This window comes from Leucopleurus acutus, assembly GCF_964270905.1.
Source record: "Leucopleurus acutus genome assembly, chromosome: 12".
NCBI classification, from domain to species: Eukaryota; Metazoa; Chordata; class Mammalia; order Artiodactyla; family Delphinidae; genus Leucopleurus; species Leucopleurus acutus.
Window position 1 is genome coordinate 39,352,631 of NC_139154.1, and position 144,179 is coordinate 39,496,809.

The 144,179-nt window shown below is 44.1% G+C and overlaps 1 protein-coding gene across 1 annotated transcript; it reads right to left on the reverse strand.

The window, feature by feature from the left end:
- Nucleotides 1-3,160: 3,160 nt before the first annotated feature.
- CYRIA (CYFIP related Rac1 interactor A) lies at nucleotides 3,161-58,766 on the reverse strand (the record flags this gene model as incomplete). Its single annotated transcript, XM_082851548.1, has 11 exons — nucleotides 58,635-58,766; nucleotides 27,338-27,417; nucleotides 15,400-15,521; nucleotides 14,069-14,174; nucleotides 12,096-12,232; nucleotides 11,343-11,420; nucleotides 11,062-11,178; nucleotides 10,892-10,971; nucleotides 9,353-9,479; nucleotides 5,324-5,394; nucleotides 3,161-3,224 (listed from the first exon to the last, which is right to left on the reverse strand). Exons 2-11 carry the CDS (start codon nucleotides 27,405-27,407, stop codon nucleotides 3,161-3,163), a joined length of 972 nt encoding a protein of 323 aa, XP_082707674.1. The 5' UTR covers nucleotides 27,408-27,417; nucleotides 58,635-58,766.
- Between the last annotated feature and the right edge of the window lie 85,413 nt (nucleotides 58,767-144,179).

The window sequence follows — 144,179 nt, forward strand, 5'->3', positions numbered from 1 at the left end:
CAATATACAACAACTTTTAAACAGCTTTGTGTATGCAGCAGCCTTTACAGATGTAGTGGGGAAATTGGGTTCCAAAGTTTTTGTTTCTTGAAGATAAAATTCCAATGTTTATTATTAACATCTAGAAAAATTTGTATCTGTCTGGGATACAAGATTGAATGAGAAGTTTCTGATGTCTACTGCACCGTTAGATTCCAAGATTGAGAGAGCTTCATTTTTCTTTTGAGAAAGCATGAAATTACTGTTAGTTAAATGTGATGATGTATTAAAAACCTCAGTTTACCATTAATAACTTGATACAATGGTGACGGCTAGGAGCAAACACCGATGAAGCATGATATTAACTAATAGTTAAAGGATAGTATCCAGGATTCCCTTTCTGGTTGTTAATTAATACTCCAGCCCCAGTGGGCCACCACAATTCAAAACATTCATTGTCACTTTGTTTTACTAATGCCTAGTGGCACATAAAAGGTTTCCAAGAACAAAGTTATAATGCCAAAGTAGCAGTGCATCTGAGAAATGTAATTTTCACCTTGTTGCTTGCCCCAAAATAAATATCTGAGTAATGGAAAACACTTTTCTTTGAAAACGATGAGACATGAGATATGAAATATAGTTAACAGGGACATGGATACTGTGGCTAGCACTTTCCCCTGAACAACTCACAGGCTGTGGACACATGTGCATGCAGCACAAAAAGCTGTGATTTTTCAAAGATGTCTGATGCCTGGTGGACAGGCTGTTAAAAGAATTTGTCTCCCACAACTCCGGGGTGGACCCAAGGCCCATCACCTGTTAGTGATCACAGACATTCAGTTAACCGTCCCCCTGATAGTCAGAGGCAATAGTTCAGGTCCTGGGCGTTTGCGAATCCATGTACTAGTGGATCTTGGCTTTGAAACAAGGTGGCTTGGCTAAATCGGGGCAGACCGGCAGCCTCTCCCCTATGTTTGGTCCCATTTGATAGAAAGTCTAATTAAAAATTATAAACGTGCTCAACTATTTACTCTGCAAGTCCTTTCCCCTCTCCAAGACTTCATCTCCTTCCCTGATATGGGAGGAAAGTAAACCCAGTGACGATAAACATTGAGTGCATCTATACTTCTAGTCTCGACAGTTGTTTCCCAAAGATAACATGGGCCTGCCAAGTAAAAGAACATTTCTTAAGCTGAATATTTAATGAATTTGTTTACCCAGTGTTATCCTAATTTCTGGCTTCCTCTAGGGTTTTACAATGCCTAGGTTTGGAAAGGTCTTGAAAGCCATCTAGTGCATTTCTGTTCTGATGAGAGAACCCTCATCCAAGCAGCTGTACTTGTTCAGCTGGAAAAGCTCCAAGGAAAAGGGCCTTTCCTCTCCTTGTTGACTGACATTTAGATACAGGCTGGGTAATCTGTTCTGTCACTTGAATGGATTTCTTTGTGAAACATAAACAAAACCAAAGTATGTCTCTCCTCTTCTTGGGAGGACTCAAGGGAATGCCAGCTGGCCACCAAAGTCAGGAAAGTAATGGTGTGACAGCTCATTCCTTGGGACATTGTGAATGACACCAAACCCTGATACAACCAAACCCAACTTTGGGAATTACCATTCCCTGGGCAACTCTTTCCTTCCATCAGAAATAGGCAAGCAATTAGATGGTTCAGGCCGAGGGGTTATTTAAAAGCGTCCAGTACCACCCCCATAGTATGTATGCATAGGCCACGTGGTGAAAAAGAAAGGGCATGGAGTCAGGAACGAGGCATCCTGGGTTCTAGTCCTACATGGGGGTGATCCTGTTAGACGTCATCCTCTGTCTCATTTTTCCACTTGGAGACCAGAATAGAAGATTTCCAAGATTCCATTCTAAGCTCTGTCTGCAGACACAATGACCCTTGTCATACTGCTAAGCATCAAGACAAGGTGGGGTGATGCTTACTGGACTCTACTTACAAAGGAAGGATGTGAGAGTCAGTCTTTTTAGTGGCTCACAGTCTTGTAGGACTACTGGAGATTATCTGTTTTATTTGCCCATTTTATAGATGAGGAAAGTGAGACACAGAGAACTTAAGTGAATTTCCCAAGATCACTCTGTGAACAACAGGGCTAGGACTTAATCCAGGTACTCAAACCAGAGTTTATACATTGCAACAAGCTAGCAGTTGGGTCATAAAGGAGCTGCCATTTAAATATTAGATAACCAGAAAACGAAAATCTCCCCTCTAAGTTCCTCTAGTTTTCTGGTAACTAATTAAGTGTCTAGGTCTCTGATGGCACATGGATGGTCCCCAGAGGACGGGGCTCCTATTAGGAGGGGGTGTGTACGCAGTGCTCCACAGACAACAGGAATGTTAGCAACCTTACCCACAATTTTAGCCAGAGCTCCATTTCCCTGTCCCTGGAGACAGAAGGTTGAAGCAGAGAGATGACTGTCCTGTCGCCTGGGTGCCCTTCCTCCCCACCTGTGCCCCACTTCCACGACAGCCACCAACCCATCCACAACAGCACATCTATCTATCCTTGCTTCCCTCCCATGAACTGATGCAAACACACTGATTTTTCCTCTTGCAAAATGGAAAGGGAACATTAGGGGGTATAAATCAAAACAGGAAGAGAGTATGCTGATAAATAAAATACATTCAACAAAAAAGTTGCACGTGTGCTGCGCTGTCTGAGGAAAGAGAGGGGGTGTGCTGAATTCCAAACACTTGGCTTTGTGTCTCCACGTGCATTTGTCTTTTCTGGGATCCCTCTCTCTCTGTCAGGATAACAGCTGTGTTTCTTGTAGTTGAGCTGACCCAGGAAATCAAATACTTCGTGTTTCTATAACTATACTTCCCAGAGAGATTACACATCTAGAATTAAAACATGACCACAAGCTATTAGGAATTTCTGATTGTTAAAGGTGTAAGGAACTCCAGTAGCAAAGATCAATGTCTCCAAAATTTTCCTTTTGGAGAAGCGGTTTTCCTTTCAGCCATCGAAGATAAGGCTCTCCAGTCAATTTATGCTCTGCTGGGTTGAGTCAGTCGGGATACAAATTAAGGTCCATATATTTCAGGGACAAGAAGGAAACGGTTATGTAAATACACAAGTATTAACATCAATCTGTATTAAATTATGTAAACATATACATCTTCTGAGGTCAGTTCAAAGATCCTCTTCACTGAGCAAAGCTTTACTGAAGCATGGCTCGAATCTGTTTGGAAGTCGATTCATCATTCAAGTGTTTTGTAGTGAACCTGGATGGAGAGAAAATGATGGCGGTCAGTGTGCAAACAGCACTCTGAGAAAGCTTCGATCGTGACTCTCCAGCTCATCTTTACCTTGGGAGACATAACTGATATTTAGAAATCAAACTTGGCATTGGTTCTTTAGACAAAGAGCCACACTTCAATGCCCAGAGCAGTCTGAGATTTAATATTTGATCCTTCCTTCCAAAGGAGTTTTATGTTATGGTTATTAAATAAGTAGCTCTTCCACCTAATCAAATAATTTCACAGAGGAGACACAAGCAATCTCATTTTCCAGGGAGGCAGACTTCATGTGCTTGATCGCAGGATCGTGGCCATCTAGGCCACCCCCGCTGAGACACAAATATTAAAATATGGGTTTGCATATAACAACATTACCCAACACTTAAACTGTTAGGGTTTTCTACTTTTATGGGAATACTTGTCCTCCTTGCCACCACAAGGGGGCACGATGGCAGGTCCATATACTGAAGAAAAGTGGTGTAGTTTGTCTCCTCACATTAACTGGTGTAGAAACAGTTCATGAAAAGAAAGGAAAAGAGAAGTAACATGTAATAAAACCTTGACCGCGTCCCAAGCACTCCATGGAAGTTTTCCACTCACACTAACTCTCTGTAGGACAGGTTATTGCCTCCATTTTACAGCTGTGCAAACTGAGATTTGGAGACGTTAAAAGACCCATTCCAGATGACAAATACAACGATGTATGATTTGTAAGCAATTTGTGATTTCTGATTTGGATCCTGGTCTGCCTGCCTCAAAACCCTGTGTTCTTTGACTTCCTCACAGTGGCTACAGGAGACACCAAATGCCGAGGTTCGGATGGAACTCACAGCCTACCGCAGTGCCCTGCTCTCGAAGCTCTGCTTGATTGAATGATGCTGGAAAGCAAAACAAACAAACAGACAACAGAAGCCAACGTCTTCTTACTGAGTGTGGAGAGCCAGCCTTTTGTGAAATGGGCACCAATGGAGAAAACCTCGGTTTACCCACAGAATCTGGAAGGCTCTTGGGTTAAAGCTACATCCCTTCTGAAATGATGACTTAGCAACTTCATGAAAAAGGATTAGCCTCAGTGTGTAATTATGCATTTCATGTGCATCTCAGTTTTCTTCATTTATTAGATGGGGTAACATCTTATCACTCTGACTTGTGATGATTAAATGAGAGCAGGAAACATGTGTGTTGTACGTGCGTAAAGGATCACTGCTCCATCTCACTTATACCTATTGAACATTGACTACATGCATGAAGTTGAGAGGAACTGAGGGAAATCAGTTGAATGGTGATGATGAATCATTCAGATGAATGAGACAGCAGGGACCATAAACTTTCCAGATTACAATCCCGACCGTCATGATTCAGCAAACTCCTGTGGATATGTCACAGCTAAGAAACGAGAATACCTCCCCTGAAGTGGATTAAGCGCACGTGTCCTCGGGAAGCGAGCAGGTGCGCGGGCATGACGCGTTAGCAGTGAGGAGACGTCAGGAACACTCGCCAGCTACAAGGGCATCCAGACAGGGGACAGCAGGGTTCTCAGCTTTGGCAGCTGCATGTACGACTCACCCAGGGACCTTCAGAGCAAACCCACACACACAAAATGGACGCCTGAGGCCCTAGCCCAGCGATTCGAACTCATTTGACCTGGATTGGACCCTGAGTATCAGTGTTTTCAAAAGCTACCCACATAATTCTCCTGTGCAGCCAGGTTTGGGAACCACAGGTGCAGGGGGAAGTGAGACCGGGGAAGCTTCTTCTTCTGCAAGTCCCCACCAACCACAAAGCACTGTGGCTGGGAGTTAGGCCTTTGACCTGCGGGGTCACCCAGGCCTGGGTTTAGATCCTGGCTTAGCCATCTGCTGTGTGACTTTTGCCAAGTGAGTTGACTTCTCTAAATTTCAGTTTCTTCCATCTGTAAAAAGGGGATGATAAAAATGGGGCTGACCTCAACAGGCAGTTGGGAAGATGACATGTATTAACAGATGCAAAGGGGTTAAGCCTGGCGTTCTAGCCCTCGGACCCAAACAGCACCTACATTTGCAATGGTTCAGAAGGGTTGGCTGCCCCACAGGGCTGAGGCTCACCTGAGGGCGTTCAGCAGCCCCTCCACACTGTCTGGGGCCTGTTCCTTCAACACCTTTATACAGCCTTTCATCTAGAAGAAAGCACGAGAGTTTGTTAATATCCCAGTAATTCCATCGTAGTACCTGTCCATCACAACATCTGTTCATAATAATATCACATTATTTCTTCCCATAGAAATCAAACTCAGAAATGTCCAACACACCTTCCTACCCCCTCAGGCCAGTGAGTTGTTTCTCTGGGCTTCTAGAAGGTTCTGTGCCAGTTTTCATATTATACTGCAATCGAACATTCTATGTGTCTGACTTCTGGGGACAACGACCTGATTTTGATTTTCTTTTCTTGGACTCCACAGCCAAGGGGAGAGCTCCTCCTCTAGCCTGTGCTCAGTTGAGACTGACTGAATGAATTGCAAACCTGATCGTTTTATGTCATCTCTCTGCCCAGAATGCTTTTCCTCCTTCAGCTGTGTGACTGGTAAACTCAACAACTTAACAAATTTTTTCTTTTCTTTTCTTTTTTTTTTTTTTGCGAAGGAAGAATCTGGAAAGAACACCATCACTCATTTTAAGCTCAGATGTTCATGCACTGATTTGGGTATACTGTACTAAGGGCCTCTTTTATAAAGGTCACTTATAAAAATGTTCTTGTATGTTGCAGGTTTTTTCCTAAAGCCCTGATAAACGCTGTTGGATTGATGGGGGCAGCCAGAAGCCCAGGGTTGAGAATCACTTGGGGGCATGTTTAGGCTTATCCATAAAGAATGTCGTGGTCGATCAGAGATGCCTGTCATAGGTGCAGGATGGGGTCAAGCTCAGAATGAAGAGATCTGGTCCCTCTCCCGAAAGAGCTCATAGTCTAGTGGGCGAAGAGAGACAAATAGCTCATTATCATCCTGTGATATGTGTTCTTGTAAAAAGTGCCCAAGGAGGAACAGGGCCATAGATGAGAGAAGAGGCAGAAGAGCAGTGGATACTCTTTGGGAATTTCGAGTTCTATTTCAGGCTGATGAAAGCCTTGAGTGTGAATAACAGGATGCAGCCAGAGGTGTAGTCAGGGCCAGATTCAATGTGGGTTTAACAGCATGTTCGGGAGTTGGGGGCCTTTACCTGTGGAAAACACCCGTGATAGGTGTTAAACAATCTAGTAATGTGACTCATACTGAAAGGGATCGGAGGAAGCATGACTGGAGATGGGAGGGCCAGTGGGAGCCCCTGAGGGGGAGGGTGTGAGAGCAGCAGTGGGCACGGAGGGTCAGGGCAAGACGGGAGGATGCATCTGAGGTCCAGGTCACAGGACGCGGTGATGGAGAAGGCGTGAAGGTGAAGAAGGAAGGAGACAGTTCCTAGGTTCTGAGGGACAATTCCAGGTTTCTGGCTTTGAGACTGAGTTGGAGGAAGGTGAAATACCTGAGACATGAACCCGGGAGGAGGAGAAGCAGGTCTGTGGGGTAAAGGATAACCTTTGATTTGAGGCCGGCCATGCCTCAGGTGTCCAAAGGAGGGGGTGTCTGGAATTCTGGGTGAGGCTTGGGCTGGGGACCACGGTTTAGGGGTGATTCTGTATTGGATCATTCCATACAAGTTTAAGGAAATCAGTTGAAAATGTCATGTCACTCCAGCCTGCTTTCCTGACACCCACGATTAGCATCAGTTCTCTAAATGATGCATAACCCTCTGGGCCTCGATGACTTTGCGCTGATGATTCCCTCCGCCTGGAGTACTCTTCCTTCTCCCTGTCCATTTGGTAAAAATCCTCAAGACCCACCTGAAACGTCACCCTCTGCCTCTGCCTCTATGCAGAATGAGTTTCTCCCTCACCTGGGTTTCTAGAGCTCAGGACCTCCATTTTGGACTATAGAACACATTCTTTGTAAGTGCAGGTAACAGGATCTATTTCAATATTTGCTTTTTCACAGTTGATGCGGATACCCTAAGGATTTATAAAACAGTGCAAGTAGCTGCTGGCTTAGAAGCAGACTGGTATCTGGAAAGAAACCCTTATATCATCAAAGAAAAATGGCCCATCATGTACATGTTGTGCTCCGTAAACCTGAAACTTTTCCTAGAGACACATACAATCTTCTACGAAAAAACCGTCTTAGTGAGACATACGTGAACAAATGGACATCATCAAGACTGGGTAGGGATAGATCTAATATTATATAACGTTTATAGCCTCAGCAGAAAGACTTAGTAAATAACAAGCAAGGACAAGCTTTTTAAAGGTTAGGGCTACAGGACATAATGGTACCCAGTGTACTTTTAATTACTGACTCTGTGACAAGTTAACAAAAGACTGTGGTAAATGAGAATGTCCTATGAGTACTAGGTAATAAATTCAATCCATATTCAAATGATATTCACGGGTTATTAACAGAGCTATTTATACTTAATCTATAGCATAAAAATAGAAATTATTTTTATTTCTAAAATTAATTCTTTCTAAATAATTATTTAATTATCTATTTAATTATTTCTAAAAATAGAAATTATGGCAGGGTGTTAATCTGTTAAGTATATACACACACAAACGTCTATACAGAATGAAGGGACATATATATGTGACATACATATTGATGGTGGTCATCTGTCCATGGTGAGGTTACCACTGATAAATGTAATTTTCTGTGTTTTGGGTTCATTTGTTTTTTTTGCCTGCCCCGTGCAGCGTGCAGGGTCTTAGTTCCCTGACCAGGGATCGAACCCGCTCCCCCTGCAGTAGAAGCATGGAGTCTTAACCACTGGGGCACCAGGGAAGTCCCAATTTTCTGTATTTTGATTTCCCGTATTTTCCCCAAATATAAGTTATATAAGTATTTATTTTCTTGATAAATAGAAATAATTACGTTAAAAATAATGAAGACTCTCTGAAGAACCATGGCTAGCTATGCTGGGGAGCCAGAACCTCAAAATGAGTACGCCAAGTTGCATTATTAATGGATACATTTTCTTGCAATCTTTAGGTTCACGGCCCCTCTGGGCACATGGACCTTCTGTCTGCACAGAACTAGAGCATCAGAGATGCTGTTCTGTACGGATGAACGAGCATAGAGTGCGCACGCCCCGACTGAGCCGTGTCAGAATAAGTCGGTACCAAAAGGTCCTATTCCGTACTGAAAAGGCTTTAAATTAATACAGGGATACGCTACTGGGTGTCACTGCAGGAAAACACTGGGCTGAGAGGAGCCTGTTTTATCCCACAATCAACAGGAAATCACCTGCACACCACAATCATTTGTTTTCCAATCATATCCATTCATTCAGCAAAAGCTATATGGAGTATCTATTGAGCGCCGTGCTGTATGTACCGAGGACACTGCCAGGCAATGAAGCAGACATTAGGTATACAGATCTTGGTCTCTGCCCTTGTCAACAAACTCAGAGTCCATGAGGGAGTCAGAAAACCCAAAATGGTAGGCGCTCTGGGCCCGGAGGAGAAGCAAGGCTCTGCTCCATGCGGGGCACAGGAGATGTGCTCCAAACGAGGTGACATGTGAGGAGTGTCTTAAAAGAATCCCCCCATCAGAGAAGAGGGAGGGCACTCTGGGCAGAGAAAAGGGCTCAAGCATATTCCAAGGACAAGAAAAGGCATGGGAATCAGGCAGAGCCACCTGCAGGGATGGTGGGAGAGGAAGTTGGAACGTTGTGTGGGATTTGACCGCGGTGTCTTGTAATCTAGGATGAGACACATATAACATATAATATATGTTTATATGGCACACTGGGTAAGCTGAAGGGGCAGCCTGCAGCTAGGGGACTGTTTGCCTCTCAGCTCCTCTACAGGCTGAGGGAATCAGCACCTCCACATTCCTCTGTGTCTCTGAGGTGGGATGTGTTTGCTGCACACGTATGAACAGGACTGGACTTCTTGCTACGAGGAGAGCTGCCACGATGGGGCCTGCATCTGGGAGAGTTCACTCCCGGGGCGGGGGGCAGGGAGTGTGGAGGGGAGGGAGAGAGGGAAGCAAGGTCTGTTTAACAACATTTATGAGCTCTTATTGGGAAATCACAGTTCGTAACTATTCTTACATCGATCTTGGATGTCTTGCAGAAAGCTCCCACGGGGTGGACGTGGTCGTAGAGGATGATGACCCCCACCATCACCCTCATGCAGAACATCAGCGTTTCTTCGCTTGTAAACCTACTCCTGTACTCCCTGGAAGAGAGGACAAGTGGCAGAGATATTACCTCCGTGACAGAGCACGTTCATCTCTGGCTCCACAAATGGCTACTTCAGTCTCCTCCTATCCTCCCTGGAGAACAATTCCAGACCTGCAGAACCAGGTTAATAAGCTCTTAAAGAAACCAGCGATGGTAATTCTCCTTGAGTCTATCTGACCATTGTGAAAACAAGGTAAATTAGAGGGCAGTAAATTCTCTTCTGCCCTCAGCGAGCCAGCTCGTCACGTACGTAAGTCCCCCGCCCATCAATCTTGAATATTTTATAGCAGGTCTCTCTGGCTGTCCTAGATTATAGAGAATAATGGCTTCATTATGGAGAAAAGGAATCAAGTTCATTTCTATAGAGCAGCTACCGTGTCTCCAGTCTGGGTAACTTCCTTTGTAAAGATACAGGCTGCAGATTGAATTACATTGGCAAAGGTACCTACCAGAAATTACATACCATCCATTGGGCTGAGAGTATTTGTGGAGTTTGAATTTTGTTCACCTACCTTGACAGGGTCACTGATGACTCAGGTAATTCAAGCCAATTCTAGAGGCTTTCTTAACATCTACTTCATTACGGTTTGTCCCCACAGTGATGATGATTACTATTTCCATCTTGGAATAAATCTTAAATGTAAGTGAACTATCTGAAATTAACACCACCTTACATTTGAACAGAGCACCAAATTTTATAAGGCACTCTTGATGCCTTTGGGCCTCCCAAACTCTCTGCATCATAGATGGTATTATGGGAACCTCATCAGATGAGGAAACCAAGGTCCAGGCAGGTCAGACCACTTGTTTATGGGCACAAAAGGGGCTACAGACATACATGGAATAAGTGGAACCCTGACATTGGAGTGTAGGTTTTCTCATTACCATACTGCCTCAACCTCAATAAACTCAACCATTTTTTAAATCTAGCAAGTAATTTAAGTGCAAGGAAACTGTTGCATGCACGAGAGAGAGAGAGAGAGAGAGAGAGAAAGAGAGATCTTCATTATCATTTTTGCAATAGCCTTACCACTTCCACTCTTGTTCTACATCTTCTCTCAAATCCTTCCTCCAATATATTTATAACATACCCAGTCATTTAACCCGATCTTCCATTTGATCCTTATACAACTTCTCCTGCATCTTTGATTTGACGTTTGATTCTGCCATCTAACAAGCTATGCAATCTTTGGGAAGAAGTCAGTTAATCAATTTACGCCTCATCTTCCTCAGCTCTAAAATGGGGATACTACACCTCGTACCCAGAATTCCTTATGAAATTAATTCAGTTAATATATAAGTAGATGTTAATATGCTGACCCACATGTGAGATGTTGTCACCACCATCACCATCATCACAGAGACAGGTGAACTCTTGACCACGAATACACCTCTGATTTAACTTACGGAGTTTCCAGCATGACTTTACAAACGCTCGTCATCGTACTGAGGCAGTCTGTGGTATTCTCTATTGGCAGCGTTTTGTTCTAAACGGGAGACACAAATGGGTATTAGCCCTGTTAACAGCTTTTACATGCAATCGGGCAAAAGGCACCTCGTTGCTCGACGTCGCTTACTTCGGAGACAAAGTGCATGGTGGCGTTGCTGAGGGTTTTCAGCATGGGCGTGGCTTCTGCATAGAAGAGGGACATTCGGTTGGCCATCTCATTGTTGACTTCGTTCTCAATGTCTAGCTGATGAAAAGAAGACGAGAGGATGCGGTTGATAAAGAGATGGTCAACGTCTCAAAACAGTGTCCTCTGGAAATTGAATTACAGACAAAGGCTCTGTCTTCTCCCTGTGCCCCTCCCGATGCCTGGAGCATGCGTGTGTCAACCTGGGAGTTCCAGGGACTCACATGCATGTTGTTGATGCGGTTACGACTGATGGTCCTTCTGTAGTAGCTGAAGTCATTCTGAATAGCCGGGTTCCTCATCTGAAATTCAGAAGGGAGGAAAGCAGGTCATCTCTCAGCATCAGGTGCAGGACATGCATCAGAAGCCTGGACACCAGATTCTGCACAGATACCAGGACTTCTCTTTGTTACCCAAGAGTCAAAGCAACTTCCGGTTAAAAATAAATACTCGGGGCTTCCCTGGTGACGCAGTGGTTGAGAGTCTGCCTGCCGATGCAGGGGACACGGGTTCGTGCCCCGGTCCGGGAAGATCCCACATGCCGCGGAGCGGCTGGGCCCGTGAGCCATGGCTGCTGAGCCTGCGCGTCCGGAGCCTGTGCTCCACAGCGGGAGAGGCCACAACAGTGAGAGGCCCGCGTACCGCAAAAACAAAATAATAATAATAAAAAAAATAAAAATATGCCCTGGTTTTACCCTAGGCTAGATTTCAGGGAAAGTATACTTGTTCCCAAAGAGGAAGAGACATTTGAAATGGTTTTTTCTGGTTGCATTGGGCAGATTTTGAATTTCCACGTAGAAACCACCATCTTCAATCACTTTGACCACAAGGAGTTCAAATTCTCACCACATGACACGCCTCTCTAGGGAAGGAGCTACAGCTCACTCATCTCTCTTGCCCCACAGCACTGCAGAGCACCTGGACACCTAGGTGCTCAGTAGGCATTTGTTAAACTGTCCAAGCGCACGCGGCCTAACCTTCAGTTCATCAAATCGAAGGGTGAAATGCAGAATTTCCGCAAACTCCTTTGCCAGGGCCTGCTGCCGCTCCAGGTGTTGTGTTGGTGTGTAGGGTGGACAGGTCAGAGATTCCAATAAACTCTGAAGAGCTTTTTCTGGAAGTCAAAGGGATACAGACATATTTGAGGTGGCCCGCAGAGATCTTTTCAAAAAGCACAATTTGAAGCCCCAGTTGACATTCTCAGAGATAACCTGCTTGAGTCTTTCCACTCCACCTTTCCCCCCAGAACTGTGTGAGATGTGACATGGGTAGGTAAGGAGGAAAAGGAACCCCCCATGCTCCGCCTCCACTGGAGAAGAGCCCCGGGGCCACACAGTCTTGTAAATGTCTCCCAGAGCTCAGCCGGACCCTCACATGTTCTGTCATCCCAATTCCTCACACTGTTAGAAAACCACAAAGAGGTGATTTTGGAGCATGTGCACGAGATAGCATTCAGAAGCCAGGATGAGATGAGGTGGCCCTGATTGCGTGGGTTAAATAACCTGCTTTGCAGGGAGAGGCTTCTGGGTCATTCCAGCTCTTCTCTGCATTTACACTCTCATCAAATCCCAGGAATATTTTTCTACAAACCCACTGCCATATCTACCTCCATTACTGTCCTGAAAAGAGTCTCATTGCTCCCACTTCTCTGTTTCTAAAACTTCCTGCCAGTTTTTCCTTCCACGTATTTCTCCTAGTACCGAGTCACTTAACCAATCCTCTAGAGCAGGGGTAGGAAAACTATGGCCCACAGGCTAAATCTGGCCCACAGTCAATTTTTGCAAATAAAGTTTTATCAAAACACAGCCATGCTTTATTCTCATTCCCCTAGGGATTGACTATGGCTACTATTGTGCTACAATGGCAGGGTTGAGTGGTTGCAAATAAAACAGGATGGCCCACAAGCCTAAAATATTTACGAGCTGGCTCTTTACAGAAGGGTTCACCGCACCTGCTCTATCATCCCTAGAGTCCTTTTACAGTTTCTTTCCAAGGACACCGCTAGCATTTTCTGTCTGTGGGAACAAACTGTCTTCTGAGGCAGCTCGCTTGACCTTGGAATGCTCTGATAGGTGGATTTTTCCTGTCTGCTGAGCTGAGTGTTGGCTCCTTAGGATTTCAGTTCATTGGGTCTAGACACACACTTGGAAGAAAGAGAGAAATCGATTCCTCTTCAACCTGAGTGTCTTCAGAAGCTCCCTCTTCTTGAAAAACTGGTTCAGTTCATTGAACTATTTCCTTTGAGTCTTAGCTTCAAGTTCTCTCAACATCATGGCTATTATTCCCCCAGCGTACTTCAGTTTCTCTGTTTAACTCTTAAAATGTGGCACTCACTTATGGCAGAAGTAGAGTAAAACAGGACCACACGCTTCCTCGTTCTAGATGTATTATATTAACCAGGGAAACCTCAGACAGCTTTACTGTTCGGGGAGGGGTTGTATCACATCGGGGGTCACACAGAGCCTACTGTCAACCAGACTTGATTTTCTTCGTCCTCCTGCAAAGCCATCCTGTGCCTGCACAGATTCTTTTAAGCTTAAGGATAGAATGTTATGTTTGTCTTTCTTGTATTTTACTATATTAAACATAACACATGATTCCAGCCAACCAACTTCTTTTTGGGTTAGCAGGTAACCTGTATTTTCTCTGTCCTTCGGAAATGTGATCAGACATGGTAAACCTGTTAAGAGTCAGACTTAGCTAAGAACAAAGCCAAAGGGGACACCCACTAGTAAAGACGCTCTAAATGCACCAATAAATGCAGGGGAAGAAACTCTGAAGTGGATTGACAGAAATGGACATGGCAGGTGTTTTTGTACCAGGGGCCTCTGACGATGCACAGTGACGGACCTGGGGTAGTTTCCAACGCCCTGAACCTTTCCTGCTGCCTTCTCAAACGCCGTAACAGAATTTCACACGTAAGACATGAAAACCGTAAACGCATACTCACCTAGCCTGATAGAAAACTCATAAAATCTCTTTAGCCTCACGACCAAAGGACACACTGCATTCCACGCTTTTTCTTGAAGCTGAATGTCATTGGGATTTTGAATGGCCTGCCAAAACATTATGGAATTGTCTGTTTAAAAAGAAGCAGTAAGCTCCCCATCAAAACGACTTAAGATTGAGAAAGAATTTGAGTTTAAAAGATACGATTCCTGCTGTACTTTGCTAATGTGTATTTCCTCAATGGACATCAGTTCATCGGAGTGTCATCCAAGATGCTCAATTAGGATGGCGATTTTAGCCCTTGAACATAATGTAAATGGCTCGGCAATTAGACACCACGTCATCTTACTTGTTTCTCTTATCTTCAATGCAAAACAAATGCATGTTTAATTGGAAGCAATTCAGTCCTCCTCCATCACCGTTTGATTCTTCTAAAGTAGAGCTAGTGCTCATTGGGAAATGCAGATTCTGCGGTACTTTCCTTTCTTTATAATATGTATTACATTCCTGCCAGTCTGTGATGGTACCTAAATTAAACGGTGACCGCTAAGTAGAAAAATAACCTCTTAATAGGCTAGTTTCTTCGAAATGCTGTTTTGTCTGGGTTTCAGCAGCTTGAGGATTATGACGCTAACAGTGTTTTTGTTGTTTTTGTCATCATGGTTTGTTTTGTTTTTAGAAAATGGTGGTGGCAGTATGTGTGTGTGTGCTGATACTTCCACAAAACTAATTATTTCAAACAAAAGGAGTGTGAAGTTTCTTGCCTTGAAGGCATTATGGAGTCTCAGAAGTCACACTGACAATTTTTTTTGTTTTGTTTGTTGTTTTGTTTTCCCTGCATTTATTTTTAAAATCTCACATGTCACTTCAAGATGACCGACGAGCAGACTACTTAAAACGAGATCTTTTATGACTCTTGTTTATGATACTAGCAGAACCTGCCAAAATTATTACAAATTTTTGTAAAGTTCATATAAACCCAGACTACGAATCCTATTTCAATTGTTGTTCGTAGATTTCATATGTATGTTTCCCTTATATGAAGTAACACAGGGACAAATTATTGTTTAAATGTGAGTCCTGCAATATCAAATGTATGCTGGCGAAGAGAATGGCTGACACTTTACACAGTCTACAGCACTGTGTGCTCAGATCAGCGTACTAGAATCAAAAGGACCATTCATACATTTTTTAAGGACACATTACCCTCCTTGTTCTTCCTAGTACGCTAGGAAACACTAGGGCTATTACTTAATCTTGCTGTGTGTGTGCGTGCATGGGTTTCCTTTCTCCACCAAGGGTGCTGTCAGCTCAGTATTATTATTGGCATACGTCTCGGATCTCTGGCCCCGCGCCCTTGTAAGCCTGCAGGTCTGCGAGGATGCTCTCGGAATCCTGGAGGACGGCGCTGATCTGGTTCCATATTTCCCTCTCTCCTTCTGTGGGCTGGGCATCTAAGCAGATGGGAAACCAAAAGACACAGAGGGCTTGTGTTTATAAACCGCCTGAGAAGAGGCTTGGCATTCAGTTCTACCTGCTAGACAATCCTATTTTAACTCCTGCAGGCTTAGTATTTACTCTTTAACATAACAAGGTGCTAAGAAAGGAAAACTAACAGAAATTCTGCCCATTGCTCAGTTCAAAATAGTCATCAATATTACACACACATTAAGCAAAGCGTGTTGGAATCATTGCAGGCACTCCTTTATTTGTATGGGTCACGTTTTTTGCACACCTACTACGTGCCAAGTGGTACAGTGGGTCATAGGAAGAATCAACATTATCTTTGGGGATCCACTTTTAATAGAAGCTATTGAATATTTCTGTTATGATTGAAAGTCTGTGAATCTGAGTATAGATAGGAAAATAGTCTCCCTTATATTTCCATACTACAAAAGCTTAAAATATTAGATAATGAATCCTTCAGAGCCATGACAGAGATGTATCTTTCTGGAACACAATGATCTGTAGAAAGCTTTGGGGTTTCTCTTTGAACATGAGCTCAAGGAGTGCCAGGAGTTCGTTTTAGAGGCTCCTTGTACTGTTCATCTTTGGTATTAACCGTGAGATTTATCCACAAAAATAAGTAACACATTTAAGCTTAAATAATGAAGAACGCATTCAAACAGCCACAGAAATGTCCCCTGAGCCCCTCAGTGAATTCCTACCTGTTTACATTCCTGGAGCCAGTGTTTGCTCTTGTCTGCAGGAGTATTTTGTGGGGGGCTAGTGGGTGGAAGTTGAATGGTGGTAAAGATTGGGTGTTATTTATCTCACGATGCCTACAAAATAGGTTTCTTGCCCAGGCTAGTTAGGATATTAATCTCCATCTAAAACGAAGGCACTGCTAACAGAGAAAGGGGATAGATGTCATCTCCTAAAAATCTGTTTTCAAAAATCCAAGTCCTAAGGCTCTGAATTCTCCCAGCGGACCTCACTAATGAAAGGTGGGATGGAGTCATACCTGGTCGAACATTACCCAGATCAAATCCCAGTTTTGACTAATCTTGGTGGGGGTCAGAAAAAACAGAATTCATAAAATAGGTGATTTTTAAGTGAGGCATTGACCATGCCAACTGGGTCTTCAGAAAGGCTGAGTATCAGAGTAGAAGTGGGCCAGATGTGGTTGCTCCTGCTTCAGTCACCATCTGCTGGACCTATACTAATGCAAGGCCAGACCTCCGAGAAGTAATGCCCATGGAGCTTTTTAGATCATTTTATTTCTCAGATCCTGCTAAGGCCTAAGAAATTGGTGGAGTTACCTGGGAAATGAAGGGTGAAATTCACCAGTGCATAGTAATTCTCTTTAAAAGAAAAGAAATCATAGGCCCTCAGAGATTACTCAGAAACCCTGCAACCTGTTCCTTCTACAAATGAGACGGATTTCAACTAGCAGATGAGGAGGGCCTAAAGTACACGTGCACCGGGGTGCAGAGAAGGGAGAGATGAGTGTGGTCTGGGAGAAGCGGAAACTGCTCCATGTAAGGGCTGGGACTGGAGCTGGCTGGCTGGAAGCCCCAAGGGAGGGCGCCCATGAAAAGCAGGAGGAAGACTTGGCAGGTGGCCCAAGAATGGCTGGACTTGAAAGAGGAAAGGGACCTGCCAGGTTACATTGTTGAATCCAGCCTGGGAAGCAGAGGAGAGAAAGAAACATGTTCCCCCTTTATCCTTTGCTACCCGTCTCCTGCTTCCCCCAAACACCTGGTAAGTTGTCTCAGGTAAAATGTTTGTCACAATACACTATATATTTCATCTTTTCCTGTTTTCCCAAACTTTTCTCAAAGCAATAGGGCGTCTTAAACAGAAACTAAAACCCACAAGCTAGGAAGCCTGTAACTGAGGGACATGTTTCAATGAACAGAATTCCAGGGTAAGGCTAGCAATTCCCAAGTAAGAAGAAAGTCAGGGAAGAAAGCATATGACAAAAATGCAACGATCCTAGAGAACAAAAAATTAAATACTCTTGACTCAAATCCTTTCGCCTTTGGATGAATGTATCGAAAACTCACAAGCTAAACACAAAGACAATTTCCTATAGAGATTTATATTTGAGAAGGAAAGGAAAAGAGAGTCTGGGACCAAGATTCTGAGAGGTAAGCCTATTTGAGTATCAATACAAAGAAGCATGGGAGAGGAAGGCACTTGGAGAACAGAAAAGGCTCCTCATCTTGGCTGTCATATGACTCCATCTTAGCGAGTCACCACTTGATAAGTTTTAAACAAAACGGAATTAAAGCCAAGTGGTCTAGAAGAGGAGCATTGGAAAAACAAAAACAAAAAGCCCCCATTCTTTTGATGCTTACTGAAACACCAAAGGAGAAAGATTTCAAACTCAGTTTTTAAAAACAGAGGCCTTTCTTAAGTGCTTCAAAAGTAAGACAGTTTCCAGGAGAGTGGCCTAAAAGTGGTACTGGCCACGGACAGGCAAGCATCTCTCCATCCCAGGCGAAGTGACACTTTCTAATACAAATTCACATTGACGTTGATGTGACCACAAAGAGCTGGACGAGTGACATGGAGGACGACACCACTTCTCTCCCAGAGGTGGCAGAGTTGGGGGCTATGGTGAATCACTTCCGGCCTGCAGTAACTCCCTCCTGCAAGCCAGAGTGATCTGTGAAACAGGACCCTCAGTCCCCAGCCTCCCTCTCTGGGAAAACATTTCTTTTGGCAGATATCCTAGTGTCCTATTGGAAATGTTTCTCCTGTGGACCCGTTCGACAGGGATGGGGTAGGGAGGGGTGGGAGAAATCCAAGCCATCATTCCTTCTTTGGGAATGATTCTGACTTAGAAATGCACTGGCTCATGTTCTTCCATAATTTCCTAGGCTTATTGCAAGCCCTAGTTTTTTCCGCTCTCCTCTGTCAAGGAACTTAAGTCACCTTTTCTTCCAGCTAATAATTAAGCCCTTGGGGCCAGCAGCACAGTCCCTGTCTTCTGGGCCAGGCAGCTCTAAGAGTCTCAGGGGACTCAAATCACAAGTGGCATCAACTTCTGAGGCAGAGAGTCCCAACTGGAAGAAGCCCTAATCTGTCTGTCTTCTTCTTTTTTCAAATGGGAAAAGGACTGTGTAACCCTAAGTGACATTTGGTATTGGCCCAAATCCCTAAGTTCATGATTCATCCCACTTTGATCCCCCAGCTAAATGATCAGACACTTAGGACTCATTAGTGAGAATCTGATCTCTGAGCCTGTAAGACTCAGGCCTTATTTGTTTCATTTGATATTGTATCTCCAGGACCTAACACAGTGCCTGGCACGCAGTAGATGCTGGTAGAAAAATGTGCTGAATAGTTGAAACATATGATTTAAATATACTTCTCACATTGTTTTGTGATGGTTTTTCTGCTTGGCTTTGAATTCTGAGATCTCTGGAGACAGGGTCTGTATTCTTGTCCTTAGTGCTCCCATATGCCCTACCCACTGGAGACACTCACTAAACATGTCATGACTCAATGAATAAATGAGGAAATTGACCAGGTGACAGAGAACGTGGGCTGTGGGAAGCAGCAAAAGAAATGAAGATCCTATTACTTCCAGGTCCTCTCTTCTGTCTTGTCTCTCTAACAGCGCTGCCTGTCTCTCTATTACCATGAAGATAATATGCACTCAGCTACAATCAGATTGGCTGTTCACATCTTCATTAACATTGTGTTTTTAAATCTTCCATCATTTATCTACAGCGTCAACGTTTCCTCAGTGTGGTTAACACATTAATAGAATATTTGATGAGTGAAAAACTGCGTTTAATGTTTATTCTCCCAATTCTAAGGCTGTTATCATTTTGGAGTAGTCCTTTGAGAGGCTTTGGGGTCTATACTTTTGGCATTCTCCAGATTCAGATTCAGTTGGTCACCATGTTTTTAAAATGTACTGTCTCTTCGGATGTCAAGGAGAGACATCTTGGAAAAGACCTTGAAGGATTAGTGACTGAAAAGGTTACTATATTTAACCTGTCAGCAACCTCCTAAAGCATTTGCTGAGTGAACAGGAACTCTGAATTATGGGTTTTGTTTTTCTATTTTTAACACAAAGATTAACCTTTAGTCAAAGGTATACACACACACATGCACACACAAATGCACACCAATAATATTAATGATGGAAATGGGGCACTATTTCCAGTTGCAGTCAGTGAATTATTTGGTGATATTTTTTCTAAGAATCACATTCTAAATTTCTAATCATCACCAGTTATTTCATCAAAATTAAGGAGGATGGTTACAGAAAGCTGGGCTGTTCCTGTCTCACGATGAAGCTGTTAAAAACCCCTGTGATTTACACAGGCAATTTCAGAAACCAACAATTCTAGGAGCCCTGGAACGAGCCTATCCAGGCTTTTCCCCGGGTGATGATTTAAACCCCCTATTCCGGACTCGCTATTGTAGAAAGTATGAAAATGTATCATGTGCACTGTGACCTTGAACACATATATTTATTGTTAAGAACTTGCTGAATTCCAAGTGCCTAGAATTTTTAATGGAAAAGTACCATCTTATCAATTAAGAAAGTTAAACAGCATTCATTCTGTTTACAGGGGATCTATTTATCCTCCTTTGGCTCAATTTGCTAGTGACAGTGGATATTCCCTGCCAGCATTTTGGAGTCACCAGGGTCAGGTAGAGGTTTCACAGTGGAGGACTGTGGTATTTACTGAAAGCAGAATGCTTGGCATTCCACTATGCTGATGGAGAGGAAGGTGGCCATGGGCTTTGTTTGTCAGGAATGGACATCTTTGGTGAACATACCCCAGGGCAAGGCAGCAGGGTTCAACCCAGAGCAGGGCTGTCAAATCAAAGGGTTCTTATCTCTGCAAATCAGCTAAGGACGAGCCCTGTCTCTACAAGCACCGGGAACCCACACACCTTTTCCTAACAACCTATTCAGTACTGTGTGGAAAAGCTGACAGAGAATCAAACAAATTAACCAAAGATAATGTGAGAAGAAGACACCATTTATTTGGAGATGTCTTTGGCTTGGAAGGAAGCCCTGGCATTTCATCAATAGGATACATCCCTATCTCTGTACCCCACTGGTTGTTGTATAAACACAGAAGAAAGGTACAGCAGAAAGAATTTGCCAAAGCCATAAATTAAATCTATGGCCCTTCCTCCCCACCCACTTCCTCACTTCTCCACACCTCGCCCCTTCAGGATAAACTAAGAAACATAACTATCTAATATTAAAATTTGGGCATGTAAAATGGAAATGATTTATAGCACAATACTAACCACTTACAGAAACAACGTAAAATTGTGAAGGTCCATTGGAAGATGTAAGTAAGTGTGACTGGTTGACGTATTTATTTGTACAGGAGCGTTAGCCATCACATGCCAGAGCCCCTTCCCAAGGAACAATCAGATGAGGGACTGCAAAGAACAGGGAGGGTTAAGATACTTGAGGGCCTGTTTATTTCATTCACATGCTGTGAGATCCCTGTGATGTCATGGGGGAAGGAGGAGTTCCAAGGATGTAGTTTTGGAGACCCAGATCCTACCATCAGTTTTACCACTCACTAAACATGAGACCTCAGGGAAACCCTATTAATCTCTCTGGGTCTCATATTAATTCTTGGTAAAGGGAGGGAAGCTAACAAGAGCCCCGTCTCCTCCCTGTATGTTCCTGTGGGGTCTATGACATGTAGGATCGTAATGAGGATGTTGACAGATGAAAAGCGCTTAAAAAGCAAAAGTGCTAGAAACTGCAAGAATCTTTGTGAATGAATCCCTACGATGGCATAAACAAATTCCTTCCCCGGTCTGTTCTGTTCCTTTGCTTTTTGTTTGTGTTGTTTCATTTGTAAAGTGACCAAAAACATTCTTTATTTTCCTCCTTTACTCTTCTAAGATTATCTAGCCTCCTGTGAACAACCTCAGCAGATGTGAGGGTACCGGAGAGGGAGAGATGAAAGAAGAGATCAGTAGCAGCAGGAAGTGGCCTGAGTCAACAAAGAAAGCCCAGATGATCGCCTACTCTGACAGCGCCCCCTCCCTTGCTTTAAAGAGTAGGAGACTGTAGTCCTAACAGGTCAAAATATTCAGAGCCTTCCTGAGAGGACAGTGGTTTGGAAGCTTTAGAATTTCCCTCTTAACCCCACCCCCTTCCCCATCAACCACCATTATTGTTGTTGGCATTCCTATTATGCTCATAAAGGTTGGTTTTTCTTATAAGAAAATCATTTTTCAGTTGCTATGTTCTAAGAAACACATCTTCGGCCCAGCCTAGAACCTGTACTTCTTTTGGCCAGCCCATCACTTGCTCTCTCTATTACAGACTTCTCTGCTACCTGCCCTACTGTCTCTTCAATGTGTTTGCATCTGATCTCCCCAATAAAGTTATATACTCCTTGAAAAAAAGTTCATGTTCTTCTAATGTTCCTATATTTATGTGCTCTATGTCTTTCCCCCCATGCCTCTCTGCTCCACGAAGACACCACCCCCACTTCTGCTGGTCCTTCCTAATGCTAGGATGCAGGAGATGTTCTGCAGGTAGTTACTGAATTAGCATCAGTGAAGAAATCAAAATTCCTAAGCTTATACTTCATGCCCAGGTCTATGCCAGATACTGAATAAGTCATGTACGATATAAGCACAAGATGCCATCCAAATCCTTTCCACAGGGAAGTGAAATAATACCAAAGAGACCTAGTTATGTCATAAGGAATGGAGAACACTGGAATAAGAAAATGTGTGAGAAAATATAAAAGATCTATTAAGATTACAAACATATACACGTTTAAGAGACTATTGCAAGTTTAAAGTTAAAAAAAGATATTGTAATGAGGAGTTTATAACATATGTACATAGAAGCAAAACATATAGCAAGAGCACAAAGGGTGGAAGGGTGGTGATTGGATGTGTACTGTGATAAGTTTCTTAAATTCTTCATGACGTAAAGAATACACTTTGAAGACAGATGGCAATAAGTTAAAGATGTATATAATAATCTCTAAAGTAAGCACCAAGAAGCATAACTAAAACGTCAACATAAAAGACAAATGAGAATACTAAAAATTATTTGATTTAATCGAAAGGCAGGAAAACATTGAGACACCAAGAGCAGAAATGGAACAAATGGAAACAACACCAAGATACACTCAAATACGAACAGTAATTAAATGTACATGGGCTGAACATGCCAATAAAAAGGTAGATATTATCAGCTTGGATGAAAAAAATTGGGCCAACTATGTGTTGTTTATGAGAAACATGCTCTAAAGATAAAGGCAGACAGAATGGGGAAATATATACCATTGCAAACACTAAGCATAAGAAAGCTGTTATGGTCAAAATATGGCAGGCTTGAAGGTACATTTAACAAAAGATATGTGGGACCTCGAAAAACTATAAAACACTGCTGAATGAAATTAAAGAATATCTAAACAAATGAAAAGATAGACCATATTCATAGGTGGGAGGAATCAATACTACCTAGATGTCAATTCTCTCCAAATTGATCCCTAGATTTTATGTAATTATAATCAATATCCCACCAAGATTTTCTGTAGACATTAAAGGCTTATAAAAGATAAATAAAATTATTTAGAAAAGTAAAGGAGCTAGAATACTCAAAACATCTTGAGAAAGAACAAAGTTGAAGGACTTACTCTTCCTGGCTTTAAGATTTATTAGTTGTTACGTTTTGGTATTAATTGGTGAAAGGGATCAATAAAGCAATGAGAGAGAATAAAAGGTCCAGAAGTAGACTGATACATTTTATAGTTAACTAAATTAAGATAAGGGCATTAAAGCAATCTCCCTGTGCTAGAATAATTTTATATCACATGAAAAAAAAAATAAACCCAACACCTCTCTCATAACATACACAAAAATTAGTTAAGGATTGATCATTGACCTAATGTAAAGCTTAAAATTCTAAAACTTTCATAAGGAAATGTAGTAGGATATCTTTATGACCGTGGAATAGGCATGATTTCTTAAAGAAGATACAGCATGAACTTAGTAAAAAAGGAAAAAAATAACACTTCATCAAAATGTAAAACTTCTGTTCATGGAAAGAAAACAGTAGTGGGATGAAAAAACAACAATAAAAAGATGTTAAGTGATTGTGTAGAAATGTGACCATAAACTGTAAAACCTGCTGCAAAGGGCAAAAAATTTAAATCAGATCCACACAACTGGAAAACCTAAGGACAGATGTGTCTAATTTTGTATTATATTTTGACCCAACCTAATTATATCTATTTGACCCAGTTCAATTATATTCCATCAATGACTTCAAAAAGAATATTCAACACTCAAAGTAGAGGTGCCAAAGGCCTTTGAGTTGTTGCCGTATACTGTTCAGCCTTCCTTCCTCCTTCTACTTCTTCCTCCTTAACTCTTTTGTAATCCAGCCTCTGTACTCAAAGTGATAAATCCTGAATCTGTTGGGCAGTTAACTGCCCAATCTGTCATCCCCTTTTCAAGCTTTTTCCTTCTTGACCACTCTTAGCATTTGAATCCATTTACACTCCCTCCTACTTGAATGTCCGTGTCTCCTGGCTGCCTGATCTAGCCTGTTCTATTCTGTTTCTTCACATGGCCAGCATCTGTTACTCAGGCTCATTCACTGTCCAACAGTCCAGGCTCAATGCGGGCTGAGTGCTGGGTCGCCAAACTGGGTGGGGCCCAAGCCCTGCCATCAGGAATCTCAACTGAGTAAGATGAGGTTCCTCCTCAGTGTGGCCTTTCTCTCCTGGATCCTCTAACTACTCAACCTCCCTTTAAGTATAAGCACACCTGAAGTTCCCATCCCCTCAAGCTCTTGCCTGCTCTAGTTTTCCTTCAGGGATTTCAACTATTCTCTTTGGAAAAGTCTTCTAGATCTGTAGAAAAAACACTCATTGTTTTAAGTCCATTCCAAATGCCACCTTTGCAAGAAGACTTTCCCAATCCCTTCTGTAGTCATCCATTTCCTGAAACTTGATGTATGCTTTCTCCCTCTACTCCCAGGCCACACCGTGCCTCTCCTAAGCCCCTTACTTTACTTTGTCTTGAACTGTGTGCCTGTATTGTCCTCCACACCTGCCTGGGGCTTCATTAGGCAAAGGCTGCTCTTGTCTAGCTCTGTCTCCTTGATGGCACTGTGGCTTACACGAAGGCTCATAACCATTCTCAGTATACTGTTACTGTACTGAGCTGAAATCTATATACTCAAGGAAAAATCATGACCACAGCCCATCTTCCCCACCCTTCCAGTCCATCACCCTTTTTTCTTGAAAGCCAACTTTAGGAAATACGATTTGCAGGATCAAGAAACCAATTTTTTTTTTTTTTCATGAGACATCTTAGTTTGTAGATGATTAAGACTTCTCTCTCTAATCAGGAACAGAATGATGGCTGTAGCACTTCCTGGAAGCTGTCTGTGATGAGCACTTAAGGGAATCAAAGCAGAGGGAGGAAGAAAGCCAAAGACATCTGTGTTCCCATCTCAGTTCCCCAATCATTCCCTGTGAGACTTCAGCCCAGTGATTTATCTTCTCAGTCTCAGTGAAATAATGTTACTCTTCTTGGTCTTGAGGGGGAAATAAACAAGATTTTATATATTTCTATAAATTTATAGTTTTATATTTTCCTTAAATACTATAGTTCTACTCCTAGTAGTGAGCCACCAGACATGGAAATCCATTCCACACTTCCCCCTCTTAGAGAAATTATAGTATATCTACAAATGGAATTTTGGTACCATAAGCTGTTATCAAAATTCAAGATATTTAAATGTTCTCTTCAGCCACCATGACCTTCCCGTAAATAACATATTAAGAAAATGTCCAAGGTACAAGACTGAGCAGATCAGAGTCCTTGGGTTGTAGCAGAGAGGAAGTGAAGCCCCTTTGCTATGGTGGTAGGGAAGGGGATCCCCTGAGATGTCGCCTCAGAACACTGCTGCTCCAGAGAACATCAGTTGAAAACTACTGCTTTAAATTCCTATAGATTTTACTTTTATCACTTTAAAGGATTTTGATATTAGACTTGACAAAGGACTCAACCCTATTCTATGTGGAAGCATGGAAAGCCAAAATTCAAGAACAGCGAAATAGGCAAATGGGGTCACTCTGGTAGTCGTTGTGAGAAGCACACACACATGCATGTGGACTTTAGGGCTTCCAAAAAAGAACAGGCATGTAACTCCCCTAGGTGTTTATATGTCCCTGAAGTTGTGAGTGAATGGGGTGTTTTACCCCCATTTGGGCCTCTGTGCATGCTGAATGAAACAGTGTAAAGTGCATTTGACAAGAAGTGGAAGGGGTCAATTAAAAATGCAAGTAGTAAAATTAGGGTGTTGGAATAATGGGTAATTTATTTTGTAACAATTCTTTAAAGTTATTGATAAATCTTCCTGTAACAACAACAACAAAGATATATGTATATTACAGAGGAGTAGCAAAAGTCACACAAGTAAAAAAAGCCCATTCTTTTTGAAGTATCAAATCAATCTGGCTCTTGAGTTCCCAGCTGTACTTCCTACCAAACCCAACCAAACCCAGCCAAACCCAACCAAATCCAACCAAACCCAGCCAAACCCAGCCAAACCCAACCAAACCCAACCAAACCCAACCAATCCCAACCAAAACCCTATCAAACCCAACCAAGCCCAACCAAGCCCAACCAAAACCCTACCAAACCCAACCAAGCCCAACCAAAACCAACCACACCCAATCAAATCCAGCCAAACCCAGTCAAATATCAAGAACAACAGCAAACCGAGTTAAATCAGAAGTGAGATCTCTTTCGTTGAATATAATCTACAGTAAAAATCTTTTTCAGAATGCAAGAGCTTTGGGGACACTTTTCCTTTTCAAGTAGGTATTTTAGACATACCAAAGATTTTAAAAAGATACATCCAAGGAGCTTTCATCATTTGGTTTGCTGTATCTTAGAAGGGTCTTCTAGCATTTACTTAGAAAATCTCTGTTAGAAGGTTTAATGTATATGTAAGGAAGTTCCAACTTATTTTTAATATAAATAAAATACTTGAAATATTACAGCTTAAAGCAGATTAAAGTTTGGAACAGATGACTACTGGACAAAGGACATTTAACTATGCTTAGCATTGTGGAACTGTAATTCAAAAAGAGGAGAACACAAGAGTGAGTGTAGAAATGTGAGGCTAGTTGATTAAACATGAATGTGTCTTTCATTTATAAATATAGTCAATCAAAAAATAACAAGATAAGAAAGAATCTCTGTATGTATTTAGTCATGATTCATAAGCCATTTTGCCTTAGGAAAAAATTTAAAGTTTTTGACAAAAGAAAAATAACCTTTCAAATGAAAGTTATATCTTAAACTCCTGAAACAGTTTTGAATTATCAAATAATATAAAAGAATAGAGATGACTCAAAAATACAAAATCTGTAAGCCTCATTTCTTGTATATATCACTTTTTCTTTCACGTCTAGTGATATCTGTTCTATATTAATCTGTGTCAATTACTATGTATACTATTTTTCTTTGGAATATGACATAAAAAACCTTGAAAATTATTAGGAAAATACATGTTGATGATTTATGTTAGGCCTACAATAACTGTTTGCTTCTAAAATCAAAGAAAAGCCTGGGCGTATTAAAAAGATATTCTTTGGGGTGTTTTGAAAATGTATGAAAAGAAAGAAGGAAATGATCTTTGAAGACTCAGAGAAATGCAGAGTGACATTTGGATGTGGTTTAAGTATCACACATAATCTTTATCTTATAGCTTCCCTATCAACAAGCTATAAAGAAAGTGAAAAGTTTTCATCATAATCTTTTAAGTTTTGGAACTTACTTTCAAAATCCAGGAAAAAATGTGGGTAGTTTTCAATTTCCCTGGTAAGGACTTTGAGCAGGTTTCCCATCCCAGCAAACCTAGGAGAGGCAACACAAAACCAAATACCATTAGCAGTATAAAAAACAAGCTTCTTAAAAGATTGGACATTTTTTAATAACTTGCATAAATACCACTGAACCCCTATAACTACATCAGAAGGCCCAATAGAAAGTATCTTTATACCAGGTGATGAGTGATAACTTAGCAACTATTTTTTATTCAACGAATTAGGTATCTTAGTCATAGGAGGCAGAGTTTACGTATATTCTACAAATTTCTTCCCTTTCCCCTTCACTAATCCCCTGAATCCTTACGGTTAATATTTCAGCTTCGCTTTGTTTCTGTTCCATTGATGTGGGAACATACCATGTCAATGGACAAGCAGAACAGAGAGGGCATTATTAAAATACCTATCCAAAAAGGTAAGTTTCTTAAAGTTCCTGAGGAAAAGAGTTTAGAAAACAGATTTATACTCCCAGGAACCCCTCTTAGCCTGTACAGGAGGTCATGTTTCCCAGGCAAGTCAGAGGCTCTTGCAATTTGACATTTCAATGGTAACGAAATTAGGTACTTCATGAAGTGTAGAAACGGAAAGGTATAATAACCAAAAAGTTTTCTCAATGAAACTGCAGCCTGAGGCATTTGCAAGGGTGAATCAAGTCTACAGAGAAATACAAATTTGTTACATATCTGCAATCCCAACCTGAAAAAACAGGGGAAATGTAGTTATTATTTAAGTAAATAGCACAATTTCTACTGCTCTCAGCTCTAGACATTAAACCGTCTTCTTCAGGAGGCCGTTGTCCATTCATTTATTCTACACATATTTACGGAGCCGTGATTTGATGCTGGGTACTGTGCTCTTTGGAAGGCATTTTTCTAACTCATGATTCAGACACCTCAGCTTGTGAAGGATCAACTTGAAAAATCACTGGACCAGTAAAAGGGAACTGCAGGGATGTAATTTTCTATCTACATGGCTTCTGACAGTATTTATGTTGCTATAGGCATTTAAAAAGATAAGCCACTCTAAGAAAGATGTGGTGAAAGAGGAATATACGAAAAGGATGATGTTGTGCATGAAAATACATAGCAAGCAGTTCCCTTAAGTGCAGAAGGTGGTATAATCTAGTCTCCATAATCCCCCCTTCTGAGAAAATAACTCATACACTTGCAGACATCATTCACGGTATAAGTCACTAACGTGAAGGTAGAAAAGAGTCTGCTCAGGGAGGGCTGTTTGCAATCCTAGCTCTGTTTCCTGTTAGCTCTGCTATCCGAGGCAAGGTCCTTTACTCTCTAAGCCTCAGTTTTCTCATCTGTAAAAAGAATTTTTGAAATGTATCTATTTCATCAATCATGAATATTAATAAAAATAGAAAGTGTTTAGCACCGTACTTATAGGAAGTGCTCAAGCACATTACAGGATAATTACCACCATCATCATCATGATAATTATCTTAACAGCCTTCAAATACTTACTTAGAATTCTCTTATGGAAAACGAATGAGGTCGGTTATATGTGGCTCTAGGGAAGAGAACCAGAAGCAATGAGGAAATAATGAGGAAGACCTTCATTCAGTGCTGTGAAAAAATTTCTAACCATTAGGGTTGTCGGCATATTGGGTGATTTGCCCTGTGAAATAGTGTTTCCTGTCACTGGTGGTGTTTAAGTGGAAATATGGTATATTACTCCTGAAAAATATTATAAAAATGAGTTGGGCAGAAGGTTGGAATAGATACCTCTTAGACCTTGCCTATCTTGGAATATATGAATGTGTGGGCATGTATGACATGTACACACACACAGACACACACACACACACACACAATAGGAGGCAAACACCACGCTTCTCTCTTCCAAAAGGATCGTCCCTATTCTTTCTGTCATTTTCTTCCTCCCTTGCCTTTATGCACATTTTCTTTTATGGTATTTTTGAGCAAAGCCCTGTATGAGACAGGTTCTGCCAGATTAACACTCAGAACTGGTCTAGCCCATCCCTGCCACTGGGCAACATTCGCAAATCCTCCTGGGTCTCTAGGAAATAATCTGTTTCCAATTTAATGAACAATTCCAACTCAGACCCCGAGGCACTTCGTGTAGGAAGATGATTCTACTGTTTAGTAGCAGCCCTGACTTTCATATAAAATGCCTTAATGGAAGTTAAATATTCTTAATTTCCCTAGCTTTGTGCTATTAACATGTCACAAGAGACCTGAATGGATTTAGCTTCCTGCTAAAAGTCTGACTTGTGTAGGATTTTACTGTCAGAGTGCCTGGGTGGGAAATACATTAAGCCTTTAAAATTAGTAACAGACTGAAATAAACACACGTGGAAATACATCCAGATACTAGCTGGCTGCAGAGTTCTGTTCAAAACGTGACTTAAGCTGGTTGGCTGATGCAACCCAATATTTTGAAGCATGATTCTAACAACAACCCAGGTCAACTAACTGGAAATATTCTAGATGTACTCTAGATGTCTCACATCCCAAACAGGAACTGTCTGGAACAATAATTGATAATTATGGGATATTATGTAGTATTAGGGGTCAAGTCCAGTCCCATGGAACCTAGAAGACATGCATTTCAATACAAGCTCCTTGAATAAACACAGAAATAGTTCATCTCCTTCAAGGAAAAAAAAAATGATGCTTATCGCTCCCCTCCAATGGGACAAGAATTCATGGAAGTATATTCTGGTTCAAGGTCTGCAATGTGAGTTAGCATCACACAGATGGGCACTGGGTAGAGACCATGGTTGTTTTTTATTAGACCTCGGGCTCCACTTGGGAAGACTCTCACCCAAAGAGCTTTTACTACACCCCCAGCTACATTCTTCATGACAGAGCCTCTCCAATCTTTTCAAACAGCTCCTAAGTGCGTACAAAACACATTTCTATGAACCATGTTACTAATGAGATGGCTTAGTTAATCACTGTGAGGATTATTTTTTAATATTTGATCTTGTTCAATAAAAGAATTTAAGATAGGGCTTCCCTGGTGGCGCAGTGGTTGGGAGTCCGACTGCCGATGCAGGGGACACGGGTTCGTGCCCCGGTCCGGGAGGATCCCACATGCCACGGAATGGCTGGGCCCATGAGCCATGGCCACTAAGCCTGCGCGTCCGGAGCCTGTGCTCTGCAATGGGAGAGGCCACAACAGTGAGAGGCCCACGTACAGCAAAAAAAAAAAAAAAAAAAAAGAATTTCAGATAAGTTATTATACACTATTAGAAAATGCAAATGCTTACATAATGAAAGTGAGGGGAAGAGGAAAATAAAAGGAGAATCGTAAGATGAAGGTAGAGAGGCAGGTAGTACATGAACTATAGGTTATCCAGGCAATAAGATCTTCACATCTGCTGGAGATCAATTAGGATCTAAGCTTCTGAGTGCCAAAGCAAAGGGAAAAAAAAGTCTCTTTCAAGATTTGGTGTTCAGAAAATAAAGACAAACTGGTGACACTGGAGAAGTACAGCTTTTTTTTTTTTTAAATGAAATAGTGATCTGGCTAAGAGAGAGTTGAGACAAAGAGAAATATCCTCTTAGAGCTCCCATGGGCACAGCAGTGTTTTCACAGCTAAAAGGCGGGGAGAGAAGCCTGGCTGGCAGTCCAGGACTGTATTTAGGGAAGCTGGGGACTCTGGTTTCCATGTTCTGTCTGGTAACTCCATGCCTACACTCCTAATGTGACCTGCTGCTGGGTCAGTCCCAAGGAACTTGCCAGATTCTTGCCACTCTCCACTATGGATTGGGAGCTCATATCAGAGAGAATACGGCAATCCAGCAGGTAATGATTCTAGGCAGTTTCTACAGGTAAAGAAGCTGCTTATTAAGTTCAAGGGATAGGAAAGGTCTCCCCAATAATAAAGAAGGAGATGGAGAACCAATGTGAAGGAAGAGGGAAGTACAGCAAAAAATACAGATGTGAAAGTACTAAAATACTAGGAATAGAATTCATAAAGGAGGGTGCTAAGAAGGATTCCAGGCCTAAGGGAGCTCAAGCAATATTTTACAAAGCATGTTTATTATTTAAAACTAGTATGCTGTCTATATTATAAAGTTTAGGCTTATTTTAACACACACACACACACACACACACAAACACACAATGTCTCCCTTGACAACTTCAGAGATCATCTCAAAGTGAAACCTCCCTGGGACACGTGATAGTTTGCAGTGGTGCCTGTGAGTGTTGTGAGATCTGAATTCACCCCCTCCAGGAGGGTCTGGTAGGGGCAGAGCAAGGGAAGATTACAAGATTTGGTCTCTCAGATGAAGACAGAGGGGAGATGCCAGTTGGATAAGTACTCATGAGGCGATGGGCCTTGCAAACTTTCTTTCTGGCTCTTACTTGGGATGTTTCCTGCTTTGGAGACTGGCATTGGAAGGTGGTCCTCTTTCCGTCTGTGGCCACTCTGGATGGCCTTTTGCTCTTAGAGACACCTGTCTTCCTCCATGACCGGGTTCTCCAGGACTGTCTCTTCTCTACCAAAGTGAAGGTGTGTGGGAGTCTGCCATGACGGCTTTGGCTATGTGCTGGGGTTGTTCTCCCAGAGCATTGCAGGTTGGGACTTACTGATAAAGATTAAGACACAGTCTGGAGGATCTGTAGCACAGAGTAGGCTAAGATAAAAATGTGGCCTACTGATATTATCAGAAGATGCACAGTGTAAGTGGTAAATGATGAGCTCCTAGAGGAAGAGTTTGAAAGAGCTGCACAAATATGAAGCCCTGTCTCACTCCCCCATGATGCTAGAGCAAGTCATCGTAGCTCTGAGTCTCGGTTCTTCACCTACAACAACAATAGTATAATAATCTCTCCTACATGAGATTCTTGCAAAGACTATTGAAATGAGCGTAAAACCGCTGCGTAAAATACTATAAAATACTGCGCAAATATTAGCTGTAATTATTCAGCATTACAACTCATTTCATGGTTTAAGTTATTCATGGAATCAAAGAAGTATTACATCCCCAGAATCATATAAGTTGCGTGTTTCTTGATATTTCAGGTTTGGTCTCCCAAAATCCATGACTCTTTATGTAAACTGCTTTAATGTCAAGCTATAATCAGGTAAATATTTAAAGGTATTAATAGCTAGCACCACAAGAGATTTTCCTACATGCCAAAGACTGTATTTTAGATATCTTTTCTTACTTTATCTTCAAAATATATCTAAGAGGAAGATATGTTGTTTAGAGATTAGAAAACTTAAATGTATTAAAATTAAGTACAGAAGCTAATTTTAAAAATATAAATCTTTATGAAAGAAAACTAAATTTTCAAGAGAACAATATTTATATAAGTGTGTGACAGTTAGAGGCTGGGGTCTTCAGATAACTCTATGTAAGTTAATTCCCATTTCCAACATGAAAATCCCAAGCAGAAACAAATGCTTTGGAAAATAGCAGTAAGGAGATCACCCTTTTAATAAATACTCAAAAAAAATCATCAAAGACTTCAATTTTTAACCAAATGGTTGTGTCTATGTTTACCCCTTTTCATAAATATAGCATATAGCACAAATATCTAATGAAGAAAATCCTGCCAAAGGGACTCATGAAATATCTCTACTGAAAAGGAATGAAATGCTAAAGGGCAAAGGGGCAACACAGATTTTTCCAGCAGTCAGAAGAGGGGGTCGGTCAGGATCACTGCCCACTCAGGTCCCAGGAGACCTAGTTTATCTTCCTCAACACTGACTCTCTTGCTGACAGTGATCTATCTAAATAAAAGGAAAAATCAAACTCCTATCCTCCCTAAAGGGAATCTGGTTAACAGTTTGATGGGAAGTTTCTTCTTTTCCCTTTGGTTTTCTAATAAAAACACCACCTTGGATAATTGCCCCGAGGGAAGTAGTCAATCACTGGTTGAACACCCTGAATACCTGCGGCCTGTGGGAGTGGGGTTTTCAATGACAGAAGCCATGGCTGCAGTGCTCAAGCGATACACATGCTATTTAGGGAGACAGCACAAGTTCAAATTAAGAATGTAATCGACCTGGAAGCACATAACAAGCTTCTGATAAGTGGTAAGCGCTCAAAAATGTTAACTGAATGTGAAAGTAGTAGTATGTACCCGATACACAGTAAGTACCAACCAGAGTGATGATGATGTTGAAGATGATGATGATATATGAGAGGGACAAGAACATGCACATTTTATTGAGGGTCCACTGTGTGCCAGGCACTGTGCTTGGAGCTTTCACACACTTAAGTTCACTCAAACCTTACAGCAATCCTTCAGGTAGCTATAATTCTCATCATGTATTGGAAGAAGAGGAAATTTAGTTGGTTAAGCATCTTTCTGAAGACTACAGAAAATAAAAGAGCTTGAGCATCTAGGAACTCAAAGTCCATGCTCTTTTCCCCACAGGAGGAGACCTGGGATTCCAGACCCCTAGGAGGCCCCTGTTTGGAGACTCTGAGAGTCCGTGGTCTGTGGAAAGTGCATGCTAGATAATGTATTATTGTACATATATGCTCCTTTCTCTGGGGAGAGAGTCTATAGTTTCTGTTAGATTCCAAAGCGGCCTGCTCTACACTAGTAGCCCCCCAAGGCATGGACAGTGAAAGACATATTTCTCTAGGAATTTAGAGAAGACAGAAAACCATGTGGGGTGGAATCTTCCAGAAAAATTAGCGTCATAGAAGAAGTGAACTCCACCCAGGCATGAAGGACCCTGGGAATCTGTATTGGCAGAAAGGACGCCTCCAGCTGGGGGATCTAGAGTGAGAAGGGAACAAAAGACACTAGTTGTGTGACTGGTGAAGTCTTCCCAATACAGAAGGCTTATTCCTCAAGGTTCATGTACAGCAATACAATTTTGAAATGGATTCTTTCACATGTTTTTCCAAATTGTCTAGAAAGAGGGCGTTTCTCTAGTCAGTGTAGGAGTGTTAATAGTGCCTTTAAAGACTGCCCGCATGTCCCTGCCAAGGGAGGCTCTCATCTCCCAGGGGTGACGATTTGGGATGTATGCATGGTGTTTTCTATGACTACTTTCTTGGCTCTGAGCTCAAAACCACTTCCATGGGAGCTGGCTCTAAGGCTGCTCAGTAGAAAATGATGACCCTCCTAAAGAAATCGTCCTCTGCTAACATTTCAGTTCCAAAAAAGAGAAGGGGATAAAAGCACGCATGCACGCGCGCGCGCGCACACACACACACACACACACACACACACACAGACACGCACATGCACATTTTTTTTTTCTCTATTTAGAACTCGGTTCTTGTTTGGAAGAAAAAAAATAATAAGATTAGTTGTATTCCCAGAGTGTAAAACCAAATAAAATCAACTAGAAGTGACTTTGAAAAGATGTGGCCATAGTTGGTGAGGAAATTTATTTACTATAAGTAAGACATAACAAAGGACTCAGGCCCAGGGTGTGGGCGTTGTGAATTCCGACCTTTGCCTGTGTACAACAAGATTTCCATGCCCAATTTTCATGATTAGAGAACAAGCACTTTGAAAATTTCTCTTGTAGCTATAACTATCAGAAAGGAGACTTTCTAAGCCAATACCACCTTTTATCAATACAGAACAGAAAGCGAGAAAAAATAGAACAGCAGCCCCACATGGTTCTATTTGCTAATATTTTTCTTAAGGTCTAAGATGATAAATACTCAATGCCTTTACCAGAAGGGATGGGTTTTCTTAGCACTCTGAATGAGACAATACCTTTCAGAATCTAAAATGTTTAGCATCGCTGTACAAAGACTTTAGAAATCAAGACTTAAGTCCTGGTTGAGCTTAATATTTTTCTGCCACATAGTTAGCATATAAGCCCCAGACCAATCACGAATACAACAAGGATGTATATTTATATAACATCACATCTTTGTCAAAGATGTGTCTGGCCTCATTTATCCTCAACATGATCATGTGTCAAAGGTAGGGAAGGTGATATTGGACCCATTTTACAGACCAGAACATGTGGTCAGGTATAGTCAGTGTCCTTCCCAGGGTCTTCCAGATGGAAGTCCCAAATGTCCTCAGAATACATTCCATATTAGAACTGGGGTCATCTTTTTAAAGCTCTTATTTACAAAAAAGCACTTGCCCAAGGACCCAAAATACATTAGGGCCAAAGAAGGAGCCAGAAGGAAGGTGTCCTGGCTGTCACTCTCTTGCTCTGTCCATTAACACAAAAAGTAAATGGGACAAATTCATTTTTTAAAAGACATTAAAACATAAGGTTGGGGCTTCCCTGTGGCACAGTGGTTGAGAATCTGCCTGCCGATGCAAGGGACATGGGTTTGAGCCCTGGTCCGGGAAGATCCCACGTGCCGCTGAGCAACTAAGCCCGTGTGCCACAACTACTGAGCCTGCACTCTAGAGCCCGTGAGCCACAACTACCGAGCCCACGTGCCACACTACTGAAGCCCGCGTGCCTAGAGCCCATGCTCTGCAACAACAGAAGCCACCACAATGAGAAGCCTGTGCACCACAATGAAGAGTACCCCCGCTTGCCGCAGCTAGAGAAAGCCCACGTGCAGCAATGAAGACCCAATGCAGCCAAAAATAAATAAATAAAATATATAAATTAAAAAAAAAACATAAGATGCATATGGTAGTTCTATTTTTAGTTTTTTAAGGACCCTCCATACTGTTCTCCATAGTGGCTGTATCAATTTACATTCCCACCAACAGTGCAAGAGGGTTCCCTTTTCTCCACACCCTCTCCAGCATTTGTTGTTTGTAGATTTTCTGATGATGGCTATTCTGACCTGTGTGAGGTGATACCTCATTGTAGTTTTGATTTGCATTTCTCTAATAATTAGTGATGTTGAGCATCTTTTCATGTGCCTCTTGGCCACCTGTATGTCTTTCTTGGTGAAATGTCTATTTAGGTCTTCCACCCACTTTTAAACTGGATTGTTTGGTTTTTTGATATTGAGCTCCATGAGCCGTTTATATATTTTGGAGATTAATCCTTTGTCTGTTGTTTCATTTGCAATTGTTTTCTCCCATTCTGAGGGTCGTTTTTTTGTCTTGTTTATGGTTTACTTTGCTGTGCAGAAGCGTTTAAGTTTAATTAAGTCCCATTTGTTTATTTTTGTTTTTATTTCTGTTACTCTAGGAAGTGGGTCAAAAAAGATCTTGCTGTGGTTTATGTCAAAGAGTGTTTTTCCTACGTTTTCCTCTAAAAGTTTTATAGTGTCTGGTCTTACATTTAAGTCTTTAATCCATTTGGAGTTTATTTTTGTGTATGGTGTTAGGGAGTGCTCTGATTTCATTCCTTCACATGTAGCTGTCCAGTTTTCCTAGCAATCCCACTACTGGGCATATACCCTGAGAAAACCATAGTTCAGAAAGAGACATGCACCACAATGTTCATTGCAGCACTATTTATAACAGCCAGGACATGGAACTAACCTAAATGTCCATCGACAGATGAATGGATAAAGAAGATGTGGCACATACATACAATGGAATATTACTCAGCCATAAAAAGAAATGAAATTGAGTTATTTGTAGTGAGGTGGGTGGACCTAGAGTCTGTCATACAGAGTGAAGTAAATCAGAAAGAGAAAAACAAATACCGTATGCTAACACATATATATGGAATCTAAGAAAAGAAAAATGGTACTGATGAACCTAGCTGCAGGGCAATAATAAAGAGGTAGACATAGAGAATGGACTTGAGGACATGGGGTGGGAGGGCGAAGGTGGGGCGAAGTGAGGGCAGCATCGACATATATACACTACCGAATGTAAAATAGTTGGCTGGTGGGAAGCAGCAGCACAGCACAGGGAGATTGGCTAGGAGCTTTGCGATGACCTGGAGGGATGGGATAGAGAGGATGGGAGGCAGGCTCAAGAGGGAGGGGATATGGGGACATATGTATGCATATGGCTGATTCGCTTTGTTGTGCAACAGAAACTAACACGGTACTGTGAAGCAATTATACTTCAATAAAGATTTATTAAATAATAATAATAAAAAAAACATAAGGTGCGATGTATCACTGCCAGTGGAGGGTTTCTGCTCCATGGTAGTAGGGTCTCCCTAGAACAAGCTAAACAGCGTATTAAACAGGACATCCCCACTGGTGGCTCATAACACTGTGTGCACTTCTCTCCTTCCCTACCATGATTATCCTAATTCAGACCCTCAGCAGAGCTTCCGGCACCCTGCAAAGAGCCCCCAAACTGATCCTCCTGATTCCAGTTTTGTCTCCTGCCCATTCGTTTTCATTGTTACAAAAGTAACAATGTGACTTCCTTGCTTAATATGCTTCCATGGCTCTCCAGGGCCCACAGGATGCAGCACATACCAGTGTGTGCACTGGATCCAGAAAACCTGGCCTCCAGCCCCTGCCCGTCTCCTCTGTCGCCTCTCTTCCTCTGCACCCCTGGGCCCTCCACTCATCACACCCTACACTTCTCTAAAGCAGCCTGCTCTTTGCTGCCTCAGGGCCCTTGCACATGTTGCTCCTTCTGTTTACAATTAAAATGACAGCTAACATTTTGTAATGATCTGCAGGCCATAGGGATGAGAGCTTTTCATGTATTATCATGTTTTAATTTTCACAACCGCCTTATGAGGTAGGAACTCTTATTATCCCAACTTTAAGATAAAGAAATAATCTTAGAGGTTTTAAAAGTTTCTCAAGCCCACAAGTGGCAGAGCTGGGTCTGGAAGTCAATTCCATCTGAACTCTAAGCACTGGCTCTCGGCCGTTGTCTCCCCAGAACCTCCTTTCAAGTATGAGTTTGGAAATCAGGACCTTCAGAAGAACCCCCCTAAATCTTCCCTCCTCTTTAACTCTACCTCAAATAAAACAAAACCCACTCCCTTGGGTAAGCTCGGCTTCTCTTTGCTCACCTAACTTGCTGTGTTTACTGTGTGTTAGTGCCTACAGTGTGGACCATAATTACACACTTTCCCCCCATCTCTGAATATAAGGTCTTCTTGGGCAGGGCTGTTTTTACACCTCCTTGTATTCCCAGCACTTAGCACAGGGCCTGGTACCCAGTTAGCACTGGCAAAGAAATCCTTAAGATTGTTCTGTCCAGTGGTACCAAAGCATCAACCAGGCCAAGGCAAAATGAGAAATTAAGGCTATGGCATGAGCCTTGCATTTCTGCTAGAGTTATGCAAACATCTCTATGCTACAGTGTCTTTTATTTATTTTACAAAATGATAGTGATAGCTGCATCCTAAGTCCCCGAAGTTTATTTTGAAATTTTACCGTTTTATGAAATTCCAAAGTCTAGGAGTCACTACCCTGGTCAGTTACTAGGCCCAGCTTGGGAGCAGAGCTGCTGGTCTCTGCTCTGAAGCTGACGCCTCCAGCTGCACACTGTGGCCTGTGTCTCATTTAGTTTTATGATAAGTCTGATCTCCTAACTACAATGGAGCCCTGAGATTTCCCCAACAGAGTGGAGGAAAGAAGTCCAGTTCTGGCTTCAGGAGTGTTTCTGGCGACTGGATGTGATTGTAGGAGGGCTATTCAGACAATCTGCCCTTCAACCTGATCAACAAGGTTCAGATTTGGAGAAATCCTGATGGCAGCCAGGTTGGCCGCTGCTGTCAGCGACGAAAGAGGCTTGCAGGCTCCCCACACCGTCCCCCAAAAGCAAGTGACCCCTCTGGCTGGCCTCCCATGAACCAACCAGGGAGCTGTCCGAGCAGGGAGAGTACAACCCTGATACGTCTGGTATTCACACTACCCAGAGACACTTTCTCCTAGTAATCATACAACCCATCATACCTCATTTATACTCCTTGATTGCTTACAATGATAAGCAAAACCGGTTGACCATCAGCCTGTAATGTATCAGATACAAAATAGGTGGCTTAAAAAACTACTTCTCAACAAAAGGAAGGGTACGTTCCTTAAATGACAGAAGCACCTGCTTTTCTTTGGCGGTGGGGGGGCGCGGGAAATTCATGGATGGAATGAAGTAGCTCAGCCTATAAATTCCGGGAGCAAAACCAGGTGAGCGATTTTAGATAGTTGGGCTGGGCTGGAATTCCCTGCCCCAGCTGCCGCTTCTGCAATGAAGTCATAAGGTTCTCTGTTCCGTTGCCGAAAGTCGTGCCAAGAATCCAACAGATGATTTCATTCCAAGACGAAGGAGGGAAACTAGAGTGAGTCTATTAAGCACTTTCATCTGACAATAAAAATGAGTTAATGGCTAAAATGTGTTTTCAAAACGTTTTAACACTACAAGTAATGGCACTCAAATGGGAAAATGCCTTGAATACCCTCATCCATCATTAATACCACGGTGTCCCTCAAAAGGGCTGGGTGTTCCCGGTGGAATACAAGCTGCTAGAGTCGAGTTGTAAGACAGTCCATGGGAATTCTCAAAAAAATACCGAGAGACCATTACAGAGCTGAACGATTAAGTGCAGGTTTAAAATAGTCCTTTCAATATCTGAGTTCAGTTTTCTAAAATAGACTATTACCTCATCACAGCTAATTTCCCCATAAACATCAATATTACAGCAGCAAAAAGTCTCCACAAGAAATGAGAGTGAAATTAGGTTCTTTTTTAGGGAATGAAAGTCAATGTGCCCCCCGCCCCAATTTCCAATACCAGTGAATATGGAAACCATCAAACTGGGATTTTGTTCTGGACCAGCCCACCGCTGGGAAATCATTAGTGAATTTGTTCCCTTCCACTTGTGACATCAAGAACATGGTGAGGAGGAAACTGCTTGATAAGCTTGCCCCTTCCCTAGAAGGAGGGCTGACCGTCACAGCCCACCCAGGCCACTTCTGCCCGATTTCAAAGGGAGAGTGACCCCTGCAGGGCAGCAGTCTTGGAAATGCCTTCCGCTTACGGAGCAGTGTTGGGAAAGCTGTTTATTCCACCTGTCTCCGATGGCTTCGCTTCAGTCTAGAACCTGAAAGGGAACACGGAGAAGTCGCCCAAAGTTTGGGCTGTTCTGACCATCAGTGATTTAGATTAAACAGACTCTCGTTTCTCTTGGATTACAGATCTCCTTTTTCCAGAATTGATTCTCGGGTATTTCAACCGACAGAAGCCGGGGTCCTCTTTGCTCTGATGAGGGGCTGCAGAGGAATCTTGCCCTGCGTGCTGTTGGCCAAGCCCTCCCCCGCCGAGATGCTGGAGCGCCTCCTTACTGCCCCCTCATCTCTCTGAACGGTCCTTCTTGAGTCTCCGCTTCCTCCATCTAACCTTTAAGTGTCTGTCTCCAATGCTCGTTCTTCACACCTTGTCTCCCCATCCCGCTCTAGCCCCAAACTGGACCTCCCTCCTCAACCCCTGGCCAGTAACTCTAAGTGTATTTCCTGCAAGCATAGCAATTTGGGGAAGATCTTAATAGCCTTAAGTTCCGCCCTTCCCAAATGTCCTCCTCCTTTGTTCACAGAAAGGCATCATCGTCCATTAAATTATGAGCCAGAAACCTGTGTCCCCCGAGATTTCTACACCTGCTGCCCCCTCTTAGACCTGGTGTCTCACCAAACTCTATCCAGGTACCCTCCACGTCTCCCCTGGCCGTGACTTCTCTCTAAGCCCTTCTCCTGGCTGCAGTCTCTCCCCATCATCTCCAGCCATTATCTTGGTCTCTCTCTCGCCTCCCCCAATCCAACACCAGATACCTCAAGCACCTCGGATCACACAGGAGACTCTGAGCGCACGTTACAGGAAATGTCCTGTGTAAAGTGAATGCTGGTGAATTAAATCTCTTCTATATGTTATCTCACAATATAACCTAAAAACAAAAAAGAGAGAGGAAAAAAAAGAAAAAGGCTTTCCCCCCAGTCCCTGCCTGGCTCTCGGTCCCTAGCAGCTGTTCCACACATCTGTGCCTGAGGTCTCTCTGCCTCCAGAGGTCACTGTCAAGTGGTGAAATATGACCTCGCAGGTCAAGGCACCGGGAGGCACAGTGCCCGCAGATGCAGTGCTTCTGGGAAGCGAAAGCCCCCTGAAGAACCCCACCTGCCCCAGTGCCAGGGACTGACTTGATTTGTAAGTCTAGGTTTTCAGACACTGAGTTTTCTTAAACGGAGGTCCACCTGTGCAACAAAGGAGGCTTTGGAATTGATGGAGGTGTCAAAGCATTAGGTATATTACTTCCCAGTTCAAATTTATTTGGGGGGGGGGGAATGTCAAAATTACAGAAGTACCAAAAAGACCACCAAAAGCCATTTCACATACTGAAAACCTAAAGAATTTGAAGCCAAGGGAGGTTGGCGCGGTCCATTACATCTCAAGCGTCAAGGTCGGCCAAAGGGCGGAAAACATCCCTTGAAATCTCAGAGGCAGGAGGGGCTTTGCTTTGGTCTCCAGTTTCTGAAAGGAGCAAATGCCTTGATTTCAAAGTACGCTTAATCGCAAACCAAAGGAACGCTTTAAAATAAAACCCCTAGCTTGAACCCCAAGCAAGCACTGAAGACCGTCACTGTAAGCTGGGACAGGAAAGGCGGGGGGGTGGGAGGGGGGTGGGAGTGTGCTGAGTGCCTGGGAGGCCGGCTCTCCTGCAGGGGGCTGCTTTCTGAGGCAACGCCCCTGCCCAGCGCGATGTGGAGCTGCTGGGTGGAAGGAAAAAGGCATGTTTCAGTGTAAACGCCCCCCAAGCTGGCTGTCACATTAAGATGGGTGCAATTTTTCACATGGTATTCAGATCCTAAGACCTGACCCGAAGCTGTCTTTCAAGTTTCAGCTCCTGTGAACACTCTGTGCTTTGGTCACACCAGCGTATGGACCGTGCCAACAGCTCTGGCCTGGTTCTTACTTCTGTTTTTGTGCTCATATGCTGCTCCCTTTGCTTGGAATGCCCTCCCCCTCTCCTCTGCCTCTGGATGGCCTATCTTTCAGGGCCCAAATCAGATTGCACTTCCTTCCAGAAACCTCCTCCCTGACCCCCAGGCTGAAGGAACAACCTTTCTTCCTTACTGTGGATTCTTTAAAGGGCTATGTCTTCATTTCCAGAATGTTACCAATTTCAACTACCCCCCACCCCTCCCCAGCCAAGCTCCAAGCACAGGTCCAGCACGCAGTCCAGTCCAGCACTGATGGCCACTGAAATGGGATGGAAGATTCGGTAAGCAGTCACTGCATAGCAATGACAGTAAGATTGTCAACTGCAAACAAGTCGAACAGAGGAAGGGTCGTTGGGAAGAGAAATAGGTTGGAGAAAATAAACATTTCCCAAAATAGAGAGATTCTTGTTGTTTTATGATCATAGATGACCTTGAGAATCCGATGAATATCGGCGTTCTTAGAAAAACGCACCCATGAACAGACCCACATGTTTTTGCATATAATTCCAGGAGGTACAATACACACACTGACACCCAAGAATGGAAATCCCTCATTTATTTTAAAATCGCTAATTGAGTGTATGGACAGCCAGGCAGGATGAGGGAGGCACTTCCAAGTGTGTGGACCGTGGACCACGCTGAAGGAGAAAAGGAGTTCTTTAGTGGCAACAGCACAGGCTGAGGAGACCTTGGGTAAGTCTACTCTTCTGAATTTGGGTTTTCCTCGTCTGTGAAATGCGAATCATAATACTTCCTTAGCAGTGTCGTTAGTGAGTAAATAAAATAATGCAGGGAAAGCACCTAGTATAATATCTGGCATGCAGTCAGCCTCCAGCAACAAATGCTAGTTTTCTGCACCTCCTGTCTCGCAACCACAATGCAAACAAGTCATTTCCCTTTTAGCAATAAATTCTGCACGGCCGCTTTGGAGCGAGGGAAGAAAGCGACTGAGACCACCGCCTCGGCGAAGAGGTGAAGCCGGTGCCGCGCGGCTACTGCGGGCGCGTTCGCGTGGCTATTAATCATACAAGAGCCCATTTATGACAAACACAGGTCACTCCCTTTGCATGACAAGCCCTATGGGTCCACAGAGGCCCATTATCCAAAAAAAACAGAGCATTGTGGGCGACGCGGGCGAAGCCGAGTGCACACACACAAGCGGACATTGTGAGGCTGTTTGCACAACCCCGCGGTGCTCCTCGAGGATTTCCTGCCAGGGAGACATTTCCATCTCGCGGAGGCGGCTGCAGACATTTGCTCATTCAACATGGCTTCGGGCCGCGGGCTGCGAGAGCCAGGGGCGCGGCGCCCTCTGCCGGCCGTCTCCAGACCGCAGGCGGGGATGGGCGGAGGATAACGGCAGCCGCTCTCAGCATCCCAGCCTCCTCTCTCCTTCCCCTTCTAAAGGAAAGCGGTGCAACAGGCTTGAGCTCTGGGGTCTGGAAAGCCTGTAACATGTGTTGGCCGCAGGTCCTTGGACGAGCCATGTCACCCCTCAGGTCTTACTTTCCTAGGTGGAACCCCCAGCACTCATTTGTTTGCGGCAAGCCCTGAAGGAGATGACAGCTACACCGCCCAGGGCCTGCCCCTCGGCCAGTGTGGAATAAATCCCTGTATTCCCCTTCTCCACCTGTCTCCGGTAGGGTGGGGTTTGTCATCTGCCCTCTGAAACTAGGAAAGGAAACCAACCAGCACCTATGGGTAATGTCTTCGCTTCAACTGTAGCCAGTGTTCAGAGCGCATGTATGACTTTATCTTCCTGTGCCATCTCCTTTTTTCAAATTGTTCTCTCTTGCTTTACAGTGCGTGTTCTGTGTCGGCAAGGGCAGCCCCGACATGCAGTATTCCACCCAGCATCTGAAACGCCCGACCTTCAGGACAGGCTCAGCTGAAGGTGGAGGGTGAGCTCGCAAACATTCTCAGCTAAGCTGTCTTTCTCAGAGATAAAAGAAAGACCACCCTATTGAACTTCTTAAACTGAGCTGTGATGTTTAGCGTAGCAACAAGAACATGAACTTGGGTTTGGATCACAGCTTAGCTATTTATTAGCTGGGTGGTCTCAATCAACGTATTTAACAACATTTACTTAACCTCCCAGAGTCCGAGTTTCAATATGAGTAAAACAGAGATGAATTCAACCTCTTCAAGGCTGGTTTGTAGAGACAACGACACCACTCATGTAAGGAGCCAGAGGCATAAATGGTAGTGGCCATAGTCACGATCACTACTGTCATTTTTCTTGTTCCACTCACTGGTCTTAGTTCTGTCCTCCTGGCCATGAAGAAGGTGGAGGTGCTCTGTGGCATTCCGGAAGCAACTGAGACGCCGCCGCAGTCCCAGCCCTCCCTTTCTTTTTTTTGAAAATTAACTTTCTATTTCTAACATGGCCAAGAAGATACATGGAAACTCAAAACCATCAACAAGAGATGCACACAGAAATATACAGACATGACTTGAGTGCAGGCAGTATTTTTTTAACGGCTTTATTGGAGTATAATTGCTTTACAATGGTGTGTTAGTCTCTGCTGTGTAACAAAGTGAATCAGCTATACATACACATGTATCCCCATATTCCCTCCCTCTTGCGTCTCCCTCCCACCCTCCCTATCCCAGCCCTCTAGGTGGTCACAAAGCACAGAGCTGATCTCCCTGTGCTATGCGGCTGCTTCCCACTAGCTATCTATTTTACGTTTGGTAGTGTATACATGTACGTGCCACTCTCTCACTTTGTCCCAGCTTATCCTTCCCCCTCCCCGAGTCCCCTTTCTGACACAACTATTAATATCTATTAAATACCATCTTAGGGGATGTATGCTGATGACTTCCAAATTTGTAACTGTCTCCTTGATCCCTCACTTGAACTCCAGACTCATTTATCCCACTGACTGCTTGACTTCTAATAGACACCTCACACTTCACATATCCAAAATTCAAGTTTTGTTCTTTTTTCCTAGAAATCTGCCCCTTCTTCAGTCTTTCTTCTCTCTGTAAATGGCAATTCCATGTTTCCAGACACTCCGACTAAAAACGTCAGTGTCATCCTCGGCTTTCCTTTCTCTCACACCCCGTATCTAAGCTAACAAACCCTTCAGCTCTCCTCTCAGGACGCAGCTTCAATTTGATCTTTTCTCGGACATGGAGGCCTAGATACCCACAAGACATCCCATCTCTTGCCCAAACTATCATACTCACTTCCTAAACAGATTCCCCAGTTCCCAATCACTCAGTCAATTACCTATCTGGCAGCTCTAATGATGTTTCAAAAGTTTCAGCATGTCACTCCTCTGGTTCAATCCCTTCAGTGGTTTCCTGTGTCACTTAGAGTAAAATACAAGATTCTTATCACAGTCAACAAGGCCCGAGGTGATGTTACCCCAAGGTAGTTCATCTCGTACAACTCCCCTCCATCGCTGGGCTACTCACGGCTTCTGGCCTCTCCCCCTTCTTCATTCTTGAACTTATCACATGTGTTTCTGCCACAGGACCGTTGCTAGTCCTTAGTCCTAGAATGCTTTCCCCCAATATATCTGCATGGTTTTTCTTTAGGCCTCTGTCCAGGATTTACTTTTCAGCGGAGCCCAACCTAACCACCCTCTCCAACATCATACTTCACCCTACTCCCCACTCACTGTCTTTATTTTTCTTTTTAATCTCTATCGCCATTAACATATATACCCCCAGATCCCCGACTAGGGCCTGACACACGTAGGAACTCCATACATACAGGTGGAATGAATGAAGTCATCTGTTCATAAACATGACTCCCATGATCCCCTGGAGCGTCTCTTCCATCCAAACATGAGATTCTTCCTCCAGGCCCGTGGGAGGAGAGGCTCTCAGGCCATCTGTTATTTTGGTCAGACACTCTTATTTGGGTAAGAAAAGGGGAGAAGTAGTCCTTTCACGGGATGGGAAAGTGCATGGTCGGTGAGCCTGGTCCTAATGAGGTACAGCACGAACCTCTAAAATAGAAAGTGTGTTTTGGGGGGAAAGTAGAGGGAGAGACGGTCAGGAGAATCTACTGAAGACTGATTACACAGGAACTTGGAATTCAGAAAGCAGAAGCCAGGAAACTCCAGGGCAGAAATGCAGCTGGGTGCCTGGGGCGGGTCAGGCAGTTGTTATGTAACCCTGGGGCCTGAAGGTCATGGAAGCTACCGCGACTGCAAGGCCTCTGTAATGCCACCAAATGCACGGGAGTCACTGTCTCTTGTCCTCATCTGTTTTCAGCCACTTGTTTGCTACAAGACCTTGGAGAAGGTCACTCCCTCCATCTGGGTCTCATCCTTATCACATCTGTAACCCACCAGGACTGGCTAGATGACCTGGGAAACTCCTCTTCGTTCCAACATCCTGAGGTTTTAATGCAATGAGAATGTCCAACAATTTCCAGAAATGTATTCAGGCAACCTAAAGCCACACCAGGAGCTAAGGTAATTAGAAATGGGATGAGATTTCCATTTAAGAAACAGAACTGCGCCTTGACAGCACTTCCACAGAGCATCCCTGGCTTGTTCCTTGAAGCCCTTTGGATTTCCAGCTATTTGGGAAGGACGGTGGTGATAGATTCCCAGCACCATGCCATCTCAAAATTGGTCACTGCTGCACTCAGGGAGTACTCCAGAGTTTACCTCCGTGAAAAAGCAGTAATTCAGAAATCAGGTAGAACACTTAAACTACTAAAGAGAAATTGTTCTCGAGCCCTTTTGTACTTCCGAAGCAGCAAACATCATGAAATACGCAGACAGGCTAACTACAACTAATTTTCATATATTTGATAAAGCGGGTCCCAAAGCACCTGTATTAGGCAACGCTTGGGCGGCCAGCTTTCATCTATCCCGTGTATTCAGAGGTCTAATATGACGTTCTCTAATTCAGACTCTTTTCCTCTGGAATTCCAGAAGCAATTGAAAAGCCGCCACAGTCCCAGCCCTCAGAGCCCAAATCAGATCTCACTGCAGTTACGATAATAATATAATTGTAACATTAAGGCACTAGGTTAGGGATAATTGGCAAACACCAAAGCTACGTCCACTGGCTTTCAAAACAATTCCAAGAGATGGTGAAATGATGCTGTTAACTCCCAAGGCTTTGGAAGTCTACTTACTTTGCCCAGGAAATGGCAGCATTCAGTTGAAATAAGTCATAAATTCTCTCAACATTTCTAGAAATTACCAGTAACACTGAAGATTCTGTTTAGTTGGCAAAACTCTGTTGGCTCTGCCGGGTGATCTATCCACCTACATTTCCCTTTATGTGTGATTTGATCCAGTTGATCCCCACCTCCACCCAAATCCAACACCCCTCCTCTCCCTTGCCACTAGCTCCCAAGTTGGAACTGGCCTCTTCCTTCTTATGGCCCTAATATATACACCCCGTGTATCCTGTATATATTTCTAACAAAAATATAATATTCATATGTGTCTGCTCAGCTTCCTCAACGCAGGTCTCAATCGTTGGTCCAGCCTCCACACCCAGCACAGTGCTTGACAGAGTCCAGGAAAGTGGGTGCGTGGTCAAAGGAGCAATTGCGTGAACATTTGCTCTTTTTAGAAACTAGAGCTACGGTCCCTGCACCATCCAGTGAGGGTGAGAGGCTATGTTTAAAGACAGCTGTAACGAGTGGAAGATTCTAGTGAGGACTGGTATCTGGGAAGAGGGTGGAAGAGAGGAGAGGAATCCTCCGGCCGGAAGGATCTGGGAGTGTTTCATGCAGGAGGGGGCTGTGGAGTGGGAAGGAGGCCAGGGAGAAACTGTCAGTGAGGCCTGGGGCTGCGACGAAGGGAACCCCAGGTCCCCCACAGCTGAGATCACACTCTCGGTGGCTGGAGTTGAGAGGCCTTTGGAGGGACAGCTGTCACAGGCCTGGCCCTGAGACCTGTCGGCAGATCCCAGTCTCCTGGTTATGATGAAGTGGTGGGACCCGGTTTTCCTAGGTGGCTTTTTTTTTTTCTTTTTTTTTTTTGCAGTACACGGGCCTCTCACTGTTGTGGCCTCTCCCGTTGCGGAGCACAGGCTCCGGACGCGCAGGCTCAGCGACCATGGCTCACGGGCCCAGCCGCTCCGCAGCATGCGGGATCATCCCGGACCGGGACACGAACCCGTGTCCCCTGCATCGGCAGGCGGACTCTCAACCACTGCGCCACCAGGGAAGCCCCTCCTAGGTGGCTTTTAAACCCACTATAAAGGTGGTTCTCTGCCAGGCAAACTTACGTCCACCACCAGCCTGGGGCCTGCCGTGCTCCCGGTGCCAGTCCTGGGGGGACGCGCTGCCCTCCGCTCCTCTCCCCATGGCCCCGGGAGCCCTCTCTCAGCACCTCCCCATGGTCCTGTCACCCCTGCTTACCTGCCTGCCTCTGCTCTTAAAGGATGAATACCCCCAGCACCGGAACTGGGACTGGATTGTTTGAATCCAGAGTAGGCTGTTCAGGGAATATGTTTCCGAATAAATGAAAAAGTGAGTGGACCAGAGATGGCGTGGATGCCCAAATCTATACCCAAGGACCTCTTGTCAATCATCCACTTAGAGCAAGAGGGAAGGAAAGAGGAGGGGCTGGTGGGAGAGGAGGAAAAAGTGAGAGAGAAGGAGGAATGAAAGGAAGGAAGAAAGGGATGAAGGAAGAAAGAAAGGAGAGAGGGAAGACAAATCGTTTCCCCACTTTCACATCTCGTTTGGTAAAGCTGTAACCAGCTTCAGGCGCATGAAGAAACAGACTCGTAGGAGTCTCATCCTATGCTTGCCAATTAAAAGAAAGAAAACTTGAGTCATCAGAAAAGCAAAATACGGCCTCAACGATGCCCACGTTAACTTCCGAAAAAGACATCTCCCGCCGCTAGGAGTCATTTTCACAAAGGGTGGCCTGTGGAGACTTCTGAGCGTCCGGAGGCTGAGCCGGGAGAAGTCCAAGGTCAGGGACAGGCGTGGCAAAGGAACAGTGCCTCCCCGTCAGGTGCAGGTGGAATCGCATCGCATGGATGCTCTTTTCAATCCAAATCCCTGCCCGGTGGGGAGGCCTGTATTCTGAAGTGGCCGGCACCGCTTTCCGCCTCGGGGCAGTGCGTCCTGCCCCAGGTAAATCCTGCCCACTACTCTTCACTCACCTTTCCTAATACATAACAGTGTGGGCACAGAGGGCGCTGAAGCTGAAATCCTGAAGACTCCAAAAATGACGTCACTCGACCCCCTGCTTTCCAAATCCTCATTCTCAGATAAGCGTGATAATAGCAGTTGCTGACTGTCATTCCTGCACTCAGTGCCATTTTAAGTGCTGCCCAGAAATTATCTCATTTAATTCTCACGATAACCCTCCAACGTAGACAAGTAGTTTGGCTTTAAGAGTTACTAAAGCGATATATTTCCGTAAAAACCGAGAGCTTTTCTTTGGGCAAATGTCAAGAGCTTGCAGTTAAGTACTTTCTCCACTAAGGGGCGTGCTCATCTCACGTTAAAAATGCCAGATCTGGTCAGGGTAGGTACTTAGTACAAAAGCAGAAGTTTGGAAAAGGGACAAAGCAGGGGGATCCATTTCAATGCCCTGAATATATTTATTCTTAGTAGTAAAAAGGGTTCAGATTCGCAGCTGTGGTACCCAGTGCTTACTTAACACACTAACTCACTTCATTCCTGTTCAAGGTCATTTCAAAAGCATTGATCTTGACCACTTTGCTGGAAACGGAGCCATGACATTTGGGAAAGAAAAATTAATAGATTCAGCCAGTTGGCTTAGTAATCATCTTCCCCTGCCTCTTCCCCTAATGTCTTAAATCACGTGTTCCAACCAGGGAAACATCTGTCTGGTGGCTGAATCAACCTGACTTCAGTTGCAAAATGTAAAGAGTAAAAGAAAGAAAGAAGATGCTGAAATCTTATCCAAGCTTATCAAAATGAATGACGACAGCTCATTTTGGTGAAATGTCCACTTAAAATTATATTTTGGATCTGGAAAACACTCTGGAAGTGTAAATTAGGAGAGCGGGAGATCCTCCGTTAGCGATCGGTAACCCCACCCTGTATTTATAGACAGAGAGGCGTGCAGAAGTACAGCACTGCTTTCGCAGAGGATGCCCCTGCAGGAAACTCAACATACACAGAGAAGGCAGCAGAGTCACAGCGGAACTTCCCTGTTTGGATGGATCCAGCAAGACCACAGTTAAACCAAACAAACAACCTTCCCAAGTTTATCTCCAGATTGATGTTCAAACCCGGCTGTGCTCTTGATGACTCAACCGTGCACTACCCTGGTTTAAACTTTACCCTGCAGCCGGGGTTCCCCGACTGGTGTCTGTGGCCACAAATGACTAAATTTGAAAGCTGTGCCCTGCATCTGCTAGAGGGCTCTCAGTCCTCACAGACAGATCAAGTACTGTTTAGGCTACTTCTAACTTCCACTTGAAGACAGCACCTTGTTACTCAAGCACCAGGTCTGGGACTGCTCCGCAGTTCCTACCAGCTGAGAACCCATCTAAAGAAAGCAATCCCAGGTCATTTGATGAAGTGGAGTATGGAGTGTGGGAAACACACTGAAGAGACAGTGGAGACACGGGCTCCCCTTTCACTTACTAGCCTATGGCCTTGGCCATGAGCTTGAGAACCACTGCACTGGACTAAGGATGTGAAGTTCCGGTGTCAAATCCCCTTTTCTTCCTGTATCTCACAAGTAAACGGTTGTTTTAGGATTGATTATTTTAAGGTAAATGAAACTAGCGGTTCCCCTTGGACTGGTTTCATATTCACTTTGTTATACGAGTGAGTTCATGTATTGACCCCATCTGGCACAAGTCAAAGCTCAAAAAGTAAGCAGGGATAGCAGAGTAAGCCCTCGCTAGGGGTCTTATGCTGAGTACTTGTCACACAGGGTCCAAATCCTGGGTGCCTATAAAAGCTTTACTCCTGTCTCCCATTCTCCCGGGTTCCGTTCACTCATCTGAAAAGAGGGTCAGACAGACTCAAGAGCAGGTGATCTCACAGATCTCGCTATATAGTAAGCTTTTATGAAATTTCCAAGGCAGAACTCACTATAAATCTTTGTTAAAATAGAAAACCCAGGTGTTTAAATGCAATACTTACTTAAGCTAAAACACACACACATACACACACACACACACACACACACACACACACACAGAAAACAATCCACCCATTGTATGCAGCAATTAAGTAATGTGACTCACTAGTATTTTGTCCGTCACTGACCAGGCAGCTAGCATCTCTCGGAACCAATACAAGCAGCTCCCGTTCGGCTCCAACCAGAACGCCCGCAGCTCAGGGCTGTCCGGGCCGGGGTGTGACCTGGAAGATGCGCAGGGCACACGCGGCAGGCGCCCTCTTCCTACCCTCAGCCAGGGGAGCGGGTTGGCATGGTGACGCCTGAGACAGCTTTCACTTGATTCCTCCCTCTTCCCGTTCACTCTATTATCACTGTGTGAGATCTTGCCCCAGAAGAACAGAGAAATCCTGAGGGCGAGGTCTGATGTCAGGGGAGAACAAGCCAGTCTTTGTCAGGCCCTTCAAGGAGGAGGCCCGGCCGGGGCTCTCGGGCCGCACACAGAGGGGCCTGTGCTCGCTCTGCCGGGAGCAGAGGGGCCCTGCTCCATCCTGTGCGATGGGGGCCCTTTGCTGGCGTATCCTGAGCCCTCTTCCTCGACTGACACCGGAGCTGGGCAAAGGGGATGGATCTCCACCTGGTGGCCCCAGGCATTTCACACCAGAAAGGCTTCAAGCAGAGCCTACCGCCCACACCAACACCAGAAAACCACTCTCAAGAATTCCACCCTCCTTAGCTCTTCCCCCAGTCTCCCACTCAGAATGGAACCCCTCCCTAATCATCCTTAGTCAACTCCTCCCTCCTTCTCTCAACCCACTGTCCAGCCCTCGGCTCAGGCCTCCATCTCCCCCCTTCACTCCAGGCCCCCAGCTCCTCTGAGAAGCCGCCTGGCTCAGGGAACTCTCCAGCCTCTGGTCTCCTACAAGGCTTCATTTGTCCCAATGGCAAAGGAGTGATGTCTCACTGTGTTTATCATGTTGCCGACTCCGGCTTTGAAATGCCATCATCTAGGACGAGTTCTGCACCCAGGAGATGCTTAATAAACAGCCAGTAAACGATTGAACCCACAGCACAGCCCAGAAACGGAATAGAATATTCGATTCAAAATAAAATGGGCGAACACTCACTGAGCCCTGACTGTAGGCCAGGTACCACTCTGCACCCTTACGTGCATGAACTCACATCCCTGATCACAGCAGCCTCGTGTGGCAGGCCCTGTGGGCTCTCGTTCTGCAGATGAGGACAAGCTGGATGAGACGTCCGGTCAGCCCGAGCTCACCAGCTGGAAGCAGCAGAGGACGGTCCCAGCCCGGGCTGTCCAGCTGCAGTCTGTGCTACTAACCACGGCAGGACACAGCATCTCACGACAACCCCAGTGAAAGCAAATCTCACCCAAAGCCCACTCTGATGTACACCATGCCATGTGGCCTCCCTTAGAACTAGGGACATGGGCCTTTGCAAATGTCATCACATATCCAGCTCCTTGTATCCACGTTATGGTAACTGAAGAAAATTGGTAGATTGCCGTTGCCCTACTTGCTTGGCTAGCAGCCGGGTCAGGGCGGAAAGAGCTGACACGTGGGGAAAGGGGTCCTGCGGGGCACTGATGGCCAAGCCTGCGGTCACATGAACGATTCTGCAGGACTCTTCTCTCTGCCAGTGTGCAGCGCGCTCCTGACCCCCGGCTTCCTTCCTGCTCTCCAGGTCAGGTGCAGTCTCCCTCCTGGGACTCCTGGACTGGCAGCTTACAGGTCCCCAAGAGAGAAAGGAAGCTTGCCATCAGGGCGGAGCCCAACACTCCAAGCTGATTCTCCTCTTTTCCAACCCTTCTCTGGGTTGGAAGACAGAGCTGCAAGGAGGCCGGAGGGCTGGAAGAGGGGATTGAACAAGGGCAGCAGCTACACCGGGGGCTCCCAGCAAAAGGCTGGGAGGATGAGGTACCGCCGAGCCATCCTTTTACTCTGTACTGGCTCAGCTGTTCTGTTTCCAGGGCTGGTGGAGGCCCGGCCGTCCACGAGGAGGTGAGGGCCTTGGTTTCTCACCTTTGAGAGCTTCCTGGTGGTGATGATGCAAATTCGAGTCCTACACTGGGGTCCCCCGGCACGACGTGGGGAGTCAGCAGGATTCAAGGACTCTCCTTGGGGACGAGTTCAGAAATGGAAGTTGGACAATCAAGCCCAACACCCTCCTAGCGATGACGGGAAGGGAAGGGGTGTCCAAGGTCAAAGGTGAGTCAGTGCCAGGCCTGGACTAGAACCCAAGTTAACCCTGATGCCTGTCATTCCATCCCTCCCTCCCTGCCTTCCTTCTTTCCTCCCTTCTCCCTCCCCTGCAGGCCAAGGTGTAGAGTACTTGCCAGCGTTGGAGGGATCCACAGAGCATCTCCGGACACATGCATCCCTGGCTCTGGTGAGTTGCCACTGGCCCTCCCAGCTCTGCAGTTTGAAGCCCTAGTTGAGGGACCCTTCCAAGGGCAAGTCTTAGTTGTAAAATCTCCTCCTTGGTTTACTGGAAGCTTCACCCATTTACAGATAGGGTGACGCATAGCATATACAGTGGAAGAGGGACAGTTAGAAGAGGGTTTGAATCCTGACCACCTAATAGCTGTGGGCCTTGGGCAAGATGCTTCGTCATTCTGAGCTGCAGTCTCCTCTTCTGTAGCTGACACCAAGACTCCCTTCTGCTGTGCCTGTGAGCATCCAATGCCATGACCTTTAGAGACTTTGGCACATCTGGGGATGTGTGCAGGTCAGTAAGGTCAGTTCTAAACCACACATCCATCTCCAACCAGCAAGTGTGACTGGAGGTCATGGGCACCAGGCTCTGTGCTAGGTTAGAATAAATTCTATATAATATAAATGTGCATATACATGTATAGACGCACTTACATATATATCACGCACATATACACATGAGAATGTGCATATACGTAACACACACACACACACACACACACACACACATATACACACCTATATATTTTTTTTCTAAGAGAAAGGTAGAAGGACAGATACAGTTTTAAAAACCTCTTGTAGTTTTCACTGCGAAGAAGCAGACCCAGGTCTCTGTAAAGTTGAATTTTGCCACCAGACAGCTACGCTGTTCAATCAGTGTTTCTGGATGATGGAAATGGATTCCTCCTTCTCCTCTTCCTACTTCTTTTCTGGCCCCCCAACCCTTATCCTATTCTGCTCACTAACACCTCCATAGCGTCGGAGAAGAGATGAACTCAAATTAGTCAATTTCATTATTTTCAGTCACCGCTGGGAACGAGGTGGGAGGATGGCGACCGGCGGAGTTTTAAAAGCAGAGCTGAGGCATTATCTGTGCATGACGATGCCTCTGGCTATTTCCTCCCCACCACTATCACAGAGAACTGAGTTGATGACAGTGTTGTTCTGCACTCTCTCCCAGATCCCAACTCCTACTCATCCTTTGGTGCCCAGCTCACATGGCCCCTGTTGGAAGCCTTCCCTGACTGGCCTGGGCAGAGGGCAGGCTCCCTCTCTGCACCCACATCACTTTGTTCATGCCGGGGCTCTTGCCCACCACCTGCTCCCATGACTGTTGGCTCCTCTGTCTTCGTCATGAGCTTATGAACTCCTCGAGGGGCTGACTGGGCTTGATTTGTCTGGATGCTTCCAGGCCTAGCACAGTGTCTGGGGCACGGTGAGGGCTCAGGTATTATCTGGTTAATGAATGTGCACATTTTAAAGAGAACACTCTTATTTTAGTGTTCAGCAGAGAGAGGGTTTCAGAAATGGGTATCTGTTTTCTGACCAGAAAAAAACAGATCAAGATTTAAATGCCATCATTTCTACTAGAATAGCATGGACTGTTGCCAGCCACTTTCTCTCATCAGAAAAAAGGCTCCTGTTCTAACCATTCACCAGCAATTTGTGCAACAAGTTGCACATGAAGTGCTGTCAGCACTTACCACTCCCCAGGGCCCTGGGGGTGGAAAGGCCATGTATCTACCCTCACAACCTCCCATTGGGCTGATCTGTGTGAACCCATTTTACAGCTGAGGAAACTGTTATCTTATAATATTACAGGGAGTAGATATAAAATATGCACTTTAGAGAACAGGGGGTCAAATAAAATTCGGCCCTTTGCTTTGTAAGACTGCAAGTGCCATCCATCTTTGCTTAAAGCTCTGTTACCAGCTCTGAGCTGTCCTCAGAATGGACTCAACTCTCTCAGCTCGACACTCAAGGTCCCTGGTTAATCCTCCCAGCTTCCGTCTCTGAGTGAGTCCCTCTCTGACTCACCTCACCTCACCTGCACAGCCACAGCGAGTCCCTCCAAGAGGCAGCCCTCGTGTATGCTTCTCCTCTACCTGGAGACCTTCCCTGAAGTTTCTCACCCTCCCCGATATTCACCTAGCAGACCACCCCTCATCTCTAGGATGGCGTGGAGACAGCGTGTCCCCAGGAAGCTTCCCCGGCTCTGCCCCTCACTCTGCTCACATGCTTCCAAGGACGGGGAGCTCACTACCTCAAGCGCCCCACCTCTTGGTCCCTCACACCCACTCTGATCAGAACACTGATAACTGGGGTGCTGTCTAGTCACTAGCAGGCCTCCTAGTGAAACCATAAACAACTTGAGGGCAGGAGCTGAATCTCAGCATCCTTTTCCCTGGTGTCTAGCACTGGCGCTAATACAGAATAGGCACTCACATGTTTGTTGAATGGATTTGGTCCTCCCTCTACCCAGAAGGCCAGACTTGGCAACAGTCTAGGTGGATGAATTCCAAGAGAACTGGTACCAGCGACCTGTGGGAGGTCCCAGGGGAAATTCCTACTCTAGCAAATTGGTATCACGATGACCAAATTAGGACAACTGCTCACTGGGACCTGATTTATCCATGCATCTTCTCCAAGCAGCCTTGAACCAGTGCCGGGCCACGGGCTCCTAGGACAGGGCGGCCAAGTCTCATTTACCTCCAGAGTGTCGGTACCCAGGATCCAATACGGGTTTTGGAATGAATGGCAAATACTCTACTGGTCAAGAACATCCATCTTTATTTCTATTTCCGGATGTTTTAGGGATGAAGCCTTTGAGACTCTCTGGGGAAGAGGGAGGAAGGGTACAGGATTCTCTGGAAAAGCCAACCAGAACATACAAGCCCAAGTCTTCACGGTGGCTCATGAGGCCTGCACCATCTGACCACTTCTCTCTGTTCTCACCTCCTTCCACTGTCCCTCGCTCCTTCCGCTCCAATCCTCCTGCAGTTCCTTGAAGCCCAAGAACATTCCCACCTGAGAGCCTTTGTTCCCTTTTTCCTTCAAGCCTCCCTCCCTCACTTTGTTCAGATCCTGCTCCAATGACACCCAATCAGGGGGGCCTTCCCTGGTGTCCTGCCTAAAACAGCCATGCCTGCTCCCCCGACTTCCTCTCACTCTGACTTGGCTTTATTATCATTATTTCTGCTTTATTTTTTCCATAACACTTAATACTACCTGGTATAATATACGCTTATTTATTTATTGACACTCCGCTGATCCCACTAGAATGCAAGCTTGAAGAGAACAGGAATTTTGTTTGTTTTTTGCTTTGTTTTGTTTCGTGTGGACCCCTACCACCAAGAATACCCCTGCTGCGTAGGACATGCTCCATACAGATTTGTGGAATGCACGGATGGCTGGATAAATGAATGCCCCACAAGAGCTAACAGTCCACAGTCAAGGAAGAAAGCCAGTGCTGTGGGCCTGGACGAACACATGCTTGAAACCTAACTGTCTCGCTGAGGGGCCGGGTCACCTGCTCCCGAATCAGCTGGCTCCAGCTGTGAGGACGTTCCTCTGGGTCTTGGAAGTACACTGGTTTGAAGTGAAAAGGCTGCTGGGGGTGAGTTAGTTTTCAGCTACTATCCGATGGGACAAAGGATGGACTCAACAGGCCGGAAGGGTGGTGAGACCTGAGGTTGGATGTAACAGGGCAAACCTTCAAATGGCCAAACCACAGAGGGCGATCTGGCCAAGGCGAGGTGAGGGCGGGCTGCTATTGAAGAGGAACTCTGAAATCAAGATTAACAGCTCTGGGCTTCCCTGGTGGTGCAGTGGTTGAGAGTCCGCCTCCCGATGCAGGGGACACGGGTTCGTGCCCTGGTCCGGGAAGATCCCACATGCCGCGGAGCGGCTGGGCCCGTGAGCCATGGCTGCTGAGCCTGCGCTCCGCAATGGGAGAGGCCACAACGGTGAGAGGCCCGCATACCAAAAAAAAAAAAAAAAGCTCTTCTCCTTCCTCTGAAGTATGCTACAGCTCAGGGACCCCTCTGGAGAAAGAAACCATAAGAGGAAGAAAGGAAGGGAGCACAAGATAAATCTGTTCCCCTCAAGAATAAGAATCTGGTCTAAGGACCAAGTCTGGGATAAAATAATCCCAGGAACTCAGAATCGGAAAATACCTGAGAAATCACCTGGTCTTACCTTCTCAGTTTTATGAAATGCTTCTGGTTTTAGTTTTGAGGGAAAATCAGGATATCTAAATGCAAAAGAAGAGCTTTAGGAGAGGAGAGCAGGTCACAGCAGCAACTGCTGAAAGAGTAACAGGTGTGAGATCATCTCAGTGTACTGTCACTTCCTTCGTGACTCCTGACCTTGGATGTGTGGGTGCCCTGGACCAGCTTAGAGGAGATGTGCTAATACAACAAAGTCCAAGGAGCTGAAATCAGCAGACCTTGAGTCATTGGAGAGGGATGTCAGCCCATGTCAGGTCCAAGTTCAATGATGAAGTTCAAGTAGGTGTGGTCCTCTCCTTCCAGATAAGAAGAAAAGTGCCCATAACTGGGAGAAGGTGAAAGAGGGAGAGAACCGACGTGCTGGCGGTGAGGGAAGAGGGCAAGGGGCGTGGTGATCTGAGGCTGGTGCACCGCAGTGCCCAATTTACCTCTAAATCCAGCTGCATTTACCTCTAAAAACGTTACAGTGAGATGCCAGCCAGACTTCCGGCATGAGACCTAAATTCCACGCCAGGTGGGCTACTTCTCTCCCTGCTGGTCTCAGTCTGGATGGCCAGAAAGAAGCCCTCAGATGCATTCTGCAGGGACAAAGCGACCTCCAGCAACAACTCTAATCTGCTCTCCCCCTGCATGTAGTTCCAAGCGACTGTTTCCTGCCTAAACACTAAAAAGACTCAAGATAGCAACAGCTCCCACTCAGAAGGCAGTTATAGAACCCAGGGACATTTAAGCACTTCAAAATTACAGCTACTTTGAAGTGCACATCAATTCTTCATTATGTCCTTGGTTTTTTTTTGCTTTTTGGTTTTTTTCCTTGTACATGTATGTGGTCTTAGGAAGCATGGCTTCCGATCAGAGATGACGAATCTGGTGGAAGGACCATCCTCAATACTTGCAGGTATCCTGTAAGCCTGCATACCACAGATTCTCTGCACTACAGTGCTGGTCATCACCGTGCTGCTGGCCATAAGCAGAGACAGTTGATTCTTACCTGGAGATCTCCCTTGTGACTCAGATTCACCGATCCAGGCTGATGGAACGAAGCAGATGAGCAGCTGTTTGGCCAAGACAAGTCTGGCTCCCTAAATCAGGGCTGTGGTCCTCCAGAGTCCTGTGGTTTCTCTGTCCTTGGTGAGTGATAACCTGCAGAAAGGGAATGCAAGTGACGTTACTAAGGAGAGGCCGTTTCCTCTTCTCCTCTCATTATAATACATTCTTTTAAGGAGAGCAGAGAGAGTCCCAGAATCACAAATTCCTAGGGCTGGAAGAAATGCAATAACCTTGTCTACTGCTTCTGTAGTTGGGGAAACTGAGGCTCAGAGAAGAAAAGAGCTTCACTCAGCCGCTTGGGATGAGATTCCAGATTAGAATGTGTCTCTGACTCTCTGGTCTCTGGAATTTTTTAAAAAAGCAGCCACATGATCGGGCTGGCTTCTCGAACAAGTGGTCACTGACCCTGAATAGAAGTCTTTTCTTTTATTTAACGGACTTTCAAGACGAGAGGTGGCACTTTTCTCCACATTGCTGTTTCTGTAGTTTTACTCCTGGGAGCTAACTGAGTAAAACAGTCCACCTCAGGCATGGGGTTGGGACGAGTCTCCCTTTTTCTCATTAGAAAAATATTGTTATGGAATAGTGGGACCTGTGGGCACAGCAGTGGGTGGACTTGGTTTTTTAATGATAGATGTATGTGCACCCAGCTTCTAGGTCTCCTGGTCTGTCTCTGTCTCTATCTCTCTGTCTCTTTCTGTCTGTCTCTCTCTCCATGTTTCACGAAAACACAGGAGCAGACATGGCTTTTCCTCCCATGAGTATCATTTATTATGTGATTTTTCTTGTTTTTTTAATTAAAGTCTAGTTGATTTACAATGTTGTATTACTTTCTGCTGTACAGCAAAGTGATTCAGTTATACATGCACACACACACACATATATGTTCTTTTTCAGATTCTTTTCCATTATGGTTTATTACAGGATATTGAATATAGTTCCCTGTGCTACACAGTAGGACCTTGTTGTTTTATTATGTGATTTTTCTTTTTTTTTTTTTTTTTGCGGTACGCGGGCCTCTCACTGTTGTGGCCTCTCCCGTTGTGGAGCACAGGCTCCGGATGCGCAGGCTCAGCGGCCATGGCTCACGGGCCCAGCCGCTCCGCGGCATGTGGGATCTTCCCGGACCGGGGCACGAACTCGCGTCCCCTGCATCGGCAGGCAGACTCTCAACCACTGCGCCACCAGGGAAGCCCTATGTGATTTTTCTGAACACCAAACATTTGAACAGCCACTCCTCTGGGCTGAAAACCAAAACCAAAGAAGGGATCTCACATTTGTTAAGCAAATAATATCTAACAGGCACATCAGGTGAACCTTACATTTTCCTAATTTGTCCTCAAAAATTCTGCTAAAGGTACCAGGAACTCCATTTTTCCAAAGGGTTAGGGAACCGAGCTAGAGAGAACTAGAGTGCCCTGAAGAATCATAAAGAGAGTTCGGTGCAGAACCAGGCATGAACTCATATCTAACTCCCAAATCGATGTTTTGTCCATCTAAACTGGACTAGAGCTATTAGGCCAAGACACTAGTTGTCTTATTTTTCCAGTGCGTTAGCTGGAAGGCAGGAGAAAGTTCTCTGGCAGCTGTTAACGTTGCAAGGACGTGAAGGGTTATTCTCGTTAGTTTCTCATTCAGACGGGAGGCTCTAAAGGCCCTGGCTTCCTGTATGCTGCCAGCCAGGGCTCATGTGCCCCAGAGAAGCCAGGCTGGCCCTGGCTCTGAGCAACCAGAGGGCCCATCAGGAAATCGTGATGATCAACGCTCGGTCTCTGTTCCTGTTCTGGGACAGGGCTGGAGAGATGGGGTGGGGATGGAGAAAAGAGGAAGAGAAAACAGGAAGTTGGGGGGAAGGGAGGGAAATGATAGAGAAAACACAGCGCCTTTAGCCTGATGAGAAAGTGATTTCTGAGCCCTGCATTTTGGGAAAGCAGGTCGCAGTGGTAGTGGCGGAGAGGAGTTTGTTTCCTCTGAATTTGGGTTGTGCCTGTGAATTCCTATCAGAGCACAGCCTGAGGAAAAGGGTGCCTGCCACAGGTGCTGTTTCCCAGGGGCACCTGAGTGTAGATACTGGAGAAGGTGAATTTCTAAAAGAGAATCCCCAGGTGAGACCACCTCTCTGACCTCCTGGCTGTAGCTGAGGCCAGATGAGTCACAGAAGGACCTGGAAAAAGAAAAGCTTTCGAGGTGATCAGGCATCAGGGGCGCTATCCCATCCCCACCACTTTCCTTCTCAAATGCCCTCCAAATTATAACCCATTTTCAGTGTATTTGATCAGGACTTGATTCCCCCAGTGGGCCAGGAAGAATCCCGCTTTCTTCTACCGCAAAACTAAGAGGGTCGGGCCAGCAGAACGATGAGTCTCCTCCAGACCGTGACTCTAATAAGATACTTCCAGAATCTTTCCCTACCATTTTGTCCACTCTACTTAATTACAGACACTACAAAAGTTCCCCAGCTCCCCATGCTCATCACGAAGGCGGGCAGTCACCTGGTAAGTTGAACAACCACACAAATAGACAACCCTAACAATAATCCAATCACACTGTAACACAAATACTAATAATACTGTACAGTTTCCCGATGGGTGCTAGCAGGCGGGCAGGGAACACAGAGCCCCCTAACAGGCAAGCCCTCAGATACCAATTCCACCCACTCCAGTGGTTCCCCAAACTGGCTGTGCAACTGGAGAAGCTAAAAAGCAAAAAGTACCATCCCAACCTGGAGTAGGGGCCAAGCTTCTGGAGAGTTTTATGTCACCAACTGGCTCTGGTCCACGGACCAGCATTTAGATACTTTGGATCCTAACCCAGCCCTCACCAGGTCCCACCTCCTCCCATCTTACTGATTCAATCACAGAGACCCTACCATGGAGGAGCTCGCTCCAGGGATCTGTCCTTGACTCTCTAAACTACTCCCCCCACCATCCAAATAAACACAGAGCAATAAAAAGTAAGCCTATCCTTGAGAGGATTCCAAGCTTTTTGAAGTGATGGCTGGTGGTTTCCTGTGTGAGTCACTCACAGGCCAGAGGTCCCTCAGGGAGGACAGAGATCGAGTAGGGAAAGACACTTACAACCCCCGTCTAGGTCCCCACCAGAAGCCCAACCTCACACAACATCCACAAGTCCGCTTCCGTCGCCAGTGGTTATGAATGACCAGAGATGCTGCCAGCGTCCCTCTGCTTCGTGAAGGAGACTGACACCACGTCAGGAGGTGCACACCTGGCAGCCAGAAACACTTTTCAGCTTCTTCTCTTCTTTGGTCATTTTAAGAGAGGCACAAAGCATGGGGTCGTTAGCACATTTTAAAAATGGGGAAACTGAAATCTAGAGACATAAAATGACTTCTCCCAGGTCACACAACAGAACCGAAACTAGAACAACCATCTGCCGACCTCCAGTCCAGTGACCTGTGACCTTACCACTACCTCCTGTGCTCCCCTTACCCCCCACGCCCCCATTCACAGCTGACAACAGCTGCGTGTCTTCCACTTTTGCATGGTTCTGGAAGTGACAGGGCTGGGCGAGGGGCAAACTGAGAGAAGCCGATGCAAACAGATGGTGAGGGGACTGGAGGGCCTGGAAGACCACCCTCCTGCCCTCCAGGCTGAGCAGACACGGAATCTAAAGCCCAGGTGGGAGCCTGCTTGTTCAAGCCCCAAGTTAACCAGCAGCGGAGCCTATCCCGAGTCAGGGAACCTCATTATGGCCTCTCCCACAGCACCAGGAGCCCTGGCCAATGAGAAGAATTACAAACGGGTAGGTTTTTTGTTTGTTTGTTTGTTTTTTAATATCTTTATTAGAGTATAATTGCTTTACAATGGTGTGTTAGTTTCTGCTTCATAACAAAGTGAATCGGCTATACATATAAATACATCCCCATATCTCCTCCCTCGTGCGTCTCCCTCCCACCCTCCCTATCCCACCCCTCTAGGTGGACACAAAGCACTGAGCTGATTTCCCAGTACTATGCAGCTGCTTCTCACTAGCTATCTATTTTACATTTGGTAGTGTATATATGTCCATGCCGCTGTCTCGCTTCTTCCCAGCTTACCCTTCCCCCTCCCCATGTCCTCAAGTCCATTCTCTATGTCTGCGTCTTTATTCCTGCCCTGCCCCAAGGCTCTTCAGAACCATCTTTTTTTCTTAGATTGCATATACATGTGTTAGCATACGGTATTTGTTTTTCTCTTCTGACCTACTTCACTCTGTATGACAGACTCTAGGCCCATCCACCTCAGTACAAATAACTCAATTTCGTTTCTTTTTATGGCTGAGTAATATTCCATTGTGTATATGTGGCACATCTTCTTTATCCATTCATCTGTCAATGGACACTTAGTTTGCTTCCATGTCCTGGCTATTGTAAATAGAGCCGCAGTGAACATTGTGGTACATGACTCTTCTTGAATTATGGTTTTCTCAGGGTATATGCCCAGTAGTGGGATTGCTGGGTCAGATGGTAGTTCTATTTTTATTTTTTTAAGGACCCTCCATACTGCTCTCCATAGTGGCTGTATCAATTTACATTCCCACCAACAGTGGAAGAAGGTTCCCTTCTCTCCACACGCTCTCCAGCATTTATTGTTTGTATATTTTTTGATGATGGCCTTTCTGACCGGTGTGAAGTGATACCTCATTGTAGTTTTGGTTTGCATTTCTCTAATGATTAGTGATGTTGAGCATCCTTTCATGTGTTTGTTGGCCATCTGTATGTCTTCTTTGGAGAAATGTCTATTTAGGTCTTCTGCCCATTTTTGGATTGGGTTGTTTGTTTTCTTGATATTGAGCTGCATGAGTTGCTTGTAAATTTTGGAGATTAATCCTCTGTCAGTTGCTTCACTTGCAAATATTTTCTCCCATTCTTTTTATGGTTTCCTTTGCTGTGCAAAGCCTTTTAAGTTTCATTAGGTCCAATTTGTTTATTTTATTTTTTTATTTCCATTTCTCTAGGAGGTGGGTCAAAAAGGATCTTGCTGTGATTTATGTCATAGACTGTTCTGCCTATGTTCTCTCCTTTAAGAGTTTTATAGTGTTTGGCCTTACATTTAGGTCTTTAATCCATTTTAGTTTATTTTTGTGTATGGTGTCAGGGAGTGTTCTAATTTCATTCTTTTACATGTAGCTGTCCAGTTTTGCCAGCACAACTTATTGAAGAGGCTGTCTTTTCTCCATTGTATATTCTTGCCTCCTTAATCAAAAATAAGATGGCCATATGTGCGTGGGTTTATCTCTGGGCTTTCTATCCTGTTCCATTTATCTATATTTCTGTTTTTGTGCCAGTACCATACTGTCTTGATTACTGTAGGTTTGTAGTATAGTCTAAAGTCTGGTAGCCTGATCCCTCCAGCTCTGTTTTTCTTTCTCAAGACTGATTTGGCTATTCGGGGTCTTTTGTGTTTCCATACAAGTTGTGAAATTTTTTGTTCTAGTTCTGTGAAAAATGCCATTGGTAGTTTAAAAGGGATTGCATTGAACCTGTAGATTGCTTTGGGTAGTATAGTCATTTTCACAATGTTGATTCTTCCAATCCAAGAACATGGTATATCTCACCATCTGTTTGTAACATCTTTAATTTCTTTCATCAGTATCTTACAGTTTTCTGCATACAGGTCTTTTTTCTCCTTAGGTAGGCTTATTCCTAGGTATTTCATTCTTTTGGTTGCAGTGGTAAATGGGAGTGTTTCCTTAATTTCTCTTTCAGATTTTTCATCATTAGTGTATAGAAATGCAAGAGATTACTGTGCATTAATTTTGTATCCTGCTACTTTACCAACTTCATTGATTAGCTCTAGTAGTTTTCTGGTAGCATCTTTAGGATTCTCTATGTATAGTATCATGTCATCTGCAAACAGTGACAGCTTTACTTCTTTTCTGATTCAGATTCCTTTTATTTCTTTATCTTTTCTGATTGCTGTGGCTAAAACTTCCAAAACTATGTTGAGTAATAATGGTGAGAGTGGACAACCTTGTCTTGTTCCTGATCTTAGAGGAAATGGTTTCAGTTTTTCACCATTGAGAATGATGTTGGCTGTGGGCTTGTCATATATAGCCATCATTATGTTGAGGTAAGTTCCCTCTATGCCTACTTTCTGGAGGGTTTTTACCATAAATGGGTGTTGAATTTTGTAGAAAGCTTTTTCTGCATCTTTTGAGATGATCATATGGTTTTTCTCCTTCAATGTGTTAATATGGTTTATCACATTGATAGATTTGTGTATACTGAAGAATCGTTGCATTCCTGGGATAAACCCACTTGATCATGGTGTATGATCCTTTTAATGTGCTGTTGGATTCTGTTTGCTAGTATTTTGTTGAGGATTTTTGCATCTATGTTCATCAGTGAAATTGGCCTGTAGTTTTCTTTCTTTGTGACATCTTTGTCTGGTTTTGGTATCAGGGTGATGGTGGCCTCATAGAATGAGTTTGGGAGTGTTCCTCCCTCTGCTATAGTTTGGAAGAGTTTGAGAAGGATAGGTGTTAGCTCTTCTCTAAATGTTTGATAGGATTTGCCTGTGAAACCATCTGGTCCTGGGCTTTTGTTTGCAGAAGACTTTTAATCACAGTCTTGAGACTGTGATTAAGCACCTCTTTCAGTGCTTGTGACTGGTTTGTTTATATTTTCTATTTCGTCCTGGTTCAGTCTCTGAAGGTTGTGGTTTTCTAAGAATTTGTCCATTTCTTCCTGGTTGTCCATTTTATTTGCATATAGTTGCTTGTAATAATCTCTCATGATCCTTTGTATTTCTGCATGTCAGTTGCTACTTCTCCTTTTTCATTTCTAATTCTATTGATTTGAGTCTTTTCTCTTTTTTTCTTGATGAGTCTGGTTAATAGTTTATCAATTTTGTTTATCTTCTCAAACAACCACCTTATACTTTTATTGATCTTTGCTATCGTTTCATTTCTTTTTCATTTACTTCTGATCTGATATTTATGATTTCTTTCCTTCTGCTAACTTTGGCGTTTTTTTGTTCTTCTTTCTCTAATTGCTTTAGATATAAGGTTAGGTTGTTTATTTGAGATGTTTCTTGTTTCTTGAGGTAGGATTGTATTGCTATAATCTTCCCTCTTAGAACTGCTTTTCCTGCATCCCATAGGTTTTGGGTCGTCGTGTTTTCATTGTCATTTGTTTCTAGGTATTTTTTGATTTCCCCTTTGATTTCTTCAGTGATCTCTTGGTTACTTAGTAGTGTATTGTTTAGCCTCCATGTGTTTGTATTTTTTACAGATCTTTTCCTGTAATTGATATCTAGTCTCATAGCATCGTGGTCAGAAAAGATACTTGATACAATTTCAATTTTCTTAAATTTATCAAGGCTTGATTTGTGACCCAAGATATGATCTCTCCTGGAGAATGTTCCATGAGCACTTAAGAAGAAAGTGTATTCTGTTGTTTTTGAATGGAATTTCCTATAAATATCAATTAAGTCCATCTTGTTTAATGTATCATTTAAAGCCTGTGTTTCCAGGGCTTCCATGGTGGCACAGTGGTTGAGAGTCCACCTGCCAATGCAGGGGACAGGGGTTCGTGCCCCGGTCCGGGAGGATCTCACATGCCACGGAGCAGCTGGGCCCGTGAGCCATGGCCGCTGAGCCTGAGCGTCCGGAGCCTGTGCTCCGCAACAGGAGAGGCCACAACAGTGAGAGGCCCACGTACCGCAAAAAAAAAAAAAAGCCTGTATTTCCTTATTTACTTTCATTTTGGATGATCTATCCATTGGTGAAAGTGGGGTGTTAAAAATCCCCTACTATGATTGTGTTACTGTTGATTTCCCTTTTTATGGCTGTTAGCATTTGCGTTATGTATTGAGGTGCTCCTCTGGGTGCATAAATATTTACAATTGTTATATCTTTTTCTTGGATTGATCCCTTGATCATTATGTAGTGTCCTTATCTCTTGTAATAGTCTTTATTTTAAAGTCTATTTTGTCTGATATGAGAATTGCTACTCCAGCTTTCTTCTGATTTCCATTTGCACGGAATATCTTTTTCCATCCCCTCACTTTCAGTCTGTATGTGTCCCTAGGTTTGAAGTGGGTCTCTTGTAGACAGCATATTCATGGGTCTTCTTTTTGTATCCATTCAGCCAGTCTGTCTTTTGGTTGGAGCATTTAATCCTACCTTAAGGTAGTTATCGATATGTATCTTCCTATTACCATTTTCTTAATTGTTTTGAGTTTGTTATTGTAGGCCTTTTCCTTCTCTTGTGTTTCCTTTAGCTGTTGTTGTAAAGCTGGTTTGGTGGTGCTGAATTTTGTCAACTTTTGCTTGTCTGTAAAGGTTTTAATTTCTCCGTAGAATCTGAATGAGATCTTTGCTGGGTAAAGTCATATTGGCTGTAGGTTTTTTCCCTTTCATTACTTTAAATATGTCCTGCCACTCCCTTCTGTCTTGCAGAGTTTCTGCTGAAAGATCAGCAGTTAACATTATGGGGATTCCATTGTATGTTATTTGTTTTTTTCCCTTGCTGCTTTTAATATTTTTTCTTTGTGTTTAAATTTTGATAGCTTGATTAATATATGTCTTGGTGTGTTTCTCCTTGGATTTATCCTGTATGGGACTCTCTGTGCTATCTGGACTTGATTGACTGTTTCCTTTCCCATATTAGGGAAGTTTTCAACTATAATCTCTTCAAATATTTTCTCAGTCCCTTTCTTTTTCTATTCTTCTTCTGGGACCCTTATAATTCGAATGTTGGTGCATTTAATGTTGTCCCAGAGGTCTCTGAGACTGTCCTCAGTTCTTTTCATTCTTTTTTCTTTATTCTTCTCTACAGTAGTTATTTCCACTATTTTATCTTCCAGGTCACTTATCCGTTCTTCTGCTATTGATTCCTTATAGAGAACTTTTAATTTCATTTATTGTGTTGTTCATCATTGTTTGTTTGCTCTTTATTTCTTCTAGGTCCTTGTTAAACGTTTCTTGTATTTTCTCTATTCTATTTCCAAGATTTTGGATCATCTTTACTATCATTACTCTGAATTCTTTTTCAGGTAGACTGCCTATTTCCTCTTCATTTGTTTGGTCTAGCGGGTTTTTACCTTGCTCCTTCATCTGCTGTGTACTTCTCTGTCTTCTCATTTTGCTTTCCTTACTGTGTTTGGGGTCTTCTTTTTGCAGGCTGCAGGTTCGTAGTTCCCATTGTTTTTGGTGTCTGCCCCCAGTGGCTAAGGTTGGTTCAGTGGGTTGTGTAGGCTTCCTGGTGGAGGGGACTGGTGCCTGTGTTCTGGTGGATGAAGCTGGATCTTGTCTTTCTGGTGGGCAGAGCCACGTCCGATGGTGTGTTTTGGGGTGTCTTTGACATTATTATGATTTTGGGCAGCCTCTCTGCTAATGGGTGGGGTTGTGTTCCTGTCTTGCTAGTTGTTTGGCATAGGGTGTCCAGCACTGTAGCTTGCTGGTTGTTGAGTGGAGCTGGGTCTTAGCATTGAGATGGAGAGCTCTGGGAGAGCTTTCGCCATTTGAATATTACATGGGGCCAGGAGGTCTCTGGTGGACCAATGTCCTAACTTTGGCTCTCCCACCTCAGAGGCACAGGCCTGACACCTGGCTGGAGCACCAAGATCCCATCAGCCACATGGCTCAGAAGAAAAGGGAGAAGAAAAGAAAGAACAAACAAATGAAAGAAAGATAGTAAGAGAGAGAGAGAGAGAGAGAGAGAGAAAGAAAGAAAGAAAATTTAAAAGTTGTTAAAATAAAAATTTTTTTTTAATTATTAAAAATAAAAAAATTCAAAAGTAATAAAAAAAAAGAAAGAAAGAAGAGAACAACCAAACCAAAAAACAAATCCACCAATGATAACAAGCGCTAAAAACTATACTAAAAAAAACCAAAAAGGGATAGACAGAACCCTAGGACAAATGGTAAAAGCAAAACTATACAGACAAAACCACACAAAGAAGCATACGCATTCACACTCACAAAAAGAGAAAAAGGAAAAAAATATATATATATCTTTTGGGAAGTTTGAAGTCTTCTGCCAGCACTCAATAGGTGTTCTGTAGGAGTTGTTCCACATATAGATGTATTTCTGATGTATTTGTGGGGAGGAAGGTGATCTCCACGTCTCAGTCCTCTACCATCTTGAAGGTCTTTCCCAAACGGGTAGGTTTTTAGATAACAAATGTGACTCCTGTTCTTTAGGGACCTATGGTGCATCAGGCATCATTTAATGCTGGATACCTGGTGACTCCCTGAAACCTCTCAGCAGCCACACTAGACAGACAGGCGTTATTCTTGCCCACTTTTACAGATGAGGAAACTGAGGCACTTGCCCAAGGGATCTGGCTTTTGAGTGGCAGAGCCAAGACTTGAATTCCTGCAGTCTGGCTCCAGTTCCTGCTCTTAACCGCTATGTGGTTAACACTCCATCTCAAAGCAGTTACATTAAAAAAAAAAAGAAAAAAAGGAAAGAACGGGAGAGTCATGCACAACAGTCAATCAGTGGAAAGAAACAGGGATAAAGGAAGGGCACTAGGAACAGATAACACCTTCATTCCAAAGGCAGAGGAAAGGAGGAAACTCTCCAGGCGGGAAATATTGATTGAAAGGTGCTGAACAGGCAGGACCAGGATTCTGGTCCCCAGCCCTTTTCGGGTGGCCCCCCGGTGTCAGCACCAGTAAATGACTTCCTGGCCTTGGTTCTGACACAGCATCACCCGTGGGAGGGGTAAGTGGAGTGGGCGGGGGAGGGGATGGAGGGAGGGCCCAAGATGGGAGAGTCATCAGGGTGGGTGGAAGGGATGATGTTTTGGGAACCCAGCTCCCATGTCACAGAGGGCGGGACCCACTGGGCAGGCTGGCTAGCAAGATCCTGCCGAGAGTCCCCACCTCAAACGGTGAGTGCACACACTCCCAGGGCCACCCGGTTCTGGGGATGCTGGGTGAGCTCAGCCTCCCAGAGGCCCAGAGAGCAGGGCAGGACAGGGATCACCCCTCAGCATTTCACAGACGGGGAGACTAGAACCGCAATAACAACAGTCATGACATCATCGTCGTCAGCATCATCACCAGCGTCATCGTCATGACAACCACCATTTGTTGGAGCCTGTCATGCATCAGGAAATGAACTAGATGCTTTCCATGGGTTACTCAGTAAACATCAACTCTGTGAGGGCCGTAACATTATTCCTAATTTATAGTTGAGATAAGCTAAATAATATCCTAAAGGTCAAAAAGCTAGTTGGCTAGGAGGAAGGATTTGAACTGCTGTCTGACATTTTGGCCCATGGTGTCACCTCTAAGCCACATGTGCCGTGAAATGGTGACAGGCTCTGCCCATGACTGATGGTCTAACCCACAGCCACTTCCGAGCTGTTAAAGCACATAGGTACAGGTCTTTAAACTTAACTATGTTATCCACACTCCAGCTACACTAAGTGCACATACATGGTTACATACAATTAAGGTGACCGTGAGATTTATCATCCAAACCTGGGTACTCCTGAGAGCGAAAGGGGTCTATTACTAATGCTGCCGGGACAAGGCATAAACCAGGCCTGTCCCAGGCACACGAGGACACAGGGTCATCCTGCTATAACCCACAGTCCCGGGCTGAGTTCTTTTACGTCTCGTTGTGTCGGAGGGAAAATCTCCTGAACGATCCCCTGCTTTTCAATCCACCCAAACACTCCCTGGCAACAATTCACTCTCCGTCTGCTCGCCAGAACGTCTTCTGAGTCCATTGGACTGGCGGGTCTTATGCGAGCTGATCTCAAAGCAGGCAAGCTATGGTTCGGGAAGCAAGGATGTGACTAGTTTGGCGATATATTTTGAAAGGACTGCTGGGTGTCCTGTGCCCTTGCGCCCAGAACCTGAATGTGCAGCTGTTCTGATCATCAGTCAGTCCCCCAACCCTGAGGGCCTGGTGGCTCCCCCATCTTCTGTGGCCTAAGGTAATGGGACGGGCAACCAGTGTGAGCTGGGCTGCCCCGCCCTCTGGAGAAACTGTCGTCCACTGACAGGACGCAAGACCCCGCTTCCTCGGGGGGCAGCACGTGGCTGGGACAGGTGGCCTGTCTCCATGCCCAGCAGGCACTGACCTCCCCCAGCCCCGGAGGGTGTGGGGCTGTAGCCCTCTGGCCAGGGATCTCCCCTTTGATCCCACAGGCCTGGGGAGGATGGAGGCTGCACTTAAAGCTGGCTTTTTGTTTCTTAAGAATCTGCCTTTTTAAGAATCTCTGGTAGAGAGGAAAAAGAATCTGCTCTTCTTTTGAAACCAGGAAATCAGTCTTGAATCAAACTCACACATGAATACAAGTAAAGTGAAATGCTAACAAGAAAGCAACAGGTGTTAGTCCGCTCTCTGAAGAGGTGTTTCCTGCATTTATTTAATCAGTGGCGTCCCAGGACTTCTGGTCCTGTGATTTTCTGACAGCTCGGGGAAGCTTCGTGATGCTGGGGAGCCCAGAGACCCCTGAAGGGGCTCAGGGCTCTGACCCTGCAAGAACACAGCCAGCCACCCTCTTTACTTCTTTTGCATAGAAGATTTTGCCAGTGAGAGTTTTTGGTAATGAGGAAGACCTTTTTTTTTTCCAAATTAGGCCACATTCACAGGTTGTTGGGGGTTAGGGCATGGACTTATCTTTTGGGGGACCACTATTCAACCCACTACTGCTGTCATTATTATTGTTATTACTATTATTAATATTATTATGAATGCTATTCGGGGGACACCTGAAACCTGGGGGTGGTAAGGCACCGCCACCCAGCAAGTAGGTGGAAAAGCCAGGACTAGAACATACTTCTCCCAACTGACTCCTGTTTCTTCTTCCTCAGCATGTGGCCTCTCATGCTAGCGGCCCAGGGTGCGAAGCCAAGAACGGAGTAGGAAGCAGCCTACAGACAGACCGTGAGTGAGCCTGGGCTCAGGCAATCCTAGACCGTCAGGGGGCAACAGAGGATGAGGGTGATGGGACCATCACAACTACAGGAGTGTCGCTTTTCTGGAGGGAAAAGGGCACAACTTGACAGGTTTGCGTGCGTGACCATCACAGGTGACACAAGCCTGGACGCCTTGATGTAGCACGAATGCTTTATGGTGGGTCAAGGAAACCGTGGTGTACGCTGAACTTGGCCTTGGCTGGGCTGTGTGACCTTTAGTCCCTCACTACTTCTCTCTGATCTTCAGATGCAAAGTCCGCTCAATGCAGACTTACAGCCCTATGCACCAGCAAGCCTCTGTGGGCTACTCTGAAGATCAAACGAGCCTTTGCTTCTACAGTACCATAGCTATTTATGTTCATGCATTATCTCTGCCATTGGATGGAAAGGTCCTTAAGAGGAGGGGCCCACCTCTTACTGATTTTCACAAGCTATTGTAATAGGCCCGAAGCCCTGCACAGATGACAAATACTGGCGGTTGAATTGGTACGAGTCAGCTTCCCTGAGGGCAGCGAACGGCTCAGTGTGGCTGGGGAGGGAGGAAGAGGCAGCAGAGATACAGCAGAAATAGGCTGGTGTCAGGCTATGGTGGACTTTCCCTGCGTCCATGCTTTTTGTGACGTCAGACAGCAAGCTAGTCTATCAGATGCTTTTGTAAGTATCAGTAGGAGGATGGGGCTGTGGAAAGAGCCTGGGGTCTCGCGCCCAACAGTCGTGAACTGTAACTTCTTGGAGCCTTGGCTGCCCTGTCTCTACAATGGGAATGATCACTCCCTTGCAGGCATCTGGGTCACCCAAGGTTAAAAGTGACCAGTGCAGTACCTGGCACCTAACTGAACTTCAGCAAATACAACTGGCCCCCTAAATAAGTGGGACAAAACTGACTTGGGCTGTCAGAGTCAATGATTGTTATGGAAGTTCAAGGTCAGTGCTGCCTGGAAGTAACTAAGAAATGGTACCATGGCCATACTGCACTGAGCACAGCCTGAGAGGCAGTCTGGCTGGAGGGATTTGTTGGCCAAGTTCCCAACGACTCTGGTGCACTCCAGCACCTCGTGCAAATAGTGGCGGCACTCATGCACCCCAAAGCCATGAGGGTCTCACACAGCAAACACCACCCAAGGACCACAAACCAGCTGTGAACTCCCAGCAGCCCCTGGCCATCGGCTTGTGCTGGGTGTTAAGTGGCTTGTGTTGGGTGTTCTAGAGACCCTGCTCACGCCACAAGGCTCGGTGGGAGGCGAGGCACTGGAGGTCAAGAAGCAGGAGATCTGGGTTCCAGTTTCTGCTCTGACCCTAAATCTCTCTCAGACCCGGGGCACATCACTCACTGCCACCTGTATCATGAATGAAATGGTCTTTGGAACTTGGGGCTCTCAACGTCTAGAACAGTCCTTCAGTGGAGCGTTTCTGGAAGAGCTCAGCCTGTGATATATACTGCCCTTTGAGAGAGTGATTTTCCGACAAGCCAGGCCTCTGCTAAAAGCACCGTGCAAGTGGAGGCCCTCCTGCAGACACCCCAGGTCAAATCCAGCAGGTTCTAGTTTTCACCCCACCGATTCCTGCTGTGCAACCTTGGGTGAGTCACTTTACCCCTCTGAGCCTCAACTTCCTCATGTGAGCCTCAGAGATAATGATATTTAGCTCATGCCACTTCCCAGCAAACTCTGTTTTCTAAAACGTCACAGAAAGTACAAATCTCATTTCTCTCGGACGCGACAAGGCTAGTCAGCCTTTACCTTCCAGGACAGAGCCAGACACACCTTCACAAAGCAGCGATGGGAGAAAACAAGCGCCTTCCATTATTCGCAGTAAGAGGAGAGGGGCCCAGTCAACGTGGGGAAGAGCGACTGAGAACTACCTGTGGTGACAGCTGGCAGCCGGCTTATCTGCACTGATGACAAGACGAGGGTCACTCTGGCCCAGGCAGACAAACACTGGGGATCCTCAGACAATAGCACAGCTGCTCCGGTTCCTGGGCCCCCTGCTGCCAGGCAAATTAGGAGTCATTTGATCAGCATTCATCGTCAAGATGCAAAGGGATTCTGCCTTTTCCAGTGGCACAGGGATGCAGGGGGCAAATGCACACACACACCCCCATCAGGGTCCTGGGGTCCCTATACCTTGCGATGGGGAAAAGAGAAGTGGGAACTGCGGACAGAAAAATGCCTGGGATGAGATGCTCATAGAAACCGACTACAGAAAAATGCACTTTCTCTGCGAGACCCACTAACATCCAACAAAACCCATATTCCTAAGCCCAGTGTTCAGGTCTCTCCACAAACACGTCCATACTGATTGAGAACCATCCTTATATAAGCTCTCAATTTAAGCCCAGTGTGGTTTACTGCAGCTTTGTGTTTTCTTGCCCTGTTCCGCAGCCTAGACTTACCCCTTCATATACCTCCATCCTTTCTACAATCCATCCAAGCAGCAGTGGCCTCACCTCCTCCATGAAGTCTTCTCTGATACTCTTCTGATACCCAGTCCACACTGATACCCAGTCCACACTGACTTCTCTTTTGTCTGAACTCTCATAGCACTTTCTGTCTGCACCACTCAGCGTTTAGTGCCAGTGGGTTGCTTCATCACTTTTTGACTGGACTCTTCCATCAACCTCCTAACTGGCTTCATCCTGCCTGGACTCTGTCCCCATGCTCTGCAGGAAGAGCTCTCTAAAGCACATCTGATGATGTGTCTTCCCTGCTTAAAACTCTGCAAGCACTTCCCACCACTTCTAAGGTCAAATCCAAATGCCACAGCATACTCCCACCCCTCCCCTGAGGCTGCCCACACTCCAGTCACCCCGAAGTACTCCTGAGGTTATAGAATGAGGTGGTACCAAAAGCGGGACAAGAACTCAGCTGAGGGTTCCTCCCACAGTCCCAGGTTCTCCCAGGTCTAATGCTGGACCACAGAGAAGATGGCTAGGAGCAAATGGCATTGAACCATGGCCAAGGTGAAAGAAATCAAGACCAACGAAGTCCTTAGTCTTGGTAAGCTTACAATATTATGGGAGTCAGCCAATCCACCAACCAACCAAGTGGGAGAGTAGGCATCTGAGACTCAGACATAAGATAGTTCATTTGTTCTTTACAACAACAGGGATGACGACATTTTCAAAGCTGTGGAAACTGAGGCTAACAGAAGTCACAGCTCATATCTGGACTAAAACGCCAGCCAAGATCCGACTTTGATGTTCCAGAATGGTATATCCCATAGCTCAGTGGCCATTACTACATTGTGCCTCGAAGCACCTTACACTCAACATGTCTGGTGCCGAACAGTAGCACTTAGCTCCAAAGAGTTCATTCTGTCCAGGCGACCCTACTGATGAGCTCCTGCAACTCCTTAGATGGAAAGACTGTGAAAACTGGATGTTCCTTTAACAGAAGAGGGAGAAAATTCCACTCTAACTGTTCTATACTTATCCAAAGACGTGATCAAAAACCCTAACCAGGCTAATGCTTCCTCCATCACACTTCCTAGTAATAATTGTGTGTGTTTATGGGGGAAAGGGTAGAAGAACAAGGTCCAGAAGAGAGCAAGACTAATATTTGGACAGAAGCACGCATGGAACCAATGGGAGCCTGGAGCCAGCTGGCACCAGCCCACCAGAGCCAATTATACGTATGTCTTCCCAACTTCATATTCAGTGAGGTCTTGTAATTAGAAACCAGCCACGTGGGAATGTTTACACCATGGAAATTGGCAAACACTCCTAGTCAGGTTTGTTTTGTTTTCGTTTTTCCCAGAGAATCAGTTATTAAACATTTACCAGCCACCACTCAATGGATCCGTGAGAAGCCAGAGTTGGGATGATGGAGGATTTAAACTGTAGCCATAGCTGTACCCCCGACTCACTGTCTGACCTGGGCAAGTATCTTCCCTTCCTGGCCCTCAATGACCTTAACTGTAAAAGGGGAGCAAAAAATCCTTGCTTTCCTGACGTACGATTTTATAAAGTAGGACAGTGGACGTAAGGGCATTTTGGTAAATGTAAAGCTATGAGGACATACTTGGCAATGTCTGCGGACATTTTTGGTTGTCACAACTGGAGTGTGTGTGCTGCTACTAGCACCTCATGTGTAGAGGCCAGGGACGCTGCTAAACATCCTACATCGCACAGGAGAAGCCCCACAACACAGACTTATTCTGCCCCAAATGTCAGCAGTGCCAAGGTTGAGAAGCCCTGATCCAAAGATATTGCAACACGGTGGCCCGTTCAAGTTCCCTGAATGCAACAGCATCCGGGAGAGAACTAAAGGCAACTTGGGTCAATTCGCAGGAACCCTGGACGGTCAGTGGGTGCAGAACACTGTGATATGTGCTGCAGGGCGACAGCACAAGGATGCAACAGAGTTCCTGCACTAACACGGTGCCTGGCACAGAGCAGGTGCTCAATAATGGTTTGTGGGAAAAGCAATGAGTCTAGCTGGAACCACAATGTACTCTCTCTAGCAGATCCACACTCCGGTGTGGGCACACTCCCCCTCACAGTGACTCCAGGTAGAAGAAACTGACAAGAGGGATTTCACCTCCTCCGGGAGGGAGATGTGAAGAAATGGTGTGAAATCCCAGCCCTGGGGACTCGGGTCAGACAAATAATCACTGGCCTGGCAATCACAGCAGCAGCGGTCAGAGAGCAATTTTATTTAAGTCACTTTCTAATATGAGTTGAAAAATCTTGAAAGGTGAGGTTTTCAAACCCTCTCTGGGGAGTCAATTGTTAAAAACACACAGCAGGCAGTCTTCCTTTCCACACATTCAGAAACCACTTTTTTTTTAGACAATCCTTTTCTCCCTGTACCACTTGGGACTGCAAATGCATTTAGCACAAACCACCCGAAGTGGAAATGGTGTTGGTTAAGAAACACTCCAGGCACTGCGGCAACCACAGGGAACCAGGTTGGCACGGCCCAGACACGAGGAAAAAACGATGACACGCCACCCACCGACTGTCCCACGCCTCTGGGGCCTGGAGTCAGCAGGGCTGTGGGGCGAAGCTTCGCCACAAGCCTTTCCTGGAAGACCCCCCGTGAGACTCTCAGCCCCCCGGCCCTGCACCGGACTGGGAGAGGCAGTCCATTTCTCAGGGAGTAGATGACAGGACAGGACCTCCCTCCGTGTCTCCCTGACCGTAAACCATCTGACTCACAAAGCCCTTTAGTTAAAAGCCCAAGGGTTCAGAGCTAATTCTAGATGTAGCAGAAGCCAGCAGCTTCTCTGGCACCAGACCTGTGAGCAGACTAATGAGGGTAATTTTGCCCCTCCTGGTCTATGAATGATGACAACTCACTCAACTACAAATTAGACTCACAGGATGCCGGAGCTGGAGGCCACCTGAGCGCCTGCCTCTCCTCCCCTACTCTGCTTCAGGGATGTGGGCCCCTGGGCCAGGGGAAGGGGCACACTGCCCAGACCTGCTGTGGAGTTTCTTACTGACTCTTAGTCGAGTGTAGTTTTCTGAGCGCTCAGTGACTCTTTTTTGTTCAGGTCTCTGAACTCTAAACCTTAAAGCTCATTTGGAGCTCAGGAATAAGCTAGTTACAATCCAGGTAGGACCTGGGGCCACAGGATGGATGTAAGACAGCTTCAGGGGAAGAAATTTCTAAAGTAACTACTTGGTGAGAACTTGGCCCCATCATTGGATGAACTTGGCCCCTTCCATCCTCATCTCTCATTCATTCTTCATGTCCATGACCCGGAAACACGGGTCTTACTCTGCCCACAATGGAGGGAAGGGGACCCAGGCTAAGAGAAGTAAAGAAAGTGCTGACGCCCAAGCAGCTAGTGAATCCCTTTGATTCTGATGCTCTTGCCTTAAACAAATTCTTTTCTTTTTCATTATAAAGTCCTAGTATTGAAAGCAACAATAAGATAACTTCTTCAGGAATGGCAAAATCATTTCGCTACATTACTTATATATATTATTATGTTTTAATAATAATAATACATAAATATATTTAATAATAATAATAATTACTAATAATCTCCAGAATTACTGGATGGCAAGCTTGACTTTTTCTCATACTAAAATGGTCAATATTTCTAGATGTGGTGTCAAGGGCCTGGGTCAGTGGAGGTGATAAGTAAGCTGGCCATCGTGACCTCATCTTGGGGTCTGAATGCAGCCACACACCTGAATGACACACAGGACAAAACCAGGTAGGATAAAACCCTACCTGGCGGGTTGAACCCTTGTTTGGGTTGCATCCAGACAGACGGACAGCAATGAGGAGGAAGGATCCCACTGAGGCCCACCCTGCAGCCTATCACTAGCTTCCTGTATTTCTTCCATTTCGGGGACGAAGATTCTGAGAATACAGTGCGGCACCTCCCTTGTGTTTTCTGGTAGCTCATGAGCTACCAGAAAAGATAAACACATGAAACAACAATTAGAATACAGTTTGGCCGTTGCCGTAACGGGAAGCACAGGCTGAGGTGGAAGCACCAACGATGGGCATCTAACTGCACCCACGTGGTGGGGATCTGGTCGGTTAAGTCTTCGTGGAGGGGTCAATGTCTGAGCTAAGTCTGGAATCCACACAGGACTTAGCCAGGCTAATGGGGGATATGAGAAGGAGAGTGTGGGGAAGGAGGGCAGAGGTCACAAGGCAATAAAAATGGACAGGAGTGATGGCATTCCTGATGTAAGGAACTATGTTAGCTGGGTATGGCCGGACTGTGAGAAAATGATGGGTCAGGTGGGAGGGAAGCCTGGACTGAACCTGGAGGCCGGGGCTGAGCTGGACCACAGGCGGCCAGCAAAGCCTCGTCAACGAATCCATCCTCCAAATGGGAGCCGGATCACAGGGTTCACCTTTCACTATTTGGCAGGGACAGGGTGCTGTTGTCAGGTTTATATCTTATGTCGTGTGTGTGTGTGTGTGTGTGTGTGTGTGTGTGTGTGTGTGAGCATACGTACTATTCCATCCTGGCTGTCAATTATTTTATCTCTAAAATGGGGAAAACATGATATGCTCCACATCCCAAAAGTGTTATATGAATGAGATATTTAATAAAAGGTCTATTAAAGATTAAAAAAAGATGAGAAGCCTATATGAAGAATGATCGCTGGCTTCTCTCAAGGCACTCTAATATGAAAACATGCACCCCAGAAGAATGACCTGGGAGGAGATCACGGCACACAGAGCAGAGGAGATCACTTCCTGCAGCCGTAGGTATTCTCGTCTGGAAGGCCCTGCCCCACGCCGCATCGAGGCAGCAGCTTGCACTGGGCGCCTGTGTTCAGGACTCACTTTCCGATTCGCAGGACAGATATAAGGAGACAAAAAACTAAACACCAAACACCCACCTGTCTTATTTATCCAGTTAATGTTCCCGTTTTGAGAGAAAATAATTATTTTCACGAAGCCCTGCTTGAATCCTAGAGAATACATAGGTGGGTAGAGCATATTTGCTATTCAGTTGAAATGGCAAGTCCTTGCCATAAAAGGTGAGCAGAGAACCGCCCAGTTGATTTGTTTCTCCTCTCCATCAGCCCTGGCTCTTGGGATGTCTGACTGCTGCTGAAATCAGGCAAGACAAAGACAAAGCAGACTGCCCGCCCCAGTACCTGGAGCCAGGGCCAGTGCGTAGGGGGAGAAAAGCTTCCTTCAGAGGGGAGTCGTTTCCAACCGGTCCACGATTACCTTTATTAGCATAACGTCGTGTCCTGCGTTTTGTAAAACACTTTCTTTTTCCATCTCAGGAGGAATGCAGCAAGAGAAATCGCTGCTACTGGGGGAAAAAAGTCTATAAAATTTAAACCATGGGGCATTTGTTCAAGACTCCTGGGTAATGATGTCTCTTGATATATAATTCATGATAGCCTTAAAGCTTGGCCCACTTCTGACACAGAGATCATATATTTTGGATCCGTCAGGTGGAGGGCAGGGAGAAAGAGAAAAATCACTTTTAAATGGTTCAGCTGTGCTTCGCCTTTTGAGTAAAGCCAGACCATATTTTGGACGACTCTTTTCTACCATAAGGGCTTCCCTTAAAGAGCTTTTTTTTTTCTCTTAAATAGAAGAGGCAGCATATCATCCAGTTTCAGTTTTATCTTCTGTAACACTAGATAAAGATGAGGCTGAATCCATCTGTTAACACATACAGACAGGCTGCAAACTGTGTGAAAGAGCGCGCGCACACACACACACACACACACACACACAGACAATCCTTGCAAAAAGGGAGAAAAAATCCACACTTTAAAAAAATTTATCATCAGCAATGCTACCCAATGCCGACTAGATAGCAGCACTTTTATCCTTTTATGGGCAGATTCAGGAGGAAGCCAGCCTTGCCACAAAGGCTGCTCCCCCTACGCCGCCACATGAATTGGGATCCTGCGACTGGCTGCGGGCCAGGCCCTTCCCCTATAGCCTGGGGTTCCAACCTCATCAAACTCAGCGACGATCCCCCTGGGCACCATTACCTGCCATGTCTCAGCGCACTCGAGCTGATGCTAAAAGAATCGCAGGGCAGAGGGAGGGTTTCCACCCTCTGGTGCAATGGCCATGCCCCCGTGGCTGGATTTTCCGGGGAAAAGGAGCAGGCAGGCTGCCTGGACCCCATCTGGTCGCTTGGCATTTCCTAGGGCACTGCTGGTGAGGGTGGCACCGTGGATTACCTTCTCTAGGCTTTTCTTTTTTAATCTTTCTTTATTTTTCGGTTGTGCCGCACTGTATGTGGGGATCTTGGTTCCCAGACCGGGGATCGAACCCTCGCCTGTCCCCTGCAGCGGGAGCGCAGAGTGCTTAACCACTGGACCGCCAGGGAAGCCCATCCTCTTGAGGCTTTGGAAACTGCTTCTGCTCAACAATTCCTGAAAACGCCGTATGCATCTGATCAGATCAGAGGCAACAGATCAGAGACTGGAGGCTGGAGGTGACCTGGATGGGCCCTCGCCAGAGCTCGCGTTGCTCATACGTCCACAGTGACCTCTTTCAAGTGGGCACCGTGCAGTGGAGAGTCCTGAAATGCACAGAGTTCTTTTGTCTCTTCAGAAACCGTGTGAATCACAGAGTTGCAAAAATAAGTGAGCTTCATCTCATTAATGAGGTGGAGCTCGAGCACCGCACAGCTCGGAAGAGGATGGGGGTGGAGGTGATAAGCACAGTGATCGCCGAGGCCACTGCACTTGCAGAGGCTTAGCGGTCTCTAGGGAGGGCCCAGAGCCCAAGCCACAGTCCGTGCACCCTGCAGTCTCCAACGCTAGGTCCTGGGGGTTCCGCTTCTGTGGTGTCTCACGTCGCCCCCTGCCCCCTCTTCCCACTGCTGCTGCCCTGATTTAGGTGCTTATTATCTTTCTGCTGGATGGTTTTGCACATGCAGCCAGATGACTCTTCCTGAAGCAGCACAGCTATCGTTGCGTCACTCCATGGCTCAGAAACCTTTAACGATTTCTCCATTGACTAAGAAACAAAGCCCAGCTTCTAAGTTTTGAGGCCTTCTTCAGTAGGTCCCGGCCAAAATTCTAGCCTCACCTGCTTTTTCTCCTTCCCACACCCTACCCTCCAGCTCAGTGTCACCTTTCCAGCTGTCCCACCTGCATGCCCTTGCTCTTACATCTCCCTCTGTCTAAAATAGTTTTCTCTCTATTCCGTCTCCTGAATCCTATTCATCCTTCAAGACCAAATTCAAAGGCTACTTTCACCGTGGTCTCAAACTTGACCCCCAGGGAAAACTTCTCTGTCCTCTGACCTCCCACCATTTTACCATCCCAATCGCATTCTTTTGCGAAGAAAACAGATTCTGTAAGTGTTGCTTCACTCCTTAGGCTGTAAGATGAGGGCAGAGGACTGCTCGATTGACTTAGCAGGTTTATCCTATCTCGATCGGTCCTGGCACATAGGAGATGCTCATTTATGTTAAATAAGTGACTCACATGTGGTGAGGAAGGCTGCAAGATTGCAGCCGTCTGGCTCTTCTGTGGGAGCACAGCTATCTAAAGAGATCAAATGAGTGCAGTGTAGACACGCATCATTGAAGGACCCTAAGGTAAGCAGGGGAGGCAAGCTGGGTGGGCTGGGGTCAGAGGTGGATGATGTTAATGACCTCCATCATGATAAATCCAATGGTCGATTCTCAGTCTCTGTCTTTACTAGACCATCAGCAATTGTGCAGAATTGAGTCCTCATCCCTTCTCGAGAGTCTCAGGAGAGCACAGTCTCTGATTTTTCCTCCTAGTTAATGTGTGCTCCCTCCCAGTCTCCTTAGCTGGTTCCTTTTCTTTTTTTCCAAAACTCTTGACATTGGCATTCCTTAGGGCTCAGATCTTCAGTCTCTCTCTTCCCTATCAGGACTTACACCTTTGGTGATCTCACCCGGTTTCACGGCTGTAATATCACCTATATCTTCATAAATCTCAAATGCCTATTTCCAGCTTTGAACTCTCCCTTGCTTGCGCTAATCACAGCCTGCTCAAAACCCACACTTGGATGCCGAACTCAAACGTAAAGTGGCCCCAAACTGAACTCCTCCCTCGTCTCTGCTGCCAATCCTACTTCATCCACAGTGTTTCTCATCTCAGCTAATGACAATTCCAGCCTTCCAGTTTCTTAGCACAAAATATTGAGTCATCTTAGCCTCCTCTTTATTTCATATCCCACATCAGATCCTTCAGGAAATTCTTTTGGCCTTACCCTCAAAATATATCCAGCACACATCCAAATGTATCCCCTTACCCTGCTTCATTTTGTCCCATGCTCTTTTGACCTCCTAGTAAACTAGAAAGCAATAAACATTATTTTATTACCTTTGCCTGAGTTATAATAACTTTATTATCTGCTTTTTCTCACTAATGTCTCATGTGCCTGGTGCCCAGAGCAGTGCATGGCATAAAGCAGGCATTCAACAAACATTTGTCAAATGCATGAACGAATGACTTTAGCTGGTGACCTCTGAACTGTAGCTTAAACAATAAGTAGCATTTAGCCTCAAAGAAAGGCAACCACAGCTGAAAGGCATCTGTAGGTAGGGCGACTGGAGGAGCAAGGCCCTAGAGATAGACAGAACCTTCTTCAACCTCTTCAGACGCAATGGTGTCGCGAAAGCCTGCCTGCGGGATGCAAAACCATGAAAGAAGCCGGACTTGAGCAGTTTTCAGCTTGTCTGTACCAGCCAAGAACGTTTTCAAGGGACTTCAATGGACAGCTATGTTTTCTTTGTGAAAAAGACAATCAAAATGGAAATGGAAGACACGAAAGTTGGTAAATAATTGTGTAGAAACACCCCCTGTACAATTTTATTTACATTACACGTTATTTCTCACTTTTTTTCCCGCTAAAATATTACAAAGACATTAGCCCTGGTTCTATCCATTTTCACCCATAATTAGACATCCTGTAAGTACACGTTCAGGGCCAGGCCCATGTCAGTTCTGCTCCCTGTCATACCCTCTGTGCCCACCCAGGCATAGTAAGTGTTTTAAAATTATTTGTTCAATGAATGAAGACATGAATAAATGCCTTCTGACTGTCTCCTGCCAGGACCAGTTCCACGATGTAAGAATATATTCTGAGAAAGAATGGAATGCGCCTTGAGACTTGTCCTCAAGGCAGAAAATACACCAGCCCTCACTTCCACCCAGCGCCTTACCCAGGGCCTGGTTTCCAGCAGACATTCAAGAAGGATTCAGTGCCTAGAAGTCAAGTTCATCTACAGTGAGTCCTCTACATATGAACCTTCCAGTTTTAAACTTTCAAAGATGCGAATGTGCGTTCACATGTCCAATCACGTAAGTACATCCTCTACAAGTGGTTGTGTTTTTGTGTACTTTACTGTACAGAACTGTGTAGAGTACAGTAGTACAGTGTCTTTATTTCAAGCCCAGGATGTCTGGAAACAAGCATAATAGCATGATGTAGCTGGTACTACTGTACTTTTCAAGGTATGTACTGTAAGATTAAAACCCTTTTCTTTATTTTTTTTGTTTTTATGTATTATTTGTGTGAAGAGTGTTATAAACCTATTAGAGTACGGTACTCTATAGCCGATTGTGTGAGTTGGGTACCTAGGCTAACTCTGTTGGACTTACGGACAAATTGGACTTACGAAAGTGTTCTCAGAATGGAATTCCTTTGCATGTAGGGGACTTACTGTACATGCAGACCTGGAAGTGGGAAAGGGCGCTAATGTACATCCATCTTCTTGACCCTGTGCTGGCATCTCAGCATCTCTACTCTGTTGCTCGGATTTGATCCAGGGTAGAGAGCTGGTGTGAAGCACTTGGGCGTGGTGTCCACCCTGCCATCCAGGGAGGTTATGGCTGGAATCAGAAAGGCTCTACTCTACAAGGAGTCCTTTTTGTGGATGGGCTGAGTCACAGAAGCCTCAGTGTTTGCATCTGTAAAAAGGGAATTACCACACCAGCAGGTCACGTGAGGACTGGTAAGCCCCTTGGAAGACTGACCTCACTGAGTTGTAGCCTTGGATGACCATTTCTTCTCCGGGGGCTCCCTGCCATGTCCCCCAGGGAGATGGGGCTTTTCCTGCTATTCAAGATGCCTCTGTCCAGCAGATGCTGTGGCTTAACTACTGTTGTCCAACAGAAGCTTCCTCGAGGCATGTTTTCTTCGCTGATGTTTGTGAAGACACTTGCCATACCAAACTCAAAAGCATGATTAGGGGCTTCTGGGCTCTGAATAGAATCAGGAATTAACGGGGCTGAAGAAGTGACTTCCTTGGAGACCACACTTAGATAACCACACGGAAGATGAATCTGGCATTGCTGTGCAAGCTTTCTTCTACCTTTGGGGGGTCTTTAACATGGAAGGGGGTCAATGATTGCCATGGGAAATAAGGGAAAACTAGAGCAGAAAAATTCAAGCAGGATGTTCACAGCCCTGCTACACACACACACACACACACACACACACACACACACACACACACACACAGCCACGAAGCCTCCTGGAGGTCGCAGCTGACCAGATTCACCTCATCTACCAAAGAAACTGATTATCAAGGAGGCTGATTAACAGCAGAATGAAAAAGTATAAATTCCCATTTCCACTGTGGTAGAAATCAAGGGAGGAAGACCTGGGTCCGAACATTCTTTCATCTGAAAGTCATATTTCAACTGAACTTGCAAATGTTCTGGGGGCCACTGGCAGGAGAGTGGAACACATTCATGAGAACCAACGTTCCTTTCATTTGTTTTCCAATACGAGGGTACTCTTACGGCCACTAAGAAAAATCACACAAGCCTCATGTCCGGCATTTATGAGCCTCTAAGCGAATGACCTTCCCTCTTCTTGGCTTGTGTGTCTATTCAACAAACAGTAGCTGAGGTGGGCACGGACACGTTCTGGGTGGTGCAAAGGGTGTGGGATTTGGAGCCCAGGGGCCTTGGCTTCAACTTAAACAGTCTTAAAACAGGCACCTCCTCTCTTGGAGTCTCAGTTTCTTCATATAGTAAAATGAAGCTAAGCGCCACCCCCACGTCACGTGGCTGCTGAAATTTACACGAGCTCCCGTCTTACAGACCTAGCACAGCATCTGATATGTCACAGGCCCTGGAGCAACACTGAATCTGAACTGAATGCCTGTTAAGTAAATGCTACTCTGTTACTTGAACCACATGTACTTCTGACTTCAAAGTGGTCTATATTATTGGAAAGGGAGATTGGAATACACGCACCAACAACTCTAACGGGAGAGAGAAACTAGTGAAAGCTCTAAGACATCACAAAGAAAATGCTCTGGAGGGTCAGAGAAGGCAGACATTGTTTACAGCCAGGGACATTCGGAAATGCTTTCTGGAAGAATGGATACTCAACGGAACAGGATGTCACAGTTTATTTTAAAGGATAAGGATGGAGGACGGTTTATTTATACTTTAATACACAGAAAAGTCCAAGCCATTATGCTTGGTTATTTGGAAGGTATAAGAAAAGAAAGAGAACATGACAAAAACCCTGTCTCTAGATAATTAATAACCCAGTTGGGAAGAAGTCGTGTATACACACATACACACATACACAAGTCAGCTGTCCCTGACAATTTGTAACAAATGGCTGATGGATAATTCAGAAATCTGGAGTGACTGAAATGGCAAGGAAGGCCACGGAGTGCAGTCACTAGTGTGCAAGAAGGTCTCAAGTAGTAACCGGGGAGCTCTGGTTTCTCCCTTCTTGGGTGCCAGTATTCCCATCTGTAAAACAGATCCAACCATGTGGCAAACACGTGCTAATTTACGTCCTTAGTCTAGGGGGACAGCTGATGGGCTTAGGGTGGCCAGGCCACGCCCCTGGGGCCACAAGCAGCTTCATCCATTTCCTCTGTGTGCTGTACAAATATTACCATTTCCCATGTGGCTATGAAACAGAACATTTTGAAAATCCCTAGTCTAGATGATGTCAAAGAATCCTGCTTGTCTGGTCAACCTATCACGCAGAGCTTGAGTATGGCCCTGAAAATGGAGAGGTTTTGAAATGGCTAAAAGCAGAAGCCAAACTGGTCTATGCAAGGGGAGCTAGGGCTCTGGGCATAGCCCTGGCAGGTGAGCTCTGGACTCCCTTGAAGACCAAGTAAGGCACATAAAGTGCTGAAGCCTCCTCATTGTAATGTTCCGTTTTCTTTCATTGGTTTTATATTTTTAAAAATGGTCTCTGTGATGGTTAATATTGTGTGTCAATGTGCTGGATGACAGAGTGCCCAAATATTTGGTTAAACATTATCCTGGGTGTGTCTTTGAGGATGTTTCTGGCTGAGATGCCCATCTGAATCTGTAGGCTGAGTGAAGCAGATTGCCCTCTCCAGTGTGGGTGTGCCTCATCCAATCCATTAAAGGCCTGGATGGAGCAGGAGACTGAGCAGAGGAGAATCCACTCTCTGTCTCTGAGCTGTACATTGCTCTCCTCCTGCCTTCTGACTTGCATCATCAACTCCCCTGGTTCTCAGGCCTTTGGACTCAGACTAAAACTATACCATCGGCTCTTCTGGGTCTCCAGCCTTTAGACTGCAGGTCTCGGACTTCTTGGAGATATATATTATACATTTATATATAATATACATCGAGTGGTCCTGTTTTTCTGGAGAACTCACGCTAACACATACCAGGTAACATGGCATGCTAATTTGCTCAAGAAATGAAATTACATCTGGTACAATTTCCCTTCCAAACAGATGTTTTATAGTTATTAAATGTATTAACGTAAATGAGTGACTAGACATTGAGCCTTCCTGTGTCATCACAGTTGATATGAAGCAGAGAAATGAACACATATATTCGAATACATTCACAAATGTCTAAATAAATGTCAAATGTCATAAATCATTAACAAATGTCTAAATCTGAAGTAGGTCTGGGATGTGCTCTGAAATCCAGAAGACCTTGTCTAAACGCTGGTTTTGACATTTGTGAGCTGCCTGATTGCAGGTAAGTAAGCATCTCAGTTTTCTCACCTGTACCACCAGTACCAGATACTCTTGTCACGTTATTACAAAGCTTAGAGGCAGCTCAGAGGTTAGTGCACAATGGGTGTCAGTAAATGTCAGCTTCCTGTCTCCCGTTAAAAACCCATCATCCTACAAGGCCCTACGGATGCAGTCTGGCCTCCACCTCACCCCTCCCCGCTGCCCGCTTCACTTATTCTCCCAGACAGACCGCAGGCTCTTTTCTCTGATGAGGCAAAGCACACTCTCACCTCGGGGTGGCCCCCCTCTCCCTTTCTTCTGCCTGTACGATCCACGCTCTTCCTGCAGGTGTGGATGTGCCTCCCCTCCCACTTCTCTCAGGCGTCTGCTAATCAGACTGCCTTCTCTGAACCACCCATATCAACATGAACCTCTTCACTCTCTACCCGCTTTACCCGGATTTACTTCTCCTCGTAACTCTCACCACCGCCTAACAGTGTGTGTGTGTGTGTGTGTGTGTGTGTGTGTGTGTGTGTGTGTGTGTGTATGCATGCATAAAAGCTAACAGCAGGGCCTTTGTACTGTTCAGTCCAGCAACATAGTAGGTGCTCAATAAATGTCTGTGGACAGAATGGAATGAGGGAACGAAGGAGTCAGGCTCAGTCATCACAGCCCGCTGCCACCGCACACGTGCAGAAGTACAAAAGCAAGGTGTTCAGTCTTGGATAAAGGCTGATGACAGGGTGTGGATGGGAGGAACTCACCCACCGGGGAGCCCCAGCTGGCTTAATTAACCCTGAGCTCTCCTTGCTCTCCACGGCTGGGTGGAGAGGGTCTCTGTACGGGGGACCACCTCTCCTGACCACAAGGACCACCCTCACACAAGCACTTGGAGCCACACTGGAAAGGTTTTCATAAACACACATCCTCACCCTCCTTGGCCTAAGCAGCTAGGGAGATAATGTGTCCTCAGAAAGCTTGGTCCAGTCATCACACAACTGACCACTATCCTATGTGGTGCCGAAAACACACGCTCTGAGTCAGACACACCTGGGTTCAAGTCCTGGCCGCTCCATTTACCAGTTATCATAACCTGAGCCAAGTGCTCCTATGAGGCCCTGAGCCTTAGTTTCCTCTTCCATAAAATGGGCATAAGTAATAAGGTGTGCTTTCTAGGAAGAGTAAGGGAGACCATGCAGGTGGGAAACCGAAAATCCATGTCCTTTAACTTGAATGACACATATCGGAGCTGCACACAGAACGTCTTCCCCCACTAACGCCCAGAAAGGAAAACGATTAAGATGTCAATAAGGCCTATATTTTCCCCGTTATTACTAGAACACAGCATTCTAAATGAGCTGTTTTGTCTTGCGAAAACCTGTTAATGCTGTTGACGAAAGGGTTAGATGCTGAAGTGGATTTTGAAATTCCTGGACACTCAGAATGAAATTATTTACATTAAAGGCATTAGAGAAAAGGTAAATTTCAATTACAGATAAAAAGCAAAACGACGTTTCATTATTTGCAAGTTAAAAATGCAGTTTACACTGGCCTCTCAGAAGGTGCCTTCTCGAGGTCTGAGGGGAAAATAGACGATGATGGTTTGCCAGGACCCCCAGAGGATGTTATACACGTGAGAAGCGCTGCCTGCTGTGTGGGCGCTCACCTGTGTTTTAACCGCCCCCTGGGGTCCGGTGGGGGTCCCCTCTTGCCTGCGATTGGCTTGCAGTGTGCTTCCTGAGCTGCATTTCATGCATAGAGACCCCATGCCTTCGACAGGCTGGCCCGGCACAGCGTCAGCGAGATACGATCAGGGGCCCCGGACAAACATCCCTATGAATGTCCCTTGTGTCTCCAGTGAGCATTGCTTTGGGAAGTTCCTGCCTGAGTCAGCACCGCAGCAGGTTGAGGCCCCTGACTGGAACTGACGAGAAGTCCTGCCCACCAGGAAGCCCAGTGGGCCCCTGACCACCCAGGCTCAGGTACAGCAGAGGTGAGGGCCCTGAAGACTTTTCCACTCTCTGCAGCACGTCAGGACAGGAGCACGGCCATGTCCCTTCCTTCTCACCATCCCTGGAGTCTCACACCCTGGCCTCAATCCAAGGCCTCCCCGCTACCTGTGCTCTCCCTTCTCAAAGACCAGCGACACAGAGGACGGTGCCCGAGGAGCAGACGGCTGCTCTTTGCTTGCCGCTCTCCCTCCTGTGCCCAGAGCTAACAACGAAGACGGATCCTGAGTCCCCACTGTGTGCCAAGCGTGGCTCCGAACACTCCACAGGCATCACCCCATTAAATTGTCACAGCACCTCCAGGAGGAAGATGGAGTTATTACCATCCGTATTTTGCAGATGTGAACGAGGCACAGAGAGGTTGAGTAACTAGCTCAAGGTCACACAGCTGTGGAGGGGAGGAGTGGTGGTCCACGCCTCCTGCTTGGCCTCTGGCCCTGCCCTCACATCTTCGTGCCTTGGTTTTTGTTTCTTTAAATTTAAGAGACTACCATTGCTCCCAGCAAGACAGGAAGGTACAATAACAACAACAAAATAAATGTTTTGGAAAGCTCCGAAGAGAGACACAACAACAGTCAAAAGTGCGGTTATTACTGTCCCTCACAAGTACGGTGATCATCAACAATACTGGGGACCCTGAGTTACATTTGCACCCTGAGAGTTCTTTGATGTCATGATATGAGTTCCAGTGTGAGGGGCAAAAAGGCTTCAGAAATGTAATTATATTTGAATTTAAGAACTAAATTGATAAACCTGTTTATCTAGCATACAGTTAAAATACATGCTTTGTCAAATGTTCCCATCTTCAACAGACTGGAAACCTTAATTCTATTTGACTCTTGGGCTCCCAGAGCACTGGAGCAGCTGTGACCTCATGGAGTTACTCAGAACAGCTAGCATGGATCCAATGCCTACTATTTGCCAGGTACACTGCTAGGTTTTACCCCTAGCGTAGGCAAATGACCCCAAATTTCTTCCATCCTGGAGAAGCCACGTTCGAATGTAATTGAATGTTGGCTGGTGCAGTGTAGTCTAGTTGACTTAAATATCAACATCAGATATGAGCTCAGTTCCTACTAGGCCATCAAATATTATTTTACTAAGAACATTCACATCCTGTTTAACGTGTTTACAGTATATGGGTTGTAACAAGACTATATTTCTGGCTGCCATGTGACTTGTATGTACCTCCTCCCCTCCCGTGGCAGGCGGTCACAATTGATATAGGACTTGGCCATTGGCCCTGTTTAGCAAATGCAATGTGAGTAGAATAACGCAGAAGTTTCAAGAAGCAGCTCAAGTTTCTGCCACCTCGGCCACTCTCTTCCCTGTCATGAGGAGGACACTTTCCAAGAAGCAGCTGCCCCTTCAGCCCAGGTCTCAATGGCCGCTGAGCCTGCGCGCCCGGAGCCTGTGCCCCGCAACAGGAGAGGCCACAGCAGTGAGAGGCCCGCGTACCACAAAAAAAAAAAAAAAAAGAAATGTGGGGCAGTACCATGAAGCCCACCAGCAGCCCCTGACATGTGACATAAGTGAGAGACTTATTGCTACCAACCACTGAAATCTGGGGGTTATTTCTTACTGCGGCAAAACTGACTGATACACCACCTGATGCCATATTAAGTCATTTCATATTCACAGATATTATGTTGAGGTCAGCAAAGAAGGAATCACATCCATTCCATGACTAAGGTCCCGAAGACCTAAGAGCGGTTAAGTGATGGTCCAGAATCAAACAGCAAAGAGATGAAAGCCATGGAAACAAAACTATATACTTTATCACACCTGATTATAATTAAAAACAAGACTGGCTCATCTTTAGTGTAAAAATCTCTCTTTTTTTTTTTTGCAAACTACAGATCAATTCAAACACTAGCCAATCATAAAGATTTCATTGGTCTCTGGGTCAGTTCCTGGTATCAGGGATGATGTAGCAAAATTACTTGAGACACTTAATAAAATAAATGCAGAACTGAAGGACAGGGCTTCCATCTCCGTTGAACTGACAGGGATCCTAGCCTCAGACCTTCTGCCGGTGGCTGAGAGGCTGTTCCCTGGCTGTAGGAAGGCTTCCTGAGCTGGACAGCGTAGCTCTGCAGCAGCTACGTGACAAATATCCCCAGAATGCCCATCACAGGCCTAGAACCTGCCCAGGGAATGGTGTGTTATTTCGCCAGGAAATTCAAACATAAAGAGACCCTGACCTTAAAACCTTTACGGGGAGGTATTCATTCAGGACAGAGGCTCACAGGATCTGACATAAGTGACTAATTCAATTTTCTTGTTCCTATTGTTTTAAATTCAAATCCTATTGTTCTTTGCCTCTGCTTTATTCCCTTCTTTCCCTCTTACTTTCACTTTTTAAAAAAGCTCCTTTCAATGCGAATGAGTGAGTCACCTTAATCATTTATTTAGACACATTTCAGGCTGGCTCAAAGCTCTGTCCCAGCTTGTTGACATATAAGGAAAGCATTCTACATTCTGCAGCAGCTGATCTTTTCACGAGACAGCTCAATTTTCAACAGCTATTTTTTGTGGGGGGGGGGGGGGTCTGACAAAGCTGGCACCCTGCGTGCTTTTTCATGGTAATTCACACTGCCGGTTTCCTACCCTGACCCATGCAAGGCCAACTTCTGACACCCTCCTCCTATTTTACCCACAGAGGCTGTTTTCATACAGCACCCAAGGCCTTTCATATCCTGAGCAACTATCCTGGCCTTTTTCTTCCATTAGTGTAATATCAGCCAAAGAAAACCATCGGCCCCATAGTGTTTAGGTAAACACACACACGTATACATTTTTAAAGCATTGCACTGAACTGCAGAAACCAGACACTAATAAAAAAATCAGGAAAAACAATTCTGAAAGCTGGAAGAAAGCCCAAACAGGCAGTCAGAGACATACCAGGAGAAGCAAAGTTTAGAAAAATTAAGTTGTGAATGAATGTTAGACTTCATCCAAACCTCTCACCGGTAGGTACCACATTGCTAACAGAAGTCCCTCGCGGCCATGTAAGCAACACCTTGCAATTCGTACAGAGCTTTTTACTTGTTGGCAAAGCTTGCTGTGTTCTAATATCCCTGGGAGGGCTGAAGATCAAGGCCATTGGTGGGCGAGGAGACGAAGGTCCAGAGAGACTGTCACTTGCTTTACACAGATCATTGGCAGGTACAGAAGTAACTCGCCATCCTTTAAAATTCAGGTACTGTGACTTTTTATTTCCCCACCTTTAAATCTTTGCAACATGCATTTGCAGCCAGGTCATTCAAGGGATCTTATCCCATGTGCTCTGAAGTATGGTTTTTCATAAGGGCTGTGTTGATCTGCTGTGTCTATACAAGCATCCAGCTCGGTACCTGTGCACAGCCCATCGTCAAGAGAGTTGTTGAATAATGGCAAGACGAATCTTTGCTTTTTCTTTTTAAACCAACCCATCACCTGACACACCAGTGGAAAAGGAATCGCTTCCCTCCCCATCTCTCCATGACGGACACTCCATCATTTTATAACTATGTCACACACACTCTGACACACACATACCTCTGGCTGGGAACCCAGTTTCATCACTGCCTCGTTGAAATGCCCTAATGGCTTCAGAATGTTTTCCAGCCTCAACATCCACTAATCGCTACCCCTTCACCCAGGGCTCCGACCCTACTGAGCTACTTGGACCAACTGCTCTGAGTTGGGACAGGAGGTGTGAGCCTCCATTCGTCCTGAGGATGCAGGATTGGGACTGGGAGCAGATGTGAAGGTGGGAGCTGACAGCCAGAGGAGGTCCCTGACCTTGACGAGTCACACGGAGGTCAAGTGTGTCTGCTCAGCCCTCTTCTCACCCCGTTTTAGCTGCTCTGCATTTCCTAGGTTCTTTCCCTGCCTCAGAAGAAGCCCAGTCCTCTGGGACCAGTATTCAGCTCTGTGAGGGAAACTCCCCAGCAGGGAGAATGCTCTTTTCTTTCCTGAAAGGTCTCTAGAGACAAGGCCTTCCAGGTCCCTCTGAGTCAGCAAAGTGGTGAGTGCAAAGTCCTGGCTGGGCTCCCGACACACTCTGAGGGTTTCCCGAGAGCTCCCTGCTCCAGCCTTGGCCACCCTTTGTAAACACTGCTCCCCAGCAGGGGTCCTGGCAGCCCCCCTAATCCCGGGCTTTCTGGTGAAGCCCTCTTCCTCCACTTAACACCCTCCTCGCCACAGCTTCCACTTCCAGCTTTTTCCTGGCCCCTCATTCTTTCCCTAGCAACCCTTTGAAGGTTGTCCAAAAAGGAACTTGCTAATTGGAGTTTAGAAGTGGCATGCCTTCAAACTCCCCATGTTATCAAAAGAATCACAAATAAACTTTCATTGACTTTTTTTTTTTTTTTTTTTTTGCGGTACGCGGGCCTCTCACTGCCGCGGCCTCTCCCGTTGCGGAGCACAGGCTCCGGACGCCCAGGCCCAGCAGCCATGGCTCACGGGCCCAGCCGCTCCACGGCATGTGGGATCCTCCCCGGCCGGGGCACGAACCCGCGTCCCCTGCATCGGCAGGCGGACTCTCAACCACTGCGCCACCAGGGAAGCCCCTCATTAACATTCTTGGCTTAAAAAAAAAAAAGAAAATGGAAAAGAATATATTAAAAAAAGAATGTATATATGTATAATTGAATCACTTTGCTGTACAGCAGAAAATAATATAACATTGCAAATCAACTATACTTCAATAAAAGAAGTTTTAAACTGAAATAAAAAGAAAAAGAAAAGGAGCAGAGTTATCATAAATGCTGCACTCTCCTGCTACTCCAGGCCTGGCGCGAGGTGCTGGGGATGTGAAAACTAAGGGTATGTGAGGCCTTCCCTCCAGGGTGCACAGGCCAGTGTGAGGACAGACCAGTGGAAAAGGAGGCTGCAGACATACAGCAAAGGTTCTCAGTCAGAAGGGGCAGCAGGAGAGCACTGAAGTCCCTGGCCAGCCCTTGGCTGTGTCCCCGACCTCCCCACCTGCCACCTGTCCACTCAACCACAGCCCTGGCCTCCGTGCTGCTCTCCCCGGGCCAGGTTTTGAGGTTTGGCACTTGCCGACTCTCCGCCTGGAACACGTGTCCCCCAGCGAGCTGTGTGGTTCACCCTCTCACTCCCTGCAGGCCTTCCCCCACTGCCATCCTCTCTGAGGACTTCCCTGACCACCCAACCTAAAGGAGCAACTCTTTCCCCGCAGACCCTGTCCCCACACCCCTCACTCTGTACACCCATCTCTGCCTCATCTTCCTTCATCAACATGTGATGTCTAACATCATCTCCATTTTACTTGCTTATATGTCTATGGTCCATCTTTCCCTGATAGATTATAACCTCCACGGCGGCAGGGGGTTTGTCTGTTTGGTTCACTGCTGACTCTCCAGATACTGACCCAGAGAAGTGACTCATTGTGGGTGCTCCATAAATATTTGTTGAATAAGTGGCTGGATGATGGATGGTTGGACGAAAGAATGGAGGGATGGATGAATCTGATGGGGAGTTGGGGGAGGTTTCCAGGAGAATGTAACACCAGAAGTAAATCTCAGAGAATCTGTCTTGGTAAGGAAAGAGCATCTTGGAAAGAGCATGCATAGCTCGTGTGTGATCCTGGGTAAATCGCATTACTGCGGTCTCTTCTGTAATATGAAGCTAATGCATAACACTGGTAAGTCTGTGATGAGCCATGGAACTAGAACAGGAGCTGGGCCAGCTCAAATAAGCCAAGGATGGTACAGGCTGATGCAAGATGGGAACATACAAGAGGAACCATGCCTTTCTCCACAACCACCAGATCGGGTTCTGACCGCAGCAGACAGAGACAATGAGGCTGAGAGCTGGGTGGGTCAGTTGGACTCCATTTCATGATTCAACAAGGGGTGCTTCGGTCCTCAGCCAAAGGTGAAATCCCAAGCCCCCGAAAGAACCATATTCTGAATTGTTAATTCACAAAGCAAGCCACAACCTTCCATGTGCTGTCTTCAGGTAAAAAATTACATCTCTCTGAGACTTGTTTTTTTTTTTTTTTTTTCCGGTACGCGGGCCTCTCACTGCTGTGGCCTCTCCGTTGCGGAGCACAGGCTCCGGACGTGCAGGCTCAGCGGCCATGGCTCACGGGCCCAGCCGCTCCGTGGCATGTGGGATCTTCCCGGACCGGGGCACAAACCCGTGTCCCCTGCATCGGCAGGCGGACTCTCAACCACTGCGCCACCAGGGAAGCCCTGAGACTTAGTTTTGACCTCTATAAAATAAAGTCCACAACATCTCCCCTTCAATGAAACATGAAAGTTTCTAGAACAGTGTGTGGCACCTGAGGAGTGCATGGCAAAAGTGTGTTATGTGGAATATATTATTTGCATGAAGTTTACATTATGGGAGGGAGAACCATGGGACTCCACTCTGCAAGGAGGCGAAGAACTCCAGCTATGATTGCATTTTCTGAGGCTTAAGTAGAACCATGGCAGGAAAAAATAAATAAATAAAAAATAAAAAAATAAAAAAAAATAAAACTGTGGCCTGGAAGCAGTGGGAACTATGTGGTGTGGGAAACTGTAGGGCTTTGAGAGCCAGACAGACTTGACTCAAAATCCTGGTGCCCCATTTTCAATCCTATGTCCTTAAAGCAAGTTTTAAAAACTGCCTTAGCTTCAGTCTTTATCTGCAAAAGAGAAAGAAATATATCTACCTTGCAAGGTTGTCTGTAAGGTGAGGGATGTGTACAAAACAGACTAGCAAAAGAGAACTGATAGGTATTAAAGGCACGCTGCAGATCACAATTCAGTGTCATGAACACAACTGAAAATGTGGTACACTTTGAAAAATCAGGGGCCATGTCGGTACTGGGTAACCTGGAAATAACTATGTAGAAAAAAACAACTCAAGCGCACATACTACGAAATCGCGAGCACACTGTTGCTATTTTAGCTGATAGGAGCTACTCAAATCATTTCCTGAATTTGAGGTGGAACAGATATATCTGTACAACCCACAGCCTTACTAGCAGATTACTGAGTGGACAGCGTGAAAGGGGACTTCACACACAGGTGGTTTAAAAGGAGGAAACAATAGGGGAGATGCGCAGAGCATTTCATCCCCACCAGCAGGAACTTGCACGCTCGCCCCCAGTTACGTGGGAGGAAGCCCCCGATTTGCACACACGGACAAGAGAGTTCTCGGCCCCAGCAACTGCAGGCCAAGAAACTGAGGTGCAGAGAGGGACAGGATTACAGAAGGTTAGGTGGGTCAGTGAGAGACCCCAGCTCCCAGGGGACTCCCTGGACAGGGTGCTGTCCACCACCCCGAGAGGTCTTCTTGATCTCGGGAGCTTAGTAAGCAAACCGTGCAAGGATCCTCAGCCCCCTTCTTCTATCCATCCGCTTCCCTCCCCTCCAGCCTCCCGACTCTGCTAAGCCCGGCCTGGGTTTGGCCTGGAAGAGTCCGGACGAGGAGACAGGCCCGGCGCCTGTCACAGGGCGAAGGCAGCTCAAACGGTTTCTCTTCTGTGTTTCTCTTTCTCCTTCCATTCCTTTTCGCTTTCATAATCCTTTCCTACCTTCCTCCACCCGGCTGTCAAATGAAACTGACCGTATCCCTAGTCCTTTATTTTTTAAAACCCATATTAGGCTTTTCTCTTGTTTATCTTTACTTTTAAAGTCTCATGCTCAAATGACTTGTGTCTTTTCAAATATGTGTAAAATCAGCTTTGACGGGGTTCTGGGTTTCCAAAGCAGAAGGATTAGATATTCTCCCTAAAAAAACATAATTTAGTTGTTTCCTGCCAGTTAACCTCCGAATTGCCTCTGTCGGTGGTCACTGGTCTCTGAAAGATTAAAGGTCCTTCAGGCCCTAGGGAGCCGCTAGGTGGTCAGTTCCATTTGGAGCTACACAGAGGCCGCGGGTCGGGCTGCAGGGAGCCGCGACCGGACAACGCCAGGGCCGGGCCTTGGTAGCGCCTCCCAGGATCTGTAAGGGCCCGGGAATCCACGCACTCACACCTGCTCACACATACACAACCTATGCCGCGCACACACCACACATCGTGCACGCTCACGCACCCACATAGCAGGCACACACTCACACTCACACGCGCACACACGGGAGTCCAGGCCTCGCTAATTTATAAGGACGAGCCACCCCCAGAGGTGCCCTCCTCTCAGTGTGCCCTGGTGTCAACCAGATTTACAGCTGCCCGGTGGATCCCACAGTCTGTGCGAACTGAAGGGCTTCAGGGCCCTAAAAGTCAAGGTCATTTCTCCATCGTGCAAACCCCCATCCAAGGTCAGGGGCCCGGTTCCTATCACGGGTTACTGCTAAGTGAGCATCTCCTGGGTGGGCAGGGCAGGGGCTCTGAGACAGACAGAATCACCAACGTTTTAAACCTCGTTAGATTCTCCAGAAACTTTCAACCCGGCAAAAGTCAGAATTATGATAGGTTAAGAGTAAATTCCAAAGAGAAAGAAAGAGAGAGAGAGAGAGAGAGAGAGAGAGGGAGGGCAGGAGGAAGGAACGAAGGAAGGAAGGAAGGAAGGGAGGGAGGGAGGGAGAAAATGAGAGGGAGGTAGATGGGTCCCCAACGCCCTTTACCTCAATGCGCTACATGCCAACCCCTCGCCCACACAGGCCATTGCGGGGATCTATTCCATCTCCATGGGCAGAACTTGCACTGGTCCTGTGCTCTGCAACTGGGAACTGCCACTCTCCTTCCCAACACCCCCTCAGCAGTGCCTAGCATGGCCTTGACCATAGCCCCAGTGCAACCCTCGGCGCTGGCCATCACCAGCGGGGCAGTTTCACCTGCAGTGCTCGGTTAAACATCCCGTGAGCCCTCCCTGGGCATCAGGGGAGGTGCTGGGGACAAAGTGAATCCCACACAAACCAGCCTACGGTGTCAGAGGGTCGTGCTGTGAGAGCAGGAGAAAGGAAAGACCTGGGGGAGACCAACGAAGAGCACGAGGAAGCTGTTCACCTCCCTCCAGTCTGGCTGGAGGCCAGACGGATGGAAGCTGCGAGAATGCAGCCAGGGGGGCATCTCAGTGCTTTTCACTCGCTTTGGGGGCCTCAGCCTCTACTCCTAGACTCTGAGAGACAGAAAGAATTAAATGACTTCAAAACGGAGTTCCTAGAGCCCAGGGAAGGGAGGCAACATGCCCAAATCACTCAACAAGAACAGACCCAAGATAAGAACCAAGACCTTCTCACTCCTACTCGGGCCTTTTTACTTCCTCCTGCTCGCTCTCCAAGCCCTGCTTCCTCCTCCCAAGGCTAAAATGATGAGTAGGATTTAAAAATTCCCTTCTATCTTCCCCCCAAAGGCCAGTTGTGAAACTTGGTTATAAGCCACGCTAGATCAAAAATTCCCAGCTTATTTTAGTTCTATGGAATTTTTTAAAAACTACTTTGTCCCAATGAAACTTTGGAACCCACGCTTTTAAAAGGTTTTGTTATTGTTGTTTTTGTTTTGTTTTTGTGCCAAGCCTGCTCATTTATTTCCTATTATTTAAATTGAGGAAATAGAAAACTGGCCATGAAGTCTTCTGATGAGTACACGATGAATCATGTCACCACAGCATTTGGTATCAGGTAGACATTGGAGGGTCCCTCTGGTGCCTCCCCAACGCCCCAATCCCAGGGGTGCTGTGAGTTCCTTTGGGCTTTTAGAAAGGGAGATTCACAAATGCTTCTTTGAAACTCAGATGTGCTTCCAAATTCAGAATTTTTCAGATTTTAGAAAGGTAACAGAGTACAGATAATAGCATGTTATATGCACCCCCAGTCTGGAGCACTCATCCTTCTGATGAAAAACTTGTTCATCCTGAGTGGGATAAATACAAACTAAAAATAGTCTCAGGTACCATCAGGCCAGCTTTTGCCTCCAGATGAGATATGAAAAAAAAACAACAACTGCATTTTCAGAGCATTTTGGATTTTGGAATTGCGAATAAGGGAATGTCAGAAAATAGCTTACGGCTCTATTGATTACTTCTGAAGGTACTCTTCAAGGGCGCAGATTTCAAACCTCAACAGTTCAGGGGAAAAAAAACATACACGTGCATTTACAAAATGTAGGAAAGACAGGATGGGAGACGGATCATACAGTAGGTGCAATGCTGGATGCCGACTGGAATTCTTATCCTCATTACACTCCAGTAAGCAACACGGCCAGGTTCATTTCAAGTTTAAAATGAAAACTTACGAGCTAGAAGTATAGGTCCAGAAGAGTGGATTTGGGGCCTTTGTCGGGGCAATTCCGGAATGCGTCTGTCAGAGAAAGAAGTTCCCTGTTGTTTCCAACTTAAAACAACAAATAAAAAGGAGCCTCAAGGAAGTAGATCGAGAACTTTTCAAACACGTTTTCTTAACAGATCAGGCTAAAGGGAGACTGACAATGTTTAATTCATTTACACGCACACCTCGGAGATCACGTGGGTTCGTTTTCAGATCACCGCAATAAAGCGAGTCACATGAATTGGTTTCCCAGTGCATATAAAAGTTATGTTTACACTAAACTGTAGACTATTAAGTGTGCAAGAGCACTGTGTCTAAAAATGTACATACCTTGATTTTTAAAATTTAAATTTTATTGCTAAAAAATGCTAACCATCATCTGAGCCTTCAGCAAGTTCTAGCAGTCACATCAAAGATCACTGATCACAGATGACCAAAACAACTCTAATAAAAATGAAAGAGCTTGAAATATTGCCAGAATTACCAACATGTGACACGGAGACATGAAGTGAGCAAATTCTGTTGGAAAAATGGCTCAGACTTGATCGACTGAGGCTTGCCACAAACTTTCAATTTGTAAAAAAACGCAATATCTGTGAAGTGCAGTAAAATGAGGTATGCCTGTATTCTTTGCAATATTCCTGGGTCACAAATATTATTAACTTCAGTTCCAAAATTAGAAAACTCAGTAAGCCTAAGACATCTGCCCAAGGGAAAAGCCAGGGTTCCAGCCAGGTCTGTGGGCTTCAGATGCACACTCACCCTGCAGCCCTGGGATGGTCTCACGGAACTTCTAGGTGCACATTTCACCTCTCTGGATCTCAAAGCGTTGGCATCCTCTCCTTCCTAGGGTGGGTGGTAAGGAGAGACCACGCTTTGAAAGCACACAGACATGGTTTCAGGTGCCAGCTGTGCAACCTTCCTCATGATGTGACATTATGCAAGTTTCTTAACACCTGTGGACCTCAGTTTCCCCATCCACAGCATGGGGATATCTGTTTTTTAAAGCTCTTTAGGGGATTGCTAAAAGTGGATATTAAATGCTCATTATTCAGAAGGTTTTGCTGCCACCCACATTTTACACAAGGAAACACAAGACTCAGAGATGGCATAACTTGCGAAAGCCCAGGCTGCTTCGAGTGGGTTTCCTCTGTCTCTCTACTCCAGGTGCCAGGCATCCGGCCTCACCGTTGCTACTGGAAGAGCCTGAGTTTGGATGCCACTGGGAATGAGACAGCTTGACGGTGTGTTGAGATAGTTGTGTGTCTGGCACTGTTCCTCACGGTCCTAAAACGATTATGCATTTTAATTTATTCTAAAACCCGGAAATCATCAAACCAAATGATTTTTAAAAACAGACATTAACTTAAAACAGAAGGGCATTCTGCAGTGACCAAAGCATCTCTGAGGTCAACCCTCCACATCCCAGGCGGTGGAGATCCTGGAACGTGGGAGTGAGCTGGTGACGGTCCTTCCCACCGCTGCTGAGCTCCTGCATCCCTCCTGGCTCTCCCTTTTGTCGATAGCCTTGACTTTCAACTATTTATTCGGATGCTCAATCAGACTTGGCTCCCTTTCTACGAGGGGGCGCAAGGTTTCTCTGTTTTTTGAAAACACCCTCGGCTCTCCCCATCCCAGCTCTGTCTCTGAAACCTTGCTGACTAAGGCTGCCAGGTTTTGCTTCTTCACCTGTCACTTTGGGACAGAAGCCCAAGGGTTTATTAGAATCATCGGCTAGGTGTTGGAAGCACCCTTCTAAGTTACCAAATCCAACCTTCCCATATTACCTACAGTGAAAGTGAAGTACAGTGGTCTCCTCTTATCCTCAGGGAATATGTTCCAAGACCGCCAGTAGAAACTACAGATAGTACTGAACCTTACATATACTATGGTTTTTCCTATACACACATGCCTATGATGAAGTTTACTTTATAAATTAGGCACAGAGATAACACCAGTAACTAATAAAAAATAGACCCATTACAACAATATGCTGTAATAAAAGTTATGTAAATGTGGCTCTCTCTCAAAGTATCTTATTATATAAATTTAATGTCTTTTCCATCTTCACTAAACACTCCTTATGTAGCCGTGACTTTTGCCGTATGAGGTGTGACAGCAAAACCAGCATGAATTTCTTACTCTAGATCTTACCAACCTCAGCAAAGATTTTTTTTTTTTTTTAATTTATTTATTTTTATTTTTGGCAGTGTTGGGTCTTCGTTTCCGTGCAAGGGCTTTCTCCAGTTGCGGCGAGCGGGGGCCACTCTTCATCGCGGTGCGCGGGCCTCTCACTGTCATGGCCTCTCCCGTTGTGGAGCACAGGCTCCAGACGCGCAGGCTCAGTAGTTGTGGCTCACGGGCTTAGTAGCTCCGCGGCATGTGGGATCTTCCCAGACCAGGGCTCGAACCCGTGTCCCCTGCATTGGCAGGCAGATTCTGAACCACTGCGCCACCAGGGAAGCCCCTCAGCAAAGATTTTTTTCTTTCTTTATTATGTTGAGAATTCTCACCTTTTCACTGAAAGGAAGCACTTTACTGCTTCTCTTCAGCGCATCCGAATTGCCAGCATCACTACTCTTGCCCATTATTAAGTAAAACAACGGTTCCTTGAACCCAAGCAACGTGATACGGCCACAGTCTATCTGATAACCAAGATGGGTACTAAGTGACTCACAGGAGGGGTGCGCTGGACAAAGGGATGATTCACATCCCAGGGGGGACGGAGCGGGAAGGTGCTCGATTTCATCACGCTCCTCAGAACGGTGCACAATTTAAAACTGATGAGTTGGGCTTCCCTAGTGGCGCAGTGGTTGAGAGTACGCCTGCCGATGAAGGTGACGCGAGTTCGTGCCCCGGTCCGGGAAGATCCCTCATGCTGCGGAGCGGCTGGGCCCGTCAGCCGCGGCCGCTGAGCCTGCGCGTCCGGAGCCTGTGCTCCGCAATGGGAGAAGCCACAACAGTGAGAGGCCCGCGTACCGCAAAAAACAAACAAAAAAACTGTTGAGTTGTTTATTTTTGGAATTTTCCACTTAATATTTTCAGACCGAAGTTGACCGTGGGTACCTAAAACCGGGGCGGTGGGGGGACCACCGTGCCTGCCCCTCCTCCTCCACGCAGGCAGCGAGGACAGGGCTGAGAGCAGAGCCTGCTTTTCGCCGTCCAGGCTTGTACTTTTCTCTTTCAGGCTTCCTCTCCCTGCAACGTGTCAGGTGCGATTCAGGTGCACCACAGACAACACCCATGGGGAGGGAGGGGGCGGTGTTGCCGTAAGAGGTGAAACAATGACTTCCCCCTTCCTCCCCGCCCTCCGCACTCTCTCCGACACTCTCCAAGCTCCATTTTAGGTGTGTGTTTCCTGCCTGGAGTGAGAGCTACCTGAGGCCAGGGACAAAGCCGTCTCGATCACTGTGTTCCATCTAGCTCAGCACAAGGCAGGAGCCTGTCCCGTACACATCTGCTAAGCAAATGAGTGAATGATCTTATTTTTATGCTTGATCCATCATAAAACTGCAATTCAGCTCTCTGGGGGCATCCCATTTCCCCAGTTTATTTATTTTTTTAAACATCTTTAGTGGAGTATAATTGCTTTACAGTGGTGTGTTAGTTTCTGCTGTATAACAAAGAGAATCAGCTATACGTATACATATATCCCCATATCCCCAGTTTCATTCAATGAAGTCATTAAATAAGCGGACACCAGTCTCAGGCCCTGAGATAACTGCCAATAGAAACGGATCTGTCTGCAGAGCTAAGCTGGACCAGGTAAGCGTGTTGCTGGCAAACATGGCACTGTTTTCAGGACAATGGGTTCTCAGACCAGGGAAATTCGGCTTCTAAATTACCCAGGAAAGGCTAGGCGTGAGCCATTCTGTAATCGCTTTTCTACCTCCATCTTCCTAGACATGACTTACACTGACAGACGGAATCCCAACCACCCCTGCATCTGTAGGGCCACTGACCCACATTTTCTGACCTTCTTGCTTCTGTTCCTAGATCCCTGGGGTGCACCTGTCATGCTTTCCGTTCATACGTTCAGTTCTAAGATCAATTGAATTTATTTCAGCGACAAACTAGCAACCCATTCTTGGGCAAAGGAAGCTACTTTGAGCATCGCCAAACATGTTTTCTGAACTAGGACACGCCAAACTCCTCTTCTCTTCACCACTTCTAGGAACCAAGCCTCAGCCAACTGCCGAAAGCCTCGTTCATGCTGTGCTGAGAACAAAACCCTAATAAAGTCTCTAAATATTTACTATGGGTCCGAGTCACAGCCCTAACCGGTTCCACCGCCATTAGAATCTGCTTGCATACTCCAAACGCAATTATTTTAAATCACTGACGTGCCAGCCAAGGAGATGACAAGGCTGTGTACGCCAGCATGAAGAGCAAGTCGGGCCCAGTTTTAAATTCTGGCCCTGCCACTTGCTAGCCGCCAGACTCTGTGCAAGGGACCTTTCCCAGTTTCCTTTACTGTCAAAAGGGCATGATAATACCAATGTCACAGAGTTGCAGTGATGGTTTGAGAAGATGTCTATCCATAGATAGGGTAACTTAAAAAAAGAACAGGAAGCTAAACATACCCAGAATAAAAAATGTGAAGCATTCATGTTAAAGTATTGTCTGACAGAGGAGCCAGAACATGCAATGGGGAAAGGTCAGTCTCTTCAATAAATGGTGTTGGGAAAACGACAGCCACGTGCAAAAGAACCAAACTGGGCCACTATCTTACACCATACACAAAAAGTAACTCAAAACATAGACTGAATGCAAGACCTAAAACCATACAACTTCTAGAAGAAGACACAGGTGGTAATCTCCTTGATGTAGGTCTTGGCAATGATTTTTTTGGATTTGACACCAAAAGCAAAGAAAACAAAAGCAAAAATAAGCAAGTGGGATTACATCAAATTAAAGTATTCTCAGAATAACATGTTTTTGAAACTCAGCGTGTTTGTTGCCATTTCAAATTTGTTCCTCTTTGAGGAAATCAAAGTGTTGCTGATTTGCAGTATCGCCATGTTGTAGAAGACTGTTTTATCTGGTGAGAGATAACTCAAAGATTAACCAGCAGTGGTTAGAACCTGAGCGTGGGCAATCTTTAACCTTCCCAGATAATGAATGGATCTCTGAAGGCCAGAATTAGTCCAAAGAGCACCCCACCATGGTTCTAAGAGGACCCAGAGGCCCAGTAACTGAGAACTCTTTCCTAATCAGTATAACTAAATAACAGCAAGTGTGAAGTGGGCCCCATGCCAGACCCTATAAATACATAAGATCATTCACTTCCTAGAAGGCAAGTCTCATTATTGCCATTTTACAGGTACAAGAACTGAGGCTCAGAGAGGTTAGATACTCCCTCAGGACACAGTAGTAGTACAGTTTGAGCTCAGGGCTGGTTCCCAAAGTCCGCTTTCTTCCCAAACACCATGTTGCCTTGTCAGGTAATTCATGTAGCCTTTGCGAAAGGATTTTGACCAAGATGAAATAGGAGCCAGAGGCTACTATGAGTGGATGAGTGAAGACTCAGCAAGGGGGCTTCCCTGGTGGCGCAGTGGATGGGAACCCACATGCCAATGCAGGGGTCATGGGTACGAGCTCTGGTCCGGGAAGATCCCACGTGCTGCGGAGCAACTAAGCCCGCGCACCACAACTACTGAGCCTGCGCTCTAGAGCCCGCACGCCATAACTACTGAAGCCCCTGCGCCTAGAGCCTGTGCTCTGCAACCAGAGAAGCCACTTCAATGAGAAGCCCGCGCACTGCAATGAAGAGCAGCCCCTGCTTGCTGCAACTAGAGAAAGCCCGTGAACAGCAACGAAGACCCGACGCAGCCAATAAATTAAAAAAAAAAAAAAAAAAAAAAGACTCAGCAAGGAAGGCAGGGCTGGCTCCTGCCACATGCCTCTCTCCCCCGACACTGCTCACAGAACTGAGGGGCTCGGGAGTCATCACCCATCCATCGCTGCGAGGGCCTGACCGAGGGCTTGCCAGGTGGGCGGTGCTAAGAGCTGTATTTCAGCCGCAAAGTACAGGCTGCCTGATTCAACCATAAAGGGGTGGGTGGCTAGTCAAGTCACCATCTCTGGGCTTCACATCTCCCTGCCTTTTTCCCGATCACACCACTTCTTCGAAGGTGTCATAAGGATCTCTTTTCATGACTGTCTTTACCCCCAGACTACATTCTTTGAAAGCAGGAATAGTGTTCATGTTTTTTAAATCCCCAGTTCCCCAAAGTGTATTTGGTACAGAGTAGATGCTCAGTTAATGGAAGGTGCATAAAGAAAGAAATGGATTGATTCAGCATCAACTCTGGACAAGATGACTAGAGCATGCCTCCACTCCTGAGATTTTATAGCTTATTTATTCCTAAATCAGTTCTTGATCTCTGGGCGGTGGTCTGGGGTCTCTTTAACACTGACACCTCCCAACAGAAGAACATTATGCGCCCTTCAGGCTTTCAACTTTGTAAAGCAATCCCTGTAAACTACTCCATTCAATCCTACAAAAACAAGCAAATGTAACCATTCAGACAGATGCTATCAACCCCATTTGAAAGGTTGAAACTGAGGCCCATGTGAGTGAACTGACTGCCCCAGGGCTGGAATTTGACAATGAGGCTGCTGACTCCCTGGTTTTTTCATGCTACCACCGTGCTTTTCCAGCTCATTACTAACAGGCCTAGAGCACTGGCAATGTGAAGGGAGAAAGGGGAGGGATGGGAAAGAAAAGAGTGTGTAGTGAAGGGAAAAATAAAAGGGAAAAGGGGGGAAGCTTCTCTGGAGGGTGTCGCTGACAGCTGACCGCCGGTGACCCAGGGCCGGACAGCTCTGAACTCCTCGCCCAGGGCTGACTTGGGAAGGTCTCCTGGGTTCTCAGTGTCCCCGGCTCACCCGGCTGCATCTAAGCCCTGAGAGTAAAAGCAAACTGAACGCTTCTGGGTGCTGAGCAAAAACAGGAAGTCACAAGTGCCTTGACTCTCCTCCCAACTTGAGTCCCCAACAGTGGGGTCAAAGGTGCGCGAGGGACCTGACAGGCCGCTCTCTGGCAGTGGCCTCCATGGGAGTCCAGCGGGGAAACGGGGGAAAACCCTTCAATGAGTCTCCCAGCCCATGGGTTTGGGGGAGCTCTGTTGGTCCTCTGGGAGCAGGACCTGGAAGCCCTCGGGGTGGCCAGGCAGCGAGCTGGGCTTTTGCGCGCCAGCTCCATCACTTTTCCATCCATTCAACAAAATCTCAGCACGGAAGATGTGCTAAAAGCAGAGTGACCTGAGGGAAATAGCTCACTTTGAGCTTAGTTTTGTCATCTGCAGAGTGGGGACGGCCCCTACCCCACAGAGCTGCCTTGAAGATGAAAGGAAATCAACATTAGCGGGCTTCTGCATCACACTTGGGTCTATTATTAGCACCGAGGCAGCGGGCTACCCACTGGGTGCCTGAGACTGTGATGCCTCTGCCGCCCTCCCAGAGCTGGAGGCAGGAGGGAGTGTGGCCAGGTCTGTCCCCACCTCTTTCCCTGACTCTCCTCTCACAGGAGCCTGGGGCCAGGAAGAGGTGAAGTTCTGCCAGCCCCCAGCCTGGGCCCAGCGCCCATGTTTATGACTGTTTATTTCAGAGCAAATAGAAAGGAGAAATTAGAGCCATAAAAGACAAAACAACAGACCAATAAAAACCAGCTCCCAGAAGAGTCAGAAGAAGGAAGAGAGGCAAAACTGTCACCATAGCAACACAAGACAGAAGCAGGCAGGAAAAACAGCCCCTGCTCTGCCCTCTCTCTTCACAGCAAAGCAAGCCCTCGGACCCCCTTTGGGGCTCAGTGAAAGCCAACGACCCACCCTAAAGCTCTGGCCCCCGGGCCCAGACGCCCAGCCCGACCTGGCTAGCAGCCACCCTCCTCGTGCTGGCCCAGCACACGTCCCAGCCCTCCGTGGTCCCAGCCCAGCTTTCTGTGCCCTGGGGACACAGCACTGTGCAGATGGCCCAGGCCCAACCGGAGTGATGGTGACCAGCAAAAGAGGGGAAAAGTTTCTAACAGGGAAAGGAAGGAAGGCCAGAGGGCTGGGGGGGAGACCGAGGCCCTGAATCCCAGCTCCACTACTCTGCCCTGGGTTCCCCGGGGAGCAGGCAGCCGGGAAACAAGGGCATGGGAGGGGAGGCCAGGGCCAGGATGGTGGACCCTGCACTCCCACCAGCAGGGGCGGAATTCTGGGGAACTGGGGGTGGGGTCAGCAAAGAGACCTGGAGGTCTTAAATGACAAAGCTCTTGGTCCTGGTCTCTGGGGTCACTGGTCAGCAAGTCAGGACAGCTTGGAGGAGGACCCAGGGACCCGCTGGCCCGTCTTGCCAGAGACCGATCGGTCCTTCGGCTGTCAGGCAAGACAGGTGTCTCCACCAAACAGCCGGGCTGGCCCAGAATCAGCCTTTTGGGAAGTGGGTCAAATTGTTCCCAAAGCTCAGGATCCGTCAAATCCCTTTCTTCAGACTTGGATTCTGAGATGGAGGAGAGTGATGGCAAGGAGGCCTGGGTGCGGTGCACAGCAGCTGGCTGGCTGGCTAGGAAGAGTCCCTGGCAGGTGGCAGCATTAGAGTCCAGGTGTGCAGGCCCTAGGGACGGGGGTCATCTCTGCCTCTGGGGCTGTAGAGAGTGCTGGGGAGCCGGGCCTCTGGTGGTGGGCATGGGGAAGCAGAGTCGGGGGTCTCCTGGAAGAATGGCTTTGGAGCTGAAGATACCTGGCGTTGGGGGTTGGGGCAGGAGGTTGAGTGGCTGAGGGGCGAGGGAGGTGACCTGGAACACAAGCAGGAGGCTGTCCTCGGGAGAAGGGGCAGTGGGGCGCCTAGTCGGACATCTGGACGGCGATCTCTGGAGAAGGGCTAAGGCACTGGGTCCTCGGCTCTCCCTCCCGCCCTCCCCCGAAGGCTGCGTCCGGAGCTGGGGAAGGATGGCAGTGCTCGCCGGGCGCCTCCCGAGACCGCTTCCCTGCAGGCCCCCGGCCGCGCTCCCCGCCGCGTCCCCGCCGGGCCCGCGCCCCGCTCACCCCGTGCCGCCGCCGCCCTGCTCGGCCGCCGGTCTGCCGCTGCCCCAGCCGCCACCGCTGTGGACGCCTCTCCCGCCGCCGCCGCAGCCTGCGAGACGGCCCCGGAGCCCCGCCCCGCCCCGCCTCGCCCCGCCCCGCCTCCAGCCCCGCCTCCAGCCCCGCCGGCTGCGGCCGCCCCGCCCCGGCCCCCGGGGAGCCCCACCCCCGCCGTCTCCAGGCAGGGTCCGCAAACCCGCGCCAGATCCCTTGCGCAGACCATCTCCGCACGCAGAAACCCCTGCCCTTTTATAGGCCTTGGCCGCTGGCTTTGCCCTCCAGGAGGAAGCCCGGATGTGCCCCTGCTGCTTCTACACACGGAATCCCTCCGTACCCACTCTTCCTCTAAAAAAAAAAAAAGACGGGAGAAAGGCCCTTTGATCCACCCCTGGACGCACACCCGCCCTCACATTACTGCTCATGCACCCAGTCAAGCCGTCCCAAACTCCACCCCACTCCCTAATTAGTCTAACTCCTGATCCCAGCTTTCTGCCCTGTCCTCCCCGCACGTACTATTAACAGATTCCCAGCCCTGGGGGCCGCCGTTATCTGATGGGACCACCAAAAAAAGTTTTTGCAAATACTTACTCCAAAAAATGTAATTACCCTTAAGAGCAAGTCTGCAAAAACACTTGAAAAAATTCTGTGATGCAAGGGAAAGTAGGGGATTACAGTGTCATTGTCATGATCATTGTTTTAAAACATCTGCCATTAGAGAGAGAGATTCAGGAAACCAGAGAGGGCTGCGCAGTGCCAAACAGGTTGTGAGTCAGAGCTACTGTTGAGGGGGCCCTTCTGCAGGCCCAGGCCTCTCCTGCTTCCTTTCCCAGTCAATCATGAAACTTTATCAAACCCCTACAATGGGCCAAGCCATATGCTGGGGGCTGTGTCAGTTGCTGCAGGAATGTGCGGGTTGCAACATAAGACGCCCAGGTCCTGGAGTGCAGAAAGCTTCAGGAGACCTTGGCCAAGTCCTTTTACTTTCTGAGTTCCAGGGTCCCCTGCAGGACTTGATGCCATCCCAGCCTCCTCCAGACTCTGACAATCAGTCTGAAGAGCTTCCATGAGCTGCTCAGCACAGCTCATGCTCTGAGGTTTGGCAAGAATTCAGACAAGGGCCAGGAGGGCATGGTCTAGTTAGAATGAAACAGTCTCCCAATGGGTAGGGGTCTTTCGGGTCAGAATGAACACGTCCCCATTTTTTATTTGTGTCAATCAAGGTGCCGGTACCTGGACCAGACCCTGTTGTGAATCCCCGCAAAGACGATCCATTTTTACTTTGGGTGGCTCTGTGGAAAAATCCTTCTTGCTACACCACCATACATGATAAAGATGACAGTGAAATTAAACTGTCAATCAGGGGGCAAGTAGGTTGAGACTAAATTTCAGTGGTTTTTATTCACAATATACATTTTTTAAAATGAACCTTAATGTCTTAATTAAACTAAATTTAAACCCAACTGTTGTAATTTCAAGGACATCCTTGTCACGTATTTATTGTTTTAAAGAGATGTCTTGAGCTTGGACAAAGTGTCAGGCACAGTGCTAAACGATGGAATCGGGACACATGTCCCTGGCCTGAGGAGTAGACAGACTGGTTGCCAGCCCAGTTTATGACAAGGCAGAATAGGAAACAGGCTAAGATAGAGGTATTTGCTCTGTGGGCTCAGGACAAGAAGGAGTTCATTGTGATTGGGGAAAATTGGGTTCAGATCCTTTTAAGCTGAACCTTGAGGGACGATAAGACTTCAGTAGGCAGGAAATGGGGTCAAGGGCACTCCAGGTAGAGGGACAAAGGAGGTGCTCAGGTGGGAAGAGGTCCGGTGTGGTCACAGTACCAAGGGCTGGACAAAGTGAGGCTGAGAGTAGAGCCCCTGAACAGCAGCCTGAGAAGGCTGCACTTGACCCTGGGAGCTCCCGGGGCCCAGACAGCCTTGACTGGAGCCACAAATAAAGAAACTGGTAGGGGGCTGGAGGAAGAAAAGGAGGCAGCAGTGAGAATGATCAGGAGAGAACTACCATCATGAACCAGGGGCTGAGCGCCGCTCTCCATGCACCAGGTTCCGCTCCTTCACATTTGGAAACACATTCTCTGAAGCATCTGCAGTGCTGAGAATGATACTTGGCACAAAATGGTACACAATAATATTTACTGAATGAACAATAAGGTTGCAAATGATGGGCATCCCCTCTGGAGACAAAACAACAAGGGCTGATCCCATCCAGGGCTCCTCTCCATCCACTGAGATCCATCCTAGGACAGGTGGAACATTCCTTCTAAATCCCTGGACAAATTAGATTTCCCTTTCGCAGCATAGATCCTCTTCTTCCTTCGAAAGACATTTCTGCTTCTGAACCTTTGCTCATGTGTATAAATATATATGTACCTCGGATGTCTCCCTCCTCCATCTCCAGCTACTAAAGACCACTGGTTCCAATGCTAATGATGCCTTCAGGACGGTGGTGGAGTACAGGCTCACACTTCTTTCTTCTGAATTCCTATAAAGTTGACAATCTGAGCCACTTACTCCTCAATTCATCACATGTGCAAGTTTCTTGAGGACAAGGACCGTATCTGAGACACAGATAAAACCCCCATTTTATTTGGAGTCAAAGCTGAGCATAAATTCTGATTCTGTCACTCACTAGCTGTGTGAACCCAAGTTACTTAGGCCTTTAGAGTTTCAGTTTTCTCATCTCTAAAATTATAATAATAAAACTTACCTCAGAAGGTTGATGTGAGGGCTGATGTCAACTCTTTGTAGCTGTGAAAGAAAGAATAGTTGTGTGCGTGTGTGCGTGTGTGTGTGTGTGTGTGTGTGTGTGTGTGTTGCCTCCTAGTGCCTTGAATAATGCTGGCCATACAGTAAGTGCTCATTTCAGACTTGGTGGTTGGTGGGTTGATTCATAGATGAGGACTTCGAGTGGAGGCTGAACCCCTACAGTTCTCTCTGCTTGCTACTCCACGGGAAGGAGTCTTTATTGTGCCCTCCCACTTCACTTGGTTCGCCAGGAATTATATAGGGCTTTCCCTTTGGCATTACTATAATGGCTTCCAAAGCTGGTGGGTTTTCTTGCCAATTACAGGCCAGGGTTCCTTTATGTAACTAAAGGTTTCTACAGAAACGTGGCCTAGACTTCAGAGGGAGCATAGTAGATTTGATGATGAATACTGGGGCCAATTTTCATGGCTGACACACTGCACACTTCCTTGTTGCAAAACGTCACAGCCCAAACTATGTAGAGAAACTTGGTAATGGCTGAAAATCCTTGCCTGTGGCTGAATTGGAGCCTATGACTTAACACAGTTGAATTCATCACTTTTTAAATCACTGAGTGTGTTAGGCTCTTTCAGACCTCCCTTTCTTTGCACATGGTTCTCCTCTGCCTTAAATGACCTTCCATCCTGGTTCATTCACTGAGTTTCTATTCAGTTTTACAATCCTGGCTCTAAAGCAACCCCTCTATAATGCCTCCTTCAACTCTCCAAGGCCAAGTCAAATGTTCTTTCTTGCTGGCTCTCATGGTATTGCATTCATACCTTTATCATATCACTCATAAAGCTGTGTGGATCTGATAAATTTATATGTGGTTTATTTCTGTTATTCCCAGTAACTATGTTCTATGAAGTCACCACAAACTCTGACCTAGCAAATACTGAACCATTGTTCCTAGGGGAAATTCAAGGTTAGGTTCCTGTGAGCTTCTGGTGATAACATTTTCATCAACTCATCGGTATATAACCTTGTTTTCTGTGTGTTTCTGCTTAAAAACATCTATTTAATATATGCTGTTGATTCATTCATTGAACTCACAGCCAACAGCACTGTAACTGATGCTTGAATGAAGCTTGTCTAACACACATATTTTCTCTGTAAGGCACATCACAGCCTCACACTTAGGAACACTAGACAGCACTTGAGCGCTCTGCTTGGGGACCATTTTAGACCATGAAATTACCAACAAAAAGCACAAAAATGTGAAAAACATGGTACTACATAGACCACAAAAAGAGCACTTGTTTACAGTATGAGAGCTGAAATAAGAAGGCAGAACTTTGCCTTAGTCAACCTCAGCTAGGAACACGCTCCTTGGTGACTCAAACTTTCGCTGCTTGGTGCATGTTGACAAATGACACAGAAGTACCAAGAGTAGTGATTCTGAGATCAGCAAGTCGGGAAATTCACAAATACAGAATCCACAAATAATGAATGTAGGCTGTATGTGTCTCCAGGCTAGACTATAAACTCTGCATCCAGAATCTCTGTCTTATTGGTCTTTGTATCTTTCCAGCACCTCAAAGAGCTCCTGATACATAAAAAAATTGATGCATAATAAATGCCAGTTGAAGGAATGAAACATTCAGTCCATTTCTTTAGAGATTTTCCCAACCATTTATAAACTTCTATTAACAAAGCAGCAAAATGTCTCGAGTCTTCTCCCATATGAATGTCAAGGACCTGATTAGCTTCCTGTCAGTTACTTGAGAATAGTCCTGCTTTCAAATGCAAGGAACATTCCAAATGAAGTGGAGCCCTCACGTGTGGCATATCTGGATGATACAGATACTGACTTCTAAGATGCGTAAAATGTTATAAACAACACCATCCACCCATCCCCCACAAAATGAGAAGGAACAATAAATTCTCAGGGTCTGGAAAAATAGTGTCAAATGATGGTCAAGAATGGAGAAAAATTACATAGTTCAGAAACTGAAAGGGAGCACAGAGCTGAAATACAGAGTGATAATAGGGAAAGAAAATGGACACCTGGAGGCAGGGGGGCACAAAGGCCATGCAGGAGTTTTGCAGTGAGGTCAGGTTTAAATCTGCTCTCTTCTCCTCCACTTATGGCACCATGACTTTGGGCAGAACTTCCCTCTTCCTTGTTTCTCACGTATATAACATGGGGCGGGGGGATGACAGGACTTACCGTAAAGGATTGTTTATGCAACTGATACTTACTGAGTGTCTACTGGGTGCCAGATAGACACATGAGTGAGATAATGAATGTGCAGACAATGAATGAGTACCTAGCACAGTGCCTGGTTAACCCAGCTAGCAAATTTTAAAAGTGATTTTAATTATTTGCATTATAAACTTATTTCTGCTTTCATTCTCTTTTACTTCTCTGATTTGCAAGGATATATGACTTCCATTCTCTTCTAAGTCCAAACCCTTTGATACTCTTCCATAGGTCAGTTGATCTCTATCTTTAACTGACCAGGTAAATCCAGAAATTGCTGATTGCATCAACTTTTGGCACCTTTGACCAAATGAGTCAGCCCGTCTAGGGGACTCAACCTCACCCTGCAAAGCTCACACCATCTCCAAAATCACCACAAACAAAGTAATGACACGTGTAAGAGGGCCTTCGAGCAAAGGCTGAGAGCATTTTATAGGCATAGCCGAGTCATCTGTGCAGCATCACAAACAGTTAAGTAGGGGTCACTTCTGACTATACGCATTTTATAGCCGGGGAAACGAAAGCTTGGGGGAACTTGTTCAAGGCATCAGCTGAGTCCTGGCCACAGCCATGAAAATAAAACATAGGTGTCATGGATTACAGTTTAGGACCCAGCCTTGAATTCCTTGGACAACCAGATTTCCCTTTTCTTTACAAACAGCTTCTTTTCTCTGCAGGAAATGTATCAGTGAGCAAGGAAGACAGGTTGATCCAGACAGACCAGGAGTCTCTCTCTTGCTATCAGAGACTGTGTCAAAGGCAGGGAGCTGAAAACACAGCTGGGTACCAGGACCATGTTAAAATCCCCACCAAACAGAATGGCTGACCCTACAGAGTTTCTTTACAAGCCCTGATAGCAATATATGAAGGTTTTATGTTTAAATGCCCATTATGACAATCACATAAATGGCCATTTAATGGTTTTCATCCTATTGTGTTTGCCTTTTGACTCTCTAATCACTTGAGAAATGGCGTAGAATAGTGATGCTAGCAGGAACCTTGATATATTTAGATCTCATACTTATCTTCTTTTTTTATCCTCCCTTGAACCATTGCCCAGATCAACTCCTTATCAGCTCTTGCCTGAGTTATTTTGACAGCATTCTGATTGGTCCCTCTGCTTTCACATTCAGCTCATCCAGTTCACCGTCCAGTGATCTTCCTAAGAGACGTATATGATCACGGCAGCCCCCTTATTCACACCCCCCGGTGGTTCCCCATCACCCCAGGACAAAGTCTTACATTCTTTGGAGAGCTCACATGGTCACTTATAGTCTGTCCTTGCTTGTTCTTTCTGCCACATTTCTTTCCACTCTTAAAGTATTAGATTGCTCCTCTCTTCCTCCGTATTGATATTTCCTCTTCCTGGAACGTCCCACTCTCCCTTGTCAAATGGATGAGCTCCAAATTACCCTTCCAGGTGGGAGAAATATCACCTTGTAATGAAGTCTTTTCTGGACTCTGATCCTCAGTGTACCCAGGCCCTCTAACTCACTTTATCTCACAGCATTTCAATTCTGCTTCCTGGAATTTATGAATTATATATATAATAGATCTCATATATTAATATATACGTATGTGTATAAATTACATATATAATAAAATGCCTGTGCTTTCAGTGCTTGAAATTTAATGTACACTTAATAATAAGTATCTCTTGAGTTGATCAGAGTTAAACTGAATCCCTTAAGATCCAGAGATTAGAAAAACTGCCCTTTCAAGTTACTTCTGGAAAAGTAAAGCATAAAAGTGTACTCAAGATAGGAAGAGGTCCAACAACACAGGACCCTTTTCATAGAAAGATCAATTTTAGGGTGCTTTTTTTGTGAATAAATCAAAACCCCTACAATCTGCTATTCTAGCTGTGGGATCTTAAAATCCACATTAGTGATTGTTGATCAAATCCAAAAAATTGTTCTCAGCTTCTGATGTTAAAACACTTCCTTTCCTCCTATGCCAACACCTCTATATTTTCTTTGTTTTCATTATACCAAGCAACTTTTTTGTTCTTCCCTGGACATTTGCCTGGGAGGCTGGGGCAAGCTATAAATAATAGTCATCATCATTATAAGACGTTATGTACACAGTCTATTTTAGAGCTGAGGACTGACTCACAAGCATGGCCCATTATGACCCTGAGAGAGATGCAGCGATTTCTTGGGGAGAGTCTTGGGCTCTTGACTATTTTACCTGCCTCAGTAGCGTCACTCATGTGACATGACTGATCAGATGGCAGCCGCTTCATCCGATAAACTCCATCAAACTGCTTCGCATCTGTTAATGGGAGAGGAAATGGAAGAGTTTCTAAAATATGGTGATTTTTATGTCGTTACACATGAATGCAATTGGTATTCTGATTTCCGCATTTCATGTATATCCAGGCATTCATGAATCTATTTAATTCGTTTTTTAGTTTCAGAATAAAAGGAACTGTACCTTTTTTAACATTTAGACATTTTAGGGTCTTCAAAGAATCTCAGAGCAGAAGGGGCCTTAGAGAAAAGGAGGCCCAGGAAGGAAAGGTGACTTCCCAAGTTCATATGGGAAATGAATGGAAGAAGTATGAGTTAAAACATGATGTGCTGGTTCCAGTCTGGTTTCTGTCCCTGATGCTGAACAAATCTTCACCCGAATTCTGATTTAAGCGCTAAAGTTTTCACCGTGTCGTATATCTAGGATGCTAGGCTTCTGTATAAGGGGTATCCAGTTTCTCATAAATCCCAAAACTATTTCACTGGCCTGCATTGGATCTTGTCCCTATTAGGGATGAGTCTATCTAGTGAAAGACCCAGGCCGATTCTGGAGACAAGACTCTGAAACTGCCATTGTAAACAGGCAGAGTGATCTGGTAGAAAGAGCTTCATGTCCTAAATCCTAGGTTCTAAGAACAGTTCTACTTTATTTGTTGTATGATTTGGGGCAGGTGAGTAAACTTCTCTTGTTTCAATGTTTTTATTTGTTCACCACGGATAATAAATGCCTGCCCTGCCTACCCGGGAGGAATTTTGAGAGAATCAAATGAAATGACAGATTCGAAAAGACTGTGCAGAAAGCTACAGGAAACATTATCTCATGCAGCGATAACACAGCAGGGTATTTTGCTTTTGTTTATTGCCAAAGGGGCATGCGTGGTAATCTGATGCTGATTGCCTGCAGGTCGTCAGGTTTTCTTTGGTCCTTATTTTTATCCTACCAAACATCATTGAAGTTTGGAAGCAATTTTATATTTTCACATATTTAAGGATTTATTTAGCACTTACTATATGTCAGACACTCTGATAGGTGCTAGGGATACAAGGAAGGATGCTCTTGTGGACTCACTGCCCAGAGGGGAAACAGACATGAAAACACCTACAAAATTGCCTTATGGTATGTGAAGCTAGTTAAGGAACTTAGGGACCTAGTCTGTGAGAGGGCTTTCAGGAAAAATTGTATTTTTTCCCATGTAGGACTCATCCGGGGAGGAAAAGGGAAAATTAGAAATAACAAATGTATCAGGATGTTGATTTACTTGGGACATTATGAACACTTTGGTCTGACAGTAGATTGGGGAATGAGACAGTAGATTTAGATGGTGGTCATTACAGAGAGGTTTTCTGATAGTCTAAGGAGCTTATACCGGTTGTTGAAAGAGAACAGGAATTTTTGATTAAAGTTTAATTTTAGCATGCATCCATTGCCTCTTTCCTGTCTTTCGTCCTGATCCAAGCACATTACACTACAGAGTAACGATGGAGAGGTGCTTACTCCATTCTAAGGAATACGTATACAAAGAATAACGTAACAAATGTCCATGTTCCCATCACCCAGAATATTATTTTGTTATTAGCACTTCATTTTTTTTTCCTATTAAATAGTAGGATATTAATGATCAACTGGAAATTCTTATGCTCCCAAGGGTGGTAAAAACATCTAATGCTAAATCACTCTGGTTCTCTCCTTCTGGACACTGGGAGGATTACACTCTTCCTCCTTTGTAGGACCATATCATCAGCTCTGGCCCATGGTTGGTGGGCAGACATGTCACTTCTGGGTTGGAACACTTAATTACCAGTGTGAGACCTTTCAACAACTTTCATCTTCCTGTTGCAAAATTCGATGCCCATCATCCTGGGTCCTGGAGTAAGAAGGACATTGAGAAGCTACCCCGCCACTGGCGCCAACGCATGACGGACACATAATGGAGTTGTAAATACATCCTTATTGTTTAAGCCGCTGAGATTTTGGAGTTGTTTATTACTACAGCATTACCTCACCTAGCCCATCTGATACATCTTCCAGCCCAATTCCCCTTCCTCCCCGTCCAGAGAAAACGCTCTCATAAAGTTGTTGGGAATCTTTCCACTCACAGTTTCTAAATTTTCTAAATAAGGATGTATACTTACTATACTGTATTATACTGTATGATTTTAAAGTTTCCATAAATGCTATCAAATGGTATTCTGGTTCTTAGTTTTATTCACTCAGTTGTGTGGATTATTGAAACTATCCATCATGATAGCTACATAATTCTATAGACTATGTACCTGTGGAGTTTTACCCAATAGTAACTAATTCTTCTTCAAAGTGGTTCTATTATTTTATTACTCAGAGGACCAATGTCAAAGTGTGCTTACATCTCCACATATTTCCCAACTTTTCTATCGTCAAACTTTCTGGTATGTTTTTATTTGTGAAATGTAATTTTATTGTTTTCATGGACATTTTCTTGATTACTGAGACAGGTTCTTTTCACATGTTTATTGATTTTGTCAGGTTTTCTCTTCAAAAAGAGAAAGCTGTTCATATCCTTTGCAATTTTATCTATTGTGCCATTTATAACTTATAAATTCATAGTTCAGCTATTATTTTGTTGTCGATTTGAAAGAGTTAAAAAATTATATTCTGCATACTAATCCTTTGCTTATTATATGTATTACTAATTTCTTCATTTAATCTGTGACGTGCCTCTTAACTTTGTTTGTGGTGTCTTTTATCATATAGAAGGACTTAATTTTGAAGCTGTTAACTTATATTCTTTTATGATATGTTTTTCTGGTTTCTTCTTTAAGAAAGCTTTTTCCAACTAAAGAGCAAAGAGATGTTTTCTAATATTTTCATCTAATAGTGTTAAATGTAGTTTTTCACTTTAGTTTACATCTTTGGTATGTATGAAATATATTTGGGAGAATGATGTGAGAAAGGAATCTATTTTCTTACAGGAAAAGCCACTGGTCTCAACAATGTTCTTCCTGCTTTGTTTTCCAATACCTCTCCTTACATGGATCAGGTTCACACTTCTCTCTTTTCACACACTACACTGTTGTGATTAATCTATTTTTATAATACACCTTGATATCTGATAAATAATGTGCCCGTTTTCTCCTGATTTTAAAGAAATTTCTTGGCTATGTTTGGATTTGTCTCTTTGCTATGGACTTTTGAATATATATCCTGATGAAATTCTTTATTATTTCTAAGTATTTGTCTTTCTGTTTGGCTTTTCTATATAGACCAAGGGTTGGCAAACTACAACATATGGATAAAATCTAAAAATACTTGATATACAGTTGACCCTTGAACAACATGGTGGTGGGGCACTGACATCACCCCCTTCCATCCCCGAGCAGTCACAAATCCACATATAAATGTATGGTTAGCTGTCTTTATCCATGGTTCTGCATCTATGGGTTCACCCAACCATATGTAGTACATATTTATTCAAAAAACCCATATATAAATTGACCCATGCAGTTCAAACCCATGTTGTTCAAGAGTCAACTGTAATTCATTTTCTTTCTTTTGTCTTAATCAGTCATAGTAGGGGGTTAAATATTTTGTTAGGTTTTTTAGAATGCAAGATTTTGATTTTACTGATGATCATGAATGAATTTTCTACATCTGTTTGTTTTTTTCATTTATGCCTCAGATATTGAGTTGAGCTAGTCATACTTTATGACCTCTGTGTTCCGTTTTCAATTAGTCTAACTCTCATCTTTATCATTTCTCATCTTCTGCTTTTGGAGAGTGTATTCTGTTTCTGTTTTTCTTCTAGTTTCTTGAAAAGAAAACTCAACTCACTTTTATTCTGTATTTTTTTATTTCTGAGTGAATGGATTTAACAGTACAAATTATCTTCTAACTGCTGCTTTACTTATATCCCAGCAATTGTGATATGTGAATAACATTAACGTTATACAATGTAGATCTTTCTTTGGTATTAGGTAGTAAATTTGGTTTTCTTTTAAAAGCATTTGGAGTGTATTTTTTAGCTTGGAAGATTTTCAGTTTGGAAAGTTTCTATCAACATATCTTCAAGCTCACTGATTCTTTCCTCAGCCATGTCCAGTCTACTGATGAACCCATCAAGAGCATTCTTCATTTCTTTGACAGTGTTTTTAATGTCTAGCATTTTAAAAATTATTTCTTAGAGTTTCCCATCTATTCTTGTACGTTGTCCATTTTTTCCATTAGAATCTTTAGTATATTAATCACAGTTATTTAAATTCCTGGTCTGATAATTCCAAAATCTCTGCCACATCTGAGTCTGACTCTGACACTTGCTTTGTCTCTTCCACAGTGTCTTGTTTGTTTTGTGTGTGTGTGTGTTTTATTTGTATTTCACTTCTCAGAATTTCTTGTAAAATTTGCTGTTGAAAGCCTACATGATGTGTCAGGTAAAAGGAACTGAGATGTGAGGTTTTATATTTATCTGGCTAGAAGTTAGACTGTGTTACCCTCTTCTGTAGCTTTGATATCATAGGTTAAAATTTCTTCTAGAGTCCTTGTTCTGTCTCTCCTGTTATCTTTGGGTTTCCTTAGAGACTCCTTAAACAGGGTCTGAGGCTTGCAGTTCTTTTGGCTATAATCTCTGGCTGTTATACAATAGCCTTGTTGATGCTGTGGTAGATGCTGGTGAAGAGGAAATATTCTATAATCATGTAATTAAATCTTACTCCTGTTAAGTGAGGGTGTCTGTGTAAGGCTAGGTCTCTAGGAGTTTTCCTCTCTTGAGCAAGTCCTCACTTAGCCTCCATCAGCTAGTCAATAACTTTTTAAGTGTTTCTACCAGGCTCCACATGTGACTTCTGTTTCTAGTAAGCTGTGATTCTCTGCATCTGCCCGTCTCTCCCCATTTTCAGGCCCTGTGACCTCAATTCTCTGGATCTATGAAAGGTTGATTTTCAGTTTGTCCATTTTTGCTGTTGTTGTTGTGAGGATGGGAGTGAAGACTTCCAAATTTTTACATATTGAACTGTAAACTGGAAGTCTCCACCTTTGAATTTTTAATATGTGTGTGTACACATATATATTTATTTTAGTTTTTACTTGCATTTTGGTCAAAGAACACATTTTCACTTGTGTCCTAATACATAGTCAATTTTTAGAAACAGTTCTTGTGTACCTGAAGAGAATTCATAGTCTCCATGCTTGGGGTGTCATGAGTTTTCTCATTGGCTTATATTTCTAGAATTTATTTTTCTTTTCTCATATTGACTTTTTCTTTACAGTGTGATTTCTATTTACTTCTCTATTTCTGCAAAGATTTAAAATACTTATTTTATAGTCTTAAAAATTGTCTCATTATCTCTAAGATCATTTGTTGTTCCTCTTGCCTCTTCTTCCTGGTTATTCATTTTCTAATATGGTTCATGATTTTGGCTATGATCTTGTTGTCAGTGAGGATATTTTCCATAGAAAAACCATGTGACTTGATTTAGGTGAGTTTATCAGCTGCATTTGCTGGGACTTTATGGATTGAAGTGAACTGGACTAATGTTTACGTTAACATTTCTTTTGGGTCCTGAACTAATCAGGTGGCTTAAGTTTGGACCCCTCCTGTGTTCTGATTACTTGCAGGTGTGTCTATTTCCACCCACTGGCCTAGGTGAATAGGAAGCTCTATTACCTCTTTCTTGGGTCAGGTGGGCAGTGATTTTCTTACAGACGGCAATGCTAACGGCTGCAGAATCAATTCACGTCACTCAGTGCCAGCTGCCCACCCACATGGGGTTGCTGGCTGAATTTCCCTCTCTGTGTGGACGTTAATCTCTAGTGCCAAATGTTAAGGCCTATAAGAGGCTCCAATTTCCCTATAACACTTTTCAGCTTTAACTATCACTTACCAATTTTGAGATTTCTTTCTTCATTTTTTCGGAATTTTCCTTTTTTGGTCTCAGGCTATGAATTTACAGTTGCTAGGTAATTTATTTTTCCATCTTTTTTTTTTTTTTTTTTTTTTGCGGTACGCGGGCCTCTCACTGCTGTGGCCTCTCCCATTGCAGAGCACAGGCTCCAGATGCGCAGGCCCAGCGGCCATGGCCCACGGGCCCAGCCGCTCCGCGGCCTGTGGGATCCTCCTGGACCGGGGCACGAACCCGCGTCCCCTGCATCGGCAGGTGGACTCTCAACCACCGTGCCACCAGGGAAGCCCTATTTTTCCATCTTAAATGCAACATTTCTATTGTGTTTTCAGTAAGGGGAGTGTCTCCCACTTCAGCTCAGCCTGCCTTACTTTTCAGAGGACAAGAGACATATATATTCTGAAAGGAACACACAAACCTGTGAGCAGATCCTTAAGGAAGGCTCTGCTGTGGGCAGCTGGACAGCCTGTAGGGGCACTGGAAACACTGGTCTGAAGCTGGCTTATTCTTGACTCTCAAATCATGCCACCTATTTAGCCAAAAGTCAGCGCTGCCTGGTGCTACAAATAAGCCTTCCGCTGCAGCTTTCCTTTGGCTTCTGAAGTCACCGAATACCACACCTGACTCTCCAGGACCCGTTCAGCTAATGCCTGCTGTGCATGGTGCCGAATGTGACTCCCGGTAGACACCTCCTCCTGTAGTGTGTGCTTAGCCCCTGTGAAGCCCTCTGTCCATCCCCACAAGAAGACATGATGCCTCCACTTTGAGCTGCAGCCACATTTGTTGTCCCAGATGTTCATGCCTTTAGAACACGTGTCCTCTTTTTCTCAATCTGGGTCAGTCCCTGGGCTTAGAGCTTTAGCTAACATATGTAATGGAAGCTAAAGATACCTGAAAATAAAAAAGACTTTCTGTTCCCAAATTCATAAACTCCAAAAGAAAAGAGTTATCACTCTAGCAAGATGTCTTCAGGATTTTTAGGAAATGTGTTTTTCAGTTCACATTTAAAATATTTGTTTAAAGAAAATTATCCATACCCTGAGATTACTGAGTAATGAAAATAATGCCATGTGAGTTCATTAGTCTCTAATATGATTTTTCTCCTCATTTTACTTGCCAATAAGGAAAGATTCTCCAAATGATGTATTTCAGAGTCTGAGGAGAAGGAATTATGATTGGTTTCTTCATGGCTATTATCAACCATAAGAGAAAAATTCAACGAGTTTGCAATTTTCAAAGAAGTGGAGAGATTACTTTGTTAATGTCTATTCAGTTCATTTTTCTATTTGGGGAATTGAAAATTTGAGTGTGGTTGCAGAGAACTGACTGGAGAAAGCTTAAATTGCAATACAGGGGCATTTCTCCAACTGTAGAACTATTTTGAAGTTGCTTAGAGTAAATGTGGGAATATGAGTAAGAACTGTAGCCTTGTTCCCTAGAATTGCACACTTACCCTAAATGAAGACTTTTGGTAAAAATCACTATTGTCATCAAAAAAGCAGTTATTAAGTGGCCATCTGTGCAGAGTTCTTTACAGAGGCTGGAAATAAACAAAGGCTTAATTAACGATGATGTAAGAACTTATTGATGTTATTAAAGGGGGATGATCATGTTACCTGAAGGACATTCAGGTACCTGAACAGGTAAATCATTTACATAAAGACCTGGTATGTTGAGATTCAGTGTAGGCCAAAGGGATGTGTTGGAAAAAACACTGGAATGAGAGTCAGGAGAACTGGGTTGTAATCCATTTTGATATCACTCAGCTGAGAGAACTTAGGAATTACCCAGCCTCCCTGGGCTTCACTTTCCTCACGTGAAGTTGGACAAAATTCAGAAGCTAGACAACAATTATTGATGAAAAATTCACATCTGGTTTCTTTACACATAAGCAATACAACATGAGTCCCTGCCTCCCAGAAGACCTGTATATTCAAGAAAAACAATAAACCAGAAGTGACATAGTCAAGACAATGACAACAGTAGAAGGATGTCTGGCTGGCATTACCGAATAGCTTCAGAATAAAGCAGGAATTGGAGAAGGTGGGCCACCAGGTACAACTTCCAGAGGGAGGTACTGGAAAACGTATCTGAAAAGAAGGGCAGTCTATGAACCAGTAAAAACAGGAAGCCAAGTTGGGTGAAAGCATGAGTAAAAGCCTGGGTGGGGCTGGTGTCAACTTAGGGATCAACCATGGGGTACTGATCCTGGGGAAGAGAAGGCGCTAGGAACCCATGACGATAGTTTCCATAAAGAACAGTTGTGCAAGGTCTGCCAGGGAGGGAAGGAAGCTGGGTTCCCTGTGGCCACAGAGGACAGCAGAATGGCTAGGTGACATTAGAAGGAGGCAGAGCTCAGCAGGCCCGAGGGACACGCTCAGTTGCCTGGAAGGCAGTGTAACTGTTCCAGCCCTGAAATCGCACCAACTGGCTGAGTGATCGGGCAGCTCATTGTAGCTTTCTGGCCCTGTTTCACGCATGTACCACAACAGATGCGTGTTCCAGGAATTTTCAAGGTCCTTTTTATTTCTCTTTGATTTTGCGGAAGGACTTTCTGCTAGAGCAGCACAAATTGCAGAGGAATAGTTAGTGTAGCAGGGATTTCACTTTCACTGGACACATTCAGGCAGGGCTGCTTGGCCACCTGTCAAGGCTGCTTGTTGGGGGGAGGTAATTTCTACACTGGGTCAGCTCCTTCTGTCGTTGAGATTCTCTGGGTTCTAGGAACCATCGGAGAGAGTGGGGAGAGCTGGTTGGGAGAGGAGTTGGGTCATCCTGAACTTGAGCGCAGGTCTGGAAACGCACTGTTGGCAGCAACGTGAGGATCCGTGAGGCCAAAGGTATCTGAGATAAGGCTGCAGCGGCCTGAGCTAGCAGGGATGAGGGACGGAGGAAGGTGGATTCCGGTGAGGGTCTGATGGAAGGCCAGAGTCAACTGGCCGAGAGTTCGCATGTAGAGGGGAAAGGAGAGGATGACAGGGCCGTTCCCGAAATGGGAGGAGAGACTCCACGTGGGCAAACACAACCCAGGGAAGATGAACGAGTGCTTCTGTCCCTGCCAAGTGCACTGGGCAGTGGGATGGAACCTTTGGTTTATGATTCTATTTCATGCACCTTTGCCTGTGAAAGCTGTTCAGGGTGTCACTGGGAGGGCACAGATACAGCCCACCCAGTCCTGACACGTAGAGACCAGCCCTCTAAGGAAATATAGCCGTGTACTCAGAGCTGGAACACAGGCGATCAAGAACAGGCCCAAACTGAAGCCGGAAGCAGGATATGTCAATGCAGCCAATTGGATTTGTCCTGTAAACCTGGAGGCCTTAAAATCTGTGTCTTGATCCCAATGCCAACCCTCAGATTTTCCCTGGAGGCTCAAGGATGGGTAGTCATCTGGGAGACATGAAACTGGGGATTGGGTGAAAATGTTCTGTTTTTACTTGGTAAGGAAAACGACTTAAATCTCGATCGTTTTCCAAATAGCTGTGTTAAAGCCACCACATCGATATTTAGGAATCTCAAGAATTGCCCTGTCATCCTCTTGACAAAATAACACAGATGCAGGAGAGGAAAGAAAAGGGTTCTACGGGGGCACAGAGGAAAGAGACACAGGGGGTGGTCTGAGCAAACTATGAGCCCAGGTAGGCTCACCTTAATAATAATAATAAATCCTTTAGAAGAGAGCTCACGGAAACTCATCTCTGGTAGGAATTTTCTGTTTCTACAGTGGCACCCGTGTCCTTGCCAATTTATTCTGATCTGTGCATATGCATATTCACACTCCAGCCCAGCCACACACAGTCCCACTGGCACAAGTGTCTTCCCATGAAAGCCCCTTGCAGCTGACTCTCCCAGGACAGCCGGGCACGCAGCAGCCAGCACTCCATGGAGCTGTGGAGGTTTCTCAAATTGTTTGCATAAAGACACTTGCTTTATAACCAGATTTCGTCCTGCTTCGTAGGCACTGTGCTGAGCGCTGCCCCCCCGCCAAGTCCGCGTGAGCCTGGAGCCTGACACCTGCTGATAGAGAAAGCTGACCAGCAGACAAGGCCAGAGGCCACCGATGGGGTGTTCTGGAATTCCTGAAAATGGCCCGGCTGGGGCTACCTCCTCCATTCCCGGCAATGATGGTCCTACATAAAGGCCATTTTGTGCCACTTGTACAGAGACCCTTCTTGCTGCTTCTGCCTGCTGGTTCTTATCTGATCTCATGTCTTGGCTAGGGTGATGCCCCAGTTTCTCCTCATCTCCACTTTCAATTCACATTCACTGTGTCCACTGAGGCTCAGCCCTCGATACTCAGAGTCTAAGAACTCAGAACAAAGAGGGGAAGAAAAATGGGCTGGAGAGAGGCATTAGGACAGATGGGAGAAGGAGGAGGCCTCTGCTTCAAATAAAAGAGCCATTTTTTAATTACGAAGCTGTGCTACATCTTCTGAGAGACGCTAATTTTGGAAAAAATTATCCTTGGAAAGGGACTGGGCCGATTAAAGGAAGAAATGAGAAATAATACTTGAAGGTAGGTTGGGACAGATCAGGGAGTCAGTTAAATGTCAGGTTAACGTATACAAAAATAAACTCAAAATGGATTAAAGACCTAAATGTAAGGCCAGACACTATAAAACTCTTAGAGGAAGACATCAGAGCACTCTCTGACATAAATCACAGCAAGATCCTTTTTGACCCACTTCCCAGAGAAATGGAAATAAAACCAAAAATAAACGAATGGGACTAATGAAACTGAAAAGCTTTTGCACAGCAAAGGAAGCCATAAACAAGATGAAAACACAACCCTCAGAATGGGAGAAAATATTTGCAAATGAAGCAACTGACAAAGGATTCATCTCCAAAATTTACAAGCAGCTCATGCAGCTCAATATCAAAAAAACAAACAACCCAATCCAAAAATGGGCAGAAGACCTAAACAGACATTTCTCCAAAGAAGATATACAGATGGCCAACAAACACATGAAAGGATGCTTAACATCACTAAATCATTAGAGAAATGCAAATCAAAACTACAGTGAGGTATCACCTCACACCGGTCAGAATGGCTATCATCAAAAAATGTACAAACAATAAATGCTGGAGAAGGTGTGGAGAAAAGGGAACACTCTTGCACTGTTGGTGGGAATGTAAATTGATACAGCCACTATGGAGAACAGTATGGAGGTTCCTTAAAAAACTAAAAATAGAACTACCATACGACCCAGCAATCCCACTACTGGACATATACCCTGAAAAAAACATAATTCAAAAAGAGTCATGTACCACAATATTCATTGCAGGACTATTTATAATAGCCAGGACATGGAAGCAACCTAAGTGTTCATCAACAGATGAATGGATAAAGAAGAAGTGGTATGTCTAATACAATGGAATATTACTCAGCCATAAAAAGAAAAGAAATTGTGTTATTTGTAGTGAGGTGGATGGACCTAGAGTCTGTCATACAGAGTGAAGTAAGTCAGAAAGAGAAAAACAAATACTGTATGCTAACACATATATATGGAATCTAAAAAACAAAAAAAGGTTCTGAAGAACCTAGGGGCAGGACAGGAATAAAGATGCAGATGTAGAGAATGGACTTGAGGACACAGGGAGGGGCAAGGGTAAGCTGGGAAGAAGTGAGAGAGCGGCATGGACATATATACACTACCAAATGTAAAATAGATAGCCAGTGGGAAGCAGCCGCATAGCACAGGGAGATCAGCTCAGTGCTCTGTGATGACCTAGAGGGGTGGGATGGGGTGGGGAGGTGGTAGGGAGGTACAAGAGGGAGGGGATATGGGGATGTATGTATACGTGTAGCTGATTCACTTTGTTATACAGCAGAAACTAACACAACATTGTAAAGCAATTATACTCCAATAAAGATGTTTAAAAAAAATGTCAGGTTAAGTAATTTCCTGAGATTCTATCCCATTTTCCTCTTCTTCCTACTCATCTTTCTCCTCAGTACAATTTATTGAAAGACTACTGTAGGAGGAGGTCACGAGGTTAACTCTCACAGCAACTTGGATTTGCAGAGAAAATTGTATTTCTTTTTTTGTTTTTTTGCGATACACGGGCCTCTCACTGTTGTGGCCTCTCCCGTTGTGGAGCACAGGCTCCGGACGCGCAGGCTCAGCGGCCATGGCTCACGGGCCCAGCCGCTCCGCGGCACGTGGGATCCTCCCGGACCAGGGCACGAACTGCATCAGCAGGCGGACTCTCAACCACTGCGCCACCAGGGAAGCCCTTGTATTTCTTTTTAATTTGTGGATAACTAAATGGACTGGCTCCCAAATCTTTACACGCTGGTTAGCTAGAATAAAAGAAACCACGCCCACACACACGGCGAACACATGCATATATACATACACTTTATAGAACAAAACAAAAACTAGCCAGACCGAAATTTCAGTCTGGTGTAAAGCTTAGTCTGATCTTAAAATTTAAATTGTCTCTTGAGGCATTATTCAATGTCTTGGATAAAAACTGCTCCATCTTTTGGGGACACCCCACCCCCACCCCACCCCACTTCATGCTCCTCTGCGTGGGACAGAGCCTGGGCATGCGGGGGAAATTACTGAGGTCTCTGACATTGGGAGGGCTGAGGTCCCTGGCATTATTCTGGTCCTCAGAGTTGCACTGGGTCCCAGCCTAAGAAGCCACCCCTCTCCAAGCCACTGACAGCAGGAATGTCCAAGAGACAGGTCACCTTGTCTGGGCTACGTTAGCAGCAGCATTCTTACTCTCCGCCAGTTAAAGAGGAATAGAATCTTTAAATCTGAAGACCCAAAATGTGCTGCTTGGGATGAATTTATAAATAAATAAATAAATAAATAAATAGTGATGGACATCCAGACCCATGCTGGTAAAAACTCAGACTAAAAGAAAAGAGAAAGTCTTCAAAGTTTCCAAAGATGGAAAAACAGTCATCAGGATATCTTCAGGGGCTTGAAGATTAGATAATCACCTAACTTCTCCTTGGCAAAGGTGGATGCAAGAAAACAACAGAACACAGGGCTTCAAAGTTACAAGCTAAAAAATTATTTTGAAACTAGAATCGTAGAACTGATTCAAACTAAAATTCAAAGGAGAGGACAAAGTAAAGATGTTTGGGGCAATGCAAGGACTCAAAAAATTTACCACTCAGAGAAACTTTCAGCATAGATTCTGGCAAAATAAGTAATAAATTCAAGAAAGAGTTTTAAAAAGGTTTTAAAAAGTGGCCTTGCAATAAATAAATAGCCTATGACAAACAAAACTATACCACACAAACATCAGAAACCAATGAAACTTATAGTTGAAGTGATTGCTTTTGCATAACTTAAAAATACTTTAGCACCAATATGGATCTTAAGATAGAAGAAAGCTAGGGTTAGAGAGAGGAGGAGAATGAAACTTTATCAAGGTTTTTATACTGTTAAGGTAAAGGATATGGATACCGACAGGCTCAGAGGTTGATCTGAAGGGCAATGATATAAGAGTTTCATTACCAAAAGTTAAATAGGAAGTACAAATATTAAAATATGAGATAAACAAAACAAATGAACAAATATAACAAAACAGAAACAGACTCACAGATACAAAGAATAAATTCATGGTCAGAGGGGAGGGGAGGGGCAAAATGGGTGGAGGGGATTAACAGATGTAAACTACCAGTTACAAAATAAATAAGTCACAGGGTATACAACACAGGGAATATAAACAACATTTTATAATAACTTTGTATGGTGTGTATTCTATAAAAGTATTGAATCACTATGTTGTACACCTGAAACTAATGTAATATTGGAAGTCAACTACAAAAAAAAAAATACTAGGAAACAAAATGAACAAGGGAAACTCAATTGATTAAAATAGGACAGAGAAATAAAAAGAGACACTAAATAGAAAATATGAGTACAAAAATAATTCCAGCAGACGTAATTTCAGTGAATATGAAAGGAAAAGATCCTTAGATCGGGCGCCAGCTCTGTACTGCTTTCAAGCAGCACACCTAAAACGGAAAGAAACATAAAAGGCAAAATTTAAAGTGACTCTTTTTTTGTTATTTAACATCTTTATTGGAGTATAATTGCTTTACAATGTTGTGTTAGTTTCTGCTTTATAACAAAGTGAGTCAGCTATACGTACACATATATCCCCATATCTCCTCCCTCTTGTGTCTCCCTATCCCACCCCTCCTATCCCACCCCTCTAGATGGTCACAAAGCACCGAGCTGATCTTCCTGTGCTATGCTGCTGCTTCCCACTAGCTATCTATTTTACATTTGGTAGTGTACATATGTCAATGTTACTCTCTCACTTCGTCCCAGTTTACCCTTCCCCCTCCCCGTGTCCTCAAGTCCATTCTCGACATCTGCATCTTTATTCCTGTCCTGCCCCCCATATATATGTGTTAGCATATGGTATCTGTTTTTCTCTTTCTGACTTACTTCACTCTGTATGACAGACTCTAGTTCCATCCACCTCACTACAAAGAACTCAATTTCATTTCTTTTTATGTCTGAATAATATTCCATTGTATATATATGACACATCTTCTTTATCCATTCATCTGTCGATGGACACTTAGGTTGCTTCCATGTAAAGTGACTCTTTTATCTATAACAGGCACATGGTTGTGGTACAAATGCCAAAATAGAAATGTTAATTTTAGGCAAGAGAGAATTCAAAGTGAAGATTTCTAAGCAAGACAACAGAGAGATAAAATATTTAATAAAATTATAATTCTTAAGTAGTTATGAACCACAGATTTTTAGCCCTCTAACAATCTTGCTTCAGAATATTAGGAGAAAAACTGACAAATTATAAGGGAAATCCGCATTCATGTAGGACGTTTTAATACCTATTGTTCTGAAATTAGCAGATTCAGTAAACCATAAACAGGGATTGAGAGCCAGCTTCCCGAGCCTACCCACAGCGTGGGACGCAGATGGGTCACTGAAGTGCTGAGATACTGATCCCCGTGGCCATGGAGTGGCCTGGTGGGACCCGAGGCAGACACAGCCTCCGATCAATTACCTCCGATTTCAGGCAGCTTTGTTCATTTTTCAAAGGTGCCATCCAAACAAATGTCTGTGTTGTCTGTGCTCTGACCTGAACAAATTTGGGAAAGATGGAGGCTAATTAACTGGGATCTGATACATGATATGATGGGACACGAGTGTATGATATATTACATATATTTGTATTCTATGTATTTACATGTAACTTATGTGAAACTATACCAGTAAAGAGGAAGAACACATTTTTTTTCTCAAAAACATAAAAACAGAAATTGACAATGTATTATATCTAGAAGAAAATCTTAATAAAATATATTTTAAAAATTCCTTTAGATCTTATTCTCTGGCTATAATGTAATAAAATTAGAAAATACATCAAAAGGTTGGCTTACACTAAAAATACATTAATTTTTAATTTAAAAAAATTTTACATACCATCCTGATACTTTTTGTGCATTTTTTGGTATGTTATATTTCAATTAAAAAAGCTACTTAAAAGATTTTAAATGTTTTGAATTAAAGAGAAAATAAAAATATCTATTCTAAAATTCGAGTGTATTACATTTTAAAACTGTAGAATGTTGCTTTAGTAGTATTCACAGGAAAATATATAATCTTACTTTCATATAAGAGAAAAAGGAAATATTTAGAATAAAAGAAGTATGCATACAGTTAAGGAAAGTAAGAAAAAACATCAAAACAAATAAAATAGAAGAATACTTTAACAAATATAGAAGCAAAAATATGGACATTAGAAAAAAGTGACGAAAAGATGAACAATTAAATGAAGTGATGGTTCTTTGAAAACATCAATAAAATAGAAAATCACTGACAAATTAATCCAAAAAAAAAACAACAGAAAAGGAAGAAATGGAAAGGAACACGTAGATATTAGAAAATGAGAATGATTGAAATGATATAATAATACTAATTTGTTTCAATGGAAACTGAAAAACTAGAAAACCTGGGTAATTTTCCTAGTAACATACAATTTAGCGTAATTGAATCAATAAAAGTTCACACACCTGTCTATTAACATAAGAGAAATGGAAAAAGTAGCCAAGATCTCACCCTATAAAAGAGTCCCATCCAGGTTGCTTTTTTTGTGTGTGGTATGCGGGCCTCTCACTCTTGTGGCCTCTCCCATTGCAGAGCACAGGCTCCGGACGCGCAGGCTCAGCGGCCATGGCTCACGGGCCCAGCCGCTCCGCGGCATGTGAGATTTTCCCGGACCGGGGCACGAACCCGTGTCTCCTGCATCGGCAGGCGGACTCTCAACCACTGCACCACCAGGGAAGCCCCAGGTTGCTTTTATAAATGAGGTAATTCCTTGTGTTGTACTAACTGTTCTGGAGCAGAAAATGATGGACACTTCACAGCCAGTTTAATGATATCCTGATACTAAAACCTGAACTAGGCTAGTGCACGCACACACACACACACACACACCTGCACACACATATACACACACATTCACTCATCTTGGGCAATCTCACAAATATATTCAGAACTCAGAAACAGCACACTTACAAAATTGAATTTTTCAGTGAATTAAAAGAATAATGCATTATGATAACTAAGGCCTCTCCTTTCCTACCCTTGCTATATAATAATGGTTCCCCGTCAGGAAAACAATGAAATTCACTACTTAGCACATAGAAGGACAAGAGCCACGGGGATTATTTTAAGAGGAGCCAGAGACATTTTTGATCACACACACACACGCACACATGCTCTCCTCAGTAAGCTAAAAATAGAAGGAAACATCCTGACTCCCATAAAGTGAATCTATGTAGTTACACAATTCACTCAATGAAATCAAATAATAAGAGGAATAAATATTAGAAAACAAAAATAGATAATTGCAGGCCATTAAATTATTGAGATGATAAAACTAACATACAAGAACAGCAAATTTTGATAGGTGACTGAACTCAAGACCAACATAAAAATCTCAATAAATTCCAATAATAGTAACTATTACTTGAAAATCATAAGGGAAAACAAGCGCTTTCTATAGCTATGAAAATGAATTAAAAATACCTGGGGAAAATTCTAACAAAAATATGCATAGCCTATGTGAAGTAAATTAGCAAAGGATACTGAAGGATATAAAAAGAACACCTGAATAGAGTAGACCTCACATTATTTTAAAAAATCACTTTGACTTTGCCACAGGTCAATTTATAAATTAAATGAAGCCCTATTTAGAATCCTGACAAGATTTTTAAAAAATGATACCTGACAAGTGGATTCAAATGTTTATATGGAATTTAAAATAAATATAACCTTAAAGCACAGTCTTGTTTTTCAATCATGAAATGTAGGGTTTGGTTTGCTAATATGGAATTTATTTAGATACATACTTTTTTCAAATTTATTAGGTCTGTAATTTTATTTTGAGTGTCTTATAACATTTTGATATTAGTATTCAACTATAAAAATAATCAGGAAATATTCCATCTCTTTCTGTGCTCTAAAAAAATATAATAGCATATGAATCATTTAATCCCTAAAGGTCTGTTTTTAAAAATATTTTACACTAGTGCCATTTTATGGGACCAGTTTTAAGTGTTTTTCAGTTATTGGTTCATTCAGATTTTGTTTTTCATTAAAATCAAGGAGACATTCAAATTTATCAGTATCCACTATACATAGAATTGTCTTATAATTTTAAAATATCCTTTAAAGTTCTGCTTTCTGTTGATTTTTAATTCTCTTGTCTCTCTTTTTATCTCTGATATAATTTTTTAGAAAATGGTCATTTTATTGGTTCCTTCTATCAATTCTGCTTTTTAAAACATTTCTAAATACAATTTTTGTTGTTTTCTAATTCTCAATATAATGTTTTGATCTTTATGAATTTACCCCTAGTTTTTGTTTTCCTTCATTTAACTTTTTGAGCTTGATGCTTATTTCCTTTATTCTCAGTCATTCTTAGTTAATATTGAAAGAACTTTAAAATGAGGGATTTCCTTTAGCTATATAAATTATAGGTTTTGCTATGCTGTGTTTTTATTGTAGCTAATTACGAATTTCCTAATAATTTTTATGTCAAATTTGATTTTCCCTTAGAAACAGAAGTTATTTAAAAGAGTGATGTTTTAATTTTTTTAATTTAAGTTTGTTATTGTTTTTGCTGGTAATTTCCTATTTTATTAGTGACTATGGCCTATAGATCTCTATTTAGGGAACTCTTTTCTGGCTGAGTTTTACATGATCAATATTCTGTGTACAGTAGAAAAAATGATTATGTAATTAAGCTTGCTTGATGTACACTTTAGTCTTATGTTATTGTTTATTGCCTCCTATTACAGCAAATTCTGAGGGGCCTTTGTTAAAAAATCTAAGAGTTTGTAAGTATTCTACATTCATTTTGAAATACGTATTTCAGGAATCTGTAATGTCCCAACTTACCGCTTTTTACTTTGAATTCTACTTCATTATGATAATGTGGCCACTATAATGTGCATTTTGTTTGCATTTTTCTGGTATAATCTAATCTGTTGTTTTATTTTAAATTTATGATACATTTCATTTTCATAACACATTCACTTTTATTATGGATAATGGATCCACTGACCTCATTCTTGCTGTGTTATTTTAAGATTTCTGTTGATTGTGTTTTCTTTCTTTTTTAAAAAAAATTGAAGTATAGTTGATCTACAATGTTGTGTTAGTTTCAGGTGTACAGCAAAGTGATTTGTTTATACGTATCACATATATATTCTTTTTCAGATTCTTTTCTCTTATAGGTCATTACAAAATATTGAATATAGTTCCCTGTGCTAGACAGTAGGTCCTTGTTGGTTATCTGTTTTGTATATAGTAGTGTGTATATGTTAATCCCAAACTCCTAATTTATCTTGCCCCCTTTGGTAACCATAAATTTTTTTTTTATGTCTGTGGGTCAATTTCTGTTTTGTGTATATGTTCATTTGTATAATTTTTGTTTAGATTCCACATATAAGTGATGTCATATGATATTTGTTTCTGTCTGGCTTACTTCAGTTAATATCATCATCTCTAGGTCCATTCATGTTGCTGCAAATGGCATTATTTCATTCTTTTTATGGCTGAGTAATATTCCATTGTATACACATACCACCTCTTTATCCATTCATCCATTCATTTAGGTTGCTTCCACATCTTCGCTATTGTAGTGTTGCAGTGATCGTGCTTTCTTATTATTTCCGTTATGGCTTTTACTATATTGATTTGGAAGTGATGAATCCTATTTCAAGCCTTCTTATGATTGTTTTACCTTAAAAAACAAAACTGTATTTCTCCATGAATGTCAAGAATGAAGCAGAATATTTAGTACCTTCAACCCAAGCAAGATGAGAACTTGAGCCTTCAGAACACAAAGGAGGGGTTCTGCTTATTCAGTTCTGTTTTTTAAATGTGTTCTCCTTTTCTTGCCAGAGATTCTGTCTCCCTGTGTCCCATTTGCTCCGAGTGTTCAGCTTGGATACCTATATTAACTGCCAGAGAATTGTCATACACCCAGTGATATTTCTCTAGCTAATCATCTTCACAGAAGGAGGTCAAGCTTGTTAGATGTCAACAATGAAGATGGGTCCCCACAGAGACTGTGGAGGAAATCCTGCAATTCCTTCTATAAAAATATTCTTCTCCGTGTCCATCCTGTCAATCAAAGCCATGATGTGTCCCTGGCTGTCTGTGTGTGTGTGTTTAAAGCTGTGTGAGAAGACCCTTGTCTTGGTGAGTTCTGACACAGGACTTTATTCCTCTTCTGTCCTTGTTTCCTATACTGGAAAATTATCCATGAGACATTGTGATCCTGGTGAGAAGCTAGGAGGGATGGGTGTGGAATTGACTCCATTTACATACTGTCTAGGAGGACTTGACCTTTCTTGTGGCAAATGGTTGCTCTCCTCCACTCTCATCTGTAGCTTCAAGCCTGTGGTATGAACCTCCACTAGTTTCCATTGCTGTTATATAGTTTTTATCTTATTCCCCAGCCGATTCACATCAATGGGAAATTGGATAGGGAAATGGGGTTGTGGAAGGATGTGGCATATCTAGGCCATCAAGACCCTGGAATCCTACTTGGTGTTTTATGGTGTAATGATCTGTGTTCCTGTCCTGTGCTCTTCACTACCCTAAAAGTTCCTTGAGGGGATGTTGAGTCAGCACCGCATCTCTGTAATGCAGAGCACAGGGCTTTCACTTAATAGATGCCCATTACTATCAGTGGACTGGATATGAGTTAACCCTATTATATTCATATCCATTTTTATACAATTGTAAGCTTCTTTGGGGAATTTTCCTAGCCTGAGTCCCCCAGAAACAGACTGTGAGAGGAAAATTTATGCAAATGATTTATGTAGAATATATTACCAGGAAAAACCAGTAAGGGGATGACAGAAGCAGAACAGGAAAGAGGAAGGAGGAGGAACCCAAGCAAGACGAAATTACAAGCCAAGCTCCAGCCTCAGCCTGATTCCACAGGGGGGATCTGGGGTGTAAATTATGCCTCCAAGTTGATCTCCCTTGAGTTTTGTGGTATCTCATACTCTCATACCAGTCACTTGGCTCCAGGCCTCAGGGAGCTGAGGCGTGGAAAGGGATGAGGGAGAATGTAAACCCCCAGGTTCTATGACTTGTGTGATATCAGGCAAAGCAGCTCCAGAAGCTCAAGGGGAGTCTCAGGTGAGACCTTATAAAGCAAAGAAAGAGGGAGAAATAGATACCCCCAAACAGTACAAGGACCTGAGGGGATCTGGGTGGAGCACAAATAGTGTCTGCCAGAGAAAACTTGTTTTGATTTTATTTTCTTAAGTCATTGCTTTCTCGGGCGTCCTTTGTTATGTCAATGTGTCCACTAGACGAATGTGAGGCATCACTGTTTTCTATAAACAGAGGCCAATGTGGTCATTTTAGCAAAGGGACAAAACTCACCTTTCTGTTACTGATAGATGCTGGATCCAGTGTGGAAAATGCTCACACTGGGTCTTTCCTTCCGGAAGACTATTTGGGGAATCCTGATGGCCACCCGTCACTATCACTTTCTCATGGAGACATCTGGGTGTTGCAGAAAGCAACAGCCTTACTAAGGGTGGGGCTCTGCATCCACAGTTTCCTTCTGACTCAGGCTTTGCATGGGCTTTCACCTGACAAACACACTTTTGAAAATGCCTGGCAGTTCTTTTTTAATTTTTTGAGGAACTTCCATACTGTTTTCCACAGTGGCTGCAACCATTTACATTCCCACCACACCTCCCTTTTCCCCACATCCTCACCCACATTTATCTCTCATCTTTTTGATAGTAGCCATTCAAACAAGTGTGAGGTGATAAGTCACTGCGGCTCTTATTTGCACTTCCCTGATGATTAGTGAGGTTGAGCATCTTTTCATTTACCGGTTTGCCTTTTTTATGTCTTCTTTGGAAAAATGTCTATTCAGGTCCTTTGCTCATTTTCAAATTGCGTTGTGTTTTTGCTATTGAGTTGTAAGAATTTCTTACATATTTTGAATATTAACCCTTTATCAGATAGATAGTTTGCAAGTATTTTTTCCTACTCCAGAGGTTGCCTTTGAATTTTGTTGATAGTTTCTTTTGCTGTGCAGACGTTTTTAGTTTAAGGTAGTCCACTTGTTTATTTTTGCTTTTGTTGATTGAGCTTCTGGTGTCATATCCAAGAGAATTATTGCCAAGACTAATGTCAAGGAGGTTTTTCCCTATGTTTTCTTCTAGGACTTTTATAGTTTCAGGTCTTACATTTAAGTTTTTAATCAATTTCTAGTTTATTTTTGTGAGTAGTGTGAGATAGGGGTACACATTTACTCTTTGCATGTGGATATCCAGTTTTGCCAACACCATTTATCCTTTCCTCACTGAGCATTTTTTGTTTCCCTTGTAAGATAGTGCTGTTCCATTTGTCCATGTGTCTGTTTTTAATGCCAATAACATACTGCTTTTATTACTATAGCTTTGTAATATGGTTTGACATTGGAAAGTGTGATGCCTCCATCTTTGTTTCTCTTTCTCAGGATTGCTTTGGCTATTTGGGGCTTTTGTGGTTCTATATGATTTTTAGGATCCAGAAATCCCACTTCTGAGTATATATCCAAAGGAAATGAAATCACTATTTCAAATAGATAGCTGCACTCTCATATTCACGGCAGCATTATTCACCTTACTCACAATAGCGAAGACATGGAAACAACCTAAGTGTCCGTGGATGGATGAATTAATAAAGAAAATGTGGTGTATACTTATATTCAATGTAATATTTTTCAACCATAAAAAGAAGGAAATCCTGCCATTTGTAACAATATAGATGGACATGGAAGGAATTAGGCTAAGTTAAATGTCAGGCAATGAAAGACAAATACTGCATAATCTCATTTGTATGTGGAATTTGAAAAGGCTGTATTCACAGAAACAGAGAGTTGAATAGTGGCCCTCAGGGGCTGGGGGGTGAGGGAATTGGGGAGGTGCTGGTCAAAGGATACAAACTGCCAGTTATACGATGAATAACTTGTGGTGATAATGCACAGCAAAGTGACTACAGTTAACAATACAGTGTTATATACTTGAAAGTTGCTAAGAGGGTAGATCTTAAAAGGTCTCACCACACGCAAGAAAATCAGAATTATGTGAGGTGATGAATGTGTTAACTAACCTTATTGTGATACCCCTTTCACAACACATATGTATCTCAAGTCATCATATTGTGTACTTTAATAACATTATATTTCAATCACATATCATTAAAGCTGGAAAAATGTTTAAAAATAAATAATTTAAATTTACATACAAAATATTATGGGGAGGAAGAATAGGAGAGAGTGTATGTAGATGAAACAAGATTGGCTACGACCTGATTAATGTTGAAGCTGGATAATGGATTTGTAACCATTAGATATACTATTGTGTCTACCTCTGTAAATGTTTGAAAGTTTTTAAAATAAGAAGAGTTTAAAAAGAAAAGAAAATGCCTGGGACTTAATGGAAATCAATATCCACACAACCTGGTAATCAGGTTTGTCTACAAAGAGCCCCAGGCCTGGAACTTTATTTAATCAGCATCTTCCTGTTTCTTCTCTTAGAAAAAAGCAAAGTGTGTAGAGCATGAAATATATTGTGAGATGTAATTAATAAAATATATGATAATAATATTCAGTTTTATTCAATTCCAATCGGCAAGGGGAATAAAATGGTGGAAAAGACATACCCATTTAACTTGTGGGATTTTGAAGTTACCGGGGGCTGGGCTGGAGAAGGTTTGTGTAGAGGGAATGGGAAGAGGTCACTCTGTAGATGGCAATGCTTCTCCAGCCTGAATGGATGTCAGGTTATTTAGGAAGATTAAAATAAACACTCAAAAACTATTGAGATGAATGCTGAAAGTCTTTTAATAATTTATGTAGCTGTTATAATCCTGATTTTTTTAAAAAGAAAACCTGACAGAGATAATACCAAGATAGGAAACCATAGACCTCTTTCACTTTTAAGTTATAGGTGTAAAATTAGCCAATACAATAACAGAAAGCCAAAATCAATAGTATTTTTAAAAATACACAGTGATCTTGACAATATCCTTACTGAGTCTCTTTTTATCACTTATATTTTTCTAAAAATTTTTTTCATTTTATATGCATTCAAATTTATTGGTAGATGGTTATTCCTGCTCTCCTATAATTAAGAATCTCTGCAATATCTACAATATGCCTCCTTTATTTGTAATATTATCTTTAGCCTTCAATTTTATTTTTTGCTTGATGCACTTTTCATATTTTATTAGGCTTTTGAAAAGAAAACCTTTGAAAAGAATAACTATTCCCAATATTTTATGTACTTGTTTTCTATTAGTATTTTATTTGTTCATTATTTAAAGTTCTTTTTACTTTGTTTTTTTGATATTGTTATTTTGCCCTTTCTCATTTGTTTTCAATTTTTCTTGTCTTCTAATTAATACATCTGGCTTCATATTTCTAAGTACCTCCTTAACTACATCTCCCAATTTTAAGGTGTAGAATGTTCTGTTCATTTATAAATATTAAGTAATTTCCATTTTAATTTTTTAAATCATGAATTACTTAAAAATGTGTTAATAGTGTCCAATTTTATCTTTATGTTTTACTATTTACCATCAATAAAATTTAGACTTACTAGTATACTTTTAACAACTTCTTAACTCTCTGTTGCTTTTCTTCTGACCTTTTTGCTGAATGACATCCCTAAGTATATGTATCATTTGGTATATGTTATCATTTAAAAACTGTGTTGTTTTACCTTTCACATTTAGATAAACAATCTGATGTTTGTGTATGATGTATATGATACAAAATAAGGGTCAAGATTCATGATTTCCAATTTGAAAGTCAATTTGAACTAGAAAAAAATAATTGAAAAGGCTGTCCTTTTCCCACGACTTTGCAGAGCCACTTGATCATAAATTTTCCATATATATTTGAATCTGTTCCTGAACCCTCTGTTATGCTCCACTAACTTCTTTGTCTGTCCCTAAGCCAATTCCATACACTCTTAATTACTGCAACTTTCTACTAAGTCTTGATATCTGGCGGTGCAATTCTCCAATTGTGTTTTATTCTTCATGATCATTATGGCTATTTTTGGTCCTTTGCATTTCCATTTTTAGTATCAGTTCATCGGTTTTCTCAAAAAAATAATACGAAGAAAGGAAACCAAAAAAAATCTGCTGGTATTATGATTTTGTTTGCAATGAATCTTAATATCAAACTGGGGATAATTGACATCTTTATAATATTGGGTCTTCCAGTTCACGATATACTATATCCCTTTATTAATGTCTTCTTTCAGTTATCTCAATAATGTTTTGCAAATTTCTGTATAGAGTGTTTATATATCGCTTGTTAGACACAGTAGTCCCCCTTTACCCTGGTTTTGCTTTCCATGGTTTCCTTTACCTATGGTGAACCACAGTCTGAAAATATTAAATGAAAAATTTCAGAAATAAACAATTCGTAAGTTTTAAAGTGTGTGCCTTTCTGAGTAACGTCATGAAATCTCATGCCCTCCTGCTCTGTCCCAACTGTTATTCACTTAGTAGTCGTCTTAGTTGTCAAATCGACTGTCACAGTATCACAGTGCTTGTGTTCAAGGAACCCTCAGTTTACTTAATGGCCGCAAAGTGCAAGAGTAGTGAGGCTGCCGATTCACATATGCCAGAGAGAAGCTGTAAAATTCTTCCTTTAAGTGCAAAGGTGAAAGCTTTGTTTAATAAAAAAAAGGAAACAGTTGTATGCTGAAGTTCCTGAGATCTGGTAAGAACAAATCTTATATCCTTGAAATTGTGAAGAAGGAAAAAGAAATTCATGCTAGTTTTGCTGTCACACCTCAACCTGCAAAATTAAGGCCACAGTGTGTGATAAGTGCTTAGTTAAGATGGAAAAGGCATTAAATTTGTACAAAAGAATATTTTGAGAGAGAGCACATTTACATACTTTTATTACAGTATACTGTTATAATTGTTTTATTTTATTATTAGCTATTCTTAATCTCTTACTGTGACTAATTTATAAGTTAAACTTTATCATAGGTATGTATATACAGAAAAAACATCATATAGAGAGTCCAGTATTATCATCCATTTCAGGCATCCACTGGGGACATATCCCCTACAGATAAGGAAGATCCTCTTAAATCCTTGAGTATTTAATATTTTTTTCATGTTCTTATAATGGAATTCATTTGCAAATTTTTTGTTGTTGATATATGAAAATAAAAGTTTTGTTTATTGAGCTATCCAGAGACCTAACTAAAATAATTTAATAATTTACTGATTCTATTAGCTTGTATGTAGATTCTTTTGACTGTTCTTTATCTACACATTCTCATAAGCTGCAAATTAGAAAAGTTTTATTTTACTTTTTCAAACCTTTTATTGTTTATTTCTTTTTCTTGCTTAGAAGTATTGGCCAGGAACTCCAACAATGTTAAATAAATTGGCAATTGTAGGCATCCGTGTCTCATTCCCACCCTCTAGGGAAATTGTTCTATATTTCTGTATTAAATGGGTTGCTTGCTAGTGTATTTTAGTTGAATGCCTTTATAAGACAAAGGCTGATTACTCACATTGCAAAAATATCATTAATGAGTATGCAATTTTATCAAATGCACATTAAAATATATTAATTTTATGCTAGTAACCAAATTAAATAATTTTAAAGCAAAATATAAATATAAAAATTGACTCAAGAAGAAATAAAGGGAATTAAAAGGTATAAACTTACAGTTATAAAATAAATGTCATGGAGTCAAAATGTACTGCATGATGACTATAGTTAATAATACTGTGTTGTATATTTGAAAGTTGCTAAGAGATCTTGAAAGTTTTCATCATAAGAAGAAAATTTTTGTGACTATGTACCATGTTGGATGTCAACTAGACTTACAGTAGTGATCATTTCACAATACAGTTGGCCCTCTGTATTCATAGATTCAACCATGTGTCGAAATATTAAAAAAAAATTCTCGAAAGTTTCAAAAAGCAAAACTTGAATTTGCTGCATGTCAGTAACTATTTACTTGACATTTACATTGTATTTGCAGCTATTTACATAGCATTTACGTTGTATTAGGTATTATAAGTAACCTAGAGATGACAAAGTATAAGGAAGGATATGTTTAGAGCTCATTTGCAAATACTATGCCATTTTACATAATGGATTGAACATCTGTGGATTTTGGTATCTGCAGGGGGTACTGGAACCAATCCTCCAAGGATCCTGAGGGGCATCTGTATATACAAATGTCGAATCATTGTGTATTGCAACTAATATCATGTTATATATTAATTATATCTCAAAAAAAAACACCAAGAAAAGACGAAATGAAAACCCTATAAAATTACCATCTGGGCCTCCCTGGTGGCTCAGTGGTTGAGAGTCCACCTGCCGATGCAGGGGACACGGGTTTGTGCCCCGGTCTGGGAAGATCCCGCATGCCACGGAGCGGCTGGGCCCGTGAGCCATGGCCATTGACCCTGCGTGTCCGGAGCCTGTGCTCCGCAACGGGAGAGGCCACAACAGTGAGAGGCCCGCGTACCGCAAAAAAAAAAAAAAAAAAAAAATTACCATCAAATAACTTTAATTTATAGTTGAAATGCCCAACCACCTACAATTCCCTATATCTTCCATGCCCATTTAGCTAAAGATAGACAATTTACCAACTGTCAAGGAACAAGGAACAAATAATCCCTAATTTATAGAAAATATCCCAGGGAATAGAAAAAGAAGTAAAACTGACAACACATTTTATGAGGCTGTTACGACCTTGAAACCAAAATTGGTTACAGCTTGTTCAAGATAGTAAACATGGGGCAATCCTTTGAACACCTGTCCTGTGCATGTTGGAATTTCATATTTTAGCTTCCATTTCCTTAGATTCTATTACCTATTTTCCATCTCTCTTCTGCATTCTGGAGGATTTTCTCTCTTGGCTTTGGTTAATCGATTATTAAGCCAATTCACTGAGTTTCCTTCCCCCTCTGATTTTCATCCCTTTATTGTTCTCTTCAAGAATCTATATTTTCCTTTTGAAATTTGCCCATTAGGTTTCATTCCATCCTGTTCTTGGTTTGTATTTTCTTTCCCTCAATTTGTCTCCGAGGACATTTTAAACAGTCTGGAGTAAAGCCTCCTCTTTAATACATTCCCTCGTTTGCTGCAACCTCAGATTATATCACAGGGCAGTTTCTTCATGGGGTTTTTCATTAGGGCTCCTTTTGTTGGGCTCCTGCCGTGGACTGATTTGTGAAGGCAGTCATGCAGAGACCTGTGGGACTAACCAAAACCAACTCACTTCTTACAAGTTGCCCAACTCAGGACTTTCCACATGTTCTAAAGTGTTTCTTAGGGCCTCATGATAGCGTCCTCTGGGGCCTGAGAGCTTTAATTTCTCTGTGGCAACTCTGCCTCTGTCTCTTCCTCGGTTAAGTCATCCTGCTTCCTGTCCACTGTTAGAATATTGCTGTGGCCTCAGTCCACAGGTAGGACAGTTGGTATGGCTCTGGGCTTTATGAGGCCAGATCCCCTGGAAACACATACCCATATCTTTTCAGTTTTTCCACAGGTATTCAAATCTTTGTTTCTGAGTCATATATCCAATACAAATATTCATAGGCAGTTAGTTTGACTTACTGTCTTACTCACAGCTGTGAAAATCTGAATTCTTTCTTTTTTTTCTTTTTCCTTTTTTCCAGTTTATTGAAGTATGATTCACAAAACTGCATGTACGAATTCTTTCTTTTTTCTTCCTTATGTTGGGAAAAGCATGGGAATATGATGGGGCTGATTATGTTGCCTGAATGTCAGGAGTATGAATTAATAAATGTTATTTAAAACAATATACTTATCCCATTTGTAAAATATGTTTATTGCTTATTTTGCAATGGGTGAATGAACTAATGGATAGCGCAGTCCCTGAACAAGATAATGAAATTGTTCTCAATTCAATCTACAGCTTTTTAGGTACTTAGTGCATTTAGCACATCAGATGCACAGCATTAAAAGGAATAAAAGCAAACTCACAACCATCGATGCTTTCTGAAGTCCCATTACAGCTCATAGAAAAGGCCTTTGAAGTGAAAATTAATGGTGATTTTGTTTGGTTCTAGATATTTAAAAGCAAATGTTCCAAGAAAAAATCCATAAATTGAAGGAATAAAAGTTTTTCTTCAGTTAGCATCTCCTTCTGAAATGCATTTTGTACCTGTGTGGGTTAGAATATCCTGGACCCAAGGTCTTTGTTCCCTATGGGATATTCATGTGCTTCCTGCATTACTTAGGATGAGGGGCATGCCTTACTAGTAATTAGAGGGTCTAATCAGGGTCTGGGGCGCCATCT